Source organism: Grampus griseus (genome assembly GCF_964374135.1).
Source record: "Grampus griseus genome assembly, chromosome: 12".
Lineage (NCBI taxonomy): Eukaryota > Metazoa > Chordata > Mammalia > Artiodactyla > Delphinidae > Grampus > Grampus griseus.
The window spans coordinates 86,526,338-86,669,509 of record NC_139006.1 but is presented as its reverse complement, the minus strand read 5'-3'; the positions used below and the strand labels follow the sequence as shown (position 1 = coordinate 86,669,509).

The window sequence follows — 143,172 nt, the reverse complement described above, 5'->3', positions numbered from 1 at the left end:
CTACCCATGCAACAAAAATCTAGGGAACTCGGAAGCCAGTGAAGAAAGCTGTGGCCAGAGTGAAGGGGGAGCCAATGTGATGCAGCAGAGGGAGAGAGTCCGACAGCACTCAAATTCCTGACCCAGGTGAGCCTGCGGCCTCTCTGTATCCCCATCCTTCTTACAGCCGCGCTGGGTTCCATGGCAAAGATTCACCCTGGTATTATTTCATTATTTCATTAAATTTCATTGCCTCATTAAATCTCCTTTTCATTCACCTTGTTCCAGTTGAGTTTCTTCCACTTGGTAATAAACGTTCCAGCAGACAAGACTATCAAAAGTGATTCATTTTGTTGTACTGACAATCATTTATTCAACCATTATTTATTGAGTGACTGCCCTGTGCTAGGTGCTGTCCCAGGTACCAGGCATATGATCCAGGAACCAGACAGAAGCCCTCGCCCTGTGTCCCCTGCCTACCGGAAGTCACTCATTCTACCATGCACTCCTGGATGCCCACAAAACCTGCATTCCATCAGCAGCACTGGCTGGGTTTCTCGAAGCCAACATGTCCACGTTCTTGGTGACGTCGTCCATGGTCTTGGCCACCGCTCACATCGAGGGCATGCATGGTCTGGGCTTCTCACCGAACTACCTTAGTGACCATTCAGCAACTTGGCAGGCGAGACTTCCCACCGGTGATGGTCAGCAACACAGCAGGCTAAGTCCCTTGAGTTCATCTCAGGTCATTGGGTCTCAGCTCTCAGGGCCTCTTCAGATCCTGTGGAGACTCAGCTGAGAGGCAAGCTGAAAGAAAGAGTTTGCAGGCCTGGCAGTCCAGTGGTTAGGACTCCGTGCTTCCACTGCAGGGGGCACGGGTTCAATCCCCTCTCAGGGAACTAAGATCCCGCAAACCACGCAGCGTGGCCACAAAGAAAAAAAGAAAAAAGAGTTTGCATATCCATCAGTTACCTGCAATTTATAAATATGTAAAATGGTGTGAAGACAACGAACAAGGCTGGAACCTGATGACTCAGGAGGGTGTGCTATAGATGAGGCACAATTTTCCACTGAAACAAAATTTCTCTCTACAGCCTTTTGGTCAAAAGCAAACTCAAAGAAAGGCTATTCTTGTTCACAAATTAAGGCTAGTCTCATTGGACTTGGCTTAATTTTATACGTAGGTGTTACAAAAATTGTAATTTACCATAGGTCTTCTTAACACTGCTTTGCTTAAAGTTTTCATAAGGAATCTCAGATTGGATTATAAAATCCTCTTAAGACGAAGAAGACAAGACAAGAACTTGACATCATATTTCACCTGCAGGATGTGTAGAGTTGGGTGAATCCCTCTCTTCCTGAGGTCTCCAAAAGATCCTAAGATTCCTGAGTCTGTCAAGACGTGACCACCCTTACTCACTTGTAAGGCTAGGAGCCCTGGAAGCTAAGAACCAGACAGTTTTTCCTAAAGGAGTTTGTAAGCACCAGCTCCATATAAAGTCACCCGTAGCTCCTTAAAAGTCACTCAACGAGCATCATTCTCAAATATGACATTCCAGGCCAAGTCCCGATTGCATAACCAGTGTTTCTAATTATGTCCTCTTAACAAGGAGATCAGACTCTTTTGAACCTGTGAAAATAACTATACTGCCGTGAAAGAAGAAGACTCGAGGAGTTTCAGAATTCTGGAGGTGTCGGGCAAGGAGAAATAGATGTCATTTAAATACTGCATTTCAGGACTTCCCTGGTGGCGCAGTGGTTAAGCATCCGTCTGCCAATGCAGGGTTCACAGGTTTGAGCCCTGGTCCAGGAAGACCAACTAAGCCCGTGGGCCACAACTACTGAGCCTGTGCTCTAGAGCCCGTGAGCCACAACTACTGGGCCCGTGTGCCACAACTACTGAAGCCGGTGTGCCTAGAGCCCGTGCTCCACAACAAGAGAAGCCACTGCATTGAGAAACCCGTGTACCGCAACAAAGAGTAGCCCCTGCGAGCCACAACTAGAGAAAGCCCGCGCGCAGCAACGAAGACCCAATGCGGCCAAAAATAACTAAATAAATAAATTAATTAAAAAATAAATAAAGTACTTTTCATTAAATAAATAAAGAATGTCTGTTAACTCAATTTAATATCAGTTCTAGATTGTTAAGTTACAAAAAATTCAGGGCGTTATCTTCAAGTTAACGTAATTACTATTGAAATAAAGTTTGTCAGAATAATTATTCAATTCTGGTTAAGTGTAATTTTGCATTTTTCATAACCTTAAAAATTTACTAGAAGCAGTGCGAGCTTATTCAATAAGTCCTGTATAGGTTTAGGAAGAATATACCCAAGTAGAATCAACATATATTTCCTGAACACTGGTAACTCAGAGAACACACGGTTTGTTTTTATTAACACTAGTAAACAGACTAGCGTTAAACTAGTCTTGTTTGCCAAAGACCTATCTAAATTATGTGAGCTTGAATTCTTAAAACATGTTCAAATTATTTTCCAAAAGAATAACTTTTTTCACATTGAAAGCATTACAGATTCAATTTACTTAATTCCTAGGAATTTAAAAAATTGAATTGAATTTATATAAGCGCTTTTATTTATCTGCAAACTAATCAGGATAGAGCTTCATTAAGAAACTTTATAATCTAATTTGGTAATACCCGCAGTAGGTAGAAAATACCAATACTTACACAATAAAAAATAAAGGCCTTTCTGAATTAGACATATAAATCTATATAGACACAGAGGGAAGGCTGACAGTTTTAACTCTAAAACCGCAGCCATGGATCAAGCATAAACACAGAAACACAAAATTTACCACTTCCCACTGGGCGTGAAATTCTTCATTCTTAATTTGAGCACCAAACAGACCAAGAGATCACCAAGTGGTTAGGCCACAGAACCAAAAGAATTCAGCATCTACAATCAAGCAAGTACGCAAAAGAACCAAACTCAAACCCACACCAAGCTGTCGATGAACAAGTGTCCCGAGCACAGGACCAAGAGTAAAACTCACCATCACCAGGTGGCCCAGCAGGAACAAAGCACAGAGGGTCCGAGAGCCTTGTTACCCAGATGGAGGAAACGCAGATCCCAAGACAAGGTCCAACCCATCCGATTCAAGACACCAGCTGTGAAAGACAAAAATGCACCGGACAATTTAGTAGATGATTTTATTCAGGCCGTTGTGATAGAGATAAGTGCACGAATGAAGAAGGTTTCAAGCAAGAGGGAGGAAACCTGGAGTTTCTTGAAAGGAGAGAATTCTTGGGGAAGGTGGAGTTTGGTCTCATCTCTCAGCATATGTGCTCAGCCATTTCCCAGAATGCATCACCACCATCTGGGAGAACAGGGCTCAGATGAAGTTTAACATCATCAACGTGAAGAAAGCAATTCGATCAGGGTGTGTGGATGAAAAATTAATCAATCTATGAAAGAAATGGAAAATTTTATTCGAGCCAAACCGAGGATTATAACCAGGGAACAGCATCTCCTAAAGCTCTGAGAACTGCTCTGCCCATGAGAAGTCAAACACAGTTATATTTTTCAAGACAGAGGCTGTATGTTAAATGACGTATTATTGAGAGTTTACACAATCCAGATCTGCTAGTACAAGGGGGTGGGGTCATCATGACCCCTTGCAAGATCAAGAAGGAATGTTATCTTTTTCTTTAATTTATTTTTTTATACATCAGGTTATTATTAATCTATTTTATACACATCAGTGTATATATGTCGATCCCAGTCTCGCAATTCATCCCACCACCACCATCACCCCACCACCACTTTCCCCCCTTGGTGTCCATACGTTTGTTCTCTACATCTGTGTCTCTATTTCTGCCCTGCAAACCGGTTCATCTGTACCATTTTTCTAGGTTCCACATATACGCATTAACATACGATATTTGTTTTTCTCTTTCTGACTCACTTCACTCTATATGACAGTCTCTAGATCCACCCACGTCTCTACAAATGACCCAATAAGAAGGAACGTTATCTTTTTAGGAGTCATCTTGTTGATGCTGGGAGAATGTTGTTCTTTACAGCTGAGCAGGTATTTCTGCAGATGGGGGAGGTCTGGTCAACGCACAGTGCAGATACACAAGGCACAGTGAGGGGAGAGATCAAATCTGTCACCTGCTAACTGTAGTCCAGGGAAGTGAAGACTGAGACACGGAGCTGACGGGGTCTTTGCTGATTTTGTTACGTAACTCGTTTGTGCGCCCCATACACAGTGAGGCCAAACGAATCACAACATCAGAGTCTGGAGCAGAGAAAGGTTTATTGCGGGGCCGGGCAAAGAGAAAGGGTGGCTCGTGCTGAAAAAAACCTTTGGGGTGAGGGCTGTGCAGGGCGTGTGACTTTCTTCTGATTGGCTGGTGGTGAGGTCACAGGGCGGAGCTCCAGGAATCCTGTGCTCAGCCTGCAGTTACCTTCCTCCACCTGAGTGGGAGCCTCAGCTCCTGCAGAAGAACTCAGAGATATTGTTGTGTACATGCCTTCCCGTGGAACCAGGACCCTGTCCCAAGGCAGCACTACTTTTTCTAGACTGTTCCTCCTTTCTTTCTGCATCCCCTCCCTTCCCTGACCAGCAACAGTTTGACTCTGCCTTTTGGAACTCAGGGAAGGTCTTTGGAGGCTGAATGAAGCCTATTTCCTACAAACAAGAAACGGGGGACAGGGAAAGGATTTGCACCCTGGAGTCGCACAGGGTCAATTTCAACAAGACCAGTTTTGGTTCCAAGATGGGAATAAAATCTCCTGTCGTTATCAATTTTACATAATTATTGATAAATCAGTTTTTCCTTCAGCCTTTCAAAGTCTAGAAAGTGGGCTGCTCTACTCTCTTTATATATTTTGAATATTTATTGGCAAAGACATTTAACAAATTTTTCGCCAATAGCAATATTTATAAATATATTTTGTCTAGTGCCATGAAAATAAAAATGGGCCCTGTGCCATGACTTTCACAGTTTTTCAAGTTTATACCATTCACATTCTTCACTCTTTAATCACTCATTCTGGCCGAAATGTAGTCACACAATGCGTTAGCTGAACGCACTACTTTCTGCCATGTTTGGATGGGCCTTACTTTCTATCAATAGGATTATTTCTGAGCAAAGGACATGCTAAAAATGCACCCCAAAATCCCTAATATGATTCATAATCCTCCCTAATTCTTACTTTGTAAGGAGTCACGGGATTAAAGAAAGTAATTCTGTAACTTTTAAATTTGCATTTGAAGAAGGCTTGCCTGAGAAGAGGAAGCATGTTCTCACACAGCCATAATTAAACAACGAAAAAAGAAAGTGGTAATCGCAATGCCTTGCCTTTAAACACTGCTCTCTTCCGAACAGCACAGTCATGGGAGTCAGAGCTGGGAAGGACCTTGCAGAGAGAAAATCAAGTTCAACCTACCATTTAAATGATGGGAAACGGAGGCCTAGAAGAAATTAAGTGACTTTTAAGGCCTTAACTTTACCAGCTAATGGCTGGGACCGCTTAAAATAAATGAACTTCCAAAAATCTCTGCTTCAGGAGTCACATGATTAAGCTGTGAATATTATCACCTTACTTTTAAGCAACAGAGGAAGTAAGTTAGAAACAGGTGACTATAATGTATCCAAGTTACAAAGTAGCAAAATGAGAGCTCAGAATTCTTGCCTCTTGTCTGGAGGCTCTGACGGAACCCCACCTGCAGTACTGAGCTGCATGGATCAGGTTCGTTCAAATTTACCACTCAGTTTTCTACAACCCTACTCTTAGTGTTATCCCTCACTTCAGGATGTAAAGGTGTGAGGACGGACAGTTTGTATGTCCTTATTAATCACGATTTTGGGAGAATGTAAAAATACAGAATCGAAGACTGTCTACAGATGTCTCCACGTCACAGTGACGCTTCCTTAAAAATTCAGGAATCCTCACCGGAGGACAGGAGTACACCCAGCTGCCAGCAAAGGCTTAAACAGGGGTCAAATAGGCAGAAGCACCAGTGATCAGTCTTTATTTTCAACCCCCTTGCCTTCTTGTTTCATTTTAAGAGTCCTGGGTAACGGACAGTAACTATGGGGTACGTGTTTCCCAGGTAGCCAGAGCTTTTTAGAATCCGAAAAAAAGGTCATTAGGGAGGTTATTCCCAGGGGTAAAGCTGGATATGCCTGGGCATTCGGGAAGCAAACTCGCAAAAAAAAGACTGGAAAGGCCTTGGGGTCGGATTTCACAGAGGTCCTGCTGAGTCTCAAATGTTCCTAAATTTAGAAAGTAGATGTGGAAACTGGCACAACTTGAAAAATCATAAAACATTTCTGCATTGAAGAGTATTTTAATTTTAAAATATTATGTCACCTTCCTCTTCCAGGAAAATGGAGTAGCATGTCTCCCTATACCCCCAGAGAAGAACAACTAAAAATCCTGGATGGAATACACACAACAAAAACAAAAAGGTTCTAAGTGGAGGAGAGAAGAGGAAGATTGGTCAGGAACCAAGGAATAATGCGGTGTGAGCCCCAGGGGTCCCTTTCAGCCACATGTGTCCCCGTCTTTGAACTGAAGAAGCTACAACTGAGAAATGGCACCGGAAGCAGACAGAAAAAACAACAACGGCGGAAGCCTGCTCTGTCTGGTCAAAGGCAGGGAAGGGGCAGCCAAGCAGGCAGAAAACTTTCAGACAACAGACAACTGCTCCAGTCCAACTAAAAACCAGAGAAACTGGTGTCCTCCACCCGCCCCCCTCACAACCATGCAGGCAAAGGCTAAGTAGGGGGCCAAGATGTGCGCTCCACAGGCTGGGACAAAGGCCCAACACAGGGATGCTGTTCAGGAAGTCAAGTAGTGGCCGAGACATTCCTACCCTTAGCTGGTAAGGACCACCCACCCCTGCCTGGATCACCGACTTAAACATACAATTATACAACTTTTAGGGAAAAAATGAAAGAAAACCTTGGGCATCTCGGGTTAAGCAAAGAGTTCGCAGACTGATACCAAAAGCATCATCCATGAAAGGGAAATGTGATAAATTGGCAACTGAAGTTTAAAACTTCTGCCCTGCAAGAGGCCCTATCCAGAGGATGAAAGCACATCTACAGGATGACCGAAATCCTTGCCAACCAAACATCCAATAGAGGACAAGTATTCAGTATCCTGCCGAGCTTTGGGGTGACTCTCAAATCAGGAGAATATTTTTTTAACAAACGGGATGGAGTTTATACCTACAGAAGTGTCATCTTTCATAATGGTCACCTTGGGAAGTTACACAAACCTTGAGAAGTTACGTGCTTGGAACACGGCTCCAAACATTTTGAAGCTCCTCTTTGGGAATTACCTTCAAAAACAGCTAACGAAAAATTCACGCCGGGCTTCCCTGGTGGCGCAGCGGTTGAGAGTCCGCCTGCCGAGGCAGGGGACGCGGGTTCGTGCCCCGGTCTGGGAGGATCCCACATGCCGCGGAGCGGCTGGGCCCGTGAACCATGGCCGCTGAGCCTGCGCGTCCGGAGCCTGTGCTCCGCAACGGGAGAGGCCACAACAGTGAGAGGCCCACGTACCATAAAAAAAAAAAAAAAAAAAAGTCATGTCATGTTTCATTGAGAACAGCATCGATGCTCCGTCAGTCTTGCCTGTCCCTCAAAAGACCAAGACGTGCACTTCCAAGAACAGTCAGAGATTAGACATCACAACTAATGAATATGTTTAAAAAGAGTAAACCCCCCAACAAGATAAAAAGAACCGTTTTCTTCCAACTCACATCACACATAGCTCATTTCCCTCATGTAGAATTTCTAGAAAAAGGCCAATAAACTCATAGGAAAACATGGTTAAAGGCCACGAACAGATAATTCACGTGAAATGCGTTAATAGTGTGAAGAGAAGCTCAACTCACACGTGACGAAAAGTGCGCTGAGAACTTGCTTTCACCTCTCAAGTCAGCGTGTCAGAAGTTGGATGACACAGTGGGATGGCGTCTTAAGCCGACAACTTGGCAATATTTATCCATATAACGTAGATACTGTTGTTTTGCAAACCCGCACGGACACGGAGGGCAGGGAGACACAGAGGAAAGAGGCCAGCGCCCCAGGCCGTAGGCGGCAGGTGTGAGAAGCAAGGAATTTACAAGCTGGTTTCCGCTTCCGCCCCGCCCCCGCGGAGTCTTCAAGTTCATCCAGAGGCCTCAGCAGGGTCCAGGCCCAGCCTGGGTGGGTGGTGGAGGCGGGGGTGATCTCAGTACCACATCACTCTCCGAAGCTGCATCCCTGAAAGTGGTCCCCACGCTGGGCGCGGTGGCCAGAACCCACATCCTGAGGACAGGGGAGGGGTGAGGAGAAGGGAGGAGCCCTGGATCGCCCGGGGCCGGCGGGCAGGTCAGCCTGAGGTCAGCCTGCAGTCATGTCTTCTCCGTGACCTGATGGCCTCCTCCAGCACTGACCTTTGACCCAGCAACTACCCACACAGATACATTTCCATGTGTGTCAATGACATAGGTGTAAGGTATTTCAGCTTTATTCGTTACAAAAGATGGGAAATAACCTGCCTGCCTCTCACTATGGGACTGATAAATTATGCCTCATTCATAAAATAAAATTTTATGTGGATGTTGCAGAAGGAGTATATTCCTCAAGCACTAACATGTTGCTAAGTGTGAAAAAAAGCAACGTGTGCAGCAGTTTATAAACTTTATGTCATGGATATAAGCTTTTTGTAATGCCATAGGTGTCAAGGAAGGGAAATGTATTTATACATGATATATAGATATAATATATACATGATGTCACTGTATATAAATTATGCATGCAGAGACACACAGTCACGGCATATATATTTCTGGGAGGATATGTCAGAAACTGATAATGCGGCTGCCCCGGGGGCACTTAAGGCTGAGAACGCATAATGAGAAACCGTGCTTCCGCATCTGAGCGCCCGTGAACACTGAGCTATTGGCAGCCACCCTCTTTGCTATATATCCTATGACTCAGACCTTATTTTAGGCAGCCTTTCCAAATGATGAGTTGTTACGAAAGTACTTTGAACAATGACACAACTTTTTGAATATTGTACATAATCTCCCTGAGCGACTGCAAAGGTGGCATCTGTAATTTTTACATTAAATTTTTCAACTGCTCGTGTTACTTTAATCTCCCCCAACACGCCCCCAGTATGAATATGTAAATAATTGACGTGGAGAAAGTCAGTTTTTCCATTGTTTTTTTGGCTTCCAATCGTCAATAGACTAAAAGACCATGGTAATAGCTTTCAGTTTATTTCTAATAAGAATAGACTGAACCTCAAAAAGATTAAAACTTATAACCACGAAACATGATTTCATGCTTTGTAAATTCTACTCAAAGATTCAGAAATCTTTTACGATATGCTCCTATTTCTGTGAGATTCCAACTTTTCATGATTTTTCTGTCTGTGTTCCAAATTCAGTACCGTAGGCAACACATCCTTATACATCACTTTCCAAATATAAAATTACTAAAATGTAACTGAAATGTGTTCCGTTATTTCATTCAACAAGCACTTAGGAGTGTTTGCAAAGTGCTACATGAAATTAATACTCTATCTACTCTCTTAAAAATGACAACGAAGAAAGAGAAATTTCAATCAATAAATAAGACTAACAAAAAATTCCAAATAATGATGCAACCTTATGGTGGTCCTGGTTATGTAAATACTTTCCCATTCTTCATTTTTTTTATTTCCCTGTTCCACATGCAATCGTTCTCCAGGCATTTTCTGACTAAGGATTCCTGGGGCTGCAAGAATTAGAAAGCCACTCAAATCAGCTCAAGTAAAACTGGATTTTCTGAGCAGACACAAAGGAATTAACTAGAAACAAAGTCTGTAATACAGCTGGACCTCTGGGAAGTGGATATTTCTTGAAAATGAGTCTCTCTTTTCTTTCACTCTGCATCAGGCAGCCTGGTAAGACCAAGGTACCCAGAAGGGTTATTCCAGAAATTGATGTTTGTGTCAATCATTTATGTAAATACTTAAAAGGTATTACATATTTTCCTGCAAATATGATCTGATACTGCCTCACCTGTAACTTTTTGATAGCTAGCGGTTATCCTCAGTGTAAACCTCAGAGCCCTAAACTTTAATGATCTTCCCTCTGCTTACCTAACCAGCCTTATTTCGTGATATTCCCCCTGCCCCCCTACATACCCTCCCTCAACCTCCAGACCTTTCTACATCCTTTCTACATCCTGTAGTTATGCTTTGAACCGTTAGCACTTTAACGTCGTATAACTTACACTGAAATACTTCCTTTTGTTTTTACATTTTTAAAAACAGTTGCAGTCAGGTCTGTTCTGGATATAACTGGGAGTAGAGGAAAAGATGGCAGGTAGCACAATGATCTCACGTTAAGTCTGTCTCCGTGCCTACACACTCACCGAGAGCCGGTTCACCTCCCCGTCTTTCCTCCATCCTCGTGAAATCAGATCAGGGAAGATCCGAAACCCAGTCACCCAAAATGAACATGGTTGATAGTTTCCATTTCATTTACCTCTCCCAGTGGTATTTGCATTTTATCATGAATCAAAACTTTAAAATAAAGTTAAAACGTTAGAATGTTAGCATTTCCATCATCAGCCAGTAGAAAATTGATATGATTGGGAAGGCAGGCGAGGACCTCTCAGCGCCCCCTAGTTCAAACCATATTCTGCCTTCGTAAAAGGCTGACCTTGGCTGTACTCTGGTTGTCACGAAAGTGTATATCGCACAGATGAGTACACTGACTTTCTCGTAAAGCTGGCCGCGATTACATCTGCTGAAGCAGGGCCGCAGAGCTACCCCTCAGCACATCTCAAATGAATTTCCACAGTAGGCCGGAGATGATTAAATAATTTTTGTAGAACAGCGTTTGAAATTTTGCTTTTATCTATATGTTTGATAATAGTCAACAGAGAACGGATTGCATCCCTCCAAGAAAAGAATAATCTGGCATTTTAAAGAAGTCCTGAGGCACACATTAGCACAAAAAACCCATCCCGCTCAGTGTGTCAGGCACGCACTTCTTAGAGGCCTCTTCAGGTACTTTATCTTTCAGCTTTTCCAAATGGTATTTTTTAAAAGCGTCCAGATGTCTATCCTCAAGGCAATTATTTCGTTAAAGTTCACAGAGAGTCGGAGACAAAGGAAAAATACATTTTAACATTTGTACGTTTGTCCCCCGGCAACAGAAGTTAAGCATTAAATTGCACTATGACTCTAAAAGCTGTAAGGAAAAAGGGACCGTGGATAACTGTAGTCAATGACTTTAGGAAATCCACGTTAGTCAAGTCTGCACAAATCCTCACGTTTCCTTCTGAGACACAGTCAGTGCTTCCATAGTGGGTAAATACCTGTCCCCTTGGCTCGGCTAGAGTGTCCAGTTTTTCCATCAAACACCAACCTAGATGTTGCTGTAAAGCTATTGTGTAGACATGATTAATATCTGCAGTCAGTTGACTTTAAGGAGATTACCCTCGATGATATGGGTGGAGCTCATCCAATCAGTTAGAAGCCTTTGGAGCAAACACTGAGGTTTACTGGAGAAAAAGGAATTCTGCCTTGAGACCTCAGCATCGGCTCCAGCCTGCTGACCAGGAGACTGACCAGTGCCCGCGGTCTTGTGACCCAGTCCTTGAAGGAAATCTCTTTATAGGTGACGGATGGATCAGCTGATAGATAAATATCTCCTTCTCCTCTTGGCTCTGTTTCTCTGGAGAACCCTGACGAATACACCTTCCCATGCCATCATACTGATTAATTTACAAGCTACATCTGATAGTTTTTGCAAGGATAAGAGCTCTGTGAATATATTTAGATATATCATCTTAGTGAATAGATTATTTACTGCCTTAAATCAGCTTTTTCAAGCCATGATCCCAGAGTCGTAAACAAGTTGCCTGAGTGACTCAAGTGGCCAGAAGGAGGACAGCTTCTAAATGATCCTTTGTCATTGCCAGGATGAACTCGAAAGATCTGATTCACTGTTGCTGGTGCTGTGTGCTTTAGCTGGAGAAGTTAGAGCCGCGCAAATGGAGTTTACATACTACAGACACATCACAAAGGCGCCAGGTTAACCTTTATATACTTTCCTTGATGTTTCCAAGGAGAGTGGGGATACGTGCCTCATACTTCATCAGCCTGAATTACGCTTTTCTGCCACCTTGATTATCACCTATTGGTCTCATTTCCCGATCTAGATCATAGGAGTTAAATTCAGATGCGCCAGTGAAACAGCCTCATTTACTCTTTGGAAGAGCTCTGCTTAAATAGCTTTTACCCTCTGCCAATAACTTCTGTTTAGCTAATAATGCCTGTAAACATTTTAAATGAAAAGGGGGAATTGTGGATCGTCTCCCAGGAGATTAACCTTCCATTTTCTAGAAGATGGAAGCACCAGATATTCTCATAAAGATAAACCAACACATCTGACAGGTGGTTTCTCCATCAGCCTCTTACCCCTCATAGAGTTCTCACCTTCCTAACCTCCTACAGTGTGACATGTTACAAGATACTGTGATCTCTGCGCTTAAATCCACGGTATCCATGATTTTACAAAGCCAGGCTGGGACTACACATAATTCACTTAGAATGAATGAAGGGACCTTTCATTTCAAAAGAGTCATTTTTTTAAATTCTCTTGGTCAGTCTGGACTTTTGCTGGCTGTGCTCAAAGCTGGGGGCACGTGTATTCTAATAGAATGTGTGACTTTAGTTTTCTCTGAGCCCACGGATATCAAATTCAAGCTAGCTGATCATTCTAGCGATATTCATTCTGTGATTATTACCAAAATCACCATGAGTGCACTTACCTGTTTTCAGAGTGAGACTTTCATCCGGGACTCTTGGGTAGATTAATCAACACAACTCCAGTGAGAGGCCCGCATACCACAAAAAAAAGAGTCATGCGAAGTTAATCAGTTCTAATCAGTCATATGTAGGTTACTGGCCTTACCAACCACTCTCAGGCCAAGGTCCCCCCGTCCCGGTCGGGGGTCAGGTCATGAGCGGCTGGGTGGACCCTGGAGGCCCGGGGCGGAGCACGGACTAGGCTGGGACGTTCCCTAGGATGCGCCCAAGCTTCTCTTCTCCACTTCTAAAGCTGCTCCTGGCTGCGGGGTAACTATCTTCTGACCTCTTCAGGATGGGGAGGGCACCTTCTCCTAAGCTGACAGCCTATGGTGACACTGCCAGCAGCAAAGAACCGCCCCCAGTTCCCACCCGTGGCCTCCGCACTCACTCAGGCCCGTTTGTAAGGCGGGTAGCTATATTCACAGCTGTGTAGGTACAGAGAGAGATGCATGGAGAGAGAGAGGAAAAGGGACCAGAAAATACTCGAAGGCGGGGTGTAGCCAGCTTCATCTCTCCACTAAGTGTGAAGGCTGTAGCTTCTTTTTAAGCAGCAAGTGGCCTTGTCCTACGTCAGGTGTGTGACCTTGGAGGCAGCCTGCGCAGGAAAAGGGAAGGAGAACCGCAAGCCCCTTCTCTTCCGTCCGCAGGTGACATCAACCACCTGCCCATGACCTGGCCAAGGGCCGCTGGCAGCCCAGCAGAGGCCCTGACTCAGCTTAGGGAAGAATTTGTACTCATCGCGTGGTTCTGACCCACAGAGCAAGCTCCTGGAACTCTGCAAACAGGGATCGCTTTTCTTTCGCTTGAAATCCATGTAATTTCAAATGTCATCAGCTCTGAATTCATGTGCAAATAGTATGCAGTGTTTCAAGCAGAATGTTCCACCTGCTTTAGAGACTAAGCTCTATTTAAACCTGCTCTGGTGCTCCTTTGCACGCACCCTAGGTAATAAGAAGTAGCTACTGTCTCTACTACTGATGTTTATTCGTGGTTAACAAGGCCCTTCCCTTAAGGCCTCTGTTTGGCTCTGATCTGTTTCCCTGCTGGTGATTATCCCATGCCCTTTAAACGAATAGTATTTACCTCCTTTTACATATGAAACGCACATAGACACAGAGCAAACACGCACCTAGTGTTTACTATGTACCGGGCCCTGTGGAAGAATCCCCCACACACTAGCTCATTTAACCCTCAGGACAACTCTGAGATACGGAAGTATTACCGTCATCACTTCACAAATGGGGAAAGTGAGGCCCGTGGAGGTTAAACAACTCACCCGGGTCACAGAGCTGGTAAGGTGCAGTGCCAAGGTTAAAGCCAGGCTGTCTGGTTCCTGTGTCCATGCTTTCACTATGATAAACCTCTATTCCGTATGTCACAGTGACAAAAATCATTCTCACATGAGTATCCACATGTAAACGTGAGCTCCACCTTCGAAGTTGCTCCCTGCTGCTGGCAGGGCTAGAAGCTCCTTCCCAAACTAACCAGAGCGATTCGATCTGTTCTCATCCTCATGGTTGTCCCAGAGGCGATCGCACAGCCTCGGCCGGCCCCACTGGACTAAAGCCCCAGACTTCTGTTTGAAGATTGAATCTAAATGAGAAGCAGGAGTTGCCATCAGCCCTTGGGGAAATGAGAGAATCCTGCCAAGGATGAAACTGCCCTGAGGCAGCAGAGCTGCAAAGCGGAGAGAGTGAAGGGGACCCTTACCGGTCATCTGAGCGGCGAGAACAAGCCGTACCTGAAGCTGCCTTTGCCTTTGAACTTTCTAGTAACATATGCAGTGGAATCCTTTTATTGCTTAAGTCGCCGCTTACGCTGGTTTTCTCGTACTTGCATCTAGTAACTAATTTGGTCCGGGGTGGGATGTTTATTACACACGGTCTTTTAAAGATGGACTTGGCTGAGTTGAAGACAGGGCAGTGATGGGCCATCTGTGACATTTTAAAGGTAAACGTACGGCTAAGTTCCTCCAGCTGTGTGTTGACACTTGAACAATGTCTGGCTGCAGTGTAACAGGAAAGGGCCAATTCTGACTCCAGGTTGGATCTGTTTCTTTGACTTTAGCCTTTGCTTTTCCTTGCTTCTTTTTATTACAATCGTACATAATGGCCTGCCTCAGGGAACCCTACCCACTGGTGAATGGCTGGAAGAAAGAAGAAATTAACACATCCCCTCCCGGAGGCTGGCCATTCCAGGAGATGTTTTGCAAGACTGGTGGCCCTTTTACTTTACTTCCTCCCTGTCTCTCCCTCTCTATTCTCTCTTTTTACTGTACTTCCCTCTCTGATTCTATAAAAGAAACCGGCACCCATACCCCATAAGATGGTGTTTCAGAGACACTAGTCTGCCATCTTCTCGGTCTGCCGGCTTGTATTCCTGGCCTCAACAAAGTCGTATTCCTGACCTCAACACCTCGTCTCCCATTCATTGGCCTGTCGTGCGGCGAGCAGAGTGGAACTTGGACTCTGTAACAGTTATGCAAACCTGCTCATATATTGTGCCAGGACTCTGTAACAGTTATGCAAACCTGCTCACATATTGTACCACCGAGAGATAAAACTCACTGATAATACCATATAATCCATGCTCATTTACATTTATTTTAACAGCCTGGCTGCAGGTACTTCTGCAAACACACAAGCAAATTCTATTTCCCTAAGCAAACGAAACTCTGAAGTTGTAGTTTCTGGTTGCCATGAGAACAGTTATATTTAAATGTTCAGTCCCAGAAGCAGTAACACAGATACGCAGATTCTCTGAACCAGCCTGTCCTCTTCCACTTTCACCAATTCGCATCAAGTACTTTAAGAGGTGGCAGAGTTGAAAGCCAGAAAGAACCCTCATTCAGTAACAACTCCTGGGTTCCGCTTACCTTGCAGGGCTTGGCCGAAAGTTTCAAATACAAAATCCTTTTCCCATAACTGGTGGTGGTGAACGATTTATAAAACATACTTGGAAGTGGCGGTGTTCCCTGAAGGCTGATGGAATTTGTAAAGTGTCACGTAACCCTCAGTCCCACATCACTTGGTCTGTAAGGAGTGAGGTCGCAGGAACCCTCGACACTGGGTCCAGGGAGAGACATACACGTGCGGCCAAGGAGGGAGCAACAGGAGGGTTTCGGGCCCTACTTTTTTCATCAGTGCTTTACCTGCCGGGACCACAGAGCTGTCAGAGGCGGATGGCCGGGAGCTGATGAGCTTCAAGGTCAAGGTCCCTCCCACACTGGGACCTCACTGTGCGTTCAGAGTCCTGGGTTCTGTTTCTTAAAAAGGGCTCCCAAATTTTATAGGCTTTGCGCCCCAGCAAACTTGGAGGTACACTTGTGCCCACAAGCAAAAAAGAAGGTTAAAGGGCGGATGTTAATTTCAGACACTTACTATCTTTAAGAAGCACTTTCGAATGTGAACACAGGGAACAGCAGATCCTTCCGTCTGGAAGATTCCAACCAGAGTTCAAACATGCTGTCCTTTCTCTCATCCTAAAATAGAACCCTTTCTTTCCTCCCTTTACAAAAACCCCCTGGGGCAGGGGATGCCACCCCACTCCAGTCAGGATGTCCCCCCTCCACACCCCGGTCTGGTCCATGCACAAAAGCCCGTCACCTCATCAGCCCCCCGCCATCTCTCCTCCAGAGGCCCCTTCCGCACGCCCTTCTCGCCCCCCCCACCCCGGTCCCCCATCTGCCTGGTCTTCAGTGTTGGGATGAGCTGTCGGATGCTCTGTTCTCCAGCTGATTCACTCCCCAAGTGACCTCAGCCGGTCTCCAGACTCACAAGGTGCCTACGTAAGAGACAACTCCCCCAAACTGTAGCTCCCATCAGGACCTCTGAATCAAACACGCACCCCATCTCCCTTGGACTCCTAAGACGCACGAGCAAAAGAGAGCTCCTGACCCCCTCGTTGGTGGCGACATCATCCTGCAGCTGCTCAGACGGAGCCCGGGCCATTCTGACCCTCCTCCCTGGCCCTCGCCCCGCCTGTAATCTGTCAGCCCACCCTGGCTCTTACCTGTACGAGCACCCAGCACCTGCTCCACCTCCACCCGGGACCACCGCAGCAGGTTCTAACTGACTTCCTGCTTCTGCTTTTCCCTGCTCCAGTCTATCCCCAAACTTCAGCCCCTTCCAAGCAAGACCCAGAGCAGCTGCAGTGGACGGCAAGGCCCTCTGTGTGACCCCCGCCCCGAATAGCCGACCTGCCTCTTAACATGCTCCCTCCAGCATGGTGGCTCCCACGGTTCTCTGAATACACAGGCATCCCTGCCACCACAGGGTCTTTGCACCTGCCGCCCCGGGGTGTCTGCACCTGCCACCCCGGGGCCTTTGCACCTGCCACCCCAGGGCATCTGCACCTGCCACCCTGGGGCCTTTGCACCTGCCGCCCGAGGGTGTCTGCACCTGCCACCCTGGGGCCTTTGCACCTGCCACCCTGGGGCCTTTGCACCTGCCGCCCGAGGGTGTCTGCACCTGCCACCCTGGGGCCTTTGCACCTGCCACCCCGGGGCCTTTGCACTTACCACTGATGTGTCCCAGAATGCACTCCCCCACCCCCACACCCCGAGATGTGCTCCCTCACTCCCTTCCATTTGGATTGAAAGAATCCGCCCCCCCATCCAGCACTTCCTATCCCGGTCCCCTGCGTCCCCCACCCCCTGTGGCCCCCTTATTGGCACTTGCCCGCTCACACTGGCTGTTTGTTACTAACTGACACAGAGGCAGGCCCTCCCTCCTGTGGTCTTTCTGTTGGGTGTGCCCCACCCCCCCAGCACACACAGCAGTGGGGCAATCACGGGGACATCGGGACCCCAAGGAGACGTGTCCCAGCCCATGGGGGGCGAGACTGCAGAGGGGGCTTCACAGAGTGCACACGGCCAGCCGCTGGGAGACGGAGGGCTGTGAGCCCGGCTGGGAATGTGTGTAAGGTGACACCCCGCGTGCCTGGGAGCGAGAGAACTTGGGTGTGTTATCTGAGCCGCCAGGACCCCGGCATCCGGCCTGCCCTTCAAGAACCACCCTCCCCCGTGTCTCCATCAGACCTGCTCTTCCTCCGATGTTCCCCATCTGGGCCATCCTGCCAGGGGTCTGAGTGTCACCGGGAACCTCGCCCTCTTCCTCAGCCCCCCTCCCCCTCCCCGTCCAGCAGGGACTGCCTGCTCTCTGCCTTTAGCAAAGAGGGAAGCACGTGGGCTCTGCAGCCGGCCCGCCAGCCTCTGAAGTCTGACCCCAGTCCTTCTGACGACAGCAGCAGGTATGGACCACGGGTCCACCAGCCAGGCCCCTTCCCAGGGCTTGACGGGCAGGTGGTCCTGACAGCAGGGACGCAGGCCCCCGAGCAGTGTCCCCTTCAGCGGGTGCCGCGGGCAGCCCCGGACGCTGGGAACCATGGGAATCGGGGATCTCATCCCAGAGGTGCCGTGAGGACGCAGGGCTGATGCAGGGAGTTGCCTCAGTGCTGCTGGAAGCAGGTGACGCCTCCAGCTCACTTTTATGGTCACTATTCTTCTCCTGAGGGTTCTCTCCGCCCCAGTCTCTCCTGTGAATCCACTCTGCAGAGCTGTGGAATGACCGTCCTGAAGCTTCCTCGGCCTCAACCCTTTGCTCCAGGGCAGCCTGGCCTCACAGCCCCTCCACAAGGTCACACCCCTGAAACCCGCAGTTCCTCAGCATCTCGCACCTCCGTGCTTGCCCGGGCTGGTGCCCCTGCCCTCCCCCTTCCCCCGCGGCCCTGCACCCCAAGAAGCACAGCAGGGAGACCCTCGGGTCCTCTCGGACCTCAGACTGGCTCCCTGCCCAGCCGCCTGCTGGGCCTTCCAGGTGCCCAGGTAGATGCTCCGGTGCTGGCCCAGCTTTGGGGGCCTGAGGCTGCTGCCCACCTGCCTGAACCAGGAGGACGGCAGGTGGGGAAGGCTCTCGGGGCCCAGGTGGCCGGGGTCCCAGATCGAAGTCCCAGATCAGGCCCCAGGGTGCCTCCCTCTGGCCTCCCCTTCCCTCCTTCATCCCACGCCCCACCGTTTCTATCATCGAATTGTCCTGTCCCCGTTCACGTGAGGTTTCTTTACGCGAACGGCTGGTCCTCTATTTTTCCTTCTGTGACTCCATGAGTTTGCTTCCAGAGGCAGCCGTATCAAAGTGCCACAAACCGGGTGGCTCAAAACAACGGAAAGAGCCTCTGTCGCTGTCCTGGAGCTGAAGTCCGGAATGAAGGGGCGGGCGCGCTCCCTCTCGAGTCTCCAGGGCTGGGTCCTCCCCATCTCTTCCGGGCCCGGGGGCCCAGGCTCCTTGGCCTGTGTCACTGCGCAACCGTGTCACCGTGCTCGCAGATTCGGGGGGTCAGGGGTGCGGGGAGCACACAGGAAGGACAGACAATTCCTGCTCCGTGAGGCCTGGGACCTCAGCTGGGGGGACCCAGAGGCCACAGCGACTCAGGCGGGGTCCCTTCTGAAAGCCACTGGTGTCTCCTGGGCTGGCACAGGCTGTCCTCAGAGGACGGCGGCTGGGTTCCGAGGGCGCTGGCCTTGAAGAGGAAAGCAGATGTGCTCGGCATTGCTGTGACCTCGCCCCAGAAATCCAGGGCCTGACTCCACGGCTGGGGCCATCACAGGGATGTGCCCAGGTTCAAGGGCAGAGACTCACCTCCTCCTTTTCCATGGCACTGGCCTCGAAGGCACAGAGGAAGGAGAACGAGGGATTTGTGGGATTGGGATGGCGTTGGGGCCGCGTATGGAAGCTACCCTGCCACACGACACCCAGGATCGTCAAGCCTCTGCTTGTCAGCGCAGATGAGCCCCAGAGCTCACCAGGCGGGTTGACAACAGGCCATTCAGGGTTGAGAGCTCCCTGGAAGAAGAAATTCTAGAAGCAATTAGAGTGGGAGGATGATATCTATTGAACGTGTACAGAGTTCCTTCAAAAATACACTGAATCCAGAATCTACTTCTGTAGTTGAAGAGTGACTTGGATCTTACGGAAAGCTGTTTGCTTTTATTTTTATTAATAAAATTAGGGAGCTATGGTTAAAGAAAAATACTATATGTGTGTGTGTGTACCCTTTGTAAAACAGTTTGTATAACAGCAATGTCAAAAAATTGATGGTAGAAAATGTGTGAAAGTTTTTTTGTTTTTTCCCACACAATCAAACGTGTACAAATCTCCTTTCCTTTCTTTTTTTTCCTGGATAAAAACAAGTGAAGTGAGAAGTGGCCTGTGTGTGTGTATGTGGTTGTATGTGTGTGGTTGTGTGTGTGAATGTGTGTGTGTCTGGTTGTAGTCTAGAAGCCTCCCTCAAACGCTTTCCTTGTTTACATAATTTTTTATGTTGCACTTTGTGGAGTTCATGCACCTAATTTCTTGCAATCATGACCACAGCAGAACCTGTCCAGTTATTAACTGGAATTTAAGTGGATTAACTGGAAATTAAGTGGACTAACAGTTTGTGGATATCACCAGCAAACTGTTAATTACAAACCAGAGATGAAAGTGATTTCAGGGCTTTTGTAAGCAAAAATATAATTACAAAGGTAAATCTGTTGATGAAGAAAATTCTTTAGAAACTCAAAATGCATGTAGTGTGGTCTCTTGGAAATTATTTAGCTTCCTGTCTTCCTTCAGTTTGGGTAATATGCAGTTTAATAGGACTGAACAAAAACGAACTGAAGGTGTATCATGCAGGAAACTTTGTGCTCCCTGCTACGACACGAAATGCTGAAGGCTGCTGCCCTCGTTATGTGAAAAGCAGTAAGAGGTGGAGGGAACGGCCATATGATTTTCTTAGAAATATCAGAGACAATGAAGTTTGGATCATTTATCTTTTACCTGAATTTTGAATAAAATCAATCTCTGTCATTGCGCTCAAAGATGCAAGGCCATCTTCATGTGAAGCGTGACACCCCTCACAGGGAAGCGCTTGCTTTCCTACTCCCTGGGTCCTTTCCCTGGCATGAGGGACCTTCCAAATGCCCACCAGTCACTTTATTTTTTTAATTTTTTATATAAATTTATTTATTAATTTATTTATTTTTGGCTGGGTGGGTCTTTGTTGCTGCGTGCAGGCTCAGTAGTTGTGGCTCACGGGCTCTGGAGCGCAGGTTCAGTAGTTGTGGCTCGCGGGCTTAGTTGCTCTGCGGCAGGTGGGATCTTCCCGGCCCAGGGCTTGAACCCGTGTCCCCTCATTGGCAGGCAGATTCTTAACCACTGTGCCACCAGGGAAGTCCATCTGTCACTTTATTAAATCGTGTTCCTCGTTCCCTCACATACATTTTCCTTGAAGTTCCCATGCATTTGGGGGCATTATATCCCCCCAATATAGGCATGGTGGGATCTTATAAATACTTTAAAAAGCATTTAACTGGAGCTTGGCAAGCCTGACATTTGCAGAGACGGCTGTTGGCATATGCGAGGTTTCTACACAGCATGAGGCGGGACAAACCCTGCTGCTTCCCTGTGGCCTGGACTCCCCAATATCCAGTCTTCACTGATGTCTGCAGGGCAGGAGCCCTTCTTCCCAAATCCCAGTGACCCTAGGAAGAAGCAAGGAGACATCTGCGGGAAGAAGTGCTTTGTGATCCTAAAACCGGCATCCAAATGGAACGCACTATGGCTTGAGCTTTAAGAAATATCGGGGTTGGGGGGGAAGAGTGACTTGAGTCAGGGACCCGGAAGCGGCCCGGGTCAGAGTCACTGCCCCGCACACCCTTGGGCTCCTCTGGCCCCCTTAGCCCCGCCCGTCCACCCTCCGCTGCAAGTGGGCTGAAGGCTTGGACGGAGAACTGGGAACAGGCAAACTTTGTCTTCGGCACAGCCAGCATCCCTGCTCCGCAGCCCTGCTGACCTCCCCTCTCTAATTCCTGAAACCCCCAGGCCAACCTTTTCTGAGGAAAGGATCAAATATTTCTGGGACGGTGGACACATTTCTCTTAGAATCACCAGCATTGGAACGTGGTTGCTAGACGCCCGGCCTGTGAGGGCGGATGCTTGGGGAAGACAGCCCTGAAACCACACTGGGAGCTGGGGCCCTTCTGGCCGGCCCGGGGGGACCAGGGCTGGGTCTCACCAAGCACCAGACTTCCCCTCCCCCTAATAACCAGGTTGGGTCCCTGAGGGCTCCGGGAAAGCGTCAGATTCAATTCCCTGATCTGGAATCTAAGCCATGGGGGACGCCAGGGTCTCGGTCTGGTCTGTGTCTCCCCTCAACATCCTACTTTTCCACCATCAGGAGGACGGTGAGAATGCAGGGGAAAGGACCACCGGACTGTGTGCAAGTGACTAAGGTCCAAACAAGAGGCTTCCTCTGGACCAAGAGGATGACACTGACCACTAGCCAGTAGATGCTTCAGGCCGCAGGCCCCAGGGCCGCCCTTCCAAACGCGCGTCTTCTGGTCTGCTTTGCGAGCGCTCTTCGCTGGCCTCCTTCGGGAAGCCTGTGTTCTCCAGCGGAGCACCTGTCCGGGTGCTGGGATGCACGAGAGCTCCCCGGGTGCTCTCCAGGGGCCAGGCGTTGCTGGGGCCCCTGGAGCCGGCGCTGCCGGCCGTGGAGCGGGCTGTGGAGCAGCTGCTCTCAGGGCTCTCTCCCTGCGCGCTCGGGCGGGGTGACTCGGAGGCTCAGCCGCGAGCAGAGGCTCAAAGAGCCGCAGTTCAGCCCCGGCCGGAGTCCGCGGCCGCCTCCAGGGGCTGCCCCCGCGCGGGGCCCGTGAGTGCAGCGAGCCCGCGTGGCAGAGCCGCCCGGACGTGGTCCCGGCCGGCGGGCAACAGGTGGGGCGGCTCGGCTCGGCCCGGCCCGGCCGTGTTTACCTGGCTCGCAGGAAGCCCGGGGGGCGGGGGAGGGGCGGCGGGCGCGCCCGGCGCTCGGAGCCGCCGCCGTCAGTCGCCGCCGCGCGCCAGCGAGGACGAGCCTGCGGCCCCGGCGGCCCGCGTGCCCGACCCGGAAGGCGGCGCCGGCGCCCCGGGACCCCGCGCGCTTGGGGCCCGCGCGGCGAGGAGGCGGCCTGGACCCCGCGGCGCCCTCGGCCTGGGAGCGGCGAGCGCAGCACGGTGGGTGACCCTCGCCGGGGGCGGGAGGGCCCCTATGCGCCCTCGGAGCGGGGACCCGGCCGCGGGGCTCCCCCGGGCGGCGGCGCAGGTGGCGGCAGGTGGCAGCCGGGCGGCAGCCCTGCGAGAGGTGGGCGCGGGTGTAGACGCCGAGCCAGAGCGGCGGGCTGTCCCCAAGGGGTGTCCAGGTGTGGGCTCGGCCGGGCCCGGCGGCCGGGGTCGCGGGCAGAGCGTGGGAGGGGGTGAGGGTAGAGTTTCGGGTGAGAGGTGACAGAGGTCAAGGAGGCCGCCCCGGGCGGGCTGGGAACGCGCGCTGTTGGCGAGCTTTCGGGCAGGCAGGGGTCCCCACCAGCCTAAAGTGCTTCTTAATGACACACCTGGAGCCGAGCGGACGACTCCTGCCGCCCCCCCCCTCCCCTCCCGCCCCACGAGCTGAAGACCAGTTTCCTTTTGAGCGCCGAGGGCGGCGACAGGCAACTCTCCGGGCTTCCGCCTTCCGGGGGCCCGTCCCGGCTCGGGCCGCGCCGCCTGCGCCCACCTGCGCCCACCTGCGCGCCTGGCGCCCCTGGGCGCGAAGCCCCCTGGGCCCGGCGCCGGGTTGGGTGGCCCTTAGTGTGCCCTGTGATCTGCACGATTCCCTGACATTCAGTGGCTCTGGGTCCTTTGGGCTGCTGGTGGCACTGCCTCGTTTCTTTTAGCGTCTCCTTTCACCTCCTTTCAGAAGGCAGAGTGGGGCTGGGAACCACGTTTGCGTTTCTTTGGTGATCTCAGTAGGAGTCTGGCAGGAAATAAGCGCTTTCTGGTTCCTGGTTCTCTGTTTTCCAAATGCTACAACGTGAGAATCGACAACGCCTGTTCAGTTTGCCTCTGCAGCTGTGGAAGGCACGGGCCACAGCCGGGATGTGCTGGGAGAGGTGTAAACACGGTGCAGGGGGGCCCCTGGCTGTTCTGGCCAGGGATACCCACACCTGGCATAGAAAGAGAGATTTTCAGACGGAGGGAACTTTAGGGTGCGTCCTATTTAAGACCTGTGGGTTTTGGAGAAGACTTTAGCCCCCCAGCTCAGGGAGATAGTTTACAGAGTGACCCACAAGTCTGGGACCCCCCTGAATCGGGCTCAGTCCTGACCCCCCTTCTCCCTGGCAGGACCGCCTCTGAGTGCTGGGGGCCTCCTCGGACGAGGTGACCCAGGTGCAGAGCCAGCGGGAGCCTGGGACAGAGCAGCTCTTCAGGGAGGGATGGGCCCAAAGATCCAGCAGGTGGGCCGCAGCCTCACAGCTGTGTTTCTCCTAACCCAGGAGAAGTGCTCATCAGTGGTCGTATTTTTTTTTAAGTGGGATAAACCAAAACCTGAAGGGAGGGAATCCAGTTCAAAATTATTGTAAGGTGTTGGCTAACAGTCACTCCCAACGGTTTACCTGTTCTGAAATAACTCCCTTTATTAACTCAGGGTTAAACAAAAGCTGTTTGGTTCAAATCCACTTTAGAAACCTTTTGTTGTTTGACTTTTAGTTTCTCTTTAGATTCTTTAAAAATTTGACACAGTATCAGCCTCCGTCTCTGTGCCTTTTCCACCCAGGTGTCCAGGTAGCATTTTTGACGACTTACAAGTTGCCAGGCTGTCTTCTTAGAGCAATGCATCACCTCACTGATAGGCGGGGTGCCCTGGGATCCCCTCATTTGATATAACTACCCTATCAGTACCCTCATTTTTACTGACTAGGAAACCAAGGCATGGAGACACCCAGGGTGCCCAGGACTCAGTTCTGGGAACCTGCCACCAGCCCTTTGTTGCTGCCCTGCGGGGCAAGTAGGACGCCTTAAAAAGCCCACAGGGCTGCCTTGCACTTCTCTGTCTGTTAAAATTCCACCGCTGATGAGCGGCCACGCCCAACAAAATATGCTTCCTCTTCAGGGTGATTAGCCTCGAAGGCTGCTGTCAGGTCTCTGTTAGTCATCTTTTCCTTAACTTCCTCAGTAAAGTTGACAGTAAAGAAGGAAAGACAGTTCTCTAATTCCTCAGTACGCTTTTTAGTAAGTAGTCATTAAGCAGGAAGACACTTCTACTGGTCCGTGAGAGCCACTGAAGGAAGCTTAAATCAGCCTGAGTTTGGGGCCCCAGGAGGTGAGTTTAAAGCAACAGTAATTATACACAGGGAGACCCTGGTGGTCCCATTCAGCAGAGATGAGCAGAATTCAAACTCCACCTAAACATGTAGCTGTCAGGCTTTAGCCAGAGACACGGAATCAATGGGAGATGCACATGAGTGACTTATGGCAAGGAATTGGGGCTGGAGAGGCCAACCAGACAGGAGGCTGCAGCTCTCAGGCGTGAGCTGAGGCCACATCCAGAGCTCACGCTGCAACCAGGAATAGGGAACAGTGCATATTCTGAAGCTTTTAGCAAAGTCTCAGAGTCAGTAATTGCTAAAAATTCATAAATATGGATCTGGACTCTGTGAACACCTCTGAGTAAGTGTGAGGCTCTATTATTTAAAAAAAAAAAGATGGATGCCTAGAGAATGAGGATAAACAGACTTAGGTGAGGTATCTGGAATGTATCAAACATTCTAAAATTCAGCAATATAAAACAAACTGCCCAATAGAAGAAGATGTGACTGAACAGGCTGGCCTAGAAGAGAAAACCCAGATGGGCTAGTAAAATATGACAAGATGTTTAACCCACTAGTTCCCAGGGAGTCAAAAATCACATCAAATGGGGTAATTTTTTGTATCCATCATACTGGTAAAAATTTTAAATTCTGACTATACCAAGTACCGAGGAAGATGTGGAGAAGTGAGAACTCACATTATTGTGAGTAGGAGTGTAAATAAAAACAGACACTTTAGAGAAGAATCCAGGAAAGCTGATGACGGACATTCCCTATGACCTCGTGATTTCACGCCAAAGTTCACCCTCTAGGGAGAACCTGGTCTGAGTGCATAGGGCACATACAAAGGTTGCTCATGGAAGCAATTTTTTAAAACTTTTTATTTTGAGATGATTGTAGATTCACATGCAATTGTGAGAAACAATAGAGAGAGATCCATATATGCTTCAGAACATCTTGCAAAACTGTAGACAATATCACATCCAGGAGATTAACATTGGTACAATCCATCAGCTGTGTTGAGATGTCAGATTTCGCTAGTTTACGTGTGTGTGTCTGTGTGTAGTTCTATGTAATTTTATCACACATGTACAATCGTGTGACCACCCACCTCAGGCAGGGACAGCTCCATCACAAATTCCCTAGGGCTGCCCTTTATGGCCACAGCCAACTTCCCCCTTCTCCCTCCCTATGCCCTTGGCAACCACTAATCTGTTCCCCATTTTCTATAATTTCATCATTTCAAGAATGCTATTTAAGTAGAGTCATGCAACCTTTTGTGATTGGCTTTTTTCACTGACTGCAATTCTCTTGAGATCTCTCCAAGTCGTTGAGTATACTGACAGCTTGTTCTTGTTTTATTGATGAGTAGTATTCCGTGGAATGGATGCCCACCCCGCTCCCGTAGTCTTTTGGTTTTAAGCATTTGCCCTTTGAGGGTTTCCAGTTTGGGGCTATTTGAGTAAAGCTGCTGTGACCGTCCACGTACAGGTTTTTGTGTGAACACAGTTTTCATTTCTCCGGGATAAATGCCCAAGCAAGAGTGCCATTGCTGAGTCAAGTAGCAAACACGTATTCCATTTCACAAGAAACTGCCCTCCCCTCTTCCAGAATGGCTGCACCGTCTTACATCCCACCAGCCAGGTGTGAGTGATCCAGGATCTCCACGACGGCCTTTGGCACTATCACTGTTTTTTATTTGAGCCTCTAACAGGTGTGCGGCGATACTTCACCGTGATTTTAGTCTGCGTTTCTTTCACGGATAATGATGCCCGTCTTTCCGTGTGTGCGTCTGCCCTCTGCACATCCTCTCAACGAGCAGCCTGTTCTCGTCTTTGCCCTTTTTCTGATTGGGTTGTTCCGTCTCGTTAGTTCCTTGTATGTTCTGAATACGGCTCGTGGTTGTGGTTTGCCGTTACTCTGTCAGTTTAGCTTGACTTCTACCTCTCCAGAGTCTTCTGCAGGAAGAAAGTTTTTCATTTCGATGAGATCCAGTTTATTAATGTTTTCCTTTTATGGATTGTGATTTGGGTGTGAAATGCAAGAACCCGTCACCTAGCCTGAGTCTGGAAGATTTTCTCCTTTTTTTTCCCCCTACATGTTTTATGGTTCTGCATTTTACACTGAAGTCTGTTGTCCATTTCCAGTTAATTTTGTATAAGGAGTGAGGTCTAGGTGGAGGGTTTTGGTTTGGTTTGGTTTTTGTGCCTATCTAGGAATGTCAAATTGCTCCAGGACTTTGTTTGTTGAAAAGATGATCCTTCCCCCATAGAATTGCTTTTGCATCTTTGTCAAAAATCGTGTCCCCATATTTGTGTGGGTCTATTTCTGGTTTCCCTGATCTGTTCCCTTGATCGAGGTGTCTGTTGCGGCACCAGGACCACACTGTGCTGATTTCTGTGGCTGGAGGGTGAACCTTACCATCAGGTAGCGTGAGTCCTTCCCCTTCTTTCTTTATCAAAATCCTGTTAGCTGTGCTGGCTCCTGCACCGTTCCGTACGTTTTAGAATAAGCTTGTTTGTGTCCACAAAACCCTTGGTGGAATTGTTATAGGAATTTCATCAAATCTATAGATGGACTTGGGGAAAATTAACAGTTTTACCGTGTGGAGTCTTCCACGCTGTGATCACAGGTTGTCTCTGTTTATTTAGATGTGCTTTTGTTTCTTTCATCAGTATTTTGTAATTTTCAACGTATAGATTCTGAATCTGTGGGGGTTTTTTAAGAGTATACCTAAGTAGTTCTCTTTTTTTGAGTTATTTTTAAATACTGTCATGTTTTTAACTTCAGTTTCTACATGTGTGTTGTTAGTTTACACAAATGTGGATGATTTTTGTGTGCTGACCTTGTGTCCTGCGACCTTGCCCAACTCCCTCACTAAGTGTCTAGATTTCGGGGGTAGATTCCTTGTGATATCCATGCAGACCGTCATGTTACCTGTAAATGGGAAAGTGTTATTTCTTCCTTTCCAACCTCTATCCTTTCTAGTTTCTTTTTCTTGTTGTGTTGCACTGGAACTTCCAGTGCTCTGTTGAAGAAGAGTTGCAGGAGTGGACATCCTTGCCTTGTTCCTGATCAGAGGGGTAAAGCATTCACTTTTTCACCACTAAGTATGACGTAGCTTTATTTATTTAGGGCTTTTGTAGAAGTTCCTCATGACATTGAGGTAGTTCCCCTCTATTCCTAACTTGCTGAGAGGTTTTGTCATGCATGGGTCTCGGATTTTGTCACATATTCTTTCAGTCAGCTGACAGGCTCCTGTGATTTTTCCTCTTTAACCTGTCAGTATGATGGAGTATACTGATTAATGTTCACGTCGGTGTTGAACCACCCTTGCATGTCTGAAATGAATTCCACTTGGTCATGTGTATAATTTTTTTATATGTTGCTGGATTCACTTTGCTAGTATTTTGTTGAGGATTTTTGCTTCTAAGTTCATGAGAGAGATTGGTCTGTGGTTTTCATTCTTTGTACAGTCTTTGCTGGTTTTGATATCAGCGTAATATGAGCCTCATAAAAATAAGCTGGGAAGTGTTCCCTCCTGTTCTAATTTCTGAAAGGGTTTATGTAAAAATGGCATTAATTCTTCTTTAAATGTTGGGTAGAAATTTCCAGTGAAACCATCTGGGGCTGGAGATTTCTTTGGAGGGGCATTTTCTAATTACACCTACAGTTTCATGAATAGTTGTAAGATTATTCAAGTTATATATTTCATCTTGGTTGACTCTTGGTAGTTTGTGGATTTTGAAGAATTGGTTCATTTCTTGTCAGCTGTAGAATTTATGAGTGCACTACTGTTCACAGAATCCTTTATTATCCTTTTAACGCCACAGGATCTGTAGCGATATCCCTAGTTTTATTCCTGACAGTGATGATTTCTGTCTTCTCTCCTTTTATGTGAGAATCTTGCTAGAGCATGATCCATTTTACTGATTTTTTTTTCAGAGAACTAGCTCTTTGTTTAATTGATTTTTCTCTATTTTCCTGTTTTTGGTTTCATTGGCTTCTGTTCTTATCTTTACTCTTTCCTTCCTTCTACTTTCTTTGGATATATTTAGGTTTTTTGGTTTGGTTTGGTTTTTTAGTTTCATCAGTTAGAACTTAGATTATTATTATTATTTTTTGCGGTACGCGGGCCTCTCACTGTTGTGGCCTCTCGCGTTGCGGAGCACAGGCTCTGGACGCACAGGCTCCGTGGGATGTGGGATCTTCCTGGGCCGGGGCACGAACCCACGTCCCCTGCATCGGCAGGCAGACTCTCAACCACTGCGCCACCAGGGAAGCCCAGAACTTAGATTATTGATTTCAGTACCTTTCCTCTTTTCAATGTCACCATTTTAATCCTATAAATTTCCCTCTCAGCACTATTTTAGCTGTGCCCACGTATTTTTTTTCAAATGGTTTAAATGTTTATTGAATCGAGATTTTGTGTGTCCAAGGTCAGGTCAAAAAGTGAACAAAATGTGGAAAGGGTTGGCTGGTTGACGGCTCCCAGAAAGAGAGCTGAGGTTCAAGGTGGAGCTCTGCCAGGCTCTGTGCAGTGTGGGGTCAGGTCTCAATACAGGTCAAAACCAAAGCAATAGATTGAATGGAAAGCAGCCAAGTTACAGATGAATAAATACAGTATCATCCTATTTACTGAAAAATTTTAAATACACGAAAGAACACACTACCTGTCGTGATCACACAGAGATGAAATAAATACAGAAATCACGCAAAGTGGGCTGTCCATCAACCTCAGGAAGCTGCTTACCTGTGTCTGAGGAAGGATGGGTTTGTATGAAGGGAAGGGAATTTGTTTTATTTCTGAAACATTTTGAGATTTTAGACAAAGAAAGGAATGTGTCACTTTTTTTGAGGGAAAAGGTACGCCAGCTGTGTATTTTTTTCTGTACCTTTTGTTTGTAATAATGAATCACTTACGTTAACAATAAAGAAGCCAATGTCAAGTTTGGGGGTGTGACACTAAAGAAGAGGCAATGGTGGAAAAGCTGGGAAGATTAATAGCCTCACAGAAGAACCTGGATGTAGGTTGGGGTGAAGTTACTAAAATTAGGTAAAAGCAAGAGCAGAGAAAAAGAGAGTTGGGGAACTTCCCTTGTCCCCATCATCATTTGTAAACGGGGTACAAACAAGGAAAACTAGAAGCGGAGTTAAGTAGGGTGATCTTAGAAGAAGGGCTGTGCCCTGTGAACCAGCCACGGGCTGAGATTTCGGGGGGCGGGGGGAGGGGGAAGGTGGGCGCCACACCTGGCCCTGCTTTCAGCCTGTGAATTCAACTTGCGATGAGCTGTCTTTCTTTTAAGAACCATTTACATCTGCGTAAACGTGAAGGACGTGAGGGGGAACTAGCGCATTGGGACCCAGCTGGTTTTCCTTCTTTGCTGCCTGAATTTTTCCTGAGTCCCTCATGTGCATAAGTTTGGCCTCTAAGTACCGTCCAGCGTGTTTTAAATAGAGGTCAGCAAACCAGGGCCCTCCTTCTCGCTCCTCCCTGGCCCTGGATGCATCCGCAAGCCCACAGGTCCCCCTCCCGTGGGCCCCGGACAGCCTCCCTGGCCCAGGGGCCCTCTGCTCCCTTCCACTCACCCCCTCCAGACTCGCGGTGTCGGCACCAGTGTCTGCGGGCCAGCGACTGGTCTGCAGGGGCCACTGGCCACAGGCAAGTGCAAGGACGCTGCGGTGGCCGAGGAAAGGTCTGTAATTGATTTCCTGTAGAATTATTTCACTTTCTTTAAGAGTGAGGGGATTAACATTCAGCTCACCCTTTTTCCAAGGTAAGAGAAGGAAAATGAGGTTTTATTCACAGTAAGTGATTAACCAAATTTCATGCTTCGTTCTGTATTAGAGACTAATATACAGAGCGTGGAAAGACAGGTCCCAGAGGCAGCTGAGGGCCTGGAAGGTGGTCACCCCGACACACTCACACACACACACCCCACGTGCTCACGGCTGGAGTCCACACGTGACGGCTGGTGTGGGGTTGGCAGCCTTGCACATTAGGGCAGCATCTTGTACAGTAAGAACTACCCCTCCTTCGCTGAATGCAATTATGCCTGAGGTTTAATCCTCTGAACTTCTCAACCCAGGAGTTTATTTCCTTGTGATATCTGTTGTTTCAAACGTGCATATATATATGCATATAATGACGTAGCTAAAACCCACTAAGGAGCCTAACTGATCTCTCCCACCACTCAGACAGACTTATTTTCTTTCTTTCTCTTTATATGGTTTTCAGTTTCTTTCTTTTTTTAAATTGAAGTAGAGTTGATTTACAGTGTTGTGTTAGTTTCTGGTGTACAGCAAAGTGATTGTTATACATATATAGACATATTCTTTTTCAGATTCTTTTCCCTTATAGGTTATTAAAAAATATTGAGTAGAGTTCCCTGTGCTACACAGTAGGGCCTTGTTTACCTATTTTAAATATAGTCATGTGTATCTGCTCATCCTAAACTCCTAATTTATCTCCCCACCCTCTTTCCCCTTTGGTAACCGTAAGTTTGTTTTCTGTGAGTCTGTTTCCAGACAGACTCATTTTCTAAAGGGACACAGAATAAATGCAGTGATGATGTCTGGACAGGCCCTGTCAGCACCCTGGGGTAAGACGGTCTGCCCAGAAGGTGGAGGCCCTCCTGCCCCCGCTGGCTGGGGAGCCAGGTAAGGTCTGTTCCCCAGCAACCCTCTGAATTGAACGACATCCTCACCCTGTTACAGGCGAGGAAACGTGAGTTCTCGGCACTCAGCAGATCTGGGGGGGTCGTGTGAAGCCCAGGGCGTCCTCTGCTCTGTCCAGCGACATGTGTGATGGCCAGCGACGCTCACCCTGTGCTCCTGAGCTCTCAGAGCACAAATCCAGTCGTCCCTACACCTGTGTCAGGCTGCACTGTCTCAAGTCAGTGTCCCACGGGTGGGAGGGGCGTTGGGCCCCGGCCAGCCCCAGGCCTTGTCCCCAAGCTGGTCACGAGTGCTGGGGACCAATCAGAAACCAGGGGCTTTTTATTATTATTATTATTATTATTATTTTTTTATTTTTGGCTGCACTGGGTCCTCGTTGCTGAGCGCGGGCTTTCTCTAGTTGCAGCGAGCGGGGGCTACTCTTTGTTGCGGTGCACGGGCTTCTCATTGCGATGGCTTCTCTTGTTGTGGAGCACGGGCTCTAGGCGCGTGGGCTTCAGTAGTTGTGGCACACGGGCTCAGTAGTTGTGGCTCGTGGGCTCTAGAGCGCAGGCTCAGTAGTTGTGACGCACAGGCTTACTTGCTCCGCGGCATGTGGGATCTTCCTGGACCAGGGCTGGAACCCGTGTGCCCTGCATTGGCAGGAGGATTCTTAACCACTGCGCCACCAGGGAAGCCCAGGGGCTTTTGTTTTAAAATGAGCTCCTTTTTAAAGGAAAGAATTGGTATGAAAAGATGCAAGAACGGCATTTCTTTTAGTGGTGTTGTGATGCCGCACATCAAAACTGATGCTGGTTTTGAAAAGGCGTCAGTGGCTGATAGCTGGTGACAAGGGGGGTGACGCCCTCCAGAGTGTGAGGGAGCTCCTCTGAGGCCCCAAACCGCAGCTTTTTACAGGAAATGAGTTTCTGCTCAGAGCCCCTCAGCAGTTGTTTTCCTTGGTATGTGTTGTAAATTTTGAAATGCAGAAAGAGTTGCAGGAGCCATTCAGTATGTTTTACTGAACACACGGGTTTTTAACATCATGCTGATTCTGACTACATAGTACTGAGGCTTGGGTTTGGTTTATACCCTCCACTGTTAAAACCATCTAGAAAACAGAGACTGGTGTTGACGCTTCTTCGAAAGTGAGTTGACTTGGTTGCATTTTGCATCAGGTTTTGCTCTGATCGGTGGCCAGCATTCAGTGCTGACCAGGCTGACGGCAGCTCTGAGTGACCCGCAGGTGTGCCAGGCCATGCCCTGCGCCCTGCAGGCGACATCTGAGTGCTGAGGGTTCCGTGGCAGCCTAGGGTCCCCGCTGGTGAGGGCTGCAGCTCAGCGCGGGGGCCCCCGGGGTCTGCCCGGCCCTGTGACCAGCGGCTCCCCGGCTGGACTGCGGCTTCCTGTGAGTCATGGCTGGAGAGGCAGGCAGAGCCACTGGGGTGACATGCCTCACTGTCATTTGGTTTTCTGAAATGTTTATTTCAGAGAGTGACTCCTGCAGTCAGATTTCCCTTTGTTTCATGGGACCTGGGGGCAGGAGGGTGGAAGCAGGTGAGGGTTTGATTTTTGTCAGAGCGTGGGGAGCCTGGTGACCCCATCCTCGATGTTTCGAGTAAAGAGAGCGCTTGTGCTGGCCTTGTTCACCACTGATAGCAGCGCCCACAAGTGTCGGCCCCGCCTTTTGGGGTGTCAGGCGACAGAGGATCTCCCCGCAGGCCACATCCGACCCACCCCTGCAGTTAGCAGCCTCTGTCGCCGCAGCCCCAGGAGCAAAAAGCCAGGTGCAAGAACGTTCCTCGGCCCCGCCTACACCAGCCACCAGACTAACCAGCGAGGAAGGAAAGCTAGATGGCGCTCACCTCCATCCGGAGTCTGATTGGATACCTGCCCGAATCAGTGCAGACGGCTGCAGGGCCGGGATTGGCTGGGCAGCAGGATACCCAGCGCCCCAGCGAAGTGTCTGCCGTGGCCAGTGCCTGGCTCCGAGCCTTTCACGGGGCTGTGGACTGGGATGGCGCCTAACGGTCCCCCGGTGGTCTGCCAGCCACCTGCATGCGTGTTGTCCAGGATACTCATTAAATGCTGAGTCCTAGGCCCGGGGCTCTGGACGCCACACCGCAGCCTCGGGGCCCAGGCCCACGAGTGTGTTGTCTAGTGAGCTCCAAGTGGTGAGGCCCACTGCTCAGTGAAAGGCAGAAATGCGTGCCGAGTGCCCGATGTGTGTCTCGGGGACACAGATTTACCTGAATGCACCTGCCCGTGCTCACAAACATCCACTTTAACACGATCAAGAAACTGTGTTTCACTGATAAACTGACTTTATGTTTGAAGAATGACTCACGGAAAATAACGTTCTATACTGATGATATGTTCTTATTTTTTTATTATTTTTATTTTTTAATTAATTTTTATGTTTGGCTGCATTGGGTCTTCGTTGCTGCGCGCGAGCTTTCTCTAGTTGCGGCGAGCGGGGGCTACTCTTCGTTGTGGTGCACGGTCTTCTCATTACGGTGGCTTCTCTTGTTGTGGAGCACGGACTCTAGGTGTGCTGGCTTCAGTAGTTGTCGCTCGCGGGCTCTAGAGCGCAGGCTCAGTAGTTGTGGCGCACGGGGCTTAGTTGTTCTGCGGCATGTGGGATCTTCCCGGACCAGGACTCGAACCCGTGTCCCCTGCATTTGGCAGGCGGATTTTTTTTTTTAACATCTTTATTGGAGTATAATAGCTTTACAATGGTGTGTTAGTTTCTGCTGTATAACAAAGTGAATCAGTTATATGTATATACGTATATCCCCATATCTCCTCCCTCTTGCGTCTCCCTCCCTCCCACCCTCCCTATCCCACCCCTCTAGGTGGTCACAAAGCACCGAGCTGATCTCCCTGTGCTATGCGGCTGCTTCCCACTAGCTATCTATTTTACATTTGGTAGTGTATATATGTCCATGCCACTCTCTCATTTCGTCCCAGCTTACCCTCCCCCCCGCCATATCCTCAAGTCCATTCTCTACGTCTTTATTCCTGTCCTGCCCCTAGGTTCTTCAGAACTTTTTTTTTTTTAGATTCCATATATATGTGTTAGCATACGGTATTTGTTTTTCTCTTTCTGACTTACTTCACACTGTATTATCGTTTGTTTTTGATACTCCATTTAGAGGATGACATTTTCTTTCCTGCCTGTGAGCGCTAGCGTATCTGACAAGGAATATTTAGGGATATGCATCGTCTCCATCCTGGTTTCTTGGTTAGTTGGAACCTAACATTTTTGCTAAACTTGCTTTGAAAGCAAAAAACACAGAGCTGTGTGGCAGGCTTCCCAAATAGAGCAAACACACAATTGATTCTTTAAAATTCTCTCATTCTCTAGGATGGGCAGAAGGCCACACCGTGCCTTTCCAATGCACCCACATAAAACAGACGCGTCTGGGGCCCTGAAAGTGCTGTATAGTATTATTAGGGAGCTCAGGGATCCACAGATAGGTTTCCCAAGGCCCAACATTTGCTGAACACATTGCTAGATGTATAAACAAAACTCAGGTTTCCCGATGAGGGGGCTGTGCTGGCAGAGGGGAGGGGACTCAGTAGCTGCTTCTAATCCCCCCAGCAGCCCTGTGCCTCCCCTGCAGCCTGTCTGGGAATTCTCTGGGCTCTTCCCGGAATTCCTGGCTGGGGTTAGGGTTAGGATGGATGGCTCCTTCAGGGAAGTTCCCTCACCCCGTTTCCAGGATGCCCACCTTCCCCACATGGCTTTTCACAGCAGTAGCTCTGTTCTCTGGTTCTGATCACGTTCAGTTTATAAGTGGTTAAATGTTCCGTTCCGCACTTCCGTTCTGGGACAGGTAAATAGGTTTTCCTCGCCTCACGTCATCTGTGTGGTACCCAGGGGGGGTGTGTTGCATCCCCAGATGGCGGCTTCCACTGACCCTAATCATCACCATCCAGCTGATGGACCTGAGAGTCTGAACTTTGCCGAAGTCATTTGCCCAAGTCTGTTCTTCAGCACCCAGGAGAACGTGGGACATGATTTATTCAGCTCCCTGTGTTGCCTTACAAGACCAGATAAAGCAGGAACTTAACAAAATAAACAAAAATGACTCTCATATTTTAGGAGCTAGGTTTCTCTTGATGTGGTAGGAGGGCAGGGTGTGCTTTGGTTGTTTTCATTCTGGTGCTTTCGGATGTCTGAAAACGTGATAGCCTTGGACTAGCTGAGACCAGGGATTTAGGAAGTGGAATCCCCAGCTGCCATTGTCTTCCTAGAAATAGAAAGAGGATAAAATGTATTTCAGAGTCAGGCCTAATGCATCTCTACCTTCGATATATCGTTTTATACAGCTCTAGGGAGGGTGCTGTCCCTTTAAAAGGCAGACGATGGTTCTTTTATTCCGTCATTATCTCTGTATGTCAAGACTTATTTTTTTTTGTTTTTGCGGTACGCGGGCCTCTCACCATTGTGGCCTCTCCCATTACGGAGCACAGGCTCCGGATGCGCAGGCCCAGCGGCCATGGCTCACGGGCCCAGCCGCTCCGCGGCATGTGGGATCTTCCCGGACTGGGGCACGAACCCGCGTCCCCTGCATCGGCAGGCGGACTCCCAACCACTGCGCCACCAGGGAAGCCCCAAGACTTATTTTTGAAGAGAGAAGGCTTTAAACCAGATATTAAAAGCTGGCCTGGAATTTCCTTGGCGGTCCAGTGGTTAAGACTCCACCCTTCCACTTCAAGGAGCCTGGGTTAGTTCCCCGGTTGGGGAACTAAGATCCCTCATGCTGTGTGGCTCAGCAAAAAAAAAAAAAAAAGCTAGCCTGATTCATTTCAGACGTTGTTTGGAAATTGTTATGTGAAAGGAAGGAGGACAAAGAGGTGCTGACCTGGCAGACAGCCTTTCTGAAAAGGCAGTGAAATGCCGTGTTTAAAGCCACATTACATAGTAGTCCTAACACTATTTACACAGATATTTTTTACATAGGATTAGTAACACCAAAATAAAATGTGGGATGAGAAATTAAAATAAATTTTAATGTGAAGATAGGTTAAAACCTGGACAAATTTTCACACCCTTTTTTTAAAAAAAGTTTTATTTATTTTTGGCAGCGTTGGGTCTTCGTTGCTGCGCGCGGGCTTCCTGTAGTTGCGGCGAGCGGGGGCTACTTTTCGTTGCGGTGCGCAGGCTTCTCATTGTGGTGGCTTCTCTTGTTGCGGAGCACGGGCTCTAGGCGCGCAGGCTCAGTAGTTGTGGCTCGCAGGCTCTAGCGCACAGGCTCAGTAGTTGTGGCACATGGGCTCAGTAGTTGTGGCACACGGGCTTAGTTGCTCCACGGCATGTGGGATCTTCCCAGACCAGGGCTAGAACCCGTGTCCCCTGCATTGGCAGGCGGATTCTCAACCACTGTGCCACCAGGGAAGCCCTCACACCCTTTTTTTAAAAACCACATTTGGGGCTTCCCTGGTGGCGCAGAGGTTGAGAGTCCGCCTGCCGATGCAGAGGACACGGGTTTGTGCCCCGGTCCGGGAGGATCCCACATGCCGCGGAGCGACTGGGCCCGTGAGCCATGGCCGCTGAGCCTGTGCGTCCGAGGCCTGTGCTCCGCGGCAGGAGGGGCCACGGCAGTGAGAGGCCCGCGTACCGCAAAAACAAAAACAAAAACACACATTTGTTCATGAAGGTAGAAAAGGTCCCAGGTGTCATTTCCGCGTGGACTCATGTGGTACAATCATCACAGAGTTCGAAATCTCTGAGACCTAACTTAGTTGCTTTCATGACTTGTGCTGAAGAAGAGTTTGAAACATGTGCCCTGGACTCAGTCCAGCGTTTGCTCCTGACCCCTTTCCACGGAGCTGCCCGTAGTTACCGTAACGCCCGTAACCCAGCGGGGCTCTGAGGGTGGTTCAGATCCCACTATTCCCCTGTCCTTTTCTTAGATTAACCTTCCCAGCCACTCTCTCTGGAGTTTTCTGCACAGAGCTGGTGTGGGTTTCGTGACTAATTACAGATGTTCTAGGGTACGTGATGGAGACCCCGGGGAGGCAGGTATAGAAACGCAGAGGGGAAAGAGGCAGGGGGTGTTCATTCATCCCTCAAAGCAGGTGAAGCCCGGACTGGAACTCCAGAACGTCATTTGCTGCCCCCTTTGGTGATGGCTTTATCTGCAAAGCCAGCTGATGCCCCGAGGACCAGGCTCAGGGGACCACAGTCAGACTCCAGCCAGCTCCATCCATCTGCAGTTCTGTAATTTTCTTTCTAAATGATTTCTGAGAACTTAAGGCAGTGTTCTTCTGCACGGTAAATCTGATAAGCCTGGGGAAAGCAAAGGATGGTGAAGACTAGCTTATGAGTATTATGTCATAACCCAAAGCAGAAATTCCCGGCCCCCAAAATCTAGAGGCTGATTTCTTCTGACGCTTTCCGTGTGAGTCCAGATTGGGTGTTTGGGTCTGTTTGTAAACGCCGTCAGGACACCCAGCGCAGCTTGGGGTCCTGAGGACCGTTGGGGGGCCAGATCCCACCTCACTGTCTTGGAGAAGCTTTTCCTAGGATAGACATAGACTTCTGAAGTGAACTTCCACCCCGTCCTTCTCAGCGCATCATGAGCTGTCTTAGGCCACTCAGGCCGCTGTAACAGAAACCCACAGACCGGGGGCTGGTAAACGACAGACACTGATTCCTCACAGTTCTGGGGGCGCGAGTCCAAGGTCAGGTGCCGGCAGATTCAGTGTCTGGTGGGAACCCAGTTCCTGGATCGCAGCCAGCATCTCTGCGCTGTGTCCTCACGTGGGGGAGGGATGGTTTGCTTTCAGAGAACTGCGATAAGGTCTGTGAGGTACATTGGGTGGGACAGGAAAGCAGACTCTTTCTTCAGGTTCAATGTCGAGTTGGCCATATCGACCGACCGACCGGTGAACTGTGACGTGTGACGTGGGTGGTCTGTGTGCTATAAGCCAGAGGCCGGGAGGGAGCCTGGGGAGAGCCTGAGGATCTCGAGGTCAGCTGTCACATGCGTTCCTGAAACTCGGTGTGACTTCTGCTTCCCACTGCCTGTTCCAGCCGTAAAATGGTCTTTCTTTTCGGCTTGTGCACGTGCGTGTGTGTGTGTGTGTTTATTTTGGGGGTGGTTGTTTTGGTGATGTTGGTAGCCGTTTACTATGTTCTGAACACAGAGTGTTACAAGAACGTTTTTGACCTGAGAAATAAAAATGATTGTCTGCAGAAACCAGGCGTAAAGGCTTGGGCCCTGGCGGAGAAGGAGGCAGAAGAATAGAGGCGGGTGGGGGAGGAAGAGGGAGAGAAGCAGAGCCAGGAGGCTGAAGGGATGGTCTTTCATTTAGTCTCATGCTTCTCTCTCAGGTCCTGTTTTAGATGCGAGTTCCTTGCTCTTTCACATTTGCTCTCTGGGTTTTGTTTAAAGGTCAAAGCAGCGGAGTCCCACTGTCTGTCCTTCCAGCTCTGTGCTACCCCCGCCTGCCGTTTAGGGCTGGTGGCATCAGTTTGGTGTCTGCGGGGAGGATGGGCAGGGTCCACACCCCGTGACAAACCATACCCGCCACGGAAGGGCGGCCCGGAGGAAGCGATCGGCCGCCAGTTGTGGGTTCCCTGGCTGGTCTGGGGGTGGGGGGAGGTAGTGCCCTTCAGCAGCTCAGCGGCAGGTCATTCTGTCTCGCATTTGGTGGCTCCCAGGAAGGAAATGAGGGTGCCCCTTTGGAATGTTCACCATCTCCTGTTTCATTACCTTGTTCAGTTATTCCATTCCGGGGACACCCTGTCTCACTCCCTCGATCAGTCAGACTCTCCAGGTTCCCCTCCGCTCAGAGGTTAAGGTAGCCCTTTCTGGCTGGTGCACATCCCCAAGCGTCTCTGTCTTACTGTTCATTCTTCTGGAAGGTATGGTTAGGCCACCTCCAAACATAAACCATGCTCATAAGTGCCTGGTGGTTCCTCAGCCGACCCTGGCAGTTGGTATATTTCATCCCCAAGGTCCCACGCAGCCCCTTCAGCATGTAATTCACCAGTAACTAGAGGCTGAGAGCCATTTGGGTCCTGCTAAGGGGTTAAGTACAAAATGTAACAGTAGTAATAACAGTGAAGTTCATTTACCTTTAAAGCCTGGTAAAAAGCTACGACTCTGTTAAGGGTTAATGGCAAAGTACATGGAATTTTGAAAACATTGCTTTAGTGATTTGCAAAAGCAGAGAAGCAAAAGTTACCACCCTGGTAGTAGCAGAATTTTAATTCTGCTGCCAAAAGTACACATTAATCCACCTCTTGGCTGGGATGACTGTACATGGATTCAGTGGGTAGATGTTAAAACATTAACCATGGGCTCAATGCTCCTAAGGTTTCTCACCTGACCCGTCTCTGTGACCCAGGGTGACCTCAGCCCCTGGATCCTTCTCAGCCCCTCCCCACAGATGCCATCCCGCTGGTGTTTGTACTGTCAATATTCACACATACACAAGTGCAAACAGGACAGAGAAAAAAATTACTCTAAGCTACTGTACATGAAAAATTGCACCCGAGACAGATGAGAAAGACAGATTGCCCTCTGGCTCTCCACTGATCGTGCAGGAATATATTCACTGAACATTTTTATTACAAGAAAGTTGAACTTTGACAGTTGTGATATCTGTGGACGATTAGCCCTTCGGGATCATGATTAACTCCTTATTCGTCTCCTTCTGCGGTCGGTGCCTTATGTAACATACAAGCCGTTCTCTAAGGAAGGGAAGAGAAGGCCCTTATGTTGTGGACGGGTTGTCAGGGGCCAGGGGATTTCGAGTCTGTTACCTTATCGAATGCCTCGACATGAATGAATGCACTGCAGGTATTATCAGCTGATTTTACAGATGAGAGGTCAGAAGCTCGGAGAACTAAATTTCTAAGCTCTTCAGTAAATAGTAATTGGCAGGCATGGAATTAAAACCCAAATAATTCCTTGCATACACTTTCACCAGCTGTTATGGCAAGACATGAGGCAGGAAATTGAGAGAGTCGCTGTCATTTTCCTTATTAAACTTGTGTATCCACGGACAGGTGTTTATGAAGAATAAGTTATTGTAACGCAGCTGTTTTCTCAAGGGTGCTTGTTAGAGCAAAGCCTTCTCTTTATCGTGTTGATTAATAATCTAGAAATGGGTGACATCTTAGACCTACCGGAACACTTGTTTCCACGTAAGGCATACTCATAATGTAAAAACCGTCCAGCTGCTCCCTATTTTTGCCTATGGTATGCTCCTAGAGGCAGTGTTATATTCATACCTAGATGAGTCTTCTAAGCTTTACTTTCTCAACTGTAGAATGGGAACAAAGCATGCAGGGTTATTCCTGTAGTTCCGTAACTCAAGGGATAAAGCAGATCACTGTAAAACTAACCCTGTATCTCCACAAAAACATTAATTTTAGGGTTGCTTTTAGGAACACGGACACGGAGCACGAAAAATGAAAAGCAAAACTCTTGTACGATCTGCAGAATCTTTTGAAACCAAAGCCTGAAGAGCTATAAGTCAGTGAGAAAAGTATACCAGTGACCGTTTCCTAGAACATGGACATAAATACAGCCAGACGGGTTGGTTCCTAATGAGCCCAAACGTACGGTGAGTGCAGACACTGTGATGAACCCGCCCCATCATGCGTATGACCACGCGTGGGACCACGCGGGTTACCGCCCGGACGCTCCTCCCAGCCCAGAGGTCAGCACTGCCCACGGTGATCCCCTCCCGTTTCCGAGGGTTTTGGGAGGCGGTAGGATGCTCTGGGGGCCACAGCTCTATCTAGGGAGACTTGAATTGAGGCCTTCTCTCTCCCACAGTAAACCTACTGAGGCAGAGATGTCACGATAATCCCGTTGCCTGTGAAAATGCACCCAAAGGCACTGGAGGAATAGGCAGCTTAGCCTGTTAGTGTCTGCAGCCTCCGACGGGTCTCGAGTCTCCGTCTCACTTTTCCCTTCTCGCCGCCCATCCCCCACCCACTCTAGTCTGGAAACAGGAGAAGTCACGCTGCTTCCTGTGCTGTTGCTTATGGGCTCGTGTAGGACGTCACCTCTGGGCTTCTCAGGCACCGGTGTGCTCACCCCTTTCTCCTCTCTTGACCTGGGAGTTTAAGAGCGGATGTCCACACATAGGGGAACCCACGTAAAGGTCTCTGCAATAGGCGTGCAATCATAGATAGCTAGACGGCTAGAAGATGTTTTCTCAGCTGATCACCACCCACCCTGGGCACCCTGTGCAAGGGACGAGAAAGGCAGGAGCTGTCAGCCCTAGAGCTCACCCTGACCCCAACCTTGACCCCAACCTTGACCCCAACCCTGACCCTAACCCCTGACCCCAACCTTGACCCCAACCCTGACCCCAACCCTGACCCCCAACCCTGACCCCAACCAACCCTGACCCCAACCCAGGCCCTAACCCTGACCCCAGCCAACCCTGACCAGCCCCTACTTCGTTCTCACCGCAGCCAGCACAGTGAAGGAGCTTCTATTGCTTCCGCTTGACAGGAAACTGAGGTTCAGAGAAGTGGAGTGACTTGCCCCAGGTCACCCCACAGGAGCCTGGATTGGGACCGAGGTCTCATCCGCCGTGTTCACTCTAGATGTCAGGACTTCCAGTAGAAAGCAGGTGGTTAAAATGCTCAGAGCAAGGTGTTTTCACCTGCATGCCCCCAGCATTTCAGCTTCCCCACTCACACACACTCCTCTCCACCCAGCGTGGGTTTTATCTGTGACTCCTTCACAGGGTCCACCAAAGTGATACGAGTGGTCTTAGCTGCACATTGTTGAAAACAGATCCAAGCAGCTGAGACTGGATTGCGTACCAGTGAATCTGGGTTACTAACCCGCACTCACGTGCTTAATTTTTACTGCCCCCCCGCCCCGCGCCAATAACACAAAGTATGGATGGTCACGAAAACATGGAAATTTTCAATAATCCCAGTGGCTGTTTCGAAATCACATCTGGGATTGAATTTCAACCTAAGGAGTATGGGGCAGGCCCGATATAACCTAGTCTATCCTAAAGGCTCCCAGCCCTGGCCCTCCACTTCCCCTTCCACCAATCTCCTGTCTTCTTATTTCACGAAAAGCTTCTTAAGAACCTGGAGATGCTTCAGAGTCAACCTGAGTTCCAGGAGCGTTCCACGTGAAGGTTCCTCTTGCTCTCTCTATTTGACTACTTGCAAAAAATGAAATGAAGATGACCTCAAATGTCCAACTCTTCTGTCTGCAGAAGGTTCTTTTCAGCTCGCTATGGAGGCCAGCTGCCAGGGCAGCCTTTCTGTAATGCAACCCTCCCGTCTCTCCACGGCGGAATGGGGCAGAGTTACCCCCAGACAAGTCCGCTGCCCATCATTTTCACCACAGGACTGTGCCACACGCCTCAAGGACTGATGATCCCTCTAATGAGGGGCCCTAATCTGAGAATTGTCACTTTGAGTTTCTTGTCTCTCTTTTCCTGCTGGTGCGCAAATTGTGCACTTAAGGCTAGAATCTGCCTACTCGAAATCACACATATAAATTCTCATTCTGTTAATCTGACACAGAAGGGAAAAAAAGTCTGTACACACTCAAAAGTCTGACCCGGACTTTTGTTATTTCAATCTATTCTGCGTCCAGTAGTCTTGAGTTTTTTTAATAGTGATTAAAATAGTTCATGAACAGTCTTCCCAAGTATACCCCCAAGTTGCGCTTTGAGGCGTGATAAAGTTCTGATCAGAACACGCTGGCTTGGAAGACGCGTCCCCGCTCCAAGGAGCAGGGCAAGCAACATGTGATTAGATCAGCTGTGCCTCAAAGCCCTTGCCCCAAAATCAGCTCTCCTTTTGTCCACAAGCAACCCCCCGAATATTCACACGTCCCAGGCTATTTTGATTTAGGTTAAATCCTTAGAGATTTGTTTTCTGGAAGGGGGGACCATTGTGTTGGGATTTGCCTAATACCTGCGGGGGAGGTGACTGAGGAGGGTGAGAATAAGATGGAAACGGGAGGAGGTAAGGGATGCTGGGCTTGAGATACTGTCCAGGTGAGAACAGAGATGGTAGCGTTCGGTTCTCTGTGTCGGGGCTGGAAAACCCCAAGAGTCCAAGCTGTGAACTTGAAAAGAAGTTATCTATTTTTGCCTGTGTTTAGTTTCAAATACACCAATTCTTTTTTTTTTTTTGGAGGTAACTTTTATTTATATATATTTTTTTATTGGAGTGTAGTTGATTTACAATGTTGTGTTAGTTTCAGATGTACAGCACAGTGATTCCGTTTTATATGTACATATATTTTTTTCCAGATTCTTTTCCCTTATAGGTTATTGCAAAATATTGAGTAGAGTTCCCTGTGCTATACAGTACATCCTTGTTGGTTATCTGTTTTAGATATAGTAGTATGTATATGCTAATCGCAACCTCCTAACTTATCTTTCCCCAACCAAATACACCAATTCTTATTTCTTAAACAGGGATGTTTGATGCATTGTTATTCTGTGTATTACACACGCAGTGCAAGTTATCAGTACTTCCTCAGAACCCCGCATGGGACCACAGAGAGATCGCAGTTCAGAGTGACCCCCTCTACTCCCAGAGTTCAGACCGTCGTCCTGCACAGAGAACGTGCAGTCATGTTCTCCAACTGCAGTTCAGACCCCAAGAGGACAAAAACAAGTCCCCTCTTTACCTTTTTGTGCCCACTGTTATCAAGTAAACTACCATATGTGCCCCCAAACCTCCATTTTCCCAGTGAGGTTACCCCAAAGAGGTTTTTTAGGGAGTGGTCCCATGTAAGTAAATTGGGAAGGTGGATGATAGAATTGCACTGAATACTGAAATTATCTGCAAAGGTCGACTTGCATTTTTAAAAGCATACATTTTATTTAATTAATTGATTTATTTTTAGAAGATGTTGGGGGTAGGAGTTTATTAATTAATTTATTTTTGCTGTGTTGGGTCTTCGTTTCTGTGCGAGGGCTTTCTCTAGTTGTGGCAAGCGGGGGCCACTCTTCATCGCGGTGTGTGGGCCTCTCACTATCGCGGCCTCTCTTGTTGCAGAGCACAGGCTCCAGACGTGCAGGCTCAGTAGTTGTGGCTCACGGGCCTAGTTGCTCTGCGGCATGTGGGATCCTCCCAGACCAGGGCTCAAACCCGTGTCCCCTGCATTAGCAGGCAGACTCGCAACCACTGCGCCACCAGGGAAGCCCCCATTTTATTATTTTTTTAAGCATAGATTTTATTTTTTAATTTAAAATGCTTCATTGCTGAAAAATGCTAACCATCATCTGACAATGCAGGGTTTCCACAGACCTTCAATTTATAAAATATGCAATATCCACAAAGAGCAATAAAGGGAAGCACAATAAAACGCGGTCTGCCGGCTACAACACAGTCCCGTTAACTAGGAAACGCGGTCTGCCGGCTACAACACAGTCCCGTTAACTGTGAAACGGGGTCTGCCGGCTACAACACAGTCCCGTTAACTAGGAAACGCGGTCTGCCGGTGTACAATACAGTACCGTTAACTGTGAAACAAGGTCTGCCGGCTACAACACAGTCCCGTTAACTGTGAAACGCGGTCTGCCGGCTACAACACAGTCCCGTTAACTAGGAAACGAGGTCTGCCGGCTACAACACAGTCCCGTTAACTGTGAAACGAGGTCTGCCGGCTACAACACAGTACCGTTAACTAGGAAGCGAGGTCTGCCGGCTACAACACAGTCCCGTTAACTGTGAAACGCGGTCTGCCGGCTACAACACAGTCCCGTTAACTGTGAAACGGGGTCTGCCGACTACAACACAGTCCCGTTAACTGTGAAACGGGGTCTGCCGGCTACAACACAGTCCCGTTAACTGTGAAACGGGGTCTGCCGGCTACAACACAGTCCCGTTAACTGTGAAACGGGGTCTGCCGGCTACAACACAGTCCCGTTAACTAGGAAACGAGGTCTGCCGGCTACAACACAGTCCCGTTAACTAGGAAACGGGGTCTGCCGGCTACAACACAGTCCCGTTAACTAGGAAGCGAGGTCTGCCGGCTACAACACAGTACCGTTAACTAGGAAACGCGGTCTGCCGGCTACAACACAGTCCCGTTAACTGTGAAACGGGGTCTGCCGGTGTACAACACAGTCCCGTTAACTGTGAAACGAGGTCTGCCGGCTACAACACAGTCCCGTTAACTAGGAAACGGGGTCTGCCGGCTACAACACAGTCCCGTTAACTAGGAAACGCGGTCTGCCGGCTACAACACAGTCCCGTTAACTGTGAAACGGGGTCTGCCGGCGTACAACACAGTCCCGTTAACTGTGAAACGCGGTCTGCCGGCGTACAACACAGTCCCGTTAACTGTGAAACGGGGTCTGCCGGCGTACAACACAGTCCCGTTAACTAGGAAACGCGGTCTGCCGGCTACAACACAGTCCCGTTAACTGTGAAACGGGGTCTGCCGGCTACAACACAGTACCGTTAACTAGGAAACGGGGTCTGCCGGCTACAACACAGTCCCGTTAACTAGGAAACGAGGTCTGCCGGCTACAACACAGTACCGTTAACTAGGAAACGAGGTCTGCCGGCTACAACACAGTCCCGTTAACTAGGAAACGAGGTCTGCCGGCTACAACACAGTCCCGTTAACTAGGAAACGAGGTCTGCCGGCTACAACACAGTCCCGTTAACTGTGAAACGGGGTCTGCCGGCTACAACACAGTCCCGTTAACTGTGAAACGGGGTCTGCCGGCTACAACACAGTCCCGTTAACTGTGAAACGGGGTCTGCCGGCTACAACACAGTCCCGTTAACTAGGAAACGAGGTCTGCCGGCTACAACACAGTCCCGTTAACTAGGAAACGAGGTCTGCCGGCTACAACACAGTCCCGTTAACTAGGAAACGAGGTCTGCCGGCTACAACACAGTCCCGTTAACTGTGAAACGCGGTCTGCCGGTTACAACACAGTCCCGTTAACTGTGAAACGGGGTCTGCCGGCTACAACACAGTCCCGTTAACTGTGAAACGCGGTCTGCCGGCTACAACACAGTCCCGTTAACTAGGAAACGGGGTCTGCCGGCTACAACACAGTCCCGTTAACTGTGAAACGGGGTCTGCCGGCGTACAACACAGTCCCGTTAACTAGGAAACGAGGTCTGCCGGCTACAACACAGTCCCGTTAACTGTGAAACGGGGTCTGCCGGCTACAACACAGTCCCGTTAACTGTGAAACGGGGTCTGCCGGCTACAACACAGTCCCGTTAACTAGGAAACGGGGTCTGCCGGCTACAACACAGTCCCGTTAACTAGGAAACGCGGTCTGCCGGCTACAACACAGTACCGTTAACTAGGAAACGGGGTCTGCCGGCTACAACACAGTCCCGTTAACTAGGAAACGAGGTCTGCCGGCTACAACACAGTACCGTTAACTAGGAAACGAGGTCTGCCGGCTACAACACAGTCCCGTTAACTAGGAAGCGAGGTCTGCCGGCTACAACACAGTCCTGTTAACTGTGAAACGCGGTCTGCCGGCTACAACACAGTCCCGTTAACTGTGAAACGGGGTCTGCCGACTACAATACAGTCCCGTTAACTGTGAAACGGGGTCTGCCGGCTACAACACAGTCCCGTTAACTGTGAAACGCGGTCTGCCGGTTACAACACAGTCCCGTTAACTAGGAAACGAGGTCTGCCGGTTACAACACAGTCCCGTTAACTAGGAAACGCGGTCTGCCGGCTACAACACAGTCCCGTTAACTAGGAAACGAGGTCTGCCGGCTACAACACAGTCCCGTTAACTGTGAAACGGGGTCTGCCGGCTACAACACAGTCCCGTTAACTGTGAAACGCGCTCTGCCGGCTACAACACAGTCCCGTTAACTGTGAAACGGGGTCTGCCGGCTACAACACAGTCCCGTTAACTGTGAAACGAGGTCTGCCGGCTACAACACAGTCCCGTTAACTGTGAAACGGGGTCTGCCGGCTACAACACAGTCCCGTTAACTGTGAAACGGGGTCTTCCGGTTACAACACAGTCCCGTTAACTAGGAAACGAGGTCTGCCGGCTACAACACAGTCCCGTTAACTGTGAAACGCGGTCTGCCGGCTACAACACAGTCCCGTTAACTGTGAAACGCGGTCTGCCGGCTACAACACAGTCCCGTTAACTGTGAAACGGGGTCTGCCGGTTACAACACAGTCCCGTTAACTGTGAAACGGGGTCTGCCGGTTACAACACAGTCCCGTTAACTGTGAAACGGGGTCTGCCGGCGTACAACACAGTATCGTTAACTAGGAAACGACGTCTGCCGGTGTACAATACAGTACCGTTAACTGTGAGACGGGGTCTGCCGGTGTACAACACAGTCCCGTTAACTAGGAAACGAGGTCTGCCGGCTACAACACAGTCCCGTTAACTGTGAAACGCGGTCTGCCGGCGTACAACACAGTATCGTTAACTAGGAAACGAGGTCTGCCGGTGTACAACACAGTACCGTTAACTGTGAAACGAGGTCTGCCGGTGTACAACACAGTATTGTTAACTAGGAAACGAGGTCTGCCGGTGTACAGTACAGTACCGTTAACTGTGAAACGCGGTCTGCCGGTGTACAACACAGTCCCGTTAACTGTGAAACGGGGTCTGCCGGCTACAACACAGTCCCGTTAACTGTGAAACGGGGTCTGCCGGCTACAACACAGTTCCGTTAACTAGGAAACGAGGTCTGCCGGCTACAACACAGTCCCGTTAACTAGGAAACGAGGTCTGCCGGCGTACAACACAGTCCCGTTAACTAGGAAACGAGGTCTGCCGGTGTACAACACAGTCCCGTTAACTAGGAAACGAGGTCTGCCGGCGTACAACACAGTCCCGTTAACTGTGAAACGGGGTCTGCTGGCGTACAACACAGTCCCGTTAACTGTGAAACGGGGTCTGCTGGTGTACAACACAGTCCCGTTAACTAGGAAACGCGGTCTGCCGGCGTACCACACAGTCCCGTTATCTAGGAAACGCGGTCTGCCGGCGTACAACACAGTCCCGTTAACTAGGAAACGAGGTCTGCCGGTTACAATACAGTACCATTAACTGTGAAACGCGGTCTGCCGGCGTACAACACAGTCCCGTTAACTAGGAAACGAGGTCTGCCGGTGTACAACACAGTCCCGTTAACTAGGAAACGAGGTCTGTCGGTGTACAACACAGTACCGTTAACTGTGAAACGCGGTCTGCCGGTGTACAACACAGTACCGTTAACTGTGAAACGCGGTCTGCCGGTGTACAACACAGTACCGTTAACTGTGAAACGCGGTCTGCCGGTGTACAACACAGTACCGTTAACTAGGAAACGAGGTCTGCCGGCGTACAACACAGTACCGTTAACTGTGAAACGCGGTCTGCCGGCATACAACACAGTATCGTTAACTAGGAAACGAGGTCTGCCGGTGTACAACACAGTACCGTTAACTAGGAAACGAGGTCTGCCGGTGTACAACACAGTACCGTTAACTAGGAAACGAGGTCTGCCGGTGTACAACACAGTACCGTTAACTAGGAAACGAGGTCTGCCGGTGTACAACACAGTACCGTTAACTAGGAAACGAGGTCTGCCGGTGTACAACACAGTACCGTTAACTAGGAAACGAGGTCTGCCGGTGTACAACACAGTCCTGTTAACTGTGAAACGGGGTCTGCCGGCGTACAACACAGTCCCGTTAACTGTGAAACGGGGTCTGCCGGTGTACAACACAGTCCCGTTAACTAGGAAACAGGGTCTGCCGGTGTACAACACAGTACCGTTAACTAGGAAACGAGGTCTGCCGGCGTACAACACAGTCCCGTTAACTAGGAAACGAGGTCTGCCGGTGTACAACACAGTACCGTTAACTAGGAAACGAGGTCTGCCGGTGTACAACACAGTCCCGTTAACTAGGAAACGAGGTCTGCCGGCGTACAACACAGTACCGTTAACTGTGAAACGCGGTCTGCCGGTGTACAACACAGTACCGTTAACTAGGAAACGAGGTCTGCCGGTGTACAACACAGTACCGTTAACTAGGAAGCGAGGTCTGCCGGTGTACAACACAGTACCGTTAACTAGGAAACGAGGTCTGCCGGTGTACAACACAGTACCGTTAACTAGGAAACGAGGTCTGCCGGTTACAATACAGTACCGTTAACTAGGAAACGAGGTCTGCCGGTGTACAACACAGTACCGTTAACTAGGAAACGAGGTCTGCCGGTGTACAACACAGTACCGTTAACTAGGAAACGAGGTCTGCCGGTGTACAGTACAGTACCGTTAACTAGGAAACGAGGTCTGCCGGTGTACAACACAGTACCGTTAACTGTGAAACGCGGTCTGCCGGTGTACAACACAGTATCGTTAACTAGGAAACGAGGTCTGCCGGTGTACAGTACAGTACCGTTAACTAGGAAACGAGGTCTGCCGGTGTACAACACAGTACCGTTAACTAGGAAACGAGGTCTGCCGGTGTACAACACAGTACCGTTAACTAGGAAACGCGGTCTGCCGGTGTACAACACAGTATTGTTAACTAGGAAACGAGGTCTGCCGGTGTACAATACAGCACCGTTAACTGTGAAACGAGGTCTGCCGGTGTACAACACAGTACCGTTAACTAGGAAACGAGGTCTGCCGGTGTACAGTACAGCACCGTTAACTGTGAAACGAGGTCTGCCGGTGTACAACACAGTACCGTTAACTGTGAAACGCGGTCTGCCGGTGTACAACACAGTATCGTTAACTAGGAAACGAGGTCTGCCGGTGTACAACACAGTATCGTTAACTAGGAAACGAGGTCTGCCGGTGTACAATACAGCACCGTTAACTGTGAAACGAGGTCTGCCGGTGTACAACACAGTCCCGTTAACTAGGAAACGAGGTCTGCCGGTGTACAACACAGTCCCGTTAACTAGGAAACGAGGTCTGCCGGTGTACAACACAGTCCCGTTAACTAGGAAACGAGGTCTGCCGGTGTACAACACAGTACCGTTAACTGTGAAACGCGGTCTGCCGGTGTACAACACAGTACCGTTAACTGTGAAACGCGGTCTGCCGGTGTACAACACAGTACCGTTAACTAGGAAACGAGGTCTGCCGGCGTACAACACAGTACCGTTAACTGTGAAACGCGGTCTGCCGGTGTACAACACAGTATCGTTAACTAGGAAACGAGGTCTGCCGGTGTACAACACAGTACCGTTAACTAGGAAACGAGGTCTGCCGGCGTACAACACAGTACCGTTAACTAGGAAACGAGGTCTGCCGGCGTACAACACAGTACCGTTAACTAGGAAACGAGGTCTGCCGGCGTACAACACAGTACCGTTAACTAGGAAACGGGGTCTGCCGGCGTACAACACAGTACCGTTAACTAGGAAACGGGGTCTGCCGGCGTACAACACAGTCCCGTTAACTGTGAAACGGGGTCTGCCGGCGTACAACACAGTCCCGTTAACTGTGAAACGGGGTCTGCCGGCGTACAACACAGTCCCGTTAACTGTGAAACGGGGTCTGCCGGCGTACAACACAGTCCCGTTAACTGTGAAACGGGGTCTGCCGGCGTACAACACAGTACCGTTAACTGTGAAACGAGATCTGCCGGTTACAATACAGTATCGTTAACTATAGTCACCATGTTAAAGCATACACGTTAAAGTATTGGTTTTTTCACCTTCATGTCCTGATACATGATGTATTCACATGATTCTTCTAAGTCAGCAGTGTTTTTATCACCACTAGAACCATGTCTTTGATTCACCAGAGCACATGATCCCCACTTCGATCCAAGTCGTTTGAAGTACAGCACTTTTTAACTAAATCTCCCTCTGCGTGGGGCTCTGGTCCAGTTTCCATTTACAAAATACAAAGGCGGGAAGGGTTTCCACTCCTCAGGTGCTCGGTCTCCACCAGGTAACAGCTCACTGTACCCCACACACTGGGAGGTGATGCTCTAAGACGCCATCACTCCCTTTCTCACCAATTTGCCTGGGGAAGGGCATGGGTATCCTTCGTAGTCACTGAGGAGTCACCCCGTGATATGGGAGACTTTGGGGAAATTCAGATACTGGGCAATTCCTTCTTTGCAAAAGAGTGCCTTTGGGGAAACAAAGCTTGCCTTTCGTCAGGCATGTGTGATATTTTAGAAACCCTTCCCATTTTTAGAAGACGATTCATTTTGTTGCCTTTCAAGGAGAGCCACTCCTCGTTCAGCAGGGAGCTACTACTCACATGTTCTTTGAAAAGGGTACATCGTGGATGATTGAATTTTGTGGCGGCCCTTAAAGACAGGTCACCTGGAGCCAGCTGACAAGTGTACGGTGATGGTGCAAGTGGTCCTTGTGGTTCAGGCAGGTCCAGGGATGTGTGTGGGATGAGGGAATCTGTGTGGAATGAGTTTGGCTAAATTCTTCAGTTCTGTGCCTTTCTGGAGGAAAAGAAATAAATTTGCTGCTAAAGTTTGGGTTAGAAAATACAAATGAGGAACATGTGCTTTTTTAAATCCAACTTTATCTTCCTTACAAATGCTGCGGGTTCTTGGAATGCTTGTCCGATAAGCAGCCCTTGGTCGGGTCTTGCTGTTTCTGTGCTCACACGATTCCCGAAGCATCAGGCTTATTTTTATTTTGAGGCGCGTCGGCACTTTTCTGCATCTCTGTTCCTCTTGTTACTGAACATGAGGTGTACCTCCGTCTGTCCATCTGGACTTGTGCACAGTCTGAGATCTCTGGAGATGAGTTCATCTTCTTTATGGATGAAGAAACACACTGAACAGTGTTTGTCACTGGACAGAATCCGGGTTTGGGCAGCCGTCCCGCGTTCTGGCTTTCTGCCAGGGCTCAGAAGACAGTGACACTCACTCATGAGACTTTGGGTGCCTCTTGAGTTTGGGGGCTTTCGTTTTCTTTTCTCAGAAATGGGTATAGCATGTGGAACGGGATGGCGCTGATTGAAAACTAGCGTAGAAAACTCTGAAAGTACCAGTTCCAAGGCTAACGGCCTCTCTTTGTCTTTCAGCATCTGAAGGCCTCGACGGCTCAGGATGGGGAACCACGCAGGGAAGCGAGACTTAGGTGCCGAGAAGGGAAATAAGGTAAGAAGTGAGCCGGCTCAAAAATCCTGCAAACGCACAGACCCTCCTCAGGTTCCCTGTGGCTACCAGGGTTTTCCGCTAAAACAATTGGCTTCTTATCCTCCTACCTTAGAAACTTCTAGGGCTTAGAATGCTAGTCCAAGACCCGAATTCCTCGGCCAGGACTCCAGGCCCACTACGGTCTCACTGTGACTGGGCTCGCCAGTGCCATCGGCCCGACGTCCCTTCCCCCACCCTCATCACAGGGAGCTTGGAAGACACAGGAGAGCAAACGAGAAAAACGCAAATAAAAGTCATCCAGATCCCTCCAGTGACCCAGCATGAATCTTCCGGGTGTTTCTAGCCTCACATTCGCCCCTTTCCACCTTATTCCACGGACGTCAGCTTCCCCTGTTCGACGATGATTCTCTGCGTCACCTTTGATTCCCCCAGGGTGACTGGGAAAGTGGTTCTCAGCCTGTCTCCCCCTGAGCCGCTCAAACCGATGGCCCGTCACCAGGGCACCTGCTGGCCTCATTCTCTGCCCATGAAGAATCATTCCAGATTATGAGGCAATAGGCCTGATGCTGTGCGCAGAACTGTGAATCCACCCTAATTTGTAGGGGGGAAAGGTTAATTATTCCAGTTCTTTGGTCCTTTAACTCAAGACAAATGACAGTTCATCAGAACGTCACAGTGCTGAGGATGGACCTCCACCAGCCCACACGCGCGCAGAAGTGCTTCATAAATGTCCACCGGGTTGAATGACATTACATTTGAGCCCCAGGACCTCTTTGCTGAGCTTCTGTGCTATGGGTTTTATTTAATAATAATGAACTTTGCAGCCATGAGCCCTTCTCTGATCTGTACTTAGACTCAATTTCCATATCAGCCAGGTGGGTAATTTTCCATAATTTGCTTTCAAGCCATTCATGTAAATCAGTGATTACATACTGTTTTTGTTCATATCTTATCTTACAAAGTGTTCTGAGAAAACATTGTTTTATCTAAAACAATGTTACGGAGTTTCTTTCCTAATGATGTCAGGCCCAAGGTCAACTAGAAGGGGTTTACCTTTTTATAATGTTATTATTGATTTGGAATTCTCTCATTGTTGAAAGGAGGACCAATTTTCTAAGTGTGTAAAGTGTTCTAGTGAATGTTGAATGGGGAATCACGCAGTGTTTTCTACAACTCGAGCGTGAACTGTATTACTGGTAATCTCCCCGTGAAGATACTAGTAACTCTGAGCTGTGAATGTGTTCAGTTACTCTAAAGACCGTGGGTCTGGTGGCATCTGCACCAGGAGGATAGTCTCAGCTGAGAGTGAAAGTGGAGAAACAGCTCTTCTCAGAGAGCCCCATCCTGTTAGCACGTGGTATTTTAAGGCACTGCTGATTTAAGTGACTGATTTGCAAGTCTGCTTCTGTAAACCTCTCTGTGGCTTGCAGTGTCTTTCTTGTTGTTGGACGTTGTAAAGCACCAAAACGTAGTTCTCACTGGTTTACTTTTACCAACGTCAGATTCCTGAGCGGTGGTACAGCCACAGTGACGCTTCTGTTTTCTGAAAGCTAATTTTTAACATTCTGCTGATGTTTCTTTGAAATTGGGCGTTTAAGACCACTGGTTCCTGTAGGGAGTTGTTACCGGTAACAGCTGTCTTCTTTTAATTGTTTGTCACTTGACAGAAAATATCTGAGGCCTTGTGGAGGGAGTGCTCTGGGGCAGTGGTCCGCAACCTTTTTGGCCCCAGGGACCGGTTTCATGGAAGACGATTTTTCCACGGAGGCGGGTGGGGGGGATGGGGGGGTTCAGGCGGTGATGCGAGCGAAGGGGAGGCGCACATGAAGCTTCACTCGCTCTCCGCCGCTCACCTGCTGCTGTGCGGCCGGTTCCTAACAGGCTGCGCAAACAGGTACCGGTCTGCGGCTCCGGGGGGTTGGGGACCCCTGCCCTGTGGTGTTACGTGGAGTGTCAGCTGAAACCAGAATAGAGAAAAACCACATGAGCTCGTGCCCTGCAGTTTCGCATCTGCACGTTTCTGTGGTCATTCTGGGAAGCTTGTTCTTCACTTACGAGGGAATGGACGTAAAGCGTTTGCCTGTGTCCGGGGGCTGACTGCTGACCTGCTAACAGGCGGGGGGCTGCAGGGACCGGTCACCCCACTCATCTCCCCAGCTCTGCCTCTTTGCGGCTCCCCCCGTACCGCACAGGGGGCCCAGAGCCCTCCTCTGCTCTCCACTCGCGTCCCCCATCAGCCCCGCGTCCTCACGCTCGCGCCTGCTGCCTTCCTGGAACCCGCTGGCCTGCGGAGGACGTTAGGAGGCAGTGGCCCTGTGTCGTGACCCCCTGCTCTGCCACCCTCTCCCCCACCCCCCACCCCACCCCCGCGCTCGGCCCAGCTGGGGAGGGAGCCGCGGTGGCCAGGAGCGCACAGCCGCCTGCTGCCAGGTTCCTCCCCGTGGCGCCCCACTGCTCTCTCACTGGCTTCTCTCTCCTCCCGAAGAAGGCGTGTCACGATGTAGGAAGGAGCCTGTGATGGAAGGGACAGCTCTGGCATGTCTCTGTTCCTGTTCCAGCCTTGCGTGTTAATGTGGAAACAGACGCACGTCCAGGCAGTGATGCAGCTGCGAGCGCGACCTCGGGGCCCCATCAGAGCAGAGTGTGCGTGGTGGAGGTCAGGGAGGCCCCATCCACAAGGGGAACCAGTGGCATTCAGGGAAGCCCTCATTCTCAGACATAAAGAAATCCCTGCTGGCCTCCGATTCCCTGTTTTCTGAGCATCCTGGTGGATTTGGCTTCCAGGAAGCCCAGCTCACTAACTTACCAGCTCCTTGTCAGGCAGTGCGTTTTCACAATGGTCCTTTGGCAGCACCGGGGAAGGACACGTACCAGCTGCCACGTCCCCGGGACACATGGTTCTCAAAGAGCCCCCGCCCTTGGGCAGGCTGTGCCCGGGCAGCCCTGGGAGCCTGGGGACCCTGCACAGGTGGAGGACACGCTTGGCCCCTCTGGCTCCTGGAGGGGAGGGCTCATTTCCAGGTCTGCACAGGAGTGAAGCTGGAGCACTTCTTCCGCAGGAGAACCAGCTGGGCCTTAGGACGGTGCCCACACCCTTTACTGAGGCTGTGCTGGGCTTCTGTCTCGTTTGGCGTTGCTCTGACTGTTGTCAGTCTCTGACCTATGGGTTTGCTCATTGGGGTTTTCTGGTGATTCTCTTTTGGACACACCAGCTGCTATTAGCGCCTGCCGTGCTCCAGGCATCCGCGCCGTGGCTGTGTGGTTGCCAGGGCTGCTGTGACAAAGCAGCGCACACCCAGGGGCTGAACGGCAGACGTGTATTCGCTCTCAGTCCTGGAGGCTGGAATCTGAGATCCAGGTGTCGGCAGGGCTGGGTCCTCCTGAGGCCTCGCTCCTTGGTGTGTAGACGGCCGTCTTCTCCCTGTGTCTTCAAGTGGTCGTCCCTCTGTGTGTGTCTGTGTCCTGATCTCCTCTTATGAGGACACCAGTCCCATAGGATTAGGGCCCATCCTCGTGACCTCATTTTACCTTAATCAACTCTGTGGAGACCCCACCCTCAAATGCAGCCATATTCCGCGTTCCTGGAGGGTTAGGACTTCGACACGTGGCTCCTCGGGGAACACGCGTCAGTCCACAATGTCCGTGTTATTTGATGCAGGCGAGAAGTGACTGGGAGGTTTGAGAGGCCAGAGAGAGGAGTGTCCCCAGCCCTGCCTGGTGATTGCCACCAGAGTCTGACCCTCACCCTCAGTGGGCACTGCCGTTGCCCTGGCCTCTCCCCATCATGAGATTTCGGCATTCGCTTTTGTCCTGTTAACGCCTCCCTCGCAGACCCCTTAACCTTCCAGGCCCCAGATCCATAAGCCAACACCCCCGCTGCCCCTAGGATGTGGGGCTTGTCCAGAACCTTCCATGCCCGTCTGTTGCCCGTGACCATCTGTCCACATGGCACAGCGGCCTTGAGGTTGTGTCCTCCATGTGCTGCCCTCATGCGTTCAGCCCTTCTCCACGCTCTGACCCTCTGAGTATCATCTTCATTTTACCCATGATGGACTCTCAGAGTGGCCTGTGAGCTTGGCCCAAGGCCAGGTGGGGAGCGAACACAGGAGCTGGGCTGTGGGGCGGCTCTCTGTCCCTCTAGGTCGGCACCAGGCAGCAGAAATGGAAGGAGAGCCGTAGGTGGACGTTTAAACGTTCTAGTAGCCACATAAAAAAGTAAAGAGACAGGAAGAAATTCATGTTAATATCTTTTCTTTAACTTAATATACTCCAAATATCATGTCAGCATATGACGACTGTCAGTGAAGTATTTTACTGTTCTTTCTGTCTCAGTGAATCTTCAAACTCGGGGGTATTTAGCTTACATCCCAATATGGCCTGGCCACTCTTCTGGCACTCAGTGGCCACATGTGGCTGGCAGCTCCAGACCGGACGGCAGCCTCCACAGCCAGGCCCATCCCTGTGGGCCCTGCTGCCTCGCCAGGCAGTGTCCCGGACACCTTCATGGTGTCCTCCATCCAGTTCACGCCCCCCGCCCTGCCCACCGTGCATCTCATCCATTGCCTGATGAAGAGGAAAGAGAAATTGTGAATGACCAGTATTGTCCGTTGAGAGATGATGATGGGTCTGATTTTGCCCTCGGAGGGAGAGAGCTGGGGTTGAAGAGGAGAAGCCGGAGGGGGAGGGAGGGGCTGGGGAGGGGTGTGGATGAATGGCTGCCCTCTGTCCCCTGGCTGGACCAGTAACCGCAGAGCAAGGGCAGTGATGAGTGAAAGTCCGGTGCAGAGGAGAAAGCAGGAGCGTCCTTTTTAAATCTGCCCGAATCCAGAGACCGTTTAGGGCTTCGGGAGTGCCTCTGGTCTCGTGGCTTCGTCTGCCTTCCCCTGAATCACCCCCAAGCCTCTGGGGCAGCTTGAAGGGTCCGACCTGGGAGTCAGCCTCGGACTCCGCACCAGGTGCGTCGTGGTGCTGCCACAGACACGTCAGGACACTTGGCACTTTGCGTTGCCCCCAGTTTTCTCTAACAAGAGGCAGGCTGTTCTAACTCGTGTGTGGACTCTGTCCCTTCAGAGTTCACAAGTAAGTTAGCTGTTTAGGACTGAAAGTGTCTCAAATCTTGACTTATTCCCACATCCATTCACCCATCCATAGGCAGGTGCAGACTTCTATTAAGCACCTCCCCTGCGTAGGACTGGGCTGGACTCAGTGACGAAAGCCCGGCTTCCCCACCAACTGTCAGGCGACCTGGGGCAGTTACTTCACGCCCCTGGGCTTCGGTTCCCTCATTGGTTACGGAGATGAGAAGACGGTGAACATTACGTGAGCCGAAGGATGGGACACACAGAGCATTGCCTGGTGCCCAGCAAGTCCTGTGTTGTGCCGTTGCTGCTTCTGTTCCTAATGCTCTTATTCTTGCTGTTGTTTTAAGAGAAACGCGCGTGCATCTTCTGTCAGAACAGCTCCCAGTATGACTGGAGAGATCAGCAAAACTCTGACCCTGTGCCCAGCGCAATGACGGGATACAGGAGGGAAACCATGGGGACCGGGGGCCCTGGCCTGCCTGGTGGCCTTTAACCAGCGTGGAGAACAGGCTACAAAGAGCAGAGGGAAAGCTCAGGAGTGGTCCTTCCCTGTGTCCTCGGGATCAGGGAAACACGGGCAAAATGTTTAAGTACTGCAAACAGGATTCGACCTGGGGCACCCATTGTACAATCCCTTCCTGCAAATCTCTCCCAGTTTCGGCCCCTCCAAGCGCTGTGGATTCTGAGTCCCCCAAGCAGCAGCCCCACCATTTCCGCAGCCTGACGCTGCCTGTCAGTCACGTTGTCCCCTCACAGTGATTGCTGGGAAGAGGCATCCTTTTTGATGAATTTGCGTCGCTGAGGGTAGGGCCAGTGGCCCCTTAGACATTCCATTGGTGTTTCCATTTCTGACACCGTGCTGGGCAGCCTTGGAACTTACTGGCACAAGTCAGAATACCTTCTGGCTACGGAGAGATAACTTTGGCTCAGCAGGACGGCCCTGGCCCCAGGCCTGTCGTCTGTGCTCAGCAGTTGTAAGCGGCTTCCCTCCTGAACCCGTGGGTGCCCTAAACACCGTGATTTCTGACAACATCTCCCAGAGCAGCAGTGAACGTCCTGTGGGAAAGAGCTTTTGTGCCATTTTTTGTCGTGCAGAGGAAAAAGATTCCCCGGCAGAGACCGATATCAGAGAGGTAAGAGGAAAATCGGGAGAGCCGCAGGTGGGAAGGGTTCAGGGAGAGGGAGGGGTCCGAGGCGGGCGGAGCTGACGGCTGCCCCGCTGGACCCTCAGGCCCCGCCCAAGCGTCAAGTGTGGAGAACCGGGGCTCCCAGCACCTACAGACCAGGACCTTCAGAATCCACCTCAACACCTGTCACCTGGGGCTTACTAGGGCTGCCTGGCAGGTGTCAGTGGAAGGTTCTGGAACAGGGCCGGTCCCTGGGGACTCTGCCTCTCCTGCTTCCAAATTTTCTACTGACCTTGAGCGAGTGGGATTTCCAGCGTCCCTGAACTACTTCTTCTCACCTGAATTCTTCAGCTTTGTTTAATTTTCTTGTTTGAGCACTGACCTCAGTCCACATGGGAATGAACTTCAAGAAGTTTTCATACGAAACTAGTGAGGCCATTGCTAGTCAGAAGCATTACTACCAGGAAACATAAGAAACAAAGAGTAGTTTATATTGGCATCCCCACAGATTTTCCAAAATGAGTGAAATCAAGTGATGATCTATGACAATTTTTGAAAAGCTAACAATAATAATTTTGAAAGCCTGCTTTTCACCTGTGGGATCTCTATACTTTTCTTGGCAGTGATATCTGGCTCACAAAGTTTCTCCAAAGGCGCCCATCCATGTTTCTGGAGTTTTCTATTTAATCAGCTTAAGAAGAACGATACCACACTGAAAAACAAGGTCTGAGAGCAGTTTTAGAATTTAGACTCGTGTCTGATTTTATAGTGGGGAGTAACTTGTTGGTCTGTTTTGTGTTTCCGATTAAATTGATTCGCTGTCTCAGCTGTTCTTCAAAGCCCAGTGTGTGGCGACGCTCTGAGAAACGAGAGGTGTAGTTTGCACGCATACACACAGAGGCGCTCAGCAGCTCAGCCCCGCCCACCAGCGTGGAGATGGAAAATGTAGATTTGACGGGAAAATACGTTTCCTTCAAAACGTCTGACGTCCCAGCTGTGGGACAGGCTGACATGTTCCCCCGGGGGTTCACTGACTCTGCAGAACCGCAGTCCTGCATCGTCTTGTCCCAAGTGGGGCATGTTGTCAGCAGTGTCGCTTGTTCAGGAGGCCCCGTGCTTTTCACGCCAGCCTCGGGAAGGAGGAATCTTTCTGCTTTAAACCACGGCCAGCTCCGTGCCATCCTCTCTCCTCCCACGGGCTCTGCTTGCAGGTATTGTGCCCTTGTCCCCCACCGCCCCCAGTGCTGCTGTTTGGGGGACCCTAACTGCACAGCCTGTACGGGTGTCCAGGGCGCCCCCGACACCGCCGGCTCCAGGCCGGGTGGATGCTGGCAGCCTTCACCTGTGGGCCCCAGCCCAGGGCAGGGAGTCGTCCACACGCCCCGCGCTGCGTACGGTACAGGTGGGCCCTTCAAACCCCAAATCCAGCGTTGCTTTCGCCCCACATCATGCTTCCTCCTGCAGTTCCTTGTTAGAACCGACCGCCGTCACCACGGCTACTTCGCAGAATGGGAAGCGGGTTTGCCAAGAAACTCACTTCCGTCCAGTCACCCAGACCCACTCGATGGGGCTGCCGTGTCTTCGAGCAGGGAATCCACCTGGAAAGTTAACGTTTCTGATTTGATTTTGCAGTGTGTTGGCAACTGTTAGACCCATACATGTGTAATTCCATTTTCTTAGGCCGGTTCCACGAACAATTTTTTTTGAGAACTCAGGTAGTTAAGTTAATCAAATAATATACTTTTCAAAGTTTAGGGGGCTGAAAAGTAGACGGTATTTCCCTGCAGACACTCACCAATCTAGTCAGATACATGGAAAGACCTAGTCAGCATCAAGTAAGGCCTTAGATTGCGAGGTGCAGGCGGTCTTTCCCTTGTATCTGTCTTCAACAGTCCCAGAGTCCTTTGTCTGTCTGTCTGTCTCTCCATCTCTGTTTGTATCTCCATCTCTATCTCTCGCACACACCCATAAAGAATTCCCCTTCGCCTCAGCTGCACAGCATTAAACCACCTTCCGATAGGCCGATGGTGCACTGTACCAATAGCTGCCTTGCGTCTGCTGCTCACTGCAGACGCCCCGCTGCAGCCCCGTCCAGCAGGACCTTCTGCCCTGTGCCCCTGCTGGCCAATAGGGCGGTCACGTGACACACATGGCTACTGTGATGGGTACAACAGAGGAACCAAACCTTTAAAATTCAGATTTAAATAGCCGTGTGTTTTGAGGCACATGCCGTTCCACTGGGTGCTTGGCGTGTCCTCCTAGTTCTGGGGTCCCCAGAACCCTGCCTGAGAGACATCAGCTCCAATTCTCGTTAAGGACAAAAACTGGGTCTTTCTCAAAGTCATATGATTGCGTACAAAAGTGAGCATCGGGTTCAGAAGGTAAAATCCTCTGGAAACACACCCTTATAAATACCAGCAACTGCAGAGGACAGCGCTGTGAGCCGTGAGCTCCAGCAGGTGGGGCAGGTCTTGTCCTCACTCACCTCCCTTGGCTGGGAGGGTCTCACGGCCCCATTGCTTACTTACGGCTCCCTCTGAAGGGGGCCACCTGCTGCAGGGTTGGGAAACTCGCATTGCAAACAGCATGCATTTATCTAAGTGCCTCTGAGTTTCCTGCACACACAGATGCCTACCCACCTGCCTTGCTTAGTGCCTCCAAAAGAATTTCAGCAAGCTTCTAAAAAGAGAAATAAAATAGTGTAGAAAATGCATCCTTTTAAAGAGGTTCCCAGAATCAGTAGCCTTCTGATTACGGTCATGGAGAAATCAACATGGGATCTGTCCCTGACTTGAGAGTCGAGCCACGAGGATATAAAATGAAACATCTCATTCCAGGCTGGTTTGTGAAGTCGCATTTGTATTTAAGACCCCAGGGCCGCCTCTGAAGGGGGGCTGTCTGCGCCCCGAGGGATGGTGAAGACTGCCGTGTTGGAGATGCAGCGTCTCCCACCCGCAGGCGAGCGCCGTCTTCCTAAGTCCGCCTTTACAGCAGGTTCACGAATGTTCTGAGTCAGCACTGATTTGCTCTTGGAAGGTACTAACGACAAAGTCTCCCATCACGGTTTTGCACGGAAAGCACGACCCTAGCTTGATTCTGATTTCTGAGGTCTGTGAGTGAGCATTTTGTTTCCTCTGATAGACTGAGGACACTCACACCTCTGTCAGTCAGGTGGCAACAGGCCTCACAGACACACATGTGAGTGAGTGGTAAAGGCAGGGGTGTAATTAGCCAGCAGACCCCGGACCCTCACAGCCCTTAATAAAAATAACGGGGCGATGATGCAGTGGTGCCCCAGGCAGCATAAATCCAGCGGGCAGGCCACGCGGCAGCACGTGATTTATGAACTTGCCCCGTCCCTGGCCCAGGCCCAGCCCCTCCCCATCCCAGGGATGGCCTCGTGGACCCCTGCTCGGGGGCCCCTCCCGGCTCAGCTGCTAAGGGAAGGGCCCCAGGAGTCAGGCTGCGGGGACCTCGAGGCCTCCGACTTAGGGTTCAGGGCTTGTACACCCCAGGGGCCTCGGACCCTGTGAGATACGCACCTTCTGTGTCCTTTCACCCTATTATAGGGTTTATTAGGGTTGCGAGTTAGTTCGCAAGCTTAGTTTTTATCAGAAACTGTGACCAACCTTGCAAGCAGCTGACTTTGGGCCACGATCGTTCAGTAGAAGTGATATGTTTAACACTGGTCATTAACTTTATAAATGACGTGACAATAAAATCATTCTCTGGGTAAAACTACAGCAACAGTGGACCGTGCCCCCGAGGGGACGGCTTGAATAGACGGCTCTATTCAGGCCACCCCCACACGAGGCTTCTATCCTTAAGATCATGTTCCTGGGCCTTGGGCAGCAGATCACGTGGAATCCGGAGCCCGGTGACCCTGGAACACACCCGTTTGTCGTCTTGTTTTCAGCTGGACTCATAAACCGTTCCTTCCGCATTCCTTCCCTCACCCTGTCATAGCCCCTAATTCCTCTGTCCCTGCATCTGTAACGCTAAATCATTTATGAGAGCTGACAGGACGGGGGAAGGGAGGCCAGAAATGTTGGCCTGTCATCAGATGCGCAGCACAGAACAAGCAGAGGCAGCGCTGACTTCGTTGAATAGGTTTTTTTTAAGGTGGGGAAGCTTTTGAGCTCACAATGGATACGCGTCACGTGAAGTAGTTCTCAGGCTCCGTTTGGGGTTTACATTTGATTGAGAACGTGATTCCAGGGGTGGCACAGCAGATATGTATTCTTGAATTCCTCCTGACTTGAATGAAAGTGTTTAGATGGAAACTCTCCTTTGCAGAGGGTGGGTGAGTTAGATTTCCTGGGAGTGGAGAGCAGTGCCCTCCTGTAGGCGGTTCATGTTGACGGGCTGGGGAAAGGGCTTAGGTGGTAAATTGTTTTAATCTCCAGTCGGTTTAGGGCTCGCCACTGGGTGTGCCCATGAAGCCTCCCTGAGCTGCCATTTCTCATCCGCTGCCAGGTAATTTCAGAAAGGCCACCATGTAATTTTATCTTTGAAGACAAGTTTATTTCAGACTCTGAGAGTGAAAAGCGTGTCATTGCGTATAAAAACCCTGTGTTTATTTTGTTATTAAGGAAGAATTTTTTTTATATTTATTCAAACCCTCTTACAATGTTTTAAATGAAACAAAACCTAAAAATCCAGGTTTCAGAATGGTGCTTCTTGTCTTTTCTCACTCATTACTAAGGCAATATGGTTTTTTTTAACTTTTTTAAAAATGATTTCTTTTATTTATTTATTTATTATTTATTTTTGGCTGCGTTGGGTTTTCGTTGCTGTGCGTGCACTTTCTCTAGTTGCAGCGAGCGGGGGCTGCTCTTCGTTGCAGTGTGCGGGCTTCTCATTGCGGTGGCTTCTCTTGCCGCGGAGCATGGGCTCTAGGCGCGTGGTCTTCGGTAGTTGTGGCTCGCGGGCTTAGTAGTTGTGGCTCGCGGGCTCTAGAGCACAGACTCAGTAGTTGTGGCACACGGGCTTAGTTGCTCCGTGGCATGTGGGATCTTCCCGGACCAGGGCTCGAACTCGTGTCCCCTGCATTGGCAGGCGGATTCTTAACCGTTGCGCCACCAGGGGAGTCCTAAGGCAGTATGGTTTTAAAACTTTACATTTGGAAGTGAGAGATTTTAGAGGCTGGAATACATTTGTGAAAATTTATCTTTCTGTGTTTGTCAGTGTGTGTGTGTGTTTGAACGTGTGGCATTTTTCTCACCCGCCAGCTTCCAGCCCTGCAAAATGCCCATCGGCAGCTGTGTGGACACGTTCTCAGGCTCAGCCCACGCTCTGCACTTGTATGATTCTAACACACCACTCTCCTAATTGAGATTTGGTACCCCCATTAATTTGATTATCATACAGTTAAACAAAAGCCTCGATGAAATTCATTATTGTTTCTGTGGCTTTTGATGCTTGCAAAACAGACTCTGTTATTCAATACGTCCTAAATTATGCTTTAGCACAAGTCATATGTAACCAAACACAAGCCCTCAGTAAACAGACAAGGCAATTTGGTAGTTACGTTAATTACCCGTGGTGAGTGAGGGTGACTGCAGCCTGGGTTACTCACAGACGTGCGTGCGTTCACACCCTGCTGTTGCAGAGCTGCATTAAGTCGCTTAACAAAATACCAGCATCTTGAAATTTAGAAGTGAAAGGCGAGCTTACATGTTGGTTTCGACTGTTTGGGGAGGAATCTGCCTCTTTCAGGAAGCAGGGTCTGAGACGTGTCCTTGCTGGCAAAGCCGCGTGCTGCCTCCGCCATCTGGGGGCCTGGCCTCTGCCACCCGTCCCCTCCTGCCCCCCTGCGCTCCGCCCTCGCCGCCCGGCCCCTCCCTTCCAGCTGCTCACCTTACTCTCCTTGTCCCACCCAAACCATCGGGTCCATTTTCCTTCTCTGGCTGGTTTCGCCGCCTCACCCTGGAATGCAAACCCTGTGGGAACGGAGGCTGACCCACTGGCACCCACACGTCCCAGGGCCACTGGACACTGCACGGCCAGTGGGTGCCGTCACCCCAGGGTCCGCTTATGAGGCCTCGGCTCCGTGCACAGCGTCCAAGTTGATCTTGGTAGTGAAGTTCACGCCATGCTGGGGCTGGTTACTTCTGCTGGAAATGCCTGTAGGGAAGGAAACTTCTTCAGATACATCCCCCCACATTGCCTCCTTTGGATTAAGTAAAAATAAAAGGTGTCAGCTACCAAATGTAAAATAGCTAGCTAGCGGGAAGCAGCCGCATAGCGCAGGGAGATCAGCTGGGTGCTTTGTGACCCCCTGGAGGGCTGGGATAGGAGGGGTGGGAGGGAGACCCAAGAGGGGGGATTATATGTATATACGCATAACTGATTCAAATTGCTCTACAGCAGCAACTAACACAACACTGTAAAGCAATTACACTCCAATGAAGACGTTAAATAACAAAAGGTGTCAGGACCCAACTTATTAATGTAGTGCACATTCCGTTGCACTTCCTTTTCTGGAACGCTGGTGCCTCCCAGGAACCAGGAAAGTATCTAGAATGTCGAAAGCAGGTCCCATCGGTCGTATGTGCTCACCAGGGCCCCGTGGCGGTGACCGCCCACACCGGCAGGTATTTTCGCTGGGGAGACAGATAATAAACAAATCAACATGGGAATTAGGTACTTCAGATGGTGTTAGGGCTCAGAAGAAATATGTAGGGTTGGGGGCTCAGGAGGGCAGGGGTGAGGGCTGCCGGGGAGCCACCGCGATGGGGCAGCATAGAGCAAAGGCTGGGAAAGTGGAAGGTGGGAGCCACGCGGCTCTCTGGGGACAGGTGTTCCAGGTGGAGGATCTCACACGTGCAGAAACTGAGCCAGCCACTGCCTTGGTGCATGGGAGAGGCAGGGCTGGAGGGGGTAAGATAGGAGGCCAGGTAGGCAGGGAAAGGCCTAGATCGCGGAGCGCCTAGCTGGCTGTCAGGTAGCCCCGGGAACTGTCCTTCTGAGAGATGACGGTGCCCGGCCGGGGGCGAAGGTAGATGCCTTGAGAAATGGTCAAGTTCCAGTTACCTTTGAAGCGAGAGCTGGTAGGATTTGCCAATGAACTGGGCGTCAGAGAGAGAAGGGAATGAAGGGTTGGGGCCTGGGCGTCGGGGGTACACCTGTGCACAGGTGAGGAAGCGTGGGCAGGGTAGGTTAGCGAAACAGGTGAAAAATCACCGCGAGCTTGAGGTGCCCCTTAGGTGCTCACCTTGCAAAAAGCGCCGGCAGAGACGTCCAATTCATAACTCTCAGATCAACTAAGGAGACGGGTTTAGAGAGGAATCCAAGGCTGAGCCCTGGACTTCAACACTTGAGACCAGGAGGGTGAGTGGCACCCGTAAGGGAGACCAAGATGGGGCAGCCACAAGGTGGGGGGATGGACATGAGTCACTGGGTCCGGCAGGGAGTGTTAGAAGCATTTCACCGGTCAAATAGCACTGAGTCCAGGTCAGAAAAGGATGGAGGGTCAACCACTGGATGAAGCAGCCCGGGGTCCCTGCTGCCCGGGGCCAGAGATGCTTTGGTGGCATGGTGGCACTGAGACCCGATTAGTATTGGAAGGAGACTGGCAACAGTGGCCCGGAAACCTCCTTGAGAAGCTGTGTGGAGAAGGAACCGGACCCACGGCGCAGCTGGCAAGGGCGTGGAAGCCAGTCGGGGCCGTTTTGCTTTTGACGGTGGAGTTTTAAGAGCGTGTTCGTCAGCTGATGCAAATGGTCCTCTGGAGAGGGGGCCATCGCCGAGGGTGGCAAGGGATGCCTGCTCTGATAAATGGTGGTTTTCTTTGGAAAAGGAGAGAAGTGGTTCATCTCAGCCTCAGGCAAGCGCAGGCCAAGCTTTAAGATCTGACCCCATGTCTGCAGCCTCCTTTGCAATGGCAAAGGCCTCTTGGCCAGCCGCCACCGCAGCATCCCGTGAGGTGGGAGACGGTGGGACAGCACTATGGCCACCCGGACGCACTGCCTCGTGTTCAGCTGCTGCAGGAGAGTTGTAGCCCGTATTCAGGAAAGCCTACCGACGTTTGGAAGCATGCTGGCCGTGCTGTTGTGTCTGGAAAGAAATACTTGGCTGTAGGGTGGATGCCAGAGACCCGGCTAAGCAGCTGCCCCCCACACCTGGGGAATCACGTTGCCCTGCAGGTGGAGGTGTCCAGGGTCAGGCGCGAAGGGATGAGGGCCCGCAGCAGTCCGGTAGTCACCTGCTGTAGGTGCTTCAGGCAGGTGCCGCAGCTAGACTCTCCAGGCTGCACCCGGGCCACAAGGGAAGTATTCCTGAGAGGCACGGTGGGCTGGTACCTTCCAGCCTGAAACACAGTGCAGCTTCCAGGAGCATCGTCCTAGCTTCCTGTGCTTGCCGTGACAGCTCATCACACACGGGGCGGCTTAAAGCAACAGAAACTCATTTTCTCACCCTTCTGGAGGCCAGATGTCTAAAATCAAGGTGTCGGCTGGGCCGTGCTCCCTCTGGAGGCTCCAGGGAGGAGTCCTTCCTGCCGTTTCCAGCTGCTGGTGGGGAGCTTCCCACAGAAAATATTTATTTTATTCTATTCTACTTTGTGACAATTTTAGTCCTTTTAAAAGAGGTTTATTGCAATGTTTTTCAAGGTGAAATATGACGTGGTATTTGTAGAATACAGTCCAGGAGTTTATAATACTGCTTTTCGGTGAGCCGTTCCTAATAAGAGATTCCTCTCATTTCATTGTCGGAATACGAAATATTTAGTTCCTCACTCTGCTTAGGAACATTGTATCTTTTGCCTTTCTCGCCAGTTCTTCAGTGTTTAAGAGAAAATCGATCTTTGATTTTATGATTTTGTGCTCGAGCATATAAGCGTGCTCTAAAACATCAGGAGACTGACCATGCTTGTTTTAGGTCACAATTCCTATGGTACTTAAAACAAAAGGATGGTTTCATTAATATACAGGGAAACCCATTCGATCTGTTTTCCTGGACAATTTAGTTGCCACCTGACCTTCCATAAAGAGGTTTTTCAAAATATTTTTTGTATCTTCTCCTAACTATATACTCTGACTTGATTTTATTGTCAATTATGGAACAAGAGAAGGTCTGTGGCCTGAAAAACCAAATTTCCCCTGCGTGTGCGTTTGCAGAGAATGTTCCCCTGCGTGTGCATTTGCAGAGAATGGCGCATGCACGCTTCTGAGGAATTGATCGTATTGGTCTTGGTGGTCGGCATCTGTCGGCACTGCGTGTATCATATTCTTGAGATGCACTTGGTCTCTTGATCAGGTTCCAGTGGCTCTTCCCGACCTTGAACGGGTGGAAACCAACTTTGGCCTGACTGTTTCTCTAGCTCCTGGAACGAGTCCGAGCAGGTTTCTGTTTCGGTGAATCGCCTAGGTGGTCACAGGTACAGAACTCAGCTGCTAAGAAAAGCACTGCAGAGGCAAGTGACAGTTCCATTTTGCAAAACGAGTTTGTTCCTTTCGAGCAAGGGACCCAGAACTCAGGTACAATCAGAGTTCGCTGTGAAATCGCTTTTTCTTTCACTTCTCGACCTGATTGCATTGACGTGCACCTTAAAACCTGATTTTCACTGAAGAAGATTTTATTTCCACCTTTACTAAAATGTGGAAAGTAATCAGAAGACGCATAAGACTAAAATAAATCGTGATGATGTCCAGCACTGACGGTGCTAGCTGAGGGTCAGACACTGTTACAATCACCACACGTATGGACCCATTTCGCGTTCAGAATAACCCCGTGAGATAGACGGTATCATTATGCCCATTTTACAGTGAAACAGGAAACGGAGGAGGTTGAAGAGATTGGCAGAGCTGAGGTATATATTCAGAAAAATGGTCAGACTCTGATATATCAACATGTTTTTCCTTTGAGCAAAGATTCATCTTCCATTACTAGACTTTTGCCCCTTCCACCCTGTCTGCATCACAGGAAGCAGTTATTACCCATGTGCAGGCGTAGAGTGATGTGTTCAGGGAGATTAAGTAGGAGAGGTTTTCATTCTATAAAACTAAAGGAAATTTCAAATTAAGAAAAGCAGAGTTCTCCACTGCCTTTTTCTGTTTTCAGTAATGTAGGATATCTTTTTGAACTGAATGAATGCCCTTCTGTGAATTAGCTTTAAGTGCATTTTATTTAAACTTGCCATTCACACGACCATCAAACTCTTTTTAGTAAAAGAGATACACGGAACAAAGCCCCCCTCCCTCTCTCCCACCACCCCACGCCCTGCCTTTGTCACCATCCTTCTTGTTCTACTTAAACAGCTGATGGAGCAGAAACTTCCAGGAATAAATAGGATATTTGTGTTCCTAAAATAGATGTTAGAACGTCCAGTTACATAACAGGTCTCGATAAACAGTTTTACTGTGACACTAGTTAAAACTTAACTTTGCTGTGACCAGTGTTGAAATAAAGTCCTGAGCTCCTTTCTTTGTGTTCATTATTTAAAGAACACTGCGATCTTAATTACACCGCCAAATGGTCTTGCAGAGAGCGTGGCTTTTAAACTAAGTAGTAAAGGGACCATTTCCTAGTCCAAGATAACGGCTTCACGAGCACCTCAAGCACGTAGTTCTAAACTCCCTTTAGTGACGCTACAACGTTTCATTTTAACTACCTGCAAACTAAGCATTTATGTTTTTTAAAATGTTAATAAAATATGTTTATGTTAATGTTAATTAATGTTAATGTTAATTAATGTTAATAAAATATCTTTATTAACTACCTGCAAACTAAGCATTTATGTTTTTTAAAATATCTTTATTGAGATGTGATTCTCATGCCATACAGTTCACTGTTTAATGTGTACAGTTTGGTGCTTTTTCAGCTTAGTCATAGATACGCGGAACCATCACAACAATCAATTTTAGAACATTTTCATCACCTCACAGAGGAACTGCGCTCTGCTGCCGTCACCCGCGCCCCCCGGGACCAGCCTCCCAGCCCGCAGCCCTAAGCGACCACTCATCGACTTTCTGTCTCTAGATTTCCCTGTTCCGGACATTCTGTGTGAATGTAGTCATGTCACATGTGGTCTTTTCTGTCTGGCTTCTTTCACGTAGCGTAATGTTTTCAGTGGTCGTCCACGTTGTAGCCTGTGTCAGTGCTTCCTTCTTTTTTAAGGTCAGTAGTATCTCTTTGTACGGATATGCCACATTTTGTGTATCCATGCGTCCGTTGATGGGCAGATGGGTTGTTTCCGCCTTCTGGCTATTATAAAGAACTCTGCTATAAGCAAAAACTCATCGACAAGTTTTTGTGTGGACATATGTTTTCGTTTCTCTTATATACCTTCTGAATTTTAAAAATCCCGGATTTTCATATACTCATATCATCAAAAATGCTTCCTGACAAATCTAGAAAAGGAGTCCTGGATTTGAAATCTCATCTCATTGAGAGTTGTAACATCACGGTTCTTTTCCTCTGGAGTCCACAGTGTTGAGTGGGAAGCATTTTCACTGCCTTTAGTCATAAATCTATTCAAGTTACTCATTCTAACCATCCTCCCACCCCACCCTACCCGCAACGCCAGGCCACCGCTAATGTACTTTCAGTCTCTACAGATTTGTCTCTTCCGGACATTTCTTAAATATGCAATCATACAACAGGTGTGTGTGTGTGTGTGTGTGTGTGTGTGTGTGTGTGTGTCTGGCTTCTTTCACTTACATAATGTTTTCAAGGTTCACCCGTGTTGTAGAATATGTCAATACTTCATTACTTTCTACTGCTGAATAACATTCCATTGTAGGAAAATGCCACGTTTTACTTACCCGTTCATTAGTTGGTGGACGTTTGGGTTGTTTCCACCTGTTGGTATCACAGATCACGCTGCTGTGAACATTTGTGTATGAGTTTTTGCACGGACGTATGTTTTCATTTCTCTTGGGTATGTACCGAAGCTGCACCTGCAGGGTCAAATGGCGACTCTGTTTCCGAGGGGCCATCGGAGTCTCTTCCACAGCAGCTGCACCATTTCACTACAGCGTACGAGGGCCTCCACATCCGCCCAGCAATTCTTGTTATCAGGTTTTTTATTGTGTCCAGCAGTGTCGTGTGGGTTTTGATTTGCATTTCCTTAATGGATAACAATGATGGGCATCTTTTCCTGGGCTTATTGGTCATTCATATGCCTTCTTTCTAGAAGTGCCTGTTCAGATCCTTGGCCAGTTATTTTAATTGGGTGGTTTGTCTTTTTGTTGTTTAGTTGTGGGAGCTCTTTATGTATTCTGGACACTAGACCCTTATCAGATAAATGATTTGCAAATATTTTCTCCTATTCTCTGGGTTGTCGTTTCACTTTCTTTTTTTTTTTTTTTTTGTGGTACGCGGGCTTCTCACTGTTGTGGCCTCTCCCGTTGCGGAGCACAGGCTCCGGACGCGCAGGCTCAGAGGCCATGGCTCACGGGCCCAGCCACTCCGCAGCATGTGGATCTTCCCGGACCGGGGCACGAACCCATGTCCCCTGCATCGGCAGGCGGACTCTCAACCACTGCGCCACCAGGGAAGCCCTCGTTTCACTTTCTTGATCACACCGTTTGCAGCCCAGAAGTTTCAAATTGTGATGAAGTCCAGTTTATCCATGATTTCTTTTGGTGTCACGTCTAAGAAACCGTTGCTGAGGCAGCACCTGCTTTAATGACTAAGTTAAGTCTGATTCTCAGTCCTTCTCTAATCCTTGTCATGTGGGCCCTGCTTTCAAATCATTCTTTAAAAGTGGAGTTCTGATGACCCACAGAATGTCTTCATGAAAAACTCATCACCGTCCTATATGTTTGTGAACAGATTCACAATTTTCACCCCGTCTCTGTTGCTTCTCTTTGTCTAGACCAGTGGCTCTCAACCAGGGGAGCCCCCCCCCATCCTCCGGACATTTGTCAATGTCTAGAGACATTTCTTGTCACAACTGCAGGGGCTACTAGCGTCTCCTGGGTGGAGGACAAAGAAGGAGCTAAACGTCCCATGACACGCAGGACAGCCTCTGCCCCACAGCGAGGCTTATCCAGCCCTAAATACCAATAATGTAGCATTGAGAAGCCCTGGTCTAGATGGGCTAAGGTCACACTTTTGCCTGAATGTCTCCATCCTGTTCTGATGCTGCATAAAAAGGGACATGCCATTGAGATGAGTCGGGTTATGTGAGTCTGACTGTCATGTTTCTTCGTATTCTTTGCTTTGATCCCATAAGCTTTCAGTGTTTTGCTGGTATCGTCTGTTACTTGTCCAAATCCAGCCCAGAGCAAAACTGTGATCCTTGTTTAAGAAATAAACCAAAAATGCTGAATAATAAGTGCAAAGTAATAAGAGCTGTTTTTATATACTTCTTATTACTTTGTACAAACAGTACACACTTACACATGCATACGCACAGGCACACACACACTCATAGACATACGCACGTGTACACACACGCACACACGCACACACACGCACACACACGCACACACACACACACACACACGATTTTTTCTGGTGTTGATACTTCAGTACTTTAACAGTTTCAAACAAAGTTTATCACCAGATTTAAATAACAAGAACATGCAGGAGGATTTTTTCAGCCACAGAAAATACCAGGAGATTCGATCCTCCCCGCATGCGTCCTGGTCCCTGAAGCACCCGCATGGCCGTGGGCTGATGGGCTGTTGGCGGGGACAGTCTCATTGCTTCCCTCTCCCCTTCCGGTGGCAGCTGAGATCTCAGAGATGTGATTAGAGAGCAGTGCTGTAGGAATTTAAGCTAAACACGTACAGCCAGCCCATATGGGGCCCGGATTTATTCTGAGCGTGAAAGGAATGACTTGCTTCTTAAAACAAAAGAGAGAGAGAGAGTTTCCCTTAGAGAGATTCCACAATTTTCCTTGAAAGCACAAAGTGCTCCCAGAGCGAGGAACTGACCGGTTAGCATCCTGGCCTCCACCCCAGGTGCCCACACCTCAGGTCTCCCGCTGGCTTATCTCCTTCCTGGGAAGACGCTGGACTGGGGTGTCCCGGCGACCCCAGTGGCTGAGCCCATGCTAGCTCCCGGGAGCCATGGGCAGTGCCGGGAGCCGAGGGGGTGACCACACCAGAGATGGGTGACATTCCAGCACCGTGGATGCGAGTCAGCCCGTCAGCATTCCCATCGGGGACACTCTGCCTTCCGACTCTGGAGCTGCTGTCCACCCTCTGCTTGAGTCCCCGGGTTGACACCTCCAGGGAGAAATGAGTGGGAAGAAGGACTGTGTCACAAAGCGTGTATCAGAGCGACGAGTCCACAAAAGATGTCCAAAGATGCTCACTTGTTGCCATCGCTCCTTCCGTTTCTTCTGGGAATTATCTCCCCAGCGTTATGGGAAGGCTTGTCTACCATTCTTCTGATGAAACCAGAATCTTAAAATTATCTTCAATTCACAGGAATGTCCTAATCAGACAGCAAGAACCTCTGAGTTATGACGCTCATTTCACACTTCGGCAAACGGAGTAGAGGAAACTTCAGTTGTTTTCCCACAGTTACCCGGCTAGCAGGTGGGGCAGCAGGATTCAAGTCCAGGAAATGGGCCTCAGAGACCCAGTTCTTAAGCTTTTGTGCAGATAACAGTTTGGTGCAGTGTACTATGTGGGCCGCTGATCCTGTGCCCCAAACCATTTTCAGCAAACTTCTAGGTGGATTAAATCTATCAGCTACGTGAATATGGCAGAAGATAAAGGAAAATAAATATTTGTCTTTTAGTAACATCCCCTCCACGGTGACCTCAGGTCGAAGATACACGTGGTGCCCTGAGAAACAGCAGACTTAGTGGCACTTAGATGAGGGTCATAAGGCCAGACGGTGACCGGTACCCAGAGCATCTGACCAGCCTGTGTTCTGTAAAGCAAGCCCGTGAGGCTGAAACGTGGCTGGGGAGGGTGATGGGTGAATGTGTCGCTGGTGAAGCCGTAATGAAAGCTCCGCTGGGTTTCTTCTTTCCTCTTTAAGATGACATCAGTCAAGGATAAGATGCAGAAGGAGCACAGTGCGGGAGGACGGAGGGCCGTGACCAGTGCAGCTTATCTTGCTAAATAAACATCCTAAGAGTTAAAAACGGTAAATCACTATGTACTTTTTTCCTAGGGTGTCTCAGCAGAAGTAAGTGTGACGCCGGCTCAGGAAGCTGGCTCACCCGGTACCGGTTTAAATGGCACTGATCTGTTAGGGGGTGGCTTGATGGTTCTCTGATTTTCTTTCTGAAACATCCATTGTGTTTACTTCGTGTGAGCATCCCAAGGAGGCCCCATGGCTCATTTCTCTCCGCATCCTCAGCTCCTACTACAAGGTCTGCATGGGAATCAGTGAGTGAATGGGATACAGTTAAGGAAATAGAACCAGATAAGACTGACCCTGCGTCTAAACGCAGGATGTCCCACTCAAGTTTTATGGCATCTCACGAAATGTCTTTTTTTAAGGTGTGGCAAACTTCTCTAAATCAGTTCTCACTTCTCCTTCTTCTTTTTGTTAAGCAACCTATGGTGGACCGTGTCTCAAATACTAACATGTAACTGTTTTTTCAGTTTAAAATGTCACTTTTTAAATGGTTCACACCTTTCCTCTCCTGATATGTGTTTTCTAGTTTGAATCAGAACTTTTGAAAACTTTTTAACTTTTTAGAAATGTGCCTGCAGTGTTTTCTTTTCCTCTCCCAGAGCTTTCTTTTTATTTTTCAGAAGTTTCTACAACGATTAGAAACTTATCCTCTGGGCCATTCCTCCTAAAATTGCTACCTCGAGACCTTCAGTGTTTGCAAGGCTGATTAAAATCATATTGTCCTCTGTACTCGTGTGTGTGTGTGTGTAAATAGCTGTACCAAGTAGAAGAAAATCTCTAAAAATGGCAGTGATACACCTGGATGATGGGGTCTGTTGCCAGAGGATTGGACAAGATGGTTAGAAAGTGCAGCAAATTGCTTAAATCATAGTTAATATCCTGCCGGATACTGGAGGATAATGAAGCTCACTTACACTAAGAAGTATTTTAAAGTCTCCATCAATAATTATGGGAGTTGTGCTTGTTGTATTTACCTCTAAAATTCACAGGGAGAAGTAAGTGGATTCTTACATATTTAGGCTGATGGAAAGGAAAACAGGCACAAATATTTTTTTTAACATCTTTATTGGAGTATGATTGCTTTACAATGGTGTGTTAGTTTCTGCTGTATAACAAAGTGAATCAGCTATACATATACATATATCCCCATATCCCCTCCCTCTTGCGTCTCCCTCCCACCCTCCCTATCCCACCCCTCTAGGTGGTCACACAGCACCGAGCTGATCTCCCTGTGCTATGCGGCTGCTTCCCACTAGCTATCTACCTTACGTTTGGTAGTGTATATATGTCCATGCCACTCTCTCGCTTTGTCCCAGCTTACCCTTCCCCCTCCCCGTATCCTCAAGTCCATCCTCTACGTCTGCGTCTTTATTCCTGTCCTGCCTCTAGGTTCTTCAGAACCTTTTTTTTTAGATTCCATATATATGTGTTAGCATATGGTATTTGTTTTTCTCTTTTTGACTTACTTCACTCTGTATGACAGACTCTAGGTCCATCCACCTCACTACAAATAACTCAATTTCGTTTCTTTTTATGGCTGAGTAATATTCCATTGTATATATGTGCCACATCTTCTTTATCCATTCATCTGTCGATGGACACTTAGGTGGCTTCCATGTCCTGGCTATTGTAAACAGAGCTGCCATGAACATTGTGGTATGTGACTCTTCTTGAATTATGGTTTTCTCAGGGTATATGCCCAGTAGTGGGATTGCTGGGTCATATGGTAGTTCTATTTTTAGTTTTTTAAGGAACGTCCATACTGTTCTCCATAGTGGCTGAACCAATTCACATTCCCACCAACAGTGCAAGAGGGTTCCCTTTTCTCCACACCCTCTCCAGCATTTGTTGTTTGTCGATTGTTTGAAGATGGCCATTCTGACCGGTGTGAGGTGATACCTCATTGTGGTTTTGATTTGCATTTCTCTAATGATTAGTGATGTTGAGCATCCTTTCATGTGGTTGTTGGCAGTCTGTATATCTTCTGTGGAGAAATGTCTATTTAGGTCTTCTGCCCATTCCTGGATTGGGTTGTTTGTTTTTGTGTTATTGAGCTGCATGAGCTGCTTGTAAGTTTTGGAGATTAGTCCTTTGTTAGTTGCTTCATTTGTAAATACTTTCTCCCATTCTGAGGGTTGTCTTTTCTTCCTGTTTATGGGCACAGATATTATGAAGAAATCATAACGGCTTGAAATGCACTCAGATACTTATAGTCACGGACACAGTTTAAAAATCAGAACACACTGGGACAAGGACACTCAGGGAGGGTCCAGGTCATAGGCCTGACTGTCTTGTATGTCTGAGGATTTTATCACGTTTTATAATTTACAGGACGCTCTTATTTCTTTATCATGAAAATTCCATTACATTGGACACACATCACCTTGATTTTGTTTGTATTGCTTTTGGACATTTTGCTTATTGAAAATGTGTTATTTATGAGGATTTTAAAAAATTTATGGGTCTTCGTTGCGGTGCGCGGGCTTCTCATTGCGGTGGCTTCTCTTGTTGCGGAGCACAGGCTCTAGGCACGTGGGCTTCAGTAACTGTGGCACGCAGGCTCAGTAGTTGTGGCTCGTGGGCTCTAGAGCGCAGGCTAAGTGGTTGTGGCGCACGGGCTTAGTTGCTCCGCGGCATGTGGGATCTTCCCGGACCAGGGCTCGAACCCGTGTCCCCTGCATTGGCAGGCGGATTCTTAACCACTGCACCACCAAGGAAGTCCCAAGGATGTTTTTTATATTCGTGGAATAGCAACAGTATCAGGTCTCAGAAACAAGCTTTGTATTTGGACGTAAATTTGCCCGTAAATTTCCCAGGGCAACATGTACTTTCAGCACAGCCTCGTGTGCCATGATGTGGGGGACAGATGTTTACTCAGCTAGAGGCTTGGTACTGAGAAGGGAGAAGATGGGAGGGGGTGGGGTTTGTGGTCCTGCCTGTATCACTACGCGGGGCTGTTTCTGTGGCCGCTTTACCGTGCGGATGTGCTGTCGCCTCAGCCCGGAAGGCTGTGGAAGGCGTGGGCGTATAAGACGCAAGATGTCTCTTCGCCACGATGCCATTCCAGCCTTTTTTTTTTTTCAAGTTCTGCACAGAAGGTTTATTGGTTCCTCTCGGAAAGGGCCCCCTCCCACCGTCTGTCCAGGAGCTGCCTTTGAAGCCGGTTCTGGGTTCCCCCAGCTCTGGGTCGACCCTTTTGTTCCCTGAGCGTCTGAGTCCCTGGCAGACGGCGTTCACTCAGGGTCGGCGGGCACCAGGTTGCTCTGGAAGAGTTTAAGGATGTGGTTCTCGGTCACCTGTTGCACTTTCCTATGTCCCAGTGCCACGGCGATGTAAGACGCAAGATGTCTCTTCACCGTGATGCCATTCCAGCCTCAGCAGTGGATATGGGGAAGTTGTGTGACCATGCTGTCAACCTCCACTCACTGAAAGCAAAGTGATTTGCTTTAAAGATCTAGCTTTTCCTCTGCACCTGAAGCACCATCATCCCTGACACTCCACGTTGTTTCCCTATAGCCACCGAGAAGGAAAACACTGCCAGTTCTAGTTGGAAGATGCTATTGATTTGTAAGGAGAATCCTGATTTTAAAATATGAAAAAACATATCCACAGCGATTTACGATGGCAGCTAAATTGTATTTAATTAATTACTTCTCCAATAAAGCTTATTATTTTGTAGTTAGTGAAGGATATGATACTGACACCAGCCTAGAAGGGAGATGGGAAACAAACACATATGATAGGAATTTATGATGATGAAAGAATCTACCAAGAAATTCCTTCTCTTCCAAGTTTTACTCTCCTCTAAAAATAAATAGGTAGACATGAAAAATTATATACTACACCACCTTTGGCTCCCTCTGCTGAAACAGAAGTTATCTATTTTAAACTATTCTTAAACAGCATAAAATTGAAGTTTTCTCTCCAGCACTTGCTAGATACCAGGCACTGTGCCAGGTTTGGGGCTAGAAAGATTCATCGGGCAAGGTCCCCGTTCTCAAGAAGTTTACAGTGTGCTGGGGAGACAGAGTGATACACAGACAGGGCGTTTGTGATGGTGTCTGCAGTAGAGACCAGCTCAGATCTATGGCTGGGGGGACAGGAAGGGGGCTGGGGGCAGGGAAGCCACTGAGGCGGGGCTGGGGGCTGGGTGAGGTCAGAATTCCCAGAGGCTCTGACCTCTGCCTGGACCCCCACCCCCACCCCCAGGTCAGCAGGTAGGGTGTGGTCCAGGCAGAGAGATTGGTCTGAAAAAAAATGACGCAAAGTAAGCGTGGAGACCAGAGTACGGAGCGGCGGACCCCCTTGCGGATCTGCCCAAGTTAGGCACTGTCTTTAAAAGATTATGGTGTGACTCGTTCAGCCTCCAGAAATGTATCTCGTACAACGTTGAGCAGGCGAGCAAGGCTTAAGGCAGCATTGGGCATAACTGAAGACGAGGCAGCGGGGTACAGGGTCCCCAGCGGGAGCCTGGTCACCTGGCAAGAGAGATGGAGAGAGGTGCCAGGTCACTGTCGACCAGGGCAGCGTGGGCAGTGCTGCGTGTCCTGGGGGACACGATCTCCAGGGCTCCTGCTTAAGTGACAAAGAAGGAGCAGAGCAGCGTCCAGAGTGTGCTGGCATTTACGTAAAGGTAAAAAGGAGGAAGAAGGGAGTGAGCTTGTGCAGTGGCTGAACTGTGCCCAGACTGTTTTGGAGGAAGACAGAAGCTGGAAGCACATCCACAGGGGAGGTGCCCGGGGATCCCACCCTTCTCACCGTGACCCTCGCAGTGCCCTCTGAATTTGATGTCAAGTGCATGCGTTCCATATGAAAATCATTAAATAAGCATGATTTAGAGTAGAAACTGAACCGTATCTACTCCGTGCACTTACAATTTTAAACTCAAAAAGCACCCTGGGGTTCCATAAAAAAGCAGAAGGGAGTCGGGTGGGAGGGGAGTGAAGAAAGCTCACCTCTGAGGGTGCAGATTCCCGGAGGAACGAGGGCGGAGGTGGGTGCCCAGCCCAGCCCAGCCCAGCCCGCATGGCGCCTGCTACTCCCCTCAGCTGGCCAGGTGGGCCGAGGACGTTTGCACCATTCCTGCCCCTGCAAGGGGCTCTCCCCCAGGGCTCTCCTGCCTGGCTACCATTGAGCAAAGTTGGAATTCAGGGGAGTCAGGTTTGGTGTCAGTTTCATCCCACGCTTTAAACTCACAGCCCAGAACAGCGACCAAATGGACAGGCTCCTGAAATACATGGGATGATGTTTAGCTCGTTTAGTTTAATAACTTCAGTTTCTTTTGTATGAAAGTATATCCGCTGGAACAAGAGAATGCTTGCGTGCTCAGGCAGAGAAACCGAGCCAGAATTTGGACTCCTCCGCAGGAAACACACCCTGAAATGAGATTCCATCTCACACCTTGAAGACAGACATGAAAATGTGTTTATTGGCTCCAAAATGTATCAAGAGAAAAACGCATTAAAGCTTCTTGTTGATAAGACACTATATCTTAAGAAAGGGTTGTTTTGTGTTGTTTTTTCCAGGATGGTGAAACTAACGGAGGAGAATCTGAAAAAAAGAGAAACCTTCGTAACCTTTCCCGGGAGACCTCAGAAGACAGTGACGTGTTTGGTACGTAATATAAAAATTAGAAGATGGGATTTCATATGAGAATCGTGTGCAGACACATTCTCATTTGGAGAAGGTCTTAATTTTTTTAATTACGTGAGTAATCCGTGAATCTGTTCTCATTATTAGACATGCGGCTTCTGTAGAAACCTGGAGGCCGAGCCCGCTTCATCAGCCTCTTGGGAACATCCATCCGTCTCCTGGATGGGACTGCCCTGGCCGCCCATGGTAGCCGTCCTCATCTTGTTTTGCTTTTGGTTTTGTTTCGCATGCCTTTTTGGACCCACAGACACCGGAAATTTCCCAGATTTTCCCTTGCTATATGCTATTTCTCTAGTCATCTCCTTGATCAATTGGGTGTGGGCATTGGGAGGCCAAGCAGTTCTGGTAAAAAAAATAGCTAACAAGGAAGGGAAATAGTCCCAGAGCCTGGATACGGTGGTGTTTATTTTAACTACAAAGAGTGACTCAGGAGGTGTTGGGAAATGTGTTTTCTGTAAGAGTTTACATTTTCATCACCCTAGAGATAGAGGTTGCCTCTCACCCCAGGAGTGAACGGGCAGGCTCCCACCCATTCCTGTATTAACGCTGTTGGGTCCACCTCTGCCGCGTGACAGTGACCGTGGATTACTCTCCCAGCATCACAGGCCAAACTGCAACACGGGCAGCCCTGCCCGTGGGCATCGCCATCGCTCTTTTCTCCACGTATTCGTATTCCTGGAGTGTGAGGGCTGAAAGCCAGATCCTGAGGTCTCCTTTCTCAAAACAAGAGGGCCCGGTGTTCTAGCTGCTAAGGTGAGCCTTAGCCACAGTCAGCCCAGCCTGCAGGTCTGACACTCCAGGAACAAGGCCTCCCCGCCGTCTTCCTGGCCTGGTCTCTGCTCATTTCTGGAAAGGGTTTCTTTACGCTTCCCTTGTCAGGCAGGAAAATCCATCCCAATTTTCTTTGTTCCTGATTTACCTGCTCGTTCTGAAAAATCCTTTCCTTCTCTATAATTCCTTCCTTCTTGAGCAGAACACGTAATTACAGAAGTACCGCTGCCCACTTTTTCAGTATCATAGGCTTCCATGAAAATCAGTGTAACCCAAAGGCCCAGAGACAAAACACTGAGGATTAGTTAAATGGAAATCAGACAGGAGGTCAGTACTTGTTACTCTCTCCCGGATTCTGCCTGCTCCACGATGATTTCCATAGGGATTTTTTGGACCTGAACACAGTCCAGCGCCTCTAGGTAGTGGGGTTTCCACTCCTTAGGGGCAGAGGAAGGAGTAGAGGATGGCATCCTGGCTTGGAGAGTAGGGTGTGGCCTTTGGACTATAGAGGGAGGCACGTCTGACTGTCAGTGACCTTAATGCTAAATCTGCCTGTAAACCTCTAAGATAAAGGTGTCTTTAGGCCTGTATTCTAACTACATATGTGTATAAACACATAAAAGAGAATGACAAAGTAGAAATGTCCATAGTTGGGTTCTATATATGAATAAGAGTAAGTTTTAGAATTTCTTTTCGGCTCAGCTCACTTACTTTTAAAGCAAGCATCATATTTACCATTACCCAGGTTTAGCACTTTTAGGATTATTTGAAACAACGTCAGCCGGTCTTTTACTGTCAGATACACACACACACACACACACACACACACACACCACAATTATATTGCCTGTATATAATACCTGTATGACATAGCGTGAAAACGATCTATAATAAGCCTTTTCCTCAAGTTATAAACATGGTGTAATTCCTGGGTAACTTTAAAAGGCAGCCCTTTTGAACCTTCTCAAATGCATACGCAATTTGGAGAATTGTTTTATTATCTGGAGTTGAATGTGACAGCCAATGGAAATGCAAATATTTCAGTCCTGCCACAAAGTTAGATTTGCCTTTTACCGGAAGAATAATGCCACAAGCCAGCTTCTGCCTGTCTTGTCTGCTGTGACTTTGTGGTGCCTTGACCGCGGAGACAGGCTGGAATATCTGCTGGTTGGAGGTACCAGTCCCAGGCCAAGCTCGCAGCCCATCAGCGCGATTAGGGAGTAGTTCCCTAATTGTCACCTTCAGGGCATTGCAGCTGATGCCGCTGAGTCACAGCAGAGGGAAAGCGTGACCATGAGTGAGGGGAACCCAGGACACCTCCTGGGCTCCACTGCTCTGTGCTCTGCCATCCTGAGTCACATGGACGTGGGCGCTGCAGAGCCTTCGGGCGTCTGCTTTTGAACTTCATAGTCTCCCAGTCCTAATGCTTTCCTGGGGTCCAAAGCCACCCCAGTCTAAAGGTGCAGAGTGATGGGGGGAAAAGAGGCTGAAATAATCTTGGCTATCCATCTTGACAATCTACTTTTGGAGGAAATATGTACGATTTAAAATCCTGAAGTGTCACTCGAGGTGAAATCAGCAGCTCCCTCCCATTACAAAAAGGTCTTTCCCTTGGGCTTCCCTGGTGGCGCAGTGGTTGAGAGTCCGCCTGCCGATGCAGGGGACGCGGGTTCGTGCCCCGGTCCGGGAAGATCCCACATGCCGCGGAGCGGCTGGGCCCGTGAGCCATGGCCGCTGAGCCTGCGCGTCCGGAGCCTGTGCTCCGCAACGGGAGAGGCCACAGCAGTGAGAGGCCCGCGTACTGCAAAAAAAAAAAAGAAGGTCTTTCGCTGACTAGACAGAAATTCCCCAAATCTAAGGAGAAACCACGCTTTCGTGATGGTCCATGAGCCACGCGTCCGCAGCAGCCACTTAGCGATTCTCTTAAGGCTCCTGGTCATCGTTCTGTCCATGTGTCAGCAGAACTGGGGGCCGGTGAGGGGTGTGGGGGAGGCCCTTAGCCTTCCCCTCACCCGCGTCTTCAGGACACTCGGTGGAGGTTGGGAAGGCCAGCTTTGTGAGAGTCCTGTGCGGGAGTCCAGAGGCTCCTTGGCCGGCGCTGCCCCCACGCAGGTGCCTGAGTCACTGGCTCACGTGTCTGATGCATGAGCTGCACAACTTAAACCAGGGCAACTTCCTCCGTGTGTGGTGAACGCTTAGGACTGACTTGGCAACGCGCTTAAGAGTTCTATTTACTTTTTCATTCTCTGGGAGAGTTTCACTGAAGGATTTAGATCCAAGTAATAACTCATTGGAGCGCACTTGTGAATCTCCTGTAATTTCTCCCCTGACGGTGGGGCGTTACACGTGGGGAGTTTTGCCTGGTCACCCAAAGAGGAAGGAAGCATCTTAGGGCTCGGGAGCCCCACAAGAACCACGTGCTGTCTGGGCTTTGGGGAACCAGGGTGTTTTGTGGTGGGTCAGTTGCTGAGCCGTTTTTGGAACCTCACGGCCACACACGTGGCACAAGCTAGCCCTGTCATTTGGAATCCAGGTAGGAAGGAAGGTGGGCCTTCACCGCCACCCCCGTGCCCCAGAGCTAAAGCAGGGGCTAAAGCAGTGGCAGGTAATTCAGCCGAGGTGAGCAGAAGCCCTAGGTCTCCCTAACCGTACCCACGAAGGAGAGAGGTCTCCAAGAGAGGGCACCCCTGCTCTTTCCAGAGCAACTGTGGATCCTCCCAGATGCGACCCTCATCTCAAAAGTCAGAGCAGAGGGGTGAGTGCCTGTCACGTGGGGTGAACGCTAGTGCAGCTCCACAGGGTCACAGGATTGTGAGAACGCGGCCGCGCGTCAGGTCAGAGCACTTTACGCGGCTAAGCCACGTGCGCGTTGCAGGGAAGGGCAAAATCCTGTGAAAATCGCTAGTTCACTGCTCAGGTAGTGGAGAGAGAGTTGTCGATGTTTAATGTTTAGGGGGAAAGCATTCATATTAGAAACATTTGCGTGTATGTCTAAGTATATAATTATAAAGTATATGATATATATTATTAATAATCATATATTTTTAAGTGGATACAAATATATATATGTGTGCATATATGTGTGTCTTTATTTCACAAGGCTTGAGTTAACTTGCAATAAGAAAAAGAAACAAAATACAAAAAACATAACGCAGAGATGAAGTCAGTCTGCACGTACGTTTGTTGACTGCACAGCGGTTGCTGTGTTGAACTTATTCAACTTGTAGTTTCCCAGCTGCCCGATGGAAAGTGAGACCTCGTCAGCTTTTCCTTTTACACAGGGCGTAGCCTCCCTCCGCCTACCCCATGATTTAGCTCTGTGGTTTGGGGCAATGTACTCCCTCATCTTTCTGTGTCTTGGTTTCCTCACCAGCACGTAGGGGTGATAACAGAGCTGCCCGTGAGAAATAAACGAGCTGGCACCTGTGTGTCACTCCCGTCTGCCACGTGACAGCTGTTGTTATCAGACAGGTGCCTACATGTGTTCCTCAAAGGAAGCAAAGCTGTAGTTAACACACTGTCAGAATTTTTTCTTGCTTAAATTTTTATCACAGATGATCAGGTGGTCGTCAAGGACCTCAAGGCGTTTTTAGGGCATATTGGTGATTCGTTTCATATGCAAATTGAAATAAACTGAATAATGAGCTTCCTTGCAGCTCGGAGCCCATTCAAGGCTCACGTCTCTACTTGGGACCTTGTGTCTCATTCCCGCCACACCCCAGGCAGCTCAGCCCCCAGGGAGGGGAAGTGGGTGCCCCTCCGATGGGGAGGACCTGGGAGAACGTGTGTGGCCTGAGATAGTGCTCGGCCAGGTTTGGAAGAGACTCGGCCACAGACAGATCTTTTCCCTGAGAATTTTCATGTAGCGTTTAAAAAAGAAAAAGAAGTTGCATTTTTTGTTTGTCTGCTTGTTTCCAAGAACCTTCCACAAGGAAATCTTTTTGAGATGTTATTTTAGGTAATATTTTATTTAATATATTCTGATTATTGGATTAAGTTACAAAATCAGTAAGTAGCAGTCATTACTGCTTAATTACTACTTAATTACTACATTACTACTTAATTTTACTGATGTAAAATTCTATCTCAACTCAGTAAGGAACGTAGGCGAGGGACCCACTCTGTCCTGCCCTGCAGACTCCTGTTTAACTGTCCCTCCCCAGATATGATCAATGCCCTTCAGAAATGATCATTGCACAGCCTTTTTCCTGAGAATGTTTGATGGTAGCCTTAATGTATTGCTAATTGCGATTCAGCTGTTGCCTGAGGTCTTTTATTCTTACCTAGACAAGTGATAGAATCGATACTGTATAAGGGCGTCTTTGGGGTGGATAAAAATCATAGAATCAAAACCGCAAGTTGAGAACTCGAAGGAATATTAGAGTCCATCTCGTCCACCCGGTCACTGTGTCGATGAGGGTCTGACAGCCAGGACAGTTAAGACAGAGGCCTGGGGACACAAAAGGCAAGGTTGCCGCCCAGCGTCCCTGGCCCTGCTCTGAGCCCCACCAGGAAAACGGTGGCTTGTCCTGGATGGTCCTTGGGGAACAGAGACGCCTCTCATTTGACAGATAGGTTAAAACAGTGACACATCGTAACGCGTTATTACTTCTCTGCGCGTTTGAGTGAGAATGAATATGATGCTTTGTGTCTTCCGAGTACGCGTTTGCCTGTTTGTGCTGCCTGCTTGTAGTTCCCGGGCAGCCCTCTGGGGGCGCGCTCTTCCCGCTCTCAGTGTGTGTATTTCTGGCCGAAGCCCCCCTGCTCCCAGAGGTGCTCAGGTGATGCTCCCGTGGTGAGGCGAGGCGTGTTCACGGCCAGCGGAACGTCGGCTCTACTCGGCAGCCTCTACCACGGCGGGAGCTGCCGGACAGATGTCTTGGCATCTAGGATTATCTTGTTTCTTGAGTGAGGCCGTATCATCTGGTAAATGGGAGTGTGGACCCAGACCTCCGGGCCGGGTCCTCAGCCTTTCTTTCCATGCTTCAGGTTCCCCTGTGTGGGTGGGGATCCCAGTACCGCTGAGCTCCGGGCTGTCGTGAGCGAGCATCGGAGTTAAACAGTCCAGGGAGTGGCGGTGCAGGTGAGCAGGGCAGGTGCAGGGCGGGGCAGGCGGCGTTGCCCGCAGCCCCTCCGTCGCGGCGGGGGGCGGAGGGTGCCTGCCGGCATGCTGCCTTCTCCCAAGGGCCCGGCCTCTCAAGTGAAGCCCCCGGTGACCTTTAATAGTCCACATACATATACGGTATTCGGTTTTACATACATGTTTAAATTAAATGTGCGTACCTGCGTGCCGGTTTCCTCTTTTTCTGGATTTTCTGCTCTGAGCCTCATTTTCCTGAAGATGAAATAGATCATCAGAGGGAAACGGCAGAAGGGAAGGGCCCAGTGAAGACTTACCGATGTCTCAGGAATCTGAGCGCTAATGTCTCCTGGCCCCTCTCCCACGAGGACACGATGGGGGGTGTTGCCACTGTGGTGCTCGGGTCCCTTGTGTCCCAGCACCTGAACAAGCTCGCCTCGCTCACTGAGCCGGCACCTACCACGTCATGTGGTCCAAGCCACCATCAGGGCTCACCTGGATTCCTTCAGGAGCCCCGGCTTCCATCCCGACCGCTGCCCGCGCACCCGCCCGTCTGTTCTCAACGCCCCTGCTCAGAGCCCTTCCCGCCCTCCCTGCGGGCCGGCACCCGTCTGACGGCACCTCGCACACTCCCTTGTCTCCTCCCCCGCCTGCTCGCTGTTCCTGGAGCGCAGGGCCTTTGCACGGGCTGTGCCCTCCTCCTGGGATGCCGCACCCAAATGACCAGCCCACTTAGAAGAGAGCTGCATTAGGACAGTTAGGCTGTGCCGACCTCTCACACGGGCTCCCAGGCCTCAGAGCTCCACGTCATAACTTCCCCCGTGTCCCGCCCCAGCAAGGACAGGCAGGAGGCCCCCTGTCAGCAGTGACTCGGAGGCCCGGGCTGCTTCCATCTGCGGGGTGGGGAGCCAGAGGCACGTCCCCTGCGGGGGACAGCACATCCGCTGAGGTTCCACGGGGCCCCATCGCACGACCCAGTCTGGCTGCCAGGGACCGAGAGGAGGGGAGTGGAGGCGGCCTCAGCTCCACCACCTGCCGTGGCTCTCGAGCAGGCGTCTGCAGCTTGCGTGTTGTCTGCCCCCCGACTGCCCCGATCCAAGGCCCTCGCAGGAGCTCGTCAGCATCTGCCGATGATGGAGGGATGGGTGGGACGCCACCTCCCCCTGCAGCCCATCCCCTCCTCTCACTAGGACACCTTTGCAAACTGCTGATTTTCACCAGAAGCGCCCCCCGGATCGTGTGACCTCAGGCCTGAGCTCTCCCTTCCTGAGAAGTTCTGCCTCTGGGCCGCTGCTGAGCGAGAGGTGTACGGAAGAGGGCCAGGCGGGTGGGAGGAGCCCGGGGTCCAGGTGGCTGCCTGGTGTCTCCTGGGACGGCTGAGCATGTCCCCTGGGGACCCGCAACGCCAAGACCGGGATGAGCGCTGTGGTCTGGGAGGGGGTGAGGCTCCCAGTGCACGGCGAGCTGGGAGGGCATCAGCCGGCGCCGGCGATCAGAGTCGCAGAGGCCACAGCCGGCTGTCCAGGCGCGTCCCCCACTGGTCCTGGCCTTCAAATTAGAATGTGCTGCTGAGAGCCACTTGAGGCCAGCAGAGTCACAATAGGGCAACAGAACCATTTCCAGAACAAAAGGGGAACACAGGCCGTAGCATGGCACAGACCGCAGCTGTGACGGGCTTGGCCAGCAGAAGGCGCCGTGTCCCAGCCGGGACCCCGCCCGTGGACCCTTCCCCTCACCCACTGCCACAGGCGAGCCTGCTGGGTCTTGGGTCCCCAGCTTGAAAGCACCCATATTGGCTTCCATCAGGAAAAGTGACTGTTTCCGATTTCCACCTCAAGCCAGCCTGAATTTGTAACGTGGCCCTGGGAGCTGGCGTGTGGCCGGGGCGCTGTCACCTCCGAGTCCCCGGCCAGTGGCCCGGCAAACCCGAGGACAGTCCACCTCGAGGGCGGAGCAGGTCGAAGGCACCTTTCCCAGCCGGACCCTCCTCCTTTGGCCGGTTCAGGAGGTGGCCGTGGCCTTGCTTGGACTTATTCCAATGGGGGAGGGGCGCCTGCGTCCTTCAGGAAGCTTTGAAGGGTGAACCTCACCTTCCCTCATTCCCACCAAGGCCATTACTATGAACGCTGTCTAACTGAAGAAGGTCTTCCGAAAGGCGCGTGAGGCCTCTTGTCGCGCTCTGGTCCTACGGGCGCCGCAGGCCAAGCGCGAGCCGCTCCCTCACCTCCCCCAGCCCTTACCCGTCGAACCAGAACTGGCCCTGCCCCGTCCACACCTGCATGGCTGAGTCCTGCTGGCCACGTGCGGTCTGCCCCGGGGATGTTAGGTGTGACAGATCAGGAAGGCTCTCACTGGCCGTCACTGCTCACCTCTGTCTCCCAGGGTGAGGGGACCGTGGTGGCCGCCCTGCCCCTTGGCACCTGAGGGTTAAGGGGAAACCGGCCCTGGGTTCGGCCCAGGCTCCATGTCCTGTGTCACCCTCCCCATACGAGCCCAGATCCAGGGATGGAGGCGCAGGCCCACACCTGTTCCTGCAGGTGACCTAGCCGTACCTGAGCTGGGACGACAGTGGCAGGTGGGCTCGTACAATAGAGCCTGGACATGACTCGGTTGGGCAGCTCTCATGGTGTCATTAGAGAGGTGACAGCCAATCAGAGGTGTTCCTGTCATTCCCCAGCAGGTGAACTCTAGGTAAATTGGTGGGATTTAGGCACATGAATATTGGAATGTTTCGTTAGCACACTTTTTGCATCCAGGCCGTTTTTATTTCAAGGCTACAATATAATCATTTTCCAAGTTATATGAAACTTAGGTAGGAAGGTACTCCTTCTGCCTTCATTCCTGTCTCTCTAACAGCCAGGACCCTACCCGGATAGTTGAACTTTATACACTATCTTAATTAACTTGAAAATTGCCTCTAGCTGAAATTCTGTATTTAAGTTGCTTCAAAAAATCGTGTCTTAATGTTTCCTTTCTCTCTCTGGAATGTTTGATAAGAACCAAAGACACTGTGGCCCAGGGTTATAAGCGGAGGTCCCGTAACTGGAAGGCAACTCTGTACCAGCATCTGATTTGCCGCAGGTGGGGGGACAGGGGGACAGGAGCCTTGCCTCCAGGTGATGCATGACTTGTGATGCCTCACTTGCACAGCAGCTGCCCCAGTGCTTTACGGTCTCCAGGGTAGGCCTGTGAACGGTCTATCTTTCTGGAAAGCAAGTGCAGTTCCAGCCACAGAGAAACGGAATCTGACTCACATCCACGTCCACCCACACGCATTCCCGTAAACACACTCCCTGTCTCACGCTCATGTTAACGAACACACTCGGTCAGGCACACTCTCACACACGCACAGGGGAAGGCAGGACCGGAGGGAGGGAGGGAGGGGCGGCCCCACGTCCGAGCCCCGGGGTGGGCGCGCCGCTCGGCTGCAGGCTCGCGGTGGGGACCACGTGTGGAAGGTCGAGGCAGCCGCGCCCAGCGGGGTGTTGCTGGCAGGATCTTCCTGGCAGTTTCCTCGTGGGCAGTTGTTCGCTTGTAACTGAAGATGAGAGGGCTGTGTGCCTTCAGGAGGACCCGGGGAGCCATCTCCCGAGGGTGGGCGTCAGGGAGTGGGGAGTGTAGCATCGCCTTGGGCCGCAGTTCCCGGTCCTGGCTCCTCTGGTCCCCGGGGGTCTGCCTCGCGCTTTCGGGGCTGCTGTCCGGTCCTCAGCGTCGTTCTCACTCACCTTTAGTGACATTGAATTAAAGAAGTGACCCCCTGAGATGATGAGGGGTGGGACGCCAGGCCGGGGGCAGCGGGAGAACAAAAAGGAAAGTTTCAAAACCAGTGCGGGGAGGGAGGGAGGCATGGGTGTGGCTCTGAGCCTCAGGGTCAGAGGTGGCCCCAGGCCCCTGGGCAGTGAAGGGTGTGACCTGACCCCAGGAGCACTTTGGGTTCCACACTTACTCTTTAAAGGATCAGGCACCTGGAATGCTCAGCTGCGCTCTGACTCACTCACAGAGACATCCCTTGAAATACGGTACGGAACTGGCGTAAGTTCCTCCTACGTTGCAATTTCTAAGCCATTCAAACAGGAGCATTTACACTTGGAGGTGTATATGCAGCCGGGTTCCAGGACCAAGACAGCTGCCTCTGAACAGAGACTAATAGCACAGCTCAGAGAGGGGGTAGTGTGCAAGCGGACGTGTAAAAATCGTTGTGCTTTAGAAAGCCAGTGTCTTCACAATGATAAAATATTATCTACAGTTTTCAAATCGCTTTTATTTTTGCCACCGCTTCTCTCTTCAGCGCGATGCTTGAGGCAGGAGAGGAGTCTCCTGTCCCAGGTCCATGTCAGTGAGTAACTCCCAAGTCTGGAAGTATCTCCCTGGGACAGTAGTGCCTTGGGGACGTGTAACTTCTGGAGGCCAAGAGAGGAGCTGGAAGATGGAGACAGTGTTGCTCATCAAAGTCTGTCGCTCGCGTCGTTGCTGCTGTCAACTCCACTAAAGAACGTCAACAAGGACAAGCCCTGCCCTTAGCAAGAGGCCAGAACAGCACTCGTTTCCATGGCTACACAAGAGAGCGTCCTTTGGTCGCTAGTTACCCAGTGACAGTAACTCTAACACATCCCAGGCCCCGCTGAGCCACCTCACATGGTCTTTCCTCGAAACTTGCAGGAACGTCAAGAGACAGAAAAGAAAACCAGCCTTTGCTTTGTTAGGGTTTGAGCAGACACCAGACTATTAAACCCTCCATCTCCGTAAGGCATGGCACAGGGACTGTGTTCTTATTTTTGAAATAAGAATTACTCATTCCACAAATATTTACTGAGCCATTTCTATGTGCCAGGCGAGGTCTCAGTGCAGGGGTGCAGCAGTGAGCAAAACGGAAAAACCCTGTTGACCTGGGTTCGGATCCTGACTCTACTGCTTAGTAGATGTGTGGATTTTGTTTTGACCTCGCTGACCCTCGGTATTTACAGCTGTGAAATGGGGGTTGTGATGCCTGTGATGTAGCGATGGGGGGCCGGGGCGGGGGGGCGGGCGCAGGGGGTCCAGTAGAGACAAGTACCAGTAAAAGACCTCACACAAGAGTCCGTAAGGATGAAGCTCACTTTTCCTCCTTTCCGTCTTCTTCCGCTTGGCGTGGAGCCTCTGTGTTTCACCGACACTTCCTTAACCAGGAATCAAAGTTTCCGAGGATTCTGTCCCTGTCTTTCCTTTACTGATGTGTCAGCCCCTGACTGTGGAGGCAGGACACACAAGGGACTCTTCCAGGAGAGCGACGCTGTGAAACCAGAGAGCGTCGAGCGAAACTTACATCAGCTTCTTAGGCAAATAGCACGTCCCCCCAGGGGAGCTGACATGCGTGGAAGGGCCACTGGTCCACGTGCAGAGTCAAAGGGGCTTAAAGAGAGAAGAGGCACCTGTGACCCTTAATCGATAGTTCTGCACTTTGCGGCTGGCATATTTCATACTGGCATTGCTTAACGGTCACGTGTTAGAAAATTAATTTTTAGGCTTCCAGCTTTTCAGTTCATTGTTTTCATCAGCACTATCATTGCAGTTTTTGCACAGAATTTTTCTCTGAAGAGTGATACACCTAATTCCTTTATGGCATCGTATATACATTATTCATTGAGATGTTCTGATATGTAATCATCAGAGATACATTAATTCTCTGGCATTTGGCATTAAGTACTAAACGTCTCTTTGCTTCTCCCAATTGCCTTAAAAATATGATTGAATACATCCCCTTGCATCTTCTGCTTTCTTTTCTGTTTGGTTGAAAAGCTCTGTTGAAGCAACAAGTGAGTAAAATGAAGTAAGATGAAGACTTCCTTAATTGCTTTTATTTTTAACACCTTTTTTGAGGTACAGTTTACATACCGTCAAGCTCACCCGTTTTAAGTGTAGAGAGCAATGGTTTTTAGTCTTTTCATGGAGTTGTGCGACCCTCGCTGTAATCTAACTTTAGAACATTTTTTCACCTAAATAAGAAAACTTGTCCCCTTGTTGGTCCTTCTCCGCCCTCCAGCCCACCCCCCTCGGCCCCCAGCGACCACGAACCCACGCTCTGTCTGTGGATTTGCTGACTCCACACGTGGCAGGTGGCCTTCGGTGGCTGGCTTCTTTCACCGAGCACCACCTTTTCGAGGTCCATCCACGCTGTGTGGTGTGTGTGTGTCAGTGCTTCGTTCCTTCCTGCGGTGGTCCGTGTTTTGCTTGTCCACGCATCGACTGCTGGCCGTTCGCGTTGCTTCCGCATCCTGGCCGCTGCGAGTGGTACCACCAGGAGCCCGGTGCTCCGGGCCTCGGGGGGCAGACGCCTGCCAGGCTGGCATTATTTCGTCTGTTGAGCTCCAGAGGGCAGGGCTGTTTGCCTAGACCTTCAGTTTTATGTCTGTCCTTTGCATTTGGGTGTTCAGTAAACCTCACCCCCCAGAGCTGAAATCCATCCGAGTGCCTGATTCACTTAGTCCGTGACGCAGTCAGGCTTGCTGCTGGCCGAGGCACGGGAGACCCTTGGCATTTCGCTGCGTTGGAGATTTCCTGCCTCTGCAGACCGTTGTGGCCTGGATGAGCAATCAAACCGGAGTCCACTGACCCGCCTTGAAAGTTCATGTCCCCAAGCCCGTACTTACCTGCACTAAAGCAACCCTCCCCGACTCCCATCTTCCAGAAGCTGCCTCTCCCTAAACTGAAGGAAAGGTGGGAATTCTAAAGAGAGGCCCCGAGACTGGAAGGAACCACAGAACAAGACCGACGGTCATTGAAAGTCTCGGCTTCCCCCGGGGACCGTGTGGGGGGTCGGCCTGCCCCAGCCGCTCCGCCCGGCCTCCCGGTACACGGGGGAGTGTGGCTTTTAGGGAGAGCTCAGAGGCAAGGGTTTGACAGGATGACCCTGCAGGCCCAGCACGTGTTCCTCTGACCTCATCCTGAGCCTTTTCCTCAGGATGCAGGACGTTTGCAGAGCAGGACGCACTCAGAGTTGGGGACAAAGGGGGGCGGTGATCTGAAGTGCTCTAGCAGAACCGGCTGTTTTGCTTGTGCAGGGGTACGTTTCCATCTCTGCGAATGTTCCCAAGGAGCCGTCATGCCAGCCTCATGAGCAGATGTCTCTGACGCTCCTAAGACTCGAAGGGACCCTGGGTTTCCACATTACCACTAAATAAAAGTGTGATATTTAACAGATACACACACACACTGTTATCTGTAGTTAACCTGCAGTGTGGTCCAGCCATTTGAATGTGCAGATCATTAAGTATTTGGTACATTCAGTTAATAGCTTACATCAGTGAAACACTCTCCCTCCTGTGCGTCCCTGACACAGACGTCAGATCTACTCACAGGCTGGCCACTGACCCAGGCTTCAACGCTGCAGCTGAATTTTTCAAATGGTGCCTTCCTGCCCCGTGTGTTCCGAGAAATGCTCCCTCAGAACCAGTGTGTGGTCGCTTTCATGTCTCACGGTCGTGCGGGAGGCGTGGTTCTCCTTCCTGTGTGTTGCCTACTTGCCATTATTCAAGCAGTCTCACTACTAAGTAGCACTTTTTCTAATAGAAGGAAAAAGAGGTTAGATTCATAATAGTAACTTTTAACTTTGGAAATACCTTTGGTACAGGAGATGGAACGTTCTGAAAAGTGTGGGAATTTGTGATGACTTATCACCAGTGATCCCAGCCCTTGGGGGTAACGTTCTAACCTGCGGTGCTTTGCGGAACGTTCTAACCTGCGGTGCTTTGCGGAGGTCGGCGGTGATGCTGCAGGTGCTTCCTGTTAGGAAACCTGTCCTTTAAATGTCTCTGCTGGGCGGCTGTCCTCAAGCAGTGGTGCTAATTCGTAATCAGTGTCGCATTCCCCGTGGTCTGTGATATTTACGTGGAGATTAGGGAGCAGTGGTGCTAATTCATAATCAGTGTCGCATTCCCCGTGGTCTGTGATATTTACGTGGAGATTAGGGAGGCCAGGGCAGTGCCCTCTGTCCACTTGCCGTTCTCAAAGGCTGCTTTGTTACTGTCTGTCATCCGCCTTCTCCAGCCAACGCAATGTTCCTTTTCTAATGGGAAAGAATAAGCAGATTAACTCCAGACGCATGACCTGATTACTTAGAAAGCAAACCTCAGTCATAATATATCAAGATCATATTCATCCATTGATCCGTCTATCCGGAGGTGTCTTGTTGCAAAGGGCAGCCTTTAACCACGGGAGTGCCTGCACACACACACACGCATGCGCGCACACACACGCACATGCACGCACGGACGCACACACATGAACACAAGATGACAACCAAAAAGCCCTACAGCCATCCTAACCATCGTTGTTAAGGAAACAGACATTTCCATTTCCTAGAAGTAAATTTATTGAAAAAGAAAAAAATCACAATTGTTTTTAACAAATGTTTTTCTTCTGCTTTTTAACTTGATTTTAGCCTTACGGATCTGGTTTTGTCTATTCACACGGCACATAATCCCTGGGTGCCCTAAGGTGTAAATGAACAAGGAGCCCTTCGGTGGGGACAGACTGGGGACAGTCAGCTGCAGACCGGGTGGGAAGGTGAGCACAGCCCGGCGGTGCGGAGGCCACCGGCCAGGGAGAGTCCTGAGCAGGGCCCGGCCTCTGGAGGCTCCAGGGGGCCTGAGCCGCCCCTAGAATGTCAGACCAGCGCGGCCGTTACCGCGTGTCCCCGCGGAGCTGCCTGGGGCCAGCAGGCCGTGTGGGGTCCCTGGGCCTGAGGGCTGGGTGGCAGGGCTGCAGGGCAGCAGTGGAGCTGACACTTGGAAAGCATCAAAGGGGAGTTTGCCCGCAGGGCGAGTTTCGCCTTCGGCCCATCAGCAGTGGGCAGGCCCCGAGGGTCCTGAGCACGGCGGACGGTGCCCCTGTCCTCGAGGCTCTGAGCGGACAGCCCTCGGGATGCAGCACGTCCGAGACAGGGCTCGCAGGCCTGGAGGAGGTGGGATGGCAGGGGCGGCCCCGGCTCCCACACTTGCCTCTGCAGACGTTTTCCCGGGTCGTGGCCAAGCCCCCGTGCTCTCAGGCCACACAGAACCCCCGTCCGGGACCTTCCCTCCCTCCCTGCCTCCTTCAGCTGCCCCCCTGCTGGTCTGCGTGGGCATCGGCCCAGCTCAGCGTCCACAGGGCCCAGGGGGAGGCACCTTGTCCCGAGGAGGTCATGGGCGGGTCGTCAACGTTAAGACCCTGAAACCCTTCCGTCACCTCGACTTGAAACTGGGTGGAATAGCAAGTACAGTTGGTATCTAGAGATCAGCCCCGGCTGCCAGCGTCCAGGGAGGGGACTCATCCTGAAGGAGGTGGGGTCTCCTTGGCCACAAGGGCAGAGGTGAAGAGCAGCAGAGTCAAAGATGCAGAAATACGGACGCACCTGATGCGAGCGGGCTGCCACGACGGTAGTAGGAGTTGGGGTCAGGGAAGGTCAGGTAGAGTGAGATCCGGATCCGGATCTGGGAGCCCTTGGAAGCTGGGCCGGCTGACCTGTGAGATTCCCGCCCCAGATGTCTGGGCCTCAGGTGGCACACGTGAACACGGGGTTTAGACACGTGGATAGATCCGCCTCCGCGGGACCGACATCCCTTCTCACTGTGCTCTCGGTGCTCTCGGAAAGCCCTGGGATGAACTAATACCCCTCCCACCACGGCACTGAGCAGTAGCTCAGGGCATCACAATGCAAGAGCGTTCGCGGGGATTAACAGCTTTATCCCCAAGCGACCACTTTCTGAGGACGTTTCATGCCCTGCATTTTGACATGTGTAGACCTTCAGGCCAGAAGGGACTTTGCAACCTGCTCCAGCCCTGCTGTGAGCGATGTTGGCCTTGAGTGATCACACGTGAGCAAGGCAGCGATACCGCCTCAGTGCCCAGGGCCTGCTCCAGCACCTGGCAGGTTACACCGTGCAGTTGCATCCTTCCGATTCCTCAAACCAGGGTCCCTCGGAAATAAACCAGGACCTGTAGCAAATGATGTCAAATTGTCTCTGGGATAAAAATGTAAAATGTGACAGTGAGACTCAGGAGATCAGATTTTCTTCAACTTTGGAGAACTCTGTAATACTCACACATCCATGTATGTGTGTACGGGTTCATTTTCATGATGTGGAAATGCTGACTTTCTACGTTTGATAGTTTCCTTATGAAACTATCTGATTATTCAAGGTTCATGCAACAAAACCTCAAAATAGATTATTAGAGGCACCCATTGTGTTTAAGTTAGAATTTTCATAAATCAGTCTTTTAAAGTGTCTACTTCTACTGCATGAGAAGATAGGGAATATTTTCCATTTCTTCAGTCGGATACCTTCTAAAATGTAAATGGTGTCTGATTATATGATCATGATAAACGGTCTCAAAACGATATCTAAAAAAGAAAATAAACCAAAAAACTCATGAAAATATTAGCATGCACTTGACTAAAGCAATATATATCTGGGAACAGTTAAAACAGCAGATAAAGAGAGTTTACCTGAGAACATTTCTATAATTGGTGCTTGGAGTGTTTCCTTTATTTCCATTTATCTAATTGTTACGTTACCTTTTCTTAAGCTGAACAATCATGTTCTACTGCCTGAGGATTTTTTTTTAAGTATTTCACTGAATATTTCTTCACTTACAGAGTTTTCAAGTTATTTTTATCCTTAAAAAAGAGCAGTAGCTGACACTAGCTGGTACTGGACTGGCACTGCGTGGGCACTGTCTCAGCGCTGGGAGGCCGCCTGTGAAAAGCAGACATTGTGTGAAGCGGCCCCCATCTCTGCTGCTAGACATTTGACACCATTGTTCCTGCGGCTTCCAGGGACAGACAGTGCTGCAGGACAGATCTGCAACTGTGCCCAAGAAAAGATCTAAAAATAACGTTCTCAGTTACTAAGACGATAGCAAATGTGTCGATTAGTTTTTGCATTGTGAGCCGTGGACTGTACCGTCCCCTCAGCTCCTAGAGGCCAGTCTCCAGACCCTGCGCATGGTCCTTCCGTTTCTAAAAACAGCAGCACGCTCCCATCTTTCTCAAACCTGGATGACAGTCTCCCTGACCACCAGCTGGAGAAAACCGTGCCTTCCAGAGGCTCCTGTGGTTGGTGAAACAGTCCCAGAGAGTCTCCCTTTTGCCATAAGACATAACACGGTCACAAGTGATACCTCATCATAGTCACAGGGTCCACACACTGAGAGAAGAGGGAACAAGGGGTGAGGATTATTGGGACCCATTCTTACAGTTCTGCCTACACAGGCATGAAGTGAATATTGGATGGATGGATGGGTGGGTGGATGGATGGATGGATGGGTAGGTGTATGGGTGGGTGGACGGAAAATGTATGGGTTCTTACACAAGGTATTCCCAAACTAGTTTTATAAACATCATAATAATAGCAACAGTAACAAAAGCCCCCACTGAGTGTTCAGTGTGCCCCGGTGCTAAGAACACTATTACGTGCACCTCAAGTGCTTGTCACAACAGTGACCTGGGGGAGCTCCACGTGTTCGTTCAGCCTTGCCCATGAGGCACCCAAGGCATTGAGAGATTAGACCTGTGGTCAAGGTCACATAGCAGGTGGCAGAACCAAATCAAAGTCTGCTGGGTGTGGCTGCAGCAGACTCTGGTCCTGTAGTCCAAGTTCAGTTTAACGCTACCAGCATTGGTTGAGCACCACTGTGTAAAACTGGCCTAGGGGTAGGAGTACCTGTTTCAGCTTATTTGCTCCCCACTGAAAAGCAAGTGTTAGTGGTGCCTGTGATGCCACCTTCTCGGGGGGATCCTGCAGCCGCTGCGAGTCTGCGCAGAGTCACTGTGAGAATCCCCAGAGGCTGCACAGGGAACAGAACCGTGTGAATACCGGGCTCTTTGGAATCTCATCACCTTGACACCAGCTGGGTACCGTCGTGCAGTGGAGAAGGTGCAGACTCGGGGGGGAGGGGTGCCCGGCTCCGGCTCCGGCTCCGGCTCCGCGCGGGGCTGCCTCGCCCGTGACCCCGTCCCTGCTGTGGGAGGGTTTGAGGGGCCAGCTGTTTAGAGCAAATAAAAACTATATGTTCTGGGTCCACAGAGGAGGCATTCGTGTGAGATGTGTGGGTTGGCAAGATTCGTTTGTGGCAAAGTTTTAAAGAAATGTCTGCAGGCAGCTGCGGGCGGCCGCATACCTCTCATAGATGCAGAATTTCTGCCGGAGCAGATCCACAGGCCACAACCATGGGCCTTTTTGTTCCTTCGCCCTCCCTGCTGACCCTGAGTGCAGCGTGCCAGGAACAGAAGTATTCCACACACAAGGAGGGTCCTCTTCCCCCGGCCCACGCTGGCAAATTCCAGGGCTCCACGGGCCCAGGGGCGTGGCCAGCTCCCCTGCAGAGAGGGGCCCGGCCCTGCTCAGAGGGTCGCAGGCCAAGGGCCGCGGGTGATTGTAAGGGGCGGCTCCCTCCTGCCCTTCCCCCCACCCCACTCCCCGGACCGCACGCCTGTCCCTGTCGCGTTAACGTGAGGTTCTGCCCAAGGCCCTGAGCTCACAGCCTGGTTGTGGCCGTCGGTTTAAGGCAGCCCCTTGAAGGACAGGCGCTGCAGGGCCTGCGGGCTGCTCCCCGCGGCCGATGCCTGGCCCTTCCGGGCGGGCTGCTTCGGGAGGAAGGACGCTGGGTGCGCGTTCAGGCCGAGCCCAGCAGACCCCATGCCTGGCGGCCGGTGCGGTACCTCCACCCGCAGGATGGAGAGGGGCTGACGGTCCAGACGGGACAGGCACGGTGCTTTCTTATGTGGATGGTCACGTGAGATGGCCCAAGATGTTCTTCTGTCAGGTAACACGTATCAGCAGGCCCAGAGAAAAGTTACGTGGAAACTCGACCAACTTCATACCACCAACCAAAAATGAGAATCCCGGCCAGGACTCAGGCCTACCAGATGAAACGATGTCCACCTCCTTTTTCTGTAGCTTCCCTGATACAGAATCTCTGCTTGGCGGGCAGTGGGGGCGGGGGTGGGTGGAGCTGGAGCCTGTTTCTGCAGAAGGAGGCCAAGGTTCTGCGTGGTCACTGATGGGCCGGGAGGGGACGGGCAGGGCAGGCGAGGCAGGGACGGGCAGGGCAGGAGGCTCTGCGGCGGTACTGCGTGTCCGCAAAGCTGCCTCGGGCAAGAGTCCTGCAGCAGCAGATCCAAACCATCTCCCCACCACAGGAGCCAGCTGAGAAGCAAAATTTCCAAAGGCCACTGGAGGACAGTTGTGTTGTCTATTTCAGTTTCGAGTTCTGAGCTCCTGCCTCCTTGTTCCTGAGCTGTAGGAAACCCAATCACCTTCTCGTGGTTTTCTGGAAATAAGACCTCTTCTGCAGTGGGCTGAAGTACTGGATAACTTTTCTTGCGTTCTTACAACCATCTCTGGATCCCTTACGTTCTTCTTGACTCTCAGGAAGGCCGTGTGACCTCAGATTTCCTCTCCCCTTCTGATTCAGGTCACCCGCCCTGAAGGGCTTGACCTTGGGGTCACACATTTGCCAGGTCAACTGGTCCCAGTGAGAGAGGGCCTGAAATAGTGTCAGTCGTGCTAATCTACATTTTACAATGGTGTCGATGGTCTCAATGATCTTTAAGATGACATCTGATGGGAAAAATACGGAAGAACAATATAAGTTATAAAGCATGAGTTTAAAAGCAGCAAATCGAAGATCAAAACACTAAAGATTTCCTCCATTTTGTGGATTCCACAGTGAGAGTTCCTTCCATCTGTTCCTTAGAAACGAAGGATTCCTATGAACAGTTATGAAAGTAGCAGCTTTGGTGCTTTCGGGCTTATGGATTTCTTTTTGGATAATACTTCCTAAAGCGACTATAAGCTGGGAAACCAGGTTGCGAATCACTTTAGGGGAAAACTGTGCAGTGCGCCAGGGCAGCGGGGCTCACAGCCGCTCTAACTTCTGCCCCTGTGCATCTAGCGGAAAGTGCGCAAGTGCCCCAGAGCCCCGTCCCCACTGTGGCTCAGTGCCCTCCCCACCCAGGAGGGTGACCACCCCATTCCATGCAAGGTCGCTGGGGTGCTCAGGCTCTGGGTAATTTCTGCCTCGGGTATCACACGACGTTACAGCAGGGAAAGGATTGGGACGGTGGGGTCCCGGTGACCTCCTGAGCACTGCCTGAGCTCCTAGGAGCCCTGGTGCCGGCAGCTTGGACGTGAACTGTACGAACCCCAGCAGTTCCTTAGACAATCGTCTCTGCTTCAGGCCCTATAAAAGGTAACCAGGAAGCAACTTGAGGTGGGCTTCTATGGGGCGTCTATAGGAGATTGAAGCCGGGTACACTGTCCTTGTCAGACCCACCAGGAAGAAGTGGCAGAGACAGTAAACTGGAAATCCATGGTTTTGAGCCAGGAAAAATCCCTGTGATGGGGGACAGACCTAGCAAATCAGTTCAACTGTGACTTTAGTTTCTGGGTGATTTTTTTTCCTTCTGTAATTTAAAATAGTCAACTAAAATTATCGTCTGGGCTACAAACCTAATTAGATAGGCCACCAAAAACAATTGTTTTTAAAACCAAGCAAAAAAAATGTAGGTACAACCAGTGAGTCTGATCCCTCAAAATGAAGAAACAGATTTTATTTTCTATCAAAATATCTGAATGGATGTCATGCGGGGAAAAGTGTATATGTATAATATATACTGAAAGCCCCTCTGTGGGAGCTTGTTAGAGGTCGGTGGCAAAGCGAGAAGCTCTGAGGGGTTCAGTAGAGGCAGCATGGTATTCGGGTTTTGGGACTTCTGCACGGGTCGGGGGGAGTCTGTTGGAACCCTGGCGCGTCCCAGCCCTGCCCCTCTCAGGAGGCCACCAGCAGCGCTGGACCCAGAGCCTCCACTCGAGGTGGGCCTGTGAGGTGTCTGGATAGATGCAGCCTCTTGGGTCAAAAAGTGACCTGAAGACATGGCCCGGCCCTTTATTCTGAGATGTGATGCCTTTCCTGTTCTTTTGATACCCAAATTCCCTTTCTTTCTTTAGTGAAATGTAGGCTAGTACGTGGTAGTTACTTGTTTTCTCTTTATAGCTTAGCTGTAAATAAAATAAAAGCTTCTCGAAGCTCTGGATATGCCAGTGTGAAGACCTCACCCCCAATTTTTACTATTTTACTGGTCTGTGAAGTCTGGGAACCTCCTGTTGAGATGGGAATGATGCCTGTAAACAAAACAAGCCAACAGTGACGCTTTGCAGAGGGCTAAGCCTCTACCACACATTTTTAAAGTCTGTTATTGGCAAAACCTCTAATTGGGTGAGTGATGGTCATTTTTACCGTTTCCAGTCTCATTAAAGATCTGATCAGCTGTGAAGATGAAATTTTATTGAACTTCCCTGACGATTCCTTATGGAAGGATGATCCCTTACGATCGATCCCTCTCTAATCATAGGAAGAAATGTTAAATTAATTGTAGTGAAAAGAAGAACACTTTTATCTTATTGATAGGTGGTTTTCATTTTGTCGTTAACTTTAACAGACTGACGCACTCACGGAGGGGATTTCTGTATTATGTGTTGTTCTGGTTTGATGAGCGATACAGCCCTGCCTGAGAAACTGAATACATCCTTTCTATTCCTGTTGACCTGAGAGCCTGTGGCATTTGGAGAAACGGGCAAACTCAGAAGGTGAAGCCGCAGCCCATGCTCACGCTGACCCCTCCTGATAGACTCAGGATGTTCCCATGGTGGTGGGAACAGAGCTGCCCGCCCGGGTCAGCGCAAAGCTGGGAAAAGCCCTGAGTTCCAGCGGGACAAGTGCTGTCCCCGCAGGCGCGGCTTCCCGACGAGAGCACTCAGGGCCACAGGACACCGGACACCGAGGGTGGCAGACACCCGACACCACCACGCGCTCCAGGTCATCAGCATCTTTGACAGTGAACTTCCCTGATAATTACGTGGTCTGAGCTTGGGTGAACAGGAGGTGTCACTGACCGCGTACACTGCTCGGTTAAAGGGCAAACCTAGTTACTGGGAGAATGAATAACTCACTGCCCACTCCACCCCGGCCTGTTAAAAAAAAGAAAAATGCAGAATGGGGGGCCATCCTATGGCTTCTGACTTTCTGGGTCTGGGGTGCGCCTTGGCATCTGTGTGTGTCCTCACGTTTGTACGCACACACGCGTGCACGCATACATGTGGTTTTGATGAAAGTTGGTGATGGAATATGATTTCCATGGCTGTGATGGAAAAAAGCATAAGACACACAGTCTAGGTAAAAACAGTCGTATTTAAATATAGAACAAGATTCACTTCATCATCACAATTTGAGATGATCTTATATGAATATGTGATGTGTGTCGTTTTCTGGTTATAGCAAAAATGATATGGAATCATAGAAAATAATGATTTTCAGGCTTCCTCAACTCAGCTTTTTTGGGTGTTAACAGTCATTAACATATTCTGCCAAGAGCAGCTGATGTAGTAAATTGTGGGCAGATGTATGCGTGCAGGTCAGGGTGGGGGGGAACGGAGCCCCGCAGAGTGCTGGGGGCTTCCAGGGCCGTGTCTTGCAGGAAGGGCCCAGGCTGGGCTCTTAGCTCAGGATGGCAGCGCTCTAGGATGTCCCTCCATCTCTCCCGGTCAGTCCCTCTGTTAAACAGAAACGTTTTAGCCATCGGTCATCTGCAGTTACATGTGACCCTGAGAGGCAAAACCTAGTGCCAGTTCAAGCCAGCAGGGGCTGGCGCAGGCTTGCGGGGCGCCCAGCTGGGGATGGTCTGCGGTCGGCAGGACGTAGACGGCAGCTGGGGACCCAGAATGAACATCACCGCCTCCGTCGAGTCCTGTTTCACTTTTCTCTGCCTCGGTTTCCTCACATGAGTAAAAGGGCTGGTAAAACGACCTGCCTCGCGGGGTTGCTGGTAACGCCCAGAGCATCAGCGAGCGCTCAGCTTTCCCTGTGGGCTGTGACCGGACACTGCGTTTACCGGAGGGGTGGCCCTGGGGCGCACCCAGCACGCCTGATCCCTGCGTGTGCTGCTGAAACGGGCTCGAGGTGCCGGAGGCCAGCACGTGGCTGCCCCTCCCCGTTCAGGACCGCAGATACCAAAGGCGGCTCGGGGCCCTTGCTGCGGTGCACGGGGGTCAAGCTCAGCCTCCAGGGCCCTTCTCGGTGACGCCCTGCAAGCCCTGTCTCTGGGCAGGTGGGACGCTGAGGACCCACAGGCCCAAGTGATGCTGCTGAGACCTTGGGCTGGAGCCTCCCTCGGGTGGTGACACCTGTGAGTTGCTCTAAAGAGTAAACACCGCCCCAAGGTCGCCATCCTGCTCTGTGGGGGGGTCTCTGAAGGCCCCAGAAGCCACCCTCCAGCCGGTGACGTCCTCTGCTCCTTAGAGACGGTCCAGGGAGCAATTCGTGATTTAATATCTCCACCCCCAGAAGTCCAGTGCACTTCCCTAAGTTTCCTGAGGTCATTTTAGCCATTAGATGGAGGTGGGGTTTTTTAAGACATTTGTGCAACTTCCTGTAGAATTTGTACAGTAATAGAGGATTACAAGTGCATGTTTGGGCAGTAGAGCCAGACCTGTGCCTCCCACATTGTGCACTAGAGGCTTTGCTCCAGACAGAGTCTAAAGAACTCTGCCCTGGGCTTTAACTCGACTAAAGCTGTTATTAATCGACAAATTGAAGCTGCCCTTGTCCCGACCCAAAATGCTGCAGACCCACAGATTTCAGCTTCTCCCTGTGCTCCTTGCGTCCTGGGAGAAGCTACTTTCAGGACACAAGCGCCCTTCTCTGTGCTTCACAAACACCCGTATTCAGAGACACAAAAGCCAACTGTTGTAAAAATATTAGCATTCAGAGGCGCTTGTGTTTCGTTAATGCATTTAATCATGTACAATATAGCGACTGTTTCCCCTTTACATGTGCATTAATTTATGTCAGCCACAGAATCTAAAGCACAGCTTGAAAATCAGGCTCGCTCTGTTGCAACCTATAAATCAGGATTGCATCCCTGCAACAATCTACAGCGTTGCGCCGGCCACAGCATTCTTCATGGTGCTTTTTCACGTTGCTGCGATACAGTGAGGGGTTGGATATGTGATAAATATCGGTGTTCTCGTGTGTTCAAGTAACCAGTGGTCATAAAAGACGTGGCATATTTGTAAGGCCTGTAGCGTGGCCGGCGTTAGGCACACCTGAGAGCTGTGTGCACCCTCTTAGCAGCAGAAAAAAGACCCCGGGATCACAGGGTCTGGCTGTTTGCCTGGTACTTGGTCTCCGGCAAACGTTTATGATACCCGTTGGGAGCCAGTTACTCTGCTTTGGAAACAGAAGTCAATATACTGACTGCACGATGAGTGTCACCCACGGGACAGTCTCTTGACCCCTGTGACTTTGTTAAAGGAGTGTGGAATCCCTCGGGTTTTGTTATTTATATATTTGTGGAAGTAGGGGTTGTAGATATAAAAACTCCCCCGCATACATGTAACAAAAGGAAAGACCCTGTTGCAATCATCCCCCAGACACGTGCCGTTCCTTCCTGGCACCCCAAGGACATGACCTTGGCCCTGCGCCCTACCTCTCCCTTGACCATAGCCCCTCCCACCTGTACTCACCCGCACCTGTGCTCACCTGCAGGCTGAGCCTTCTCCTCCCTTGAAGTCTGGTCCCACCCACACCCCAATCCTTGGCTGTCTCTGGGCACTTTCTGCGAAGAAAACCCTTTGCCTCAGCCCTTGAAGCCCTGCATAGTCTGGCTGGCCTGTCTTGAATCCTCCTCCTCTCACCTCTTCCCTCCACCATCCCCTCCCCTTTCCTCCATCATCCCCTCGCCCCCTCCCCCCACCATCCCCCTTCCCCATCTACCCCCCCTCCCGCTCAGCACCTTAAGCCTTGCACGCTCGGGCTCCAGGCCTTCCTGCTTCTCCCCAGGGAACAGGCCAAGCTCGTTCCCGAGGACCCTGTCCTGGGCGTCCTTCTCTGCAGAAGTTCGTCCCCCCCCCCCGGCCACCCCGCCACCCCCAGCCCCGTCCTTGGCCCACACTCCCGTGTCGTCCAGCGGTCCCCTCAGGGGGCCTTCCTGATGCCCCTTACCCTGCTGTTTCCTTTCACACCGTTACTCAACATGAAACTACGCGTTGTGCCTGTGTCCTGTGGCAGCCACACAAATGACCGCAAACTGGGCGGCTGAAAACAATAGGAATTTCTACCCTCTCGGTTCCCAGGTGTGGTCAGGGCAGCGCTCTCCCCGAAGACTCGGGGGGAGGGTCTGCCCCGGGTCACCCGCCTCCCCGTGTTCCCGGCAACCCTGTCTTGTACACACACCAGGCCACGGTCTGCTTCCATGCCACGTGGCCTCTGTGTGTGTGTGTCTGCATCCAAATCCCCCTCTTCTCACAGGGACACTGGTCATTGGGTCGGGGCCCACTCTACTCTAGTGAGACCCCATCGTAACTGGATTACATCTGCAAAAGACCTAACCCTCAAATAAGTTCACGTTCACAGGTACTGGGGACGAGGATGTAGACACACCATTTGGGGGGGACATTATTCAACCCATAACGTTCGTTTTCATCTGTGTTCATGCGACAACGACCACATCTTGTTCACCTAGTGCAGGGGACATGACACTTGCTAGGTGCTTGGTAAGGATGGGTGGCTGGGTGGGCGGATGGACGGGTGGATAAGTGGATGGAAGGGTGGTTAGCAGATGGTCGGGTGGATAAGTGGATGGAAGGATGGATGGACGGGTGGATAAGTGGATGGACAGGTGGTTAGTGGATGGATGGGTGGATTGTGGGTGGATGGATGGATGGATGGATGGATGGATGGATGGATGGATGGGTGGGTGGTCGGATGCTGCCGGTAAATGCTAGTACATAGATTTCTGGGCAGTTTGATGGATGGATAGTGTGAGTAAAGCCACATTTGCCGTAGGTAAGTAATAAACTTTGGAGAAGAACCTAACTACATGACATTCATTTATACCCACCCGTGGTAACTGAGAGCAAGATGGAGGTATTGTCATCCTCGAGAGAAATCCTGTGTATTTTTGTAAAAAGCCAAGGGAGGATGGTGCGCCACGTGAACTACCCCGTCTCCACTTAAACTTTCTGGTTGCTGCTGCCTGCAGAGGAGAAGCCAAACCAAAGTGTCCTGAACAAGCAGCGCTCTCTCATGCAAGAGGCCTCTTGTGGACTCTGGGTACTAAAGAGTTCTAAACGCCCCATTTCTTTAAGGCATGAATTGCAAAAGGTGTGGGCAGTTCCACTTTCAGCAAGAATGCTAAAAATACCTTTTGTCAAATAAGTGCTCCCAACACGCTTTGCTTAAGCACCAGTAGCCTTTTAGATGACAAACGTGCCGTCAAGGCACCTGCAACCCTGGAGCCCCCCAGGGCAGGCGTGGCAGCACCTAGGGGAGATTGTGTGCCTGGCCCTGTTTGCTCGGGAAGGCCCAGTGCCGGATCTGGAGCACCTGAGACAATTCCCAGGGCCTCTGAGACACAGAGCCGCCACCAGGATGCTCGGGCCGGATGGGCTCTGCCCAAGGCAGTCCGGGGCCGCGTGGAGCTCCTGGCGCCTGCGCACCCTGTGGATTTGATAGGAGACGGCCGGTTCCCCAGCCCGGGAAGAAAGCAGCATTGTCCGTGCCCCGCTTTGCACAGCCGTATTCATATCTCACTGTTGTTTGCAGATGTGGACCAGAACAATGGGACCCCCTTGCAGGACACAGCGGTGACAGACTCCAAGCGCACAGCGGGCCCAAAGAATGCCTGGCCGGATGCCAACCCAGCTGACCCCGGGGGCCGCCCCCATTTGATCCGCCTCTTTTCCCGAGATGCCCCAGGGAGGGAGGACAACACCTTCAAAGACCGGCCCTCAGAGTCAGACGAGCTCCAGACCATCCAAGAAGACAGCGCAGCTGCTCCCGAGGGCCTGGATGTGATGGCGGCTCAGAAGAGACCCTCCCAGAGATCGAAGTACCTGGCCTCGGCAAGCACCATGGACCACGCCAGGCACGGCTTCCTCCCCAGACACAGGGACACGGGCATCCTCGACTCCCTCGGCCGCTTCTTTGGCGCGGACAGGGGTGCACCGAAGCGGGGCTCAGGCAAGGTGAGCTCTGAGGAGTAGAGGCGCATGCAGGTCGTGCCTCCCAGGTGGTGTAAGCGGAAAAGGAAGGGAATCTGCAGGTGAACTCAGCCGTTAGAGGGAGTACAGCCTCCGTGCTGTCTGGGGAAACGTGTTGTCCTTGTTGGAGATGCTTACGGGTTCCTGGGAGGGGCCTGGGTCACGGCTTTCGATTTTTCCACCCTCTCTCCCCTGCTCACCAGGGATGCGGTCAGGATGTGGTCCGGGAAAGGAGAACGTTCTGAATTCACATCTCAGGGTGGTGTGGACGTGGGCACTGTGGTCTTTCGTGTCTTATGCTTGGGGGCTTTAGGGCTGACGTGGCTTCTGCTGCCCCCGCTTCGGGGCTCCACATTGGGCTATTGCCAACGCTTTCCTGGACTCAGTGCCGCTAGCTTCGTGTTGCTTTGCAACAATGATGTGATTGAGGACTTTGGAACAAACTCGAAATTTAAATTCGCCTTGAGCAGACGTTCTCTTTTGTCTGAGTTGTTTAGGGAAATAAATGAGTGTGAGGGATTAAATGAGTGCGTCTGTGAATCAGAACTGTATTAGTTTGTTATCCCATTCATTTGAATGTAGAATTTGTGAAGTTTCATTATTTAAATGTTCTGTAGATAAAAATGTGTCACAGGAGAAAACTGCTCCTATTGTGGTCCGGTTTGTGAAAGTGGCTTCTGGACTAGATTGTGAAGAGATCATCTGTGGCTGCTGCTTCACTGAAAAGCTAATCCCCAAGTGGCATTCCGATAGCAAACACATGGCACGCGCGGCACCTGGAGTTTAGAGTGTTGGATAGCTGGGTGATTTTGGAAGGAGTGAGGTTTTTCAAAAAAGTCCCTGGTTTATTGGGTGTGCTCACAAAACACCTAAGATGCAGCTTTGCTTCTGGCTGTGCCCTGTGCTTATTCTGAAAGGCCTTTGGGAAGTTGTAAGGGGCTTTGAGTCGAGTGTGGAGCAGAGGCCCTTTCATGGTGGTCCTATAACATCATCAACACTGGGGCACTGGGAGTTCAGGAGTTTCTCGAATTTGCTTTAGTCTCTAACTACAGTTCTTAAAATCAGTGACAATCCTGAAATGGTTGGAGATAAACACAGATGTCAGCTGCGCCTTTTGTGTGGTGTTAAAGGAGCGCTGAGCTTTCGGGGACCTGCTGGGAGCTGAGATCTGTCACGTGACACGTGGCAGGACTTCCTGTGAATAACTCCATGTACCTTTTGTGCTTATAGAATTCATTTTCTGATTGGTTTCTTCAGTGTCCTGTACTTGGGGGCAGTCTTCCCTCACCCTGAAATGTGGGTCCTCTCACCTATTTCTAATGCCGATTTCCATCCGAGATGCTTTATCAAGCACGGCTAGCAAACCACACCAGACCCTGACTGCCTAATCAAGTCTTGTTATTATGCAAAGCACCCCGTATGCATGCTGCGTCGACAGTTTTGAAACCTTAAACTATTCTGCTTAACCCAAAGAACAGGAAAAATAGATTTAAACTGTGCAGAAGAGACGAAGCAGTTGGATATAGCATATATGCAAAACAAGCTTCATTTCGGTGGTAATGGGTTAAGTTAAAATCAGATCGTGAAAGCGTTTGTGTCGACTGTTGTGGCCTCATCTCATACCTGCTCGTCTTCCTTTATGTAGACGTGCAACCTTGACCGCATCGAGTCTGATAAGCTTCAACAGTTTCAAAGAAAAGATTCCAGCCTCAGAAGCAGGCATCCACTTCACAAACTAGTCTTGCTAGGTTATCAAGGATTCAGAGAAATCAAAACATCTTCACAGGATTTTGAAACGTAAAAACAATGCTTAAATAATGGATTTAGAACTGTTGAAGTATCAGTTCTGTTCACTACTGGATGTTGAGTAAAGAACACTTTCGAATGAGCAGCCTTGCCCTTTAATGCCAAAGAAATCCATTAGAGTTCGAGTGCAAAATCGTATCCGTAGTTGCTTATTGCAAACCCAGGCTAGGGATACATTCCTGTCGAGTATCTTTGCTGAAAGTGCGCAGTGGGCCTTACTGGCAGCCTTACTCAGCTCACCTGTCTTACTGTGGATTCTTTGTTCACTTTTAAACACTGGAGGTGTAAGCATAACACACTCTACACCCAGTGACACACCCGCAATGGCCTAGAAGCCTGCGGTATTTATTGGTGTGGGCTTATTTTTTGGTTTTGATCTTATTTTTGCTTTGCTCTGTTTATAAATCAGGAGAGCCCTCCTTGTATTAGGTGCTAGAAAGGTCCTTTGGATCGAAGCGTGTGAAACTGATGGGAGCCCTTGGCTCCCGGAACAGGGGCTGTTTGTCGCCTGCCCCCCTCCTCCGAGGGCACGTGGGGTGGCCCCTGGGTGAGCAGCGGCAGCGCCCCCTGCCCTGGGAATGCACCAGCACACCCTCCCTCTGTGCGGCCGGGAGTTGACATTCGAGCAAAGCGCTCACAAATTCCTTGAGGCGGCATATACTTTCGAGAGAGCCGTACATGAAAAGTGCATTCACGAGACCACGCGCCTTTGTGGCAGGAAGAAAGAAAGGCGGATTGTTGCCTTTAAGAACCAGGTTTCCAAGTCCCTGGAACCTGGGGCCCTGTGAGGAATGGGCGGGTGGTCAGGACGGAGATGCCACTGCATTTGGTCAGTTTTAGCGGGTGGAGGGGGTCCCCTAAGCTGCCCCACCTACCCACCTGTCAGACCCGCCGCTCCGGGGCCAGCGCTGTACCCTCAGGCTTAACAGCAACATCGTGACCCGTTAGCTTGGGCAATAGCCAGGGTGGCCGCAGTGATGTGACACCCGGACATCCCCCAGTAGGGATGCAAGGGGACAGGCCTGTACCGCCGTCCTCTGCATCAGTCTGCTTTCCTACAGGTGTTTTACGGCAGGTTTCTGTGCTGGTGGTTATCCCTGTTTTCCTCTGTTGACTCCAGTCAGAGCTGCATTTACAACCTGCTGCTCTCAGCATCCTGTCGTCAGCATGCAGCATGACCTCCCTGCCTCTAACCTTGATTGTGTGGGATAAGAACGCTTGCTGTCATTCAGTGCCCCGGGGTCTAAGCAGTCTTGCAAGTTAATCACAATGTCCTGTTTCCTGCCTTTTTTTCCACTGCATTTCAATTTCACTGAACACATTTTAGTTCTACGGTAACAACTCCTCACCGTTACCATGGCACCCTAATGTTTGTTAGAGATGTATTCTGTAACCCCCCGGGGAGGGGGACAGTTGGAGGTGACAGGAAGGACACGGCAGGCAGTGTCTGAGCAGGGTGCCCCGCCCCGTGTGAGTCTAGCCCTGAAGTCGGGGCCGGCGGAGCTGCACTCGCTCATTTCAGCCGAGTGTGTCCACTCGCGATGCAGCGATGCACGAAACACGGATCTCAGCTAACGTGCGTCTACGTGGCCACGACCCAGCCGCTCAGTACATCCGTTTGCCAAGAGTCTTTCTAGAGAAAGATCCCTGTACGCTGGGTATATGTGTTTCTGCGCCCAAACACCTGTTGAGATTTCCTACAGGAATTCCTTCTGACGTGTCATTCCCCTGATCAGTTAGGGAGCCATTACTGATCGGCTCCCAGCGCTTTGCTGTGTCCTCCTGTGGCCTCACTCCTCCGCTGTCTTTAACCAGGCGCGAGGGAAATCGGAATGGTGCGCCCCTGTGTTGGCAGCCTTTGGCTGCGTCCTCTGAGTGAAACGTTTGTAGATTATGTTGATGTATTTAATGCTGATTGCCTTCTGTGATTGTATTCCGATTTGATTTTGTGATGACCTTTTTGCTTTTTATATATATCTTCCTTTTCATGCATTTATTAAACATTTTAACAGACTAATTGCATGTGATTTTTTTAAGTTGTCTTTTTTGGTGACCCTCCCTTTACTACTTTACACACGGTGTAACTGGTATTTTCATGACCTTCTGACACAACAGGTGAGTCTGGGGGCCCGAGCACACCCTTCTGCAGACTGTTCTCGTTCTGCCTGAGGCTTTTACTGTTTCTCTCAAAGCACCGTCCTGTACACGTTGGGGGAAATGACTGTATTCTCCCCTGTGCCTGGGACATGGGACCCTCAATAGCATTTACTGAGTGATTGAGCACAGGAAAGACGGCCCCCGCCTGGGCTCCCTGGGAGGGTACATACCAGGGGGTAGAAGAAACAGCGGAGAATCTGAACGTAGAGGCAGGCTGGTTCTTTTAAGGATGACAGGTAGTTTGTGAAATTGAGGGTAAGTTCGGGGTTGCTGGTGAACTAGAAATAAGTGCAAAGACATGGGATTAATTTCGATCTGTCTCCCATTCGTCTGTGCCCGTACCCTGCCACCAGACCCTGTCCTAACTCATCTCCTGTTAAACTCACTTCCATGTTATGGTGTTGCTTTCCATCATCGCTGATGTTCCTTTTGGTAGAAGGCACAGGCAATTCCTACCGGTTGGTGGAGAGCTTAGCTTGACATCTGAGGGAATATCTCATCATTAGGGCAAGAAAACACTCCCTCGATCTCTCGTGGAAATCACTAAGTATGGATTTAGCATCCCAGAATTGGAGAAATCTCTCCTCACACTCTGGTTTGATAGGTTATCTTAGAGTTTTTCCATTATGGACATCACCACACTCTTAAGCACTCGGGAAGCGTCCTGCTCCATGAGAAACAGTAGTAGGCGGACAGGGTGACACGCGGCTTCCAGAAGAGGCCTTCCTGCCTCTTCTCCTCCTGCCCTGCGGGTGCCCCACTCCTTCTGCTGGAGATGCTCTCCCTTTGATCCTGAGCACGTCTGGACGCAAGGTGGAGAACCTTCCTCTGCTCTCACACAGACAGACAGAGCTGTCTTCCGTCCTCCTGCCACCGCAGGAGAGGCAAGCCGTCAGGGAGGCATCCGTGGGCCAGTCTGTCGCCCAGGGGGCCACCCCATCTCAGAGCCGTGGGCCATCCCTACCCCAGGCTGCGTGGCCAGCGCCCAGGAAGCCGGGGTGGCAGTAGAGGGGCCTTAACACCAGCCCCCAGAGCTGCCTGAAAATGTCGCAGAGAGATTGACCTCTTCATTAAGAAGGGATGTGGTCTTAAATAGAGGACTAGAAAATTCTTTGCCTTTGGACCAAGTGTAGGCATGGACCACAGGCCATTTTTGAGGGTTTTCACCCTCAGTGGGGACAGCCTGGCCTCATCAAGGCAGAGAATCCACAGGCTTATCCACTGAGGTGTGCTTCTAAGCAAGTACTCAGTGGTCTTATTTAAGTACCCAATACCGTGCATCAAAGTCGCCAGTACTTCTTGCTAGTATTGAAATAGCCTCTCCCAAGCGGAGACAATTGATTGTGAGGTGCACAGCTAAGTACACGCTCACCACGGATTTGCCTCTGGAAACCCTAGTGTGTTCACTTTACAGTAATATTTCTAGAATGCATAATATTTTCCTGTGTCATAACTACTGCTTATTTCCATGCATAACCGACTATTAACCTGGTTTTTAAAACTCCATTTCATCTGTAGCCAATGTAAGACATCCCTTGAAACCTATTACACTGATTTCACCTCTTGACCCCTATGAGGCTCTCTGTCTCTGTCTCTCTCTCTCCCTCCTTCTCTCTTGCCATTTTGCTATGGCAGGTCAAAAGAGAGGAACTTCTTGCAGGCCCCTTACGTTGGCCCTGTAATACTATTCTCTCCACCACATCCCTCAACGTTGGTTGATTCGGCAGAAACTGTCTCGTAGCCGATAGAACAGAGAAAGCACGCTCAGTTAGGAGCAAATACTCTTCAGGAAGATTTATAACACTAGAGTTCAGGCTCGTTCACAGCTCATGAAGCAACTTCAGGTCCCTATTAATATTACTATTAAGCTCCTAAATGCCACCGACAGCAAAGAAGAACGGCCGTGAGAAAGCCTAACTCCAAGTGGTCGGCTAGGATGCCTTCTGAGCGCTCTGTTGCTCTTGAAGTGGTTCCCTTCTACTGTGGAACAGACTGAGGGGACCCAACTGAGAGCCACAGGTAACCGCACAGAGCAGGAAAGACTTCTACTTGTAAATCCAGAGCAGAAGCTAACACACTTGCTCTAAAAGAAAAATAAAATAAAATAAAAACCCCCAGAGTGTAAAATCTATTCCATTACAGACTCAGAAAAGCCCTTTCAGCTCTTCACATGAAGCTGCCTTGGGAATCGTACATGTCTGGTGCCGGCAACGTTTTTAAGGAAATTTGGTCACATAATGAGCTATAGGCCCCCAGAATAGACTCCGGGAAATAACTGTTCCCTAAACCTTTCTCCTCCCTCCTTTCTCTCTGTCGTCCCTCCTCCTGCCCCCGAGCCCTCAGGGGCTGTCCCCTGATCTCTGCCCTCCCCGTGTCCCCTGAGCCCCGGCCACTGGCTGGTCCATCCTCCATCACCGTCACGTGCCTCATCCTCTAATCTTCACCCTCCGCTCGCCCGCCCTCCTCCCTGCCGCCAGGAGCTCACCCGCTGGAGGACATGGACTCAGTGGCCGCTCTGTCCCTCTGGCAGGTCCCGTGGCTCAAGCAGAGCGGGAACCCTCTGCCCCCTCATGCCCGCAGCCCGCCCGGGCTGTGCAACGTGCACCAGGTAAGACGGCTCCGCCCGGCGGCCGCGGCCATACCGCGGGGACGGTGCAGGCGCTGCCAGGGCCTCGCTCCCCCCCACGGGAGTCTTGGAAAGTCGCGTTTGTCAGACCGAGCAGGGCAGCTCCTGAGGGGAAGCGAGCAAAGGAAAATGTTTAAAGACGGAAGGGGGGGTCCTCGCGAGGGATGCGCGGCCTCGACTGGGGGTCCCGCCCAGACGGAGGTGGGACCAGGGTGAGGACAAGCTCCTGGAGCGAGCCTGGCCCCCAAGGTGGCCGGCAGCCATGGCCTTGACCCGCCTGTGGTCCCGTCTCCTCCGAAAACCGGCGCCTAGCGGACACGGAGCGCCCGCCGAGTACGAGGTGAGTGAGCTCTTCCAGGCGCCAGCCCAGCTGGGCTTCCCCGGGGGAGGACCTCCTTCCCGGCTGCCCCTCGGAGCTCGTAGGGACGGTAGGGACAGCCACGTGGACGGCGGGCTGGGGCGACCCCGGGGGAGGCGCGCGATCAGCCCGGGTCAGACTCAGCTCGTGGGGGGACACAGACCCGCCCGGACCTCTGCTCTGGGACCCCAGCAGGCGCTGTGCCCGGGCATCGACCGGCCTTACCAACCTCGGGAAAGCGCAGGAGGTTGAAACCACGTGGCACGCGACAGGAAAGCTAGTTCTGACTGAGCCCCGAGGGTGAGGATGGGGCCCCAGGAGACCCGCTTGGGGATCTTCCTCTTCAAACGAAGCAGAGGGGGCCAGGGGAGCGGGACCCAGGCAGCCGGGAGCTGTGCCCGCAGGTGAGACCCACCGCGGAGCCCTCTGCCCCGCACCGGACGGTGTGACCACAGGGGCCTGCGGGACCGGCTGGTCCCAGGGGAGGAGCGGATCCATACGACGTAAAGGGTTGGCTCCCGGACGTCGGTCCGGGGGAGGCTGGCAGAGCGGCCGCAGAGCCCAGGGCCCGAGCCCGTCGTAGGACCCAACCACGGGAGCGGTGCCGGGGCCGCTGGCTGCCGGGAGGGACTTGCCGTCAAGCCCCCTCGGGTGGGCAGGGGCGCATCTCCAGGTGACAGCTGCAGTGGGGCTAGAGGGGTGCTGCCGCCGAGCCCGGGTTTCACGGGAATCGCGTTTCAGTTGTGACCATTGTGCTCACCGGCACAGAGGGCCCCTCGGTGGCTCCTCAAAGCAAACAGCCCCATCCCCGGGGAGGTCGAGAGGGCCCCGTGCCCCTGGAGGCACACGACCTCTGGGGCCCTCGGGCCTTGCCTGGTCCAGACTCAGCCTCGAGGAAGCCAGGGCTGGGCCCCAGAGGCCTTCTGGGGGGCCCTGGGCTCCCAGGCCGAGTGCGGAGAGCTGGGGCGGACGCTCCCTGTTTTCTGGCAGCGGGGATGCGGGCACGCAGGCGGGGACCCACGTGCTCCTTGTGCCCGAAGCCACTGGGACCCCCATCCTCTCCTCCATGGGACACGTCGCCGTCAGAAAGCAGGCCTGCTCCACCAAGAGGCAGAGACATTGCCAGAAACCCCAGATGCAGTGCAGGGCGGGGAGGGCCAGAGGCCAGGGCTTTGGCATTTGGGGATGTCAGGAAACTTACAGCAGAACGATTCTTCTCTGTTGGTGGAAGAAGGGCCGCAGCCCCACCCTCCACAGCTTCATCCCAGACAGACCTCTGTGCCCGCACGTACACAACTGGCCAGAAATGCACGAGGTCCACACAGCAGCCCCAGGGACGCAGCATGGGGGCCGGGCGTCCGCGGCCTTTGCCTTTGCTGTCTGTTCACTGTGTCTTCCTCCGGCACGCTGCATTCTTCAGTATTTCCAGAAAGAGCTTATGTTTCTCGGAGTGTTAACGGCCCCGGACACAGGAGAGCACCGAAGGGCCAGGTGGCACGAAGTGGTTTGAAAATACGACAAAGGGCACATGGAGTGGGCTTGCGGAGGGGACAGGAGCCGCGGGGTGAGGCCACGGCCGGGGGGCTGACGCAGGGGCTGGGGATGGCGGTGCAGGACCACCGGGCGGCTCGGGACCGAAAGCTTCCTCCTTCTTCCCCTGTGGTTCAGAAACTTAAAGTCGGTGAGCGATGTCAGGCTGGCGTCCTGCACCCGGACCTCCTTCTCTCTGTCTGTCTGTCTCTCCAAACAAACACACCAGGAAGGGTGGGAGAGCCCCACCTACTACACGTCAAGGAACAAGTGGGCTCAGCACTGTGGCTGCGCTTCCAGGACTGGGTCCCCTGTGAGGAATCCCTTGATTCCAGGAGCCTGAACACTTCTCTTGATTCTGACACAGGGCTGACCTTGAGGGCTGGAAGAGGACCATGGAAGACGGGAAGCCTCTGCCACGCATGAAATAATATTTGATACCCAAAAGCAAGCTGGGAAAGCACGAATTCCAAGGCAGAATCAAGGAGCAAATATACAAAAGGGAAGACAGCTCCGTGGGGAGACAGGCAGAGCCTTTCCTCTGGTTTCTCCATCATGTCACCCTGGCTCCGCACGGCTGGGCCTCTGGAAACTGCACGACCCAGAGCGCCTGGCGCCTGCGGATGGAAGGAGCTGGAAAGGTGCCCAGGGCGGGGAGCGCGGAGCAAGTGCCTCGCCCGAGTAAACCCCGTCCCACCCACACCTGCACGTCTGGGCCCTGGAGATGCAGGAAGAACAGAGGGGAAAGCCCCTGTTCCCACGCCTGTCAGCTGCTCTCACTGGCTTCCTTAAGCCCCTCTGCCTGCATCCCACAAACCCCGGGAACCGGTCCTCGCGGCCTGGAGAGGACACTGCCTGGATGCCCGGCCTGGGAGGTGCCCAGGGGTTCGTCCAGAGCCGCCCTGCCCGCTGTGATCCCCCAACCAACTGTCCCCAGGATGCTCGGGGGGTAAGGAGTCGGACTCTTAGCACCTGGACAAGCACAGGGTAAGGATGGAAACACGCGTGGGAGGTCTGAGTCCACTGCCCAGCCTCCGTGTGTCTGCTTTGAGCCTCCTTTCCTGGCCTGAAAAGCACACCAACGTCAGAAATAACCGTCTGTCCTGCCGACGCCCCGGGCCCCCATGCTGATGGAGAGAAACATCCGGAAGCTGCCGGCGCATCGAGGGCGCGTCAGGCCTGCTTCCCGCAGGGACCCTGCGAGGCTGCCCCAGCTCTGGCCGTCAGCTCCTGGGTTCCTGCTCTCAGGCCTCAGCTTCCTCACCCAGAAAGCAAAGGGGTCAGAGTCGGCGACTGCAAACATCTCTCTGAAGACTGAGACTCCATGGTTATTTCCTCAAGTCTCCAGGGACCTGCCGTAAGCCCAGCCCCGCCAACCCCGAGGTGCTCAGGGTGACTCCGTGCCTTAGGCTCGTGGGCTCTTGTTCTGCTCCCGGGAAGCACAGCCCCCAGACCCCAGGCATCACTCACATGGAAGGCCTTCCAGAGGCTTCCCTCGTATTTAGTCGTCAGGTTTTCTCAATAGATTTCTTCATGATGCCCAAGCAAATGGCTCTGACCAGAGCTGGGTGGCTTTGATGGGTCCTGGAGGTCTGGCCATGGGGACCCAGAGCAGAGCGAGTGGGACCCTGCCCACCTGGGCGGAGGCCGACTGGCGGTCGTGGGGCCGGGCCCCTCCTGGGGAACCATGGTCTACTCCCCTCACCCCTGACGGGCTGCCCCCCAGTGCAGCTGCGCCCGGGCCTGCAGCCTTCACTTGCAGGAAAGACTGTTGCAACTTGGCTTTTCTTCCAAAATAATCTTCCGGACTCCGCATCCCTTAAAGCACTTGCTGTCGCTCTGCGCGAGGAGACTACTGAATTCCAAGCCGAGGCGTCCGGGCTTACGCCTCTGCTGAGCTGTTTGATGTTAACGCTGGGAAGTCTTCTGCGTACTTCAGACACATTGAGGTCTTTAAAAGTGGGTGCCTGGGAGCAAGGAAAACAGTCGGAGCGGTTAAGGCCGACATCTAACCTGTCCTCCCGCCGTTTTGGAAGGAGACACGGGAGGCCTCCAAACCCACGTTCAAGAGCGTCGCTCTCGGCACCAGCCCAGGCGCCCTGAGTTCGGGAAATAGCGGTGAGCCTTCCCTGCGGGGACGACGAGCCCAGGCCTCCGGCTGTGAGCTCTCCAGGGCTGCCCGAGACGAGGAGGGAGGAGCTGCCTTATGGGACAAGGGAGGGTGGCCTGGGCACCGCAGAGGGAGCCTCATGTCCCTGGCGGGACGGCCCAGGGGCAGCCGCGCATCCTGTCTGGACGAGAAGACGGAGCTGTGGGTGGAGAACACAACGGTCTGCGGCGTCCTCGCCGACGTGGCCGCAGCTCCCAGCTCTGGCCGGGCCCTTGTCCACTGCACTGCCTCCTGTTCCACCATCCTGGCCCGCTCACCGGGGTGACAGTGGAGGCCAAGCCTCGGAGCCCCGCCCGAGTTTAACCCCCCTCGGAGGCCACGCAGCCACCACACGCTCACTGAAGGAGCGGACGCGTCGGCTGTGACATGTGACACTGACTTCCTGTGTGCCAGTGTCCAGGGTGACCTCATGACCACATCCCAGGTTTCGTTCTGTCCTTGCCAGGAGGCCTCTGACCCCGATCTTTGGACGGCCGTCCCGTGGAGGCAAAGCCATCGGTGCAGAGGAGGCCGGGGGCTTCGGTTTCCTCGTTTCCGGTGAAACATCACAGAGGAAACCAGAAGCCGCCGTGCTGCCCGCAGCCCGCTGCCTTCAGCTTCACAGGCTGCTAAGAGGGTCAACTCTCCAGCTTGGAAACCGGCCCCTCTAACCACGGGCCAGGCAACAGCCCCAGCTGAGCGGAGGACCAGGGATGACCCACACCTCCGCACAGACTGTGCCCCGCCAGCCTTCTCACATGCCAGTATCTGAGAAGAAACGTGTCATCAGAACAGGCAGCAGGTCACCGAAAATCTCCACCTCAATGAAGGTCTGCCTGTGAATCTCTCCCGTAACTGAGAAAAGCCCGCTGCTGATACTGCATGGCTTTCTCTAAAGAAAGAAAAAACCCACGGCTTTAATTAAACTCCTTCGAGTCAATGATTCAGGAACAAACATATTCTTAACCTTGCCAAGGGCAAAAACGTAGGGCAAAACTGCGTAGGTCATTCAGACAGAAAAGAATTCTCTCCAGATTGCAAAATCTAAACGCCTTGACCTTGCCAGAAAAAATCTAATGCTCTCTCTTGAGGCGTATTAGAAGCTGTTTGACCAGAAATGGAGCAATTGCTTCCTCTGAAAAACATATATACACAAAACTAGGAGCATGCCCAGAAGGCCCAAGATAACCTCGTGATCCAGTGATTTCTGGGAACGGCCAGAGAGCACCGTGCGGTCAGGGTGTGGGGATTAAAACATGCCGTGTTCATCAAGACCGGCTCTGAAAGGGGGAGACTCATAGCTCGAAGAGTTTCCAGCCAGATGTGTCATGTCTTCCACAGGCCTGTGACCTTTGGGTCACATGCTCTAGTCCAGAGTACTTACTTTACTGGCAGCTAGCTCAGCACCTGGGCCAGTCGCCACAGGGGCATAAAGCTGCCACAACCCGTCCTTCCAAAGGGCTACAAGGGCAGCCAGACAGGGCAGCCACGGATAAGAGTCATTCAGCACAAGATATGCTGCTGCCTCTTTCAGTAAGTCCTTAAGGAGGACAAATCACCGCAACAAGATTTCTGAGGGCGGTGAAGGATTTTTATAGACCATCGAAAGAAGTGTGAAGCAAGAGGAAAAGGGCAGAAAAAGTATATCCGTTTCACAGTGAACTACGTGTCGTGGTTCTTAAATGTAAAGAAAACAATACGCAAGAAGCATATTTGGTTTCCTTACCACTTTCACAAGGAAAAAAATCATTTTACTGATCCCAAGTCTTACTCTGCTGTTCTCCCTTATTGTCGGCAGTTCAGAGAAACAGCGACACCGTTATGGTCTGTGGTTCCAAACAGGTTAAAGAGATGAACCGCTGAGCTGCCTGGATCCGGGTCTCTTGAGGGTGCCACGAAATCAAAGATTGCTCTGGCGGAAAAAAGGAGAACGCAAGTTCCTCTGCTCCCCGTGTCTCTGGACCACTGGTGAAACCATCTACTAAAGGCGTGTATCCTTAACGCCACGTGGCGGATATGTGCACAATTCTGTCGTGTTCAACGTGTAAATTGAAGGATTAAGTATCAAAGACGTTTGCTCGATGGATGGCTGGTTAGTTGGATGCTTTTAACCACATGAACAAAATAGAACGTTGCAGACAGTACAGTCCGCTTGGATTGAGGCATAACTTTTCCATTGAAAGTGGGAGCTGATCGAGCCCGTTTTAATTACGTAGAACTGCATCCTTCCCAATAACAATGAACCTGAAAAATCTCATCTCTCTCACTAGACGTGCCGCACATTTGTCGTATCCAGTCACCAGTATTTACCAAGATAAGTAGGAACTCGTTTTCTAGTAGAGCAGTGATTACAGCTTTCCCAGTTCTCTAGATATTAACCGACATCTCTGATTGATGCCACCGAGAGACACTAATTTGTTTTTCTTATATCTGAGCACATTTTTGTTTCTAGCGCATCACGCCTTCACAGCTTAACAGGAGGTAAGTCTGCAAACTTGGAAAAAGTTCTTCTCCCTTCCCTTTGGTCACGTGGCTGGCCCGTGATTTCTCCACCTGCTGCTAGGGTTCGGTTTGGGACATTCCTTCTCATGCACGTGGAATCCACAGGAATCTCGGATGACGCAGCAGATTAAAACATGGAGCTGGGGCCGAAAGGAGACCACAGGCTCTTCACTTAACCCCTCTGAATATCCACTTCCACATCTGCAAAAAGAGGTGGCCACACAGAGCAACATTTCTGGTCTGTGACCAGCTGGGGTGCAAATAATCATGTGTCCACCCCGTGTTTTCAAAGCAAGTAGAGCCACTTTCTTTGCTCCTTTTTTTATATTGGATCCTTCTAGGGACACAGGGAGAAACGTGCGTTCCTGGAACTTGTATGATTGACTTGACTAAGAAAGTACCAGTAAGAAAATGGTCAGTGCTTTTAGCCACTGGATATGACCACCCGGACATATTCGAGACAGATCCACAGAGAGGCCACTCCGGCTGTGTCATTCTGACACGGCACCAGGACCTCTCACTGAGTGAGGCGGGCTGCACAGGGCCTTGGCCGCCTCAGGTTTCCCTTCACAGGGTTAGGAGTTTGCTGATGGGCCAGACCTGGGGCACCTCGGAGGTACCCGTAGCCACAGACCCCGACGGATGGTGGGTTGAGGTGTCCTGGCATGAGGGCACCTGCGTCAGTCACCTCCGTGAAAATGCTCGACTTCAAGTTTAAAAAGGGCAGCAGTATCCAAATAGCAGCTCCACACAGACCTCATGTCTGTTCACATCACATAGAAAAGACGGAGCAGGTATTAGCAACACTAGTTATCAGACACACATTGTCTTTGAAGGACCAGTTTCTCCCAAACTAGCACACAGTAAGACAGAGTAACAGCGCAGGAAGAGAACATGCTTCCTGTTAATGCCTGTGATCTGAGGGAAGCCAGAACACAGTTATGATATTTAAAAGATGTTCTCATCTTGTAACGAACCTCAAATCGTCACACCGGGTTTTAAAGTACCAGGGAGAGAGCTGGTCCTGTAACAGGCTCATAGTCTCCTGTGTAGCTACTATAAGCCATGCGTCTACACCTGGACGGTCCTCAGATGCTTTTCCTTACGCTTGTGTATCTAATGATGTTATTCTCCTGGTCCCTCCTTTGCACTCATCCAATGTCATTCATCTGGAGGAGAGAGGCAAGCAAACTAAAGCCTGGGCAGAGAGAGGGGAGACCACCTGGGCTCATAGGGTCCAACAGGGAGCACACAGGTGCCTCTCAGGTGCAGAGCCCGGGAGGGGTGGACGCAGAGGGGGGAAACGTCCCAGAGCCATGGATTCACTCTGATTTCCATCATTGGAATTCTGATGGTGGATTCAGGAAAGAGTTTAAATTCGTCTCACAGACAAGAAATAAAGCAAGCGCTAGAACTCTTTTTTTCCCCTCTAAGCACAAAACCCCAGGCACAGTGAATACTAATTTTTTCAAGAGGCAGCGTTTTCTTCTGAGAGGGACTGACTCTATCCATTTGTTTCTAATCAGATGCAAATGCAAATGATGATGCTGGCAAATACCTCATCCCCGTTTTCGTAAGACAGCCGCTAGTCAAGGGAGTGAATCTTCACCCAATCTGATGACCACTGATCTTCAGATGTGTCAGGCAAAAACTAATCCCCCGTTATTACTTGCAAGTTTAAGGACTCACAGCTCTCCAGCAAGTTGGAAAAACAGTTATAAAATCCTTCCCGTTATCTGGAGACGGGACTGGAAAGCAGCCGGGAAGCCAAGTGCACGAGCGCCCCCTGCTGGTGAAGGACATTATCACAAGTGGAGGGAAAATGAATCACAATTTTTCAAAACCAGTACAATGAAACAGGCTAATGGAAAAAGCAGTTTATGTTAAAAATCCATGAAATGGTTGTCCTTTATCCCATGGCTTTCCTCCAGTAGTGTTTAAATTTTTTAGCATAATGTTATTTTATTTGCCACCAAGAAGTTTATTGTTGTTTTGTTAATCACGATGCCAAAAAAGAGTAACACATCAGTGCCACGTAACCCTGCGCGTGCTGTGATCATGTGCCGAGGCCCCTACACGACTCACGTGTTCACGTGTGCAGACAGCCAGGTCTCCATGTGGTTCATCAGAGTGTGAACCAAGTCACCCCTAACAGGTAGGATTTCTTCTACAAACTTCTTGTTATTTGAAATCCCTATGTAATAAGCACTATTTTTCTAAACAACTTGAGTTTTCATTTTTAAAAAACTGGACTAATTTTCTAACTTCACTTGTCCCAAATATTCAGCTCCACGTATTTTGGAGATAGCGTGTTAACGTCCTAACCTCAGGTTTAGACCGGCACGTGGGGCGGGGGCCCTGTCTCCGGCCCCGTTTCCTTTTCTGATTGCTCACACTGAGAGGGGCGACTGCTACCCGCCCCACCCCAGCTTCGGGGTGTCCGGTTCTGATTTTCCGGGAGGACTGACCTTCGAATTCCTCCTTTGCCTTTTAATCACTTACAAATAGATGAGCTACTTGGATCAGGATAGACATGGACAAAGAGACACCATTCCTGGCAAATAACTGTAAACTGTGAACAATTCTGGTTCTTCTATCCTTTCTGCACACAGATAAGAAGGGCTGCATTGGAGAACCACGAACCCTTCCTGAGTTAGGGAGCTGAGTCCAGGGGGCTCCTTAAAGGGAAACTTGTGTGTCCCAGGCTCTGGGGGCAGAGGCTGGGGACACAGGGGTGGAGGGAGGAGGACCCGCGCCCCGTCCTCCCCCCACCGGGGTCACCTTCGCACCCAGACGGCCCCGCCGTCATCCCCCTTCCCCTGCGGCCCGTTCCCTCCCCAGACTGTTTCCTCCAGGACAGAAACGGACCCCCTTGTTTACAGTGAGGCATGGAAATAAGTACCCACTCCCTATAAATTGTGAAATATAACAAATAAGCCAAAAGCCACTGTTTTTAAGTACCCTGCCACTCCTGCCAGGGGCTCCCACCGCTGCCCGGGAGACAAAGGCTGGCCCTTTGTCTCCGACCGTGAACTGAGCATTGACAGCAGAGATGTCCTGCATGGCCGGAGCCTCCCCGCCCGGCGCCCCTCAAGTTGGGTGTGGACCCCTTTCCTCAGCGCAGGCTGGCCTTCAATATGGCCTCAGAGTCACAACCCGCCCCCCCCCCCCGCCATGTTCCTTCAAAGAATAAAGGATGCTCTTCAGACTGTGGGGAGGAAGCTGGGAGCCTGAATCCCCTCAGCCACCTGTCGGAGGCCAGACCACATCAGCATCACAGGGTCCGAGTCAGAGCAGGTGACTAAACACAAGAGCCAAAGGGTGGAAACAACCCAAGTGTCCATCAGTGGATGAAAGGGTGAACAAAATGTGGCTTACACAGGCGACGCGGGATATGGCCCGGCCTTAACAGGAAGGAAATTCTGACCCAAGCTACAGCATGGCTGAACCCTGAGGACATTACACCAGTGAAAGAAGCCAGTTGCCACCGGACAGACACTGTGTGATTCCACTTGTATGGGGTCCCCTGAGCCGTCAGATTCATAGAGAGAGTGGGATGGGGCTTTCCAGGGGCCGCAGCAGCGGATGGGGAGTGTGGGTCTACTGGGTACAGTCTCAGTTTGGGAAGATGGAAAAGTCCTGGGGGCGGATGGTGTAATGGATACACAACATTGTGAATATACTTACGGCCACTGAGCTGTGCACTTAACGACGGCAAAGTGGTAGATTTCACGTTACGTATGTTTTACCACAATAAAAAAAAAATTAAGGGTGACAGATACAGCACTCCCCTCCCCTGCCACTGTGTAAAGGTGTCATCACCATGGCAACCGAGGCGCGTTTCTTAGCTCTTCTTCCTGTGCTCACCACAGAACTTTTTAGTGATACATAAATAAACAGATTAAGCAGCAGCCCTAGAGTCTTAGGAAACGCCCTAATACATAAACCAGCGGCAGAATTACCTTTCCTTCCTTGCCTGCTACTCAGAGGTGGCCCCTTAGTAGAAGCTGAGAGCTAAAAACTCTCTCAGCGAGTCTCGGTTTCAACCCCGTGCTTTTACACGTGGGGAAACAGAAGCCCCAGCGCTTGGCGTGCTCGGTTCGCAGGGGTTTTTGTGTCAGGACCAGAGCCCCCCAGAGGCTTGCTCTTTCCAGGAGGCCCCAGTAGAAAGAGGGTTTCTTTGTTCCTTTGTCCACTTCTGTTTGCTGAACCAAACTGCCAGAAGCTTTGGGGAATCAAGTAGAAGTTTTTCTTTTTTCCTCCAAAAACTTAAAATCTAGCTGGAGACCTGGAGACATAAGATGGATGTAGGGAGAAGGCCAGACTCACCTATGTGGAGATCTCCAACCAGGAAATTCACGGAACGACGTAATGTTGCCATCACCAACCTTGGGACAAATAATGATAGATCGTGTTAAATGGACTTATTTTATAAATTAACATACATAAAATTGGGTTGTTTCTGGTGTACACATCTGTGAATTTTAACACACATGTAGTTTCACGTGGCTGCCACCACAGTAAGGGTACATCACCCCAAAACTTCCCTCCCACTTCACACCACACCCTTCCCTTCCCCATTCCTGACCCCTGACAGCCACTGCTCTGGTCACCCTCCCTGTAGTGTACTCTTTTGAAGAAAGTCACGTGTATGAGATCATACTGTATGAAGTCTTTTTGGAATGGCTTCTTTCACTCAGTACAATGCCTTGGAGATGCCTCTGAGTTGTTGCTCCTTTTTACTACTGCATAGTACTCTGTTGCATGGACATACCACAGTCTGTTGATCCCTTTACTCAGTGACGAACATTTGGGTTGTTTGCAGAGTTGGTGATTACGACTTGAGCTGCTATAAACATTCATGTAGAGGTTTTTGTGTGATCATAAGTTTTCATTCAAGATTCAAATTATTTCCATCAAAAGATTGGAGACCAATATATTCATTACAAAAATCTCATCCAAAAATATGTAGTTTTTCTTTTATCATTCAAAGCAGGAAGTGGGATTGCTGGGCCATATAGTAAGTATTGATACATGGTTAGCTTTATAATAACTGTCAAATTGTTTTCCAGAGTGAGGGTACCATTTTGCATTCCCACCAGCAAAGCATGAGAGTTCCAGTTGCACTGCATCCTAGTCAGCACTTAGTATTGTCAGTATCCTTTATTTTAGCCATTCTAATAGGGGTGCAGTGGTGTCTCCTGATGATTTTGATTTGCATCTTACTAATAGCTAATGATGCTGGGCATCTTTTCATGTGCTTATTTGCATTCTGCTCATCCTCTGCAGTCAAGTGTTTAGTCAAGTGTTTTGTCCAATTTTTTAACCTGGTGGTTTGTTTTTTTACCATTGGTTTTTGAGAGTTCTTTACAAGAAGGACTTGTGGTTTCAAGTCTTTTGTCATATATATGATTGGAAATATTTTCTCCATCTGTAGTTTGTCTTTTCATTCTCTTAAACTGTCTTTTGCAAAACAAAGGTTTTAAATATTGATCAGGTTCAGTTTATCAATTTTGTTTCTTTTATGGATCATGCTTTTGGTGTCAGGTCTATAAATTTATTGGCTACCCTCACGTCATGAAGGTTTTCTTCTATTTTCTCCTGTTTTCTTCTAAAACTCTGTACTTTTACAGTGTAGATAGAGATCCATGATCCATTTGGGGTTAATTTTTGTATAGGGTGTGACTTTGGATTGAGGTTCATGTTTTTGGATATTGGATGTCCAGTGGTTCCAATACCATATGTTGAGAAGACTATGCTTTCTCCATTGAGTTGTCTTTGCACCTTTGTCAAAAATCACCTGGTCCTATTTGTGTGGGTCTACTTTTGGACTCTACTGTGTTCCACTGAACTATCTATCTACACCTTCTCCAGTACGACACTGCCTATAGCTACGTAGGAAATCTTTAAATCAAGTGATGCGGTTCCTCTGATTTTATTCTTCTTTTTCACAGTTGTTTGGCTATTTTGGTTACATATAGTTTCAAGGTTAGTTTTTCTATATCTAAACAAAATCCTGCTAGGATTCTGAGTGGTGGAGCATTACATCTGTAGATCAGTTTGGGAAGAACTGCCATCTGTACTATTCATGGTCTTGTGACACATGAAGATAGTATGTCTCTCCACTTAAGTCTTCTTTGATTTTCTTCCACCAGCATTTTCTAGTTTTTAGCATAAAGATCCTATACATGCTTTGCTAAGTTTATAACTAATATTTTGTTTCTCTGATGCTATTATATATGGTGGTGCTTTTAAATTTGGGGTTTTTTAACTGTTCATTGCTAATATATAGAAATATGATTGACTAAACGTTCTTTCAGCAACAGACCATTACAACTACAACAATATAGCTATAACTCTACATTAAATTATCTGTGACAACTTACAGCCAAAATTCCAAGTCAGAGTCCTAGTTCAGTCACTCTTCAGTGCATATGTTACAAAAGGATTCCATGATGATTGTTCTATTTAGTTAAGATCTACTGCATGTGTTGGGCTCTGTATTAAAGTGATCTAAACTGTCGATGCGTTAATTCAACAGTTAATGCTCATTGCATGCTTAGTTCTGTGCCGAGGGCCATAAATACACTAATTGACGTTTTCATGAACAGTTCTGACCCCACATTCTGAGAGGTAGAACACAACTTACCAACTTCATGTGTTCCTTAAAAGATTTAAATTACTTTTCCCTCAAAAGATTGGCGACCAATGTATTCATTATAAAAATCACCAAAATATATGCTCTTTCTTTTAGCGTTCAAAGCTGGTACACATGATAAACATGTGAAACATTATTATAATCTACACAGTACTTCATTAACTATATCAGAGCATAAATAAGTTTTAATAATATCAGAACTGCATATAGGACTGAACGTTCATTTATTTAAAAACCTTTTTGTAAAGTTTAAGAAACTTTTCTAGTTTAATCACAGAATGGGTGAATCAAAGTGCACGACGTTTCTGTGACTCAAAATCCAACACAGCCTGCAGAAAAATGGTATATAAAAACAAAAGTAAAGGGACTTCTCCAGTGGGTAAGACTCTGCACTTCCACTGCAGGGGGCATGGGTTCGATCCCTGGTCAGGGAACTAAGATCCCACATACCGTGCAGAGTGGCCAAAAAAAAAAAAAACACAAAAAAACCCAAAGTCAGGGCAAATTGTACTAAGTTCTGAGCTGCTTTAATTATTTTTGGCCATTAGGGTAGTATCTTATAAATAACTTCACTTGGCAGATACATTAGACACAAAGATATTTTTTCTTAAAATAAGTAATTTAAACAGTTTCCTAGCTCATCTGTTTTCTTTTTTCATTCTTAATTTTATACTCTCTTTTATTGGAGAAGCATGTGTAAGGTGGGCCAGCGGTGAGCGAATCTGATTGGTCTGTGAGCTCAGAAAGGCGCTGGCTGAGAGATAACACACACACAAGGAGAACCAGATTATTTATGTTCTGGCAACCCCAGCAGAGAGAATAAGAGTTAAGGACGGGGGAGGGAGGGTCACCAGTTCCTGAAACGCTCCAGCGCTTCCCCTTGAGGTTGACGTCTTCAAGTTCAAATGCGCATGGCGTCCGCTTCTGCCCACACCATCGTACCCACATCATAACTCAATCCCCCGGGTTTCCTCTGCGGGGAACCAGAATCCTGTGAGGTCCCCGGCCCGGTGGAGGAGAGGGAGACTCAGCCCGTGGCCACCAGGCCTCCGCTGCACCCTCCACCCTTCTGGGAGGCTGTGAATGTGCCACACGGAAAGCAGATCACGTGCTGAGTCGCCCCAGGTGAGCTGAGAAAGCTGTGCCCAGCAGAGGCCGCAGGAAGGGCACTGCAGACAGCAGAACGTGCGGCCGCGACGTCGGGAGGGTGGGTGTCGGGCAGCGGGGGGAGCCTGGGAGAGGCAGAGAGCCACAGGGAAGTGGGAGGGGGCCTTGACTCCAGTCAGGACCTGCAGAAGGATGGACTTTGAGCTCGAAGGCTGAGCAGGGCACGAAAAGTCACAGGGAAGCAGGAGGCGTGGAGGGCACGTGGACACCTCGTTCAAAGGACATCGAGGTGGCTGGTCTACTCAGAGCCAAGACGAGGTCTCAGCAAGTGGACAAAACCAGGCCATGCCGTGTGGTGCCAGGTCTTGGGGGCCCCCCAGCTGGAGAAAAGATGTTCAGTTTGTGAAACAGGCGCAGGGAACGGTTGTGGGGAAGGACAGGAGGAGAGCATCCTTTGCAAACCCGTCTTGGCTGGAAAGGGAGGGGCCCGAAGAGGGCTACCCCAGCCTTGGCCTTAACGTCAATGTGGGCAGAGGACAAATGTAAGGAATATTTTAAAGAAAAACCTACAAGGTTTGTGAACTGAGTCAGTGGGGGAAATAGAGCAGAGAAGGAGCCAGCGTGACCACAGGGCTTCAGCCCTGGTGGATGGGGGTAGGAGGACCGCCAGCTGGAGACAGGCATAGACATTAACAGTAACTAGTACCGGGGACAATGCACCTGTAACTCGTACCAGAGATAATGCACCTGTAACTAGTACCGGAGATAATGCACCTGTAACTAATACCAGGGAAAATGCACCTGTACCTAATACCAGAAATAATGCACCTGTAACTAGTACCAGAGATAATGCACCTGTAACTAGTACCAGAGACAATGCACCTGTAACTAGTACCAAAGGTAATGCACCTGTACCTAGTACCAGAGATAATGCACCTGTAACTAGTACCGGGGACAATGCACCTGTAACTAATACCGGGGACAATGCACCTGTAACTAGTACCGGAGATAATGTACCTGTAACTAGTACCAAGGACAATGCACCTGTAAATAGTACCAAGGACAATGCACCTGTAACTAGTACCAGGGATAATGCACCTGTAACTAATACCGGGGACAATGCACCCGTAACTAATACCAGAGATAATGCACCCGTAACTAGTACCACAGATAATGCACCTGTAACTAGTACCAGAGACAATGCACCTGTAACTAGTACCAGAGATAATGCACCTGTAACTAGTACCAGAAATAATGCACCTGTAACTAATACCGGGGACAATGCACCCGTAACTAGTACCAGAGATAATGCACCCGTAACTAGTACCAGAGATAATGCACCTGTACCTAGTACCAGAGATAATGCACCTGTAACTAGTACCAGGGACAATGCACCTGTAACTCGTACCAGAGATAATGCACCTGTAACTAGTACCAGAGACAATGCACCTGTAACTAGTACCAAAGATAATGCACCTGTAACTAGTATCAGGGACAGTGCACCTGTTAGTATCAGGGACAATGCACCTGTAACTAGTACCAGGGACAATGCACCTGTAACTAGTACCAGGGACAATGCATCTGTAACGAGTATCAGGGACAATGCACCTGTAACTAGTACCGGAGATAATGCACCTGTAACTAGCACCAGGGACAATGCACCTGTAACTAGTACCAGGGACAATGCATCTGTAACGAGTATCAGGGACAATGCACCTGTAACTAGTACCGGAGATAATGCACCTGTAACTAGTACCAGGGACACTGCACCTGTAACTAGTACTGGGGACACTGCACCTGTAACTAGTACCAGAGATAATGCACCTGTAACTAGTACCAGGGACAATGCACCTGTAACTAGTACCAGGGACAATGTACCTGTAAGTAGTATCAGGAACAGTGCACCTGTAAGTAGTATCAGAGACAGTGCACCTGTAACTAGTACCAAGGAGAATTCACCTATAACTAGTACCAGAGATAATGCACCTGTAACTAGTACCAAGGACAATGCACCTGTAAATAGTACCAAGGACAATGCACCTGTAACTAGTACCAGGGACAATGCACCTGTAACTAGTACCAAGGAGAATTCACCTATAACTAGTACCAAGGACAATGCACCTGTAACTAGTACCAAGGACAATGCACCTGTAACTAGTGCCGGGGACAATGCACCTGTAACTAGTACCACAGATAATGCACCTGTAACTAGTACCAGAGATAATGCACCTGTAACTAGTACCAGACACAATGCACCCGTAACTAGTACCAGAGATAATGCACCTGTAACTAGTACCAAGGAGAATGCACCTATAACTTGTACTAAGGACAACGCACCTGTAACTAGTACTGGAGATAATGCACCTGCCACTGGTACCAAGGAGAATGCACCTGTAACTAGTACCAGGTACAGTGTACCTGTAACTAGTGCCAGGGACGATGCACTTGTTACTCCAGTGACAGCCCAGTCAGGGGTGCAGGTATCACCAGTGAAACTAAGCCCATTAAATGCATTAAATTCCCGAGAAGCCCAATTTAGACTTTTCGGTGGCAACGGTGTCTTCTGAACAGTAAGGGTCCTTTCGAACCACAAGCACCGAGCTGGCGATGGAGGAGGTGTGCACGAGGCTTTGGCGCATTTACCTGACGGGCTTTCAGGGGATTCCTCTGACCTTCCAGACGTTTCCTGATCCCCTCATTCTCACGACCTCCCACACTCCCATAGCAGGGGGTGTGCACAAGCACCGTCCTCTCTGCCAGGGCTCCAGGCGAGGCCCCCTCCTCCTGGGACCACCAGCTCGCAGGCTCTGTCAGCGCTTCTGAAGGTGGAGCCCACGTCCGGGGAGGCTGGCGATGCTCCCCCGAGCTTGGCCTTCCCGTCGGGAGGGCTCCCGAGGGGGCGTTTGCAGTGGCCAGGAGGTCAGCCGAGGAGGGACCTGTGGGGACAGCACCGCCCAGACCCCACCCGCCTGGCTGCATCCTGTGACGTCAGCAGCTTCCTAGCATCAGGTCTCCAAAAGTATCCGGATCCACAGAGGAGCAGAGGCAGCTTCCCCAGACAGCAGAGGGTCCAGCCTGCCCTGAGACCACGCGTCCTGTCTTTCAGGATGGACACCACGCGGCCAGAGCCACCCACTATGGCTCCCTGCCCCAGAAGGCGCAGCACGGGCGGCCCCAAGATGAAAACCCCGTAGTGCACTTCTTCAAGAACATCGTGAGTGGCAGCCACGGTGGGAGGGGACTGATTAGAGGGGTGAGGGGCGTCCGGCCCTGCCCCAGTCCACGAGGGCCCGAGTATGTCCCCAGGTGACACTAAGCTCTGATCCACAAGGGGTCTGAGTATATCTCCATGTGACACAGCTGTAATCCATGATGGGGGCTCTGAGTGTATCCCCAGGTGACGCCTCCCACTTCCTCAGGGTGAGGTTGGCCTCGGGAGCCCAGGGCCAGCACCTGGTCCCAAGGTCTGAGCTGCATCTGCAGCTTAACTTTGTGTTAAAACTTTGAGTTCTACCAAAGAACTCACTCCTTTTGAGACTAAGCTAGTAGGAGATGCTTAGTTCAAAAATACAAGCTTTGCAAAACTCTGGAGTCAGTAAGAAGATCAGGGGTGCAGGGGCAGGAGGGATGAATAGACTAGGAGTGCCCGGGATTTGGGGGCAGCGAGTCTCCTCTCAATGATCCCGTGACAGCGGAGACACCTCATACATTTGTCAAAATCCACAGAATGTACAGCACAGAGTCCACAGACCCTGGTTAATGTATTGACATTGGCTCAGTTGTAACAAGTGGACCACACGAGAGCCAGGGGTGCTGTGCACAGGGCAGAGGGGTCATGAGAACTGTCTGCAATTGCTGTGCAAGTTTTCTAGAAACCTAAAACTTCTCTAAAAAATAACATCTTAAAAACAAAGCCACAGGCTCTAATTATAAACTTTGTGCAGCAGACATCCAAGATGGTATTTTCATGTTGATCAGGGAGCTTGAGGAGTCGCACACCTGAGGGCGTCCTTTTTGAGGCTCGAATACCAGGGGCCCTTGACTGCCCACCCCAGAGAGGATGGTGGTGACGCTCACCGTCTCCATCACCTGCGAGAGGGGGTGTGTCATGGGAGCACACGCCAAGAGGAATCGCCTCTGTGGCTGCAGAGCCTTTGGTGTGTTTCCCATCCTCTCGAACACTTTCTGTGTGCTCTGGAAGATCGAGGTAGCATTGGATACTTTCACATTCTCAAATCGTATATTTCTCTCTCAACTAAAACAGAATGGGCACGCCGGGCAGACTGAGTGGGTGGCTTCTTATACCAATAGATACCAGACCCTCCCAGCAAGCAGGAGCTAGCAGGGAACTAGCAACAAGCCAGGTGACAACACGAGGTGACATGGTGACAACAGGAGGCTCTCACGAGGAGGGTCAGGGCTGCTGTGAAGCAGGGACCCCACCCCCGCTCACCATTCTCCCGTGTCTTTGCAGGTGACACCTCGCACACCTCCTCCATCACAAGGAAAGGTAAGACCTCCCAATGTGTTGAGTCATCACTTTACAGCCCTTCCCTGAAATCCCTAAACGGATCAAAAGGAGGGCTGGACTCAGAGCTCCCTGACTGCACCCCAAAATGTCTTGTCACGTGGAGCCCATGCAGGACAGGCTGAGCCGCGCGTGACACCCCTTCCCGCCTGCTGCCGTGCAGACAGCGCTCACCATCCCAGCTCCCTTCCCTCTCAACCCCAATCTGAAATCCTCCCTGGGCAGCTCCCCGGGGCCACGGCCACCCTCAGGATAGGGCGCGTGGGCCAAAACCTGTTTGCCATCTCAGCACTGTGTTGTCCTGACTGTGTTTCCTGTTTCGTGCAGAGAACGTTTTTCCCACACTGATCACCATGTCCCTCTTTTTCTTTTCCTCACACAGGGGCGAGGACTGTCCCTCAGCAGATTTAGCTGGGTAGGTGACAAATGCACGTCTACCCGTTGCCTCTCCTTCCTCACGGCCACTCAGCTGTTCTGTTCTGTTCTGCTTCAGTTGCTCTCTGGGCCCACCTTCCTTCCCATCCCACCCAGCTTGTCCCCCGCTGCTTCCGCCGCAGCCGGTCCTTCCTTCCAGCTGGGTTCACACTCCTGTTTTCATGACCCAGGGCCCAGGCACCAAAGGGCTCCTAGGAGACTCCCCTGGGCTCCTCCCCAGGGAAGGAGTGACTCCACGTATGAGAAAATTCCTGATTTCCTTCCAAAAGGTCAGATGAGGAAAAATAGGTCCCTGCAGCCTGCATGTGGGCCTGTCCAAATAGCCCGCACTCCCTCCCCTGCCAGGTGTTGACATTTTGGGGAGAAAAAAATGATTCTGCTCACGAGACGAAAAGATGCTAAATTCAGTCATTCAGTTTATAACCTAAGTGATCCAAAAGATTTTGGCTTGGGTTTTGATTTAGTCATAACTAAAGCTTGGATATCAAGCCATCCAGGAAAACCTTTTTAGGAGTTTCTGAGAAGATTTTAAAGAAGATTAAAATCTTCGTTTAACCCATGTAGATTTTAAATGGCTGATTTGTTCACTTTCTGGTAAAATTTTGTGTCTGAACCAACTTTAAATGCCTATCTATATTTTAACTAAATCTATCGACCATACTTACTAGCAAATATTAGATAGAGTTCTTACTTTATAAAATCTCCAGAATAAAAAGAGAAACACTAATCTATAGGCCAGGAACTGTGTCTGTCTGGGAGACACAGTATCCTGAGAAACACATCCTCCAATGTCCTTGGAGACACAATATATCGCTAGTGCAGAACCTACAAATCCTTGATACCCAATTAACAAGCATCATAGAAATCAATGAATGACTTTAGAAAGAAAGAAAAGGAAGGAAGGAAGGAAGGGAGGAGGGAGGGGGGAGCCACCCTCAGAGAAAAGGCAGGGGAGGCTTCCATAAACTGCCCCAACGCATCATTACATTGAAGTATGAACTGAGATATTTGCTGGAACGTTTTATACAAATACGCGTGAGCGTTTTCCTGACCTCATGAATTTGCCGAAAGGTGATGATAACGTAGGGAATCGACACGGGCCAGCCCTCAGGGACAATTAATGACTGACTTTCTGTGCCAGCAGGAGACAAAGATGATGCTGAAGAATGGGACCCACTTTTGACACAGAAATCTGATTTTAGTAACCGCTTGAGCTGCCTCTAACCTTCTAGGCGTGAACCAGGGCGAAGCCATCGGCGAACGTGGAGTGATGGGAGGGGGAAAGACCATGTTTCTTCCAGTCGTTTAAAGGCCACTTCAGCCCGGCAGCTAACAGCACGGCCTTTGCATGCCTCTCACGTCTCCGTGTTTGGTCCCACTAATGTCTGTTAATTTTCTCTTTTTTTCCAAAGTAAAATCCTGCTCCGTATTCCGTGAGCTGGTTTGTCGGTTTCCTAGAGCCACACGACTGTCTTCCCGTTTGGAGTTCCTGAAAGTCCCACCAGTTTTCTAAACTATGTTGTATGTTTTTTGGTAAATTCTAGGTTGTCCAAAGATGTAAGTGACCAAGAGTTTGAAAGGAGAAAATTTAAGCAGATTATTAATCTGAAAACCAATCCTTGAATTTAATTCTCAGAAGCTCTTTATTTTTGGAGAAAACAGCAGAGTAAGAGAACGATTTAGCACTTGCACGGGAAGGCGTGGATCTCGACAACTTCTGTGTCTGTCCTTTGGCTCAGTCCTCTTTAACCACCCCCCCGACCCTGGACCATGATGCAGCGAGCGTGTCCATGGAAACCTCTGGGATTCAGGGCAGTTCTGGGCTCCTCTCGTATGTGGTCTTGGATCTTCACTGCCCCTGTCCCTTGCACACTTGATAACCCTTGAAACCAAACCTTCACGTGAAAGTAGCTGAGTGGCCAATGTCTATTCCCAAACCTGGGCTGAAGAGAAGTAGCTTGGGGTGCAGGGCAGGGGGTGTGCCTGGACAGATGGCCCTGGTCCAGCTTCAGTTCCAACACGAGAGGGGTGGACTGGAGGAATCTGGAAGCTTCTGGAGCCTAAACCAGAGGGATCGATCCCATGGTTTCCCAAGCTCCTTCCAGCCCTAAGGCACCCTCGTGAAATTGGAAAGCGCTGCAGCCTGAGGCAAAGGGTTCTGGGGTCTCGATCAGGAGTCGGTTTTATTTTGTGTATAGAATTCTCAGAAGAGGCCAGACAGAGAGCTTCCTACTTCTTGTTGGCGAAACCTGAAGTGAGACCTCAGAGCCTGTCCGTTGCATAAGATCCGTGACGCAGACAGGATGTGTGGTTCACCCCTGGAGGAATGTCGCACCCCAGGCTGGACACCCGTTACCCCCAAAAGCTAACATTCCTTATGTCTGAGCATCAGAGTTTCCCCCATTCCTTTCTCGTGTTCACAGTGGAAGTTTCCCTTTGAAACTAAAGCGCATTAGAATGCAGACTGGTCCTAGAGACACACATATCCTTACATTTCAGTAATCGCTTGTCATTGCTACGTGTCACGAAGGCAATTTTTCTCCATCTTCCCTGAAGTGAGAAGGGCTCCCGGGGCAGCTGGGGACCAGGCTGAGAGCTGCCAGGGGAACCCCCCTCCCCATAACAACAACAAGCTCGAAAGTTCAGAGCCGCAGGCTCCATTCTCAGAGCAGAGCATCCATTATCCCCATTTTATAGAAGAGGAAACCAAAGCTCAGAGAGGCTCCAACACTTGCCCAAGGTCACACAGCCAGGGTGGGGGGTTGCTGAGACCCATCCAGGTGGCTGGCTCTGGGGCTGTGCCCAGGTGCACGGCCTGGGGGACAGGGCTTCCCAGCCGGGACCCGCCCCCTCCCCTCTACGGTGACCGGCTCCCAGCCCAGAGCCCCTGGAAGGACCCTGGTCCCGGTTCACCGTCCACACTCAGGGCACCCAGGCCGCGGCCAGGGGAGCTGGTCCTGGTCGTCCTGGAGAGGCTCCTCCAGGCTGGAGAATTGGGAATTTTGTCTGTGCACGTTAGAAAGGTAGGAGCCCCCAAATTTCACCAAGTCTGAAGGCTGCTGATGCCTCCAGGGAAGCAGATGGGAAGGGTCTGTGCTGCCCAGGCCGCGTGGACAGACTGAGAGCGCCCGTCCTCTCTTGCAGGGAGCCGAGAGCCAGAAGCCAGGATTCGGTTACGGGGGCAGAGCTTCCGACTACAAATCGGGTCACAAGGGCCTCAAGGGGCATGACGCCCAGGGCACGCTTTCCAGAATCTTCAAGCTGGTAAGCCACCTTCTTAAGGCGGGCGGCGCGGGGGCGGGTTCGGGGACAGGGCTGGGACTGCCGGCCTCTGGCTCGTCCGCGCGCCGCTTCTCTGCGGTCAGCGCCCCACGTGCCATCCCTGCCCCGCCAAGCGCTCCTCCAGGGCCCGCCTGAACAGGGGCGGCGCCGGGCGCCAGGCCGGGGCCCCTCGGGGAGCTTGCGGACGACGGGGTCGCCGTGGTTACAGCCGGGGCCCGGGAGGCACGGGGGCCTGGAAGGTCAGACAGCAGCACCTCCGTCCCTGAGGGAACCGGCGGCAGCCATGGGGACACGAGGGGAAGACGGCTGGATGGACGAGAGGCCCCGGGGACCGCGGGCACCCGTCCCGTCGGTTAACCCGGGCGTCAGAGCCACGTCCGTCAGTGCGTGACCTGGGCCCCCGGGCTCCCTGAGGCTCGGCTTGTCCTCCGGACGACGGGGTGACGGACGCGTGGCCGGAGCCGCTGTGACGGTGGAGCGGGCACAACGCCCTCTGCCCGGCCCCCCACCCCCCGCTGGCGACAAGACGGCCTCGCTCGGAGCACCCGACATCTCCGGAGGGGCTCCGACGGGGGACGGGCGCCATCACCCCGGGCCTGAGCCGCACGGAAGCGGGAAAGGAAGGTTCTGGACTCGGACGGGGGCCGGCAGTGGCCCTTCCCCCCAGGCCTCTCAGAGCCTCCCTCCCGGGGGAGGTCGGGGGCGCCCACGTCCAGGGCTGCCTTCTGACCGAGGCCAAGCTCACCTGTGAGGAAGCCGGACGGCCCGGAGACGGGAGGGCCGGGAGCCGGGCTGGGCCTGGAGCAGACGGGCTGAGGGCGGCGGGCTCCGCCCCGGCGTCCTGCGCCGCTGGCCGCCCGACGCCGAGGCGACTTCCAGGTGGCAGGAGAGACGTGTGCGGCCTCCGTTCGCTCGCCCTCGGCCGGTCGCAGGAGCGCCCCGGGCCCGCTGACGGCTCCTCGTAGGAAGGTCACAGACCCTGGGGCACGAGGCGCAGCCTCGGAAACATGCCGCCACCGCCTGAGGCTTGGGGCCCCGAGAGCCTTGGGAAGGGGCTTCGCGGCGGTGGCGGAGGCCTCGGGACTAACACAGTGACGGGCTTTGCTCCGGGCGTGGCGCCGGGGGCCCCGGCCCGGCGGCAGCGCCGCGGCCCCGCGGGTTCTGCGCCGGGCTTTGCTGAGCGCATGCTCGGTGCGTCGTCACGTGCCGGCGAAGGCTTACGCGCAGGCCGCCGCGTCTTAAAGGAGCCGTGTCGTCCTGTCGGGCGGGCGACAGAAAACACAGGGTGCATGGTGGCGGGGAGGCGGGATGGGCTGAGCGCGAACGTGCCCCTCTGTGCCCTCCAGGCCATCGGGATTCCAGAAGGGGCGCCCAGACACGGCCCGGCGGAGCGGGTGGCGGGCGCAGGGGCGCAAAGGGGGGCAGGGGCTGGCCTGGCACGGGGACGGGGCTCCTGGCTGACCGCTGACGGAGCATGGGGAGGCCTGGCCATGTCCCGGAGGAGGGAGGCGGCTGCGGCAGCGGCACCGAGTGACCGGTGGGAGGGGTAAGGGGCTCCCCCCACAGAGGGTCCCGGGACCCTCCTGAGCGCTCTGACCCTGGCCCTGAATGGGGAGGTCCCCGGGATCTAGTGACACGGTGTGACTTATGTTCTAATGTTGAAAGACCATCTGGCAAAAACTAACAAAAACGGGACCGGATTTTGCACTTCCTGGACTGGAGAGCAAGGAAGACCCTGTGGATTTCCGCGGCCGCCCATGTGGGGCTTTGACGGCTGAGCCCAGGTTCTAACCACGTGTCAGCTTTTCAGGCTTAAACCTGGAAGGGGGTTGGGAGTTGGGATGACCCCGTGGAGCCACGGCGAGCCTACCGTGCCACTGGGGCCGTGTTCATGCAGATGTGAGGCTCCAGGAGGGCACTTGCCACCCCCGGCACAGAACCGTGTTCACGGGGCAGCTGGGCAGGCACAAACTTCACCATATTTGGGTCCCATGTTTTCTCGTCAGAGTAACAGCCCAGCCGTCACTTCCGCTGACTCTTCATCCAAACAGGCCGTCACTTCCCTGCCGACATCCGACTACGACCAAAGCCCTGACTGCTAAGAGGGTCCAGTCAACTCCTCTTCCAGCTGGAAGAAACGTCATACGGAAGACGAACGCCAGTGAGGAAAAGACAGAGTCCGTCTGTTACGACGGGAGCGGCGTTGTAAGGACACGACACCCACGATGCCCTCAGCACCGTCAGATGCTCCCTGCGGATAAAGGAAAGCCGGGATCCAGCCGCAGGAGGGGAGCCAGCTGCTCGGTCCCCGGACTTTGGACCATCCTGCGTCCTCGAGCATCATGGTGTCAGCATCGCAGGCAGACGCAGCCCAATTCTCACCCCGTGTGGCAGCTTCCTCCCCCCGTGTCCTCAGTCCGGCAGCCACCTGGGGGAGGCGGGAGTTTCCACGGACTCCTGTCCCAGGTGTTCGTGGGCTCGGATGAGAATGGGAGCGTCTCCTGGGGAACACCTGCTGGGATCACAGCAGGTCACAACGTGATTTAATATGAGAAGGTCCCGTGGTACGTGGCGTGGTCGTGTCACCAGGAGATCTGACAGCCCCGTGTGCCCCGTCTCAAGGGCTCAGTCACCACCAGCAAAGCACAGCAGCCCCTCAACCTGAATCACCTCTGACCTCTGACCTGAAGAAGCGGGCTTCCTACTTGGTTCATTAAAACGTCGAGATTCTACAATTTATGGTGGAAAGATTTGGTCAGGAACCCAAAGACTCATTGATTGGTCACCTAATCTTTAATTCAATATCGAGTCCCATGTGTGGTGTATTTGGTGGTCGGGATATACACACGGCACGGATGGACCCCATGACCCAGATTCTGGAAGATGCTGGACACTCGTGGGTGATGTGAAGCAGGACTCAGCTTTGAGGACCCTTAGTCTCCTCAAGAAAAACCTTAAATACATGAAGTGAGTGGTGAGTAAACCGTGGCTAAGTTGGTTAATGTCAGATAAAATGCTGGGACTTCCCTGGTGGTGCAGTGGTTAAGAATCCGCCTGCCAATGCAGGGGACACGGATTCAATTCCCGGTCCAGGAAGATCCCACATGCTGCAGAGCAACTAAGCCCATGCGCCACAACTACTGAGCCTGTGCTCTAGAGCCCGCGAGCCACAACTACTGAGCCCACATGCCACAACTACTGAAGCCCGCGCACCTAGAGCCTGTGCTCCGCAACAAGAGAAGACATTGCAATGAGAAGCCCGCGCACCGCAACTAAGAGTAGCCCCTGCTCTGCGCAACTAGAGAAAGCCTGCGGAGAAATGAAGACCCAACACAGCCAAAAAACAGAAACACAAAAGCAAACAAACAAGCAAAAAAACCAGAGGCAGGACCCACTCTTCAAAATGTCAATTCTGAGGCAAATCAGATAAGAAAATAAATTCTACCTAAACGTCCAAGCAACAGAGACCATCACGATATACGTGTCTCGATTCTGAAATGTAGCAGCGAGACGGCGAGGATACAGACCCCGGAAGAGCTCTGGGTCTAAACCCGGAACTGCAGGGTTTCCACCAGTGGCCCAAGCCTGGCCGGGAGGTTGCCTGCAATGCCCAGACCATTTCTGGGTCTCCCAAGACTTCTGAACAAGAACGTCCCAGGGCTGAACCCAGACGTCTGCAGTTAGGACGATTTCCCTCCTCATCTGGGGTTCTAACCCCTTTGGCTGGCTGACTTTGGGGAAATTATGCAACCTCTCTGAGCTTCAGCTCTTTCGACCAGGCAAGGGGGATGCTAACAACACCTCCCTCCGTGTTGGCTTGCTCGTTCACAAGAGGAAACAGACGTCACGGATTTAGCTCGCGGGAGATGCTCAATAAATTGTAGGCACGATGATAGAAAATAAACCCCCCAAATGTGCCATTTATCATTTCACAAGGAGCCCCGAGGACATTCAGTGGCGTCTCCCGTGAACTGTCTGGCCCAGGGCGTGGGGCGCTGACTCCGTCTCAGCACAGGTGTACTTTGTCAGACGGGGCCGTGACTCTGCTCCTGCGCAGGAATAAATCACACTTTCGAGGGAGCCCTAACAGGTTGATCTGCGGGAAATTCAGGGCACGGTGGGCCAGGGCAGACTGGATCAGGGCTTCTCCGGCAGCGGCTCTGAGGACCGAGCACGCAAAGCTGAGCCGGGCTCACACGGGACCGGACCCGAGTCCCCGCTGAGGAGGGTGGCCCTGAGGCTGAGGTGACAAAGCCCCTTCCCTGGGAGGGAGCGTCTCTGGGTGATTCCTGGTACCTTCAGAGGTTAGAATTCCACAAACCTTCTCGCTTGTGAAAATAAAATTCCTCTGGTGAGTTGTTCAGCAACATAGGGATGTTTCTGGAAAAAGCAAAACCCCAAGAAATCAGAACTACCATCTCTCTGGGTGACTGCGTTAATTATAAGGATCTGGGGCCCTCGTGCTTCCGTCACCTTATTTCTGGTAACGTGAGGGACGGAGGCATGGCCGAGGTCAGGTCAATAGGTGCCCGTCTGTCATCTGGTCAACAGGGTATTTCATGTCTGTCTTGCTCTCTGGGGGCTCACAGTCGCAAGGGAATCTTTGAGAGGTCAATTTTTCATCCATAACCTAAGAGAAAAGGGAAATCCAAAGAGACTAAAATTTGAATGAAAATTCAAAGGCCAAAAAAAAAGCGCCCTTTTCCGAGTTAATCTAAGTGACATCTGGGGTGACAAGTGCCACCTTCTCAGAGCCGATGCCCAGCCATGCTCCCTGGAAGAAGTTGTCCCCGCCCAGCCGTCTCCACCTCCACGACTGCCAACTCTTTTTTTTTTTTTTTATTGCAAATTGTATTTGTCCAGAAAACATGTCAATTCACGTTTTAAGACCCTGAGGTCGGAGTTAGTGGCCGGCCCCTCTGGGAGGCTGGTTTTCTTGGTGACGCAGAAGAGGGCTCATGGGAGGGGACTGTCCCCGGGGAGACCAGCTGAGCAGTGGCCCCTCCCTGGCGGCCCAAGCAAGGGTGTGCCCGTCACATCAGCACCTCAGCTCCCACAGAGGAGCCTGTCCCTGTCATCGTTCACGGGCCGCTTCCCCCGGTCCCCGGGAATCTTGGCCGAGGAAACGAGCTCCTTCAAAACCTGGTAATATATCAGTTGCGCTTTTCACGCCCGGAAAATGCAACGTTCTCAGACGAGACCCCCAACTCTCTGCGTCCTGTTTGCCCTGAGGCACTTGGAGGTCCGACGGGCTAAAGGATGCTGGAGACACGGGGTCAAAGACTTGCTCCGTGCGGCATCATTTCCAGCAACAGACCCAGAAGAGGCCCCGTGGCTGGCGACCCAGTGACCGCAAGGACGCAGGGCGGCCGGGCGGCCCCGGCCCTCCTAACCCTCTGTTTCCTTTTCTCAGGGAGGACGAGACGGCCGTTCGGGGTCCCCAATGGCGAGACGCTGAAGCCCTGCCCCGTGTCCCGGAATCCCGTCCGTCCCCAGCTTCTTAACACAACTGCCTGGAAGTTAACCGCGAGCCGTAGATCCCTAACGTAGCCGCTGCCCCCTAACCCTGGCGACAGCGCACAGCAGGCCCCGCGCGCGGCCTGCCGGCTTCTGGCCGGCCGCCCCTCTGTCCCCTCGCCCTTGGAGATCAGTGACGTCCCCCGAGAGCCGGGGCCGGCGACCCTCCCCCGTCGCCGGCCCCCGTCCCGCGATGGCCCGGGGCGCGGCCCTGGGGACCACCGCGCGGGGCGCGCAGACCGTGCGGCTCCGAGCTTCCTTTGGTTTCTTTCCGCCGCTCACCCCGCGAAGCCTTTCCCCTTCTAACCAATCGGCTGGGCGCGGAGCGGCTTGGCGGCGGGCGCTTTGGTACGTGACAGGCGGGCGGGCAGCGGGGACTGTCCCGCGTGGTGGCCGCGGCTCACACACCCGGATGAGCCGGATCGGCGCGGGCGGAGAGGGCGCGCGGGGGCAGAGTCGGGCCGGGCTCTTCTGGGAAACCGGGCGGCGACGGCACAGGCTCGGCGGGCAGCAGAGCGGCCTCGCCACGACCTGTTTCCACCCGAGCCCGGCGGCCGGCCGGGAGGTGGCGCAGCTCGGAGCGGTGGCAGGAGTTTCCGGGGAGCCTCGCGGTGGCAGGCTGGTCACCGTGAGCGCGAAGGTGACAGGTGGCGTAGTTCAGCACGGCGGTGCACACGGCAAACACTAAACTCTCCCCCACCCCCGCGGAAACGTAACCGTCCCGCCCGCTTCCTCCAGGAAACCCACTGACGACGAGTACGCTGGCCTTTCCCGAATCGCCGGCCGAGCACGTGGGGATGGGCAGAGGTCCTCCAATCCCGCTGTTTCCTAACGCGAGCTGACATCTCCTGCGCTCCCCCCGCTCCCCGTAACCTACTGATTCTTGCCTTTTGAGTTCAGCATCTCTCCCACAAGCCCTCCAAGGAGCCCCGCACACTGGCGTCAGCCCCCCTAGGACGGAGATGAGGACCTAGTCAACATAACGCCCAAACGCGACTCTAATCCCCTTCTAATTTTGAATGTTTCGTGTGGGTTTAATATAATGTCTATTAATATATAGCCTCAATGATGAGAGGATAAGAAAAAAAAAAAAGGAAGAAAATTTCTGAAACAAAACCTCCAAATTGCTACACACACACACACACACACACACTGCATCTTTGAGCTGACTGTTGACTGAGTGACCTCCATTCGTGGCTACACCCAACAGCAAGAGCTGTGACCCTGGGTCTCGTGGAAAGTATGCACTGTTCTTGAATATTGAAATAAAATACACTTTTAATGATATTTGCATGGCCGTCTTCTTTGGCTTTTATTCTGGTCTGTGGAATGCGAGCCCACGTAGAGCAAAACTCAGAGCTGATGTGAGTAGGCGTCTCACTGTCACAGGACAGAGCTGCCTCTCGGCACCTGTTTGAGGAGGCGAGTTATCATCAGATGGTTTGTGTATCAATAAGAGAAAGTGGAGTAGAGGCCGCTGTGAGGGCACTGAGTCTCTGACTCACAAGGAAAGTAATTTTTAATTTATCTTTAAACAATCCTTTAGAGTATATTTACATTTCACTATCTTACCAGCATACCAGTCCCCGTTAACTTGAACTGAAGAACCTTTGAAAAATGACTTTTTGCCACGCAGAGACGATGACAAAGATAACTGATACTGGAAATTTTATGTATAGTTGCTTTTGGTTACAAGAATCATCTTTCAGAAAGGTAAATGGAAATCTTATGTTTTGCTTTTAACAAACCACTGGTTCCCTTCCGTCTCAGGAGCAGCCCTGAGAAACTCACAAATGCCAGCAAGGGAAGCGCCCTCCCCGTCGATTGCAGGGTGACATCGGCCGTCCTCAGGGAGCACCCAGGCTCAAGCGTGCTGTGCGCGTCCAATCCGACAATAAAAGCCGGCCCTGCCCAGTAGCCTGAGGCCCCATCCACGGGGTAGATAGACTCCAAGCCATACCAACCCCCAAACCCCTTCAGACCAAGGGATTTGGAAAAGCATGCAAAGACATCACATCTTTTCAATTCT

At 51.0% G+C, this 143,172-nt stretch overlaps 1 protein-coding gene across 5 annotated transcripts; it reads left to right on the top strand.

Annotated features, from left to right (window-relative positions):
- Positions 1–22,752: 22,752 nt before the first annotated feature.
- On the top strand, positions 22,753–142,408 carry MBP (myelin basic protein). Of its 5 annotated transcripts, XM_082668015.1 has the most exons (11): positions 22,763–22,843; positions 41,018–41,196; positions 52,595–52,670; positions 79,455–79,542; positions 106,052–106,473; positions 112,982–113,059; positions 130,488–130,595; positions 131,856–131,891; positions 132,292–132,324; positions 135,489–135,608; positions 141,040–142,408. In XM_082668015.1, exons 3-11 carry the CDS (start codon positions 52,620–52,622, stop codon positions 141,082–141,084), a joined length of 981 nt encoding a protein of 326 aa, XP_082524141.1. In that variant the 5' UTR covers positions 22,763–22,843; positions 41,018–41,196; positions 52,595–52,619; the 3' UTR covers positions 141,085–142,408. The 5 variants fall into 5 exon arrangements, with proteins under 5 accessions (XP_082524142.1, XP_082524141.1, XP_082524144.1 ...); XM_082668016.1 differs by lacking the exon at positions 41,018–41,196 and having other exon boundaries at positions 22,753–22,843; XM_082668018.1 differs by lacking the exon at positions 112,982–113,059.
- Positions 142,409–143,172: the final 764 nt, after the last annotated feature.

Bases quoted from the DNA above. Each gene is read 5' to 3' on its own strand.
- MBP (XM_082668016.1), top strand. From the start codon at position 52,620: ATGGGGAACCACGCAGGGAAGCGAGACTTAGGTGCCGAGAAGGGAAAT. The intron at 130,596-131,855 runs GTGAGTGGCAGC...GTGTCTTTGCAG, and splicing joins TGCACTTCTTCAAGAACATC to GTGACACCTCGCACACCTCC. The intron at 132,325-135,488 runs GTAGGTGACAAA...CCTCTCTTGCAG, and splicing joins CCCTCAGCAGATTTAGCTGG to GGAGCCGAGAGCCAGAAGCC.